Source organism: Phalacrocorax carbo, chromosome 26, assembly GCF_963921805.1.
Source record: "Phalacrocorax carbo chromosome 26, bPhaCar2.1, whole genome shotgun sequence".
In the NCBI taxonomy this organism is placed as follows: domain Eukaryota; kingdom Metazoa; phylum Chordata; class Aves; order Suliformes; family Phalacrocoracidae; genus Phalacrocorax; species Phalacrocorax carbo.
Window position 1 is genome coordinate 2009796 of NC_087538.1, and position 140853 is coordinate 2150648.

Genomic DNA, 140853 nt, shown 5'->3' on the forward strand with positions numbered 1-140853 from the left:
CTTTTATCGCACAAAGCCACATTCTTGGGGTCCAAACCCTCACTTTTAGGGTCCAAACGCCTCTTCTAAGACTCAGAGTCTCAGTTTTAAATCCCAAAGCTCCACTTTTAAGATACAAATCCCTCTTTTAATGTTCAAAGCCTCATTTTGAACGACCCAAATCCTCACTTTTATAGTCCAGGCCCCTCCTTTTGGGGGGCAAACCCTCATTTTCACGTCCCAAAGACTCACATAAAAGCACCCAAGGCCCTCTTTTATCATCAAAGCCTTATAGTTAGGACCGCAAACCTCACTGTTAGGGTCCAAACCCCTCTTTCAAGGCTCAAAGCCTCATTTTTATCATCCAAACCATCACTTTCAGGGTCCAAACCACTGTTTCACAGCTCAAAGCCTCACTTTCAGGGACAAACCCCTCTTTTAACGCTCAGTGCCTAATTTTTAGGTCCCAAAGCCTCACTTTCAGGGTCCAAACCCCTCATAATGCTCAAAGCCTCACTTTTAGGGTCCAAACCTTTCCTTTAGCCTCATAGCCTCATTTTTAGGTCCCAAACCTTCGCTTGTAGGGTCTAAACCCCTCTTTTAACGCTCAGTGCCTCATTTTTAGTGCCAAGCCCTCACTTTCAGGGTCCAAACCCTTCTCTTAATGTTCAAAGCCGCCTTTTTAACACACAAATCCTCACTGTTAGAGTCCAAACCCCTCTTTTATCACTCAACATCTCATTTTTGCATTCCAAACCTTCACTTTCAGGAGCCACAGCCCACTTTGACGGCTAAAAGATTCATTTTAAGGACCCAAATCCCCACTTTTAGGGCCCAAACACCTCTTTTAACAATTAAAGCCCCATATCTAGGTGCGATTCCCTCACTTGTATGGATCCAAACCCGCCTATTACAAACTCAAAGCCTCATTTTGACCTACCAGACCCTCAGTTTTAGGGCCCAACCCTGACTTTTAGGCTCAGAGACTCACCTTTAGGTCCCAAACCCTCACTTATACAGTCCAGGCCCCTCCTTTTTGGGGGCAAACCCTCATTTTCCGGTCCCAAAGACTCACTTTAAAGCACCCAAGCCCCTTTTTATCATCAAACCCTTAGAGTTAGGACCGCAAACCTCACTTTCAGGGTCCTAACCACTGTTTTACAGCTCAAACCCTCACTTTCAGGGTCCAAACCCCTCTTTTAATGCTCAAAGCCTCAATTCTAGGTCCCAAACCCATCCTAATTAGGGTCAAAGGTTCATTTGCAGGTCGCAAAGCCTCATTTTTCTGGTCCAAACCCCTCTCTTAACGTCAAAGCCTCAGTTTTAGATCCCAATGCCTTGTTTTATTGTCCAAAGCCCTCCTTTAAATCTTGAAGTCTCAGTTTTTGTTCTCAAAGCATCATTTTTTCTGATCCTAACCCCTCTTTTAATGCTCAAACCCTCATTTTGAGGTCACAAACCCTCAGTTTTAGCATCCAAATGCCTATTTTTTTAAACCCAAGCCTCAGTTTTGGCTCCCAAACTCTCACTACTATGGTTCAAACCCATCCTTTGTAGCATCAAACCCTCATTTTTAGGTCCCAAAGCGTCACTTTTACCATCTACTCCCCTCTTTTAAGGCTCAAAGCCTCATTTCTAGGTTCCAGAGTTTCACTTTTAGCATCCCAACCCTCACTCTTAGATACCAAATCCTCATTTTTAATGTCCAAAGCCGTCTTTTCACTTGCAAAGCCTCATATTTAGGTCCCAAACCCTCACTTTCAGGGTCCAAACCCCTCTTTTAATGCTCAAAGCCTCAGTTTTGGCTCCCAAACCCTCACTTGTAGGGTCCAAGCCCCTCTTTTATCGCACAAAGCCACATTCTTGGGGTCCAAACCCTCACTTTTAGGGTCCAAACGCCTCTTCTAAGACTCAGAGTCTCAGTTTTAAATCCCAAAGCTCCACTTTTAAGATACAAATCCCTCTTTTAATGTTCAAAGCCTCATTTTGAACGACCCAAATCCTCACTTTTATAGTCCAGGCCCCTCCTTTTGGGGGGCAAACCCTCATTTTCACGTCCCAAAGACTCACATAAAAGCGCCCAAGGCCCTCTTTTATCATCAAAGCCTTATAGTTAGGACCGCAAACCTCACTGTTAGGGTCCAAACCCCTCTTTCAAGGCTCAAAGCCTCATTTTTATCATCCAAACCATCACTTTCAGGGTCCAAACCACTGTTTCACAGCTCAAAGCCTCACTTTCAGGGACAAACCCCTCTTTTAACGCTCAGTGCCTAATTTTTAGGTCCCAAAGCCTCACTTTCAGGGTCCAAACCCCTCATAATGCTCAAAGCCTCACTTTTAGGGTCCAAACCTTTCCTTTAGCCTCATAGCCTCATTTTTAGGTCCCAAACCTTCGCTTGTAGGGTCTAAACCCCTCTTTTAACGCTCAGTGCCTCATTTTTAGTGCCAAGCCCTCACTTTCAGGGTCCAAACCCTTCTCTTAATGTTCAAAGCCGCCTTTTTAACACACAAATCCTCACTGTTAGAGTCCAAACCCCTCTTTTATCACTCAACATCTCATTTTTGCATTCCAAACCTTCACTTTCAGGAGCCACAGCCCACTTTGACGGCTAAAAGATTCATTTTAAGGACCCAAATCCCCACTTTTAGGGCCCAAACACCTCTTTTAACAATTAAAGCCCCATATCTAGGTGCGATTCCCTCACTTGTATGGATCCAAACCCGCCTATTACAAACTCAAAGCCTCATTTTGACCTACCAGACCCTCAGTTTTAGGGCCCAACCCTGACTTTTAGGCTCAGAGACTCACCTTTAGGTCCCAAACCCTCACTTATACAGTCCAGGCCCCTCCTTTTTGGGGGCAAACCCTCATTTTCCGGTCCCAAAGACTCACTTTAAAGCACCCAAGCCCCTTTTTATCATCAAACCCTTAGAGTTAGGACCGCAAACCTCACTTTCAGGGTCCTAACCACTGTTTTACAGCTCAAACCCTCACTTTCAGGGTCCAAACCCCTCTTTTAATGCTCAAAGCCTCAATTCTAGGTCCCAAACCCATCCTAATTAGGGTCAAAGGTTCACTTGCAGGTCGCAAAGCCTCATTTTTCTGGTCCAAACCCCTCTTTTAACGCTCAGTGCCTCATTTTAGGTCCCAAACCCTCACTTTCAAGGTCCAAACCCCTCTTTTAATGCTCAAAGCCTCAATTTGAGGTCCCAAACCCAACCTTTTTAGGGTCAAAGGTTCATTTGCAGGTCGCAAAGCCTCATTTTTCTGGTCCAAACCCCTCTCTTAACGTCAAAGCCTCAGTTTTAGATCCCAATGCCTTGTTTTATTGTCCAAAGCCCTCCTTTAAATCTTGAAGTCTCAGTTTTTGTTCTCAAAGCATCATTTTTTCTGATCCTAACCCCTCTTTTAATGCTCAAACCCTCATTTTGAGGTCACAAACCCTCAGTTTTAGCATCCAAATGCCTATTTTTTTAAACCCAAGCCTCAATTTTGGCTCCCAAACTCTCACTACTATGGTTCAAACCCATCCTTTGTAGCATCAAACCCTCATTTTTAGGTCCCAAAGCATCACTTTTACCATCTACTCCCCTCTTTTAAGGCTCAAAGCCTCATTTCTAGGTTCCAGAGTTTCACTTTTAGCATCCCAACCCTCACTCTTAGATACCAAATCCTCATTTTTAATGTCCAAAGCCGTCTTTTCACTTGCAAAGCCTCATATTTAGGTCCCAAACCCTCACTTTCAGGGTCCAAACCCCTCTTTTAATGCTCAAAGCCTCAGTTTTGGCTCACAAACCCTCACTTGTAGGGTCCAAGCCCCTCTTTTATCGCACAAAGCCACATTCTTGGGGTCCAAACCCTCACTTTTAGGGTCCAAACGCCTCTTCTAAGACTCAGAGTCTCAGTTTTAAATCCCAAAGCTCCACTTTTAAGATACAAATCCCTCTTTTAATGTTCAAAGCCTCATTTTGAACGACCCAAATCCTCACTTTTATAGTCCAGGCCCCTCCTTTTGGGGGGCAAACCCTCATTTTCACGTCCCAAAGACTCACATAAAAGCACCCAAGGCCCTCTTTTATCATCAAAGCCTTATAGTTAGGACCGCAAACCTCACTGTTAGGGTCCAAACCCCTCTTTCAAGGCTCAAAGCCTCATTTTTATCATCCAAACCATCACTTTCAGGGTCCAAACCACTGTTTCACAGCTCAAAGCCTCACTTTCAGGGACAAACCCCTCTTTTAACGCTCAGTGCCTAATTTTTAGGTCCCAAAGCCTCACTTTCAGGGTCCAAACCCCTCATAATGCTCAAAGCCTCACTTTTAGGGTCCAAACCTTTCCTTTAGCCTCATAGCCTCATTTTTAGGTCCCAAACCTTCGCTTGTAGGGTCTAAACCCCTCTTTTAACGCTCAGTGCCTCATTTTTAGTGCCAAGCCCTCACTTTCAGGGTCCAAACCCTTCTCTTAATGTTCAAAGCCGCCTTTTTAACACACAAATCCTCACTGTTAGAGTCCAAACCCCTCTTTTATCACTCAACATCTCATTTTTGCAATCCAAACCTTCACTTTCAGGAGCCACAGCCCACTTTGACGGCTAAAAGATTCATTTTAAGGACCCAAATCCCCACTTTTAGGGCCCAAACACCTCTTTTAACAATTAAAGCCCCATATCTAGGTGCGATTCCCTCACTTGTATGGATCCAAACCCGCCTATTACAAACTCAAAGCCTCATTTTGACCTACCAGACCCTCAGTTTTAGGGCCCAACCCTGACTTTTAGGCTCAGAGACTCACCTTTAGGTCCCAAACCCTCACTTATACAGTCCAGGCCCCTCCTTTTTGGGGGCAAACCCTCATTTTCCGGTCCCAAAGACTCACTTTAAAGCACCCAAGCCCCTTTTTATCATCAAACCCTTAGAGTTAGGACCGCAAACCTCACTTTCAGGGTCCTAACCACTGTTTTACAGCTCAAACCCTCACTTTCAGGGTCCAAACCCCTCTTTTAATGCTCAAAGCCTCAATTCTAGGTCCCAAACCCATCCTAATTAGGGTCAAAGGTTCACTTGCAGGTCGCAAAGCCTCATTTTTCTGGTCCAAACCCCTCTTTTAACGCTCAGTGCCTCATTTTAGGTCCCAAACCCTCACTTTCAAGGTCCAAACCCCTCTTTTAATGCTCAAAGCCTCAATTTGAGGTCAAAGGTTCATTTGCAGGTCGCAAAGCCTCATTTTTCTGGTCCAAACCCCTCTCTTAACGTCAAAGCCTCAGTTTTAGATCCCAATGCCTTGTTTTATTGTCCAAAGCCCTCCTTTAAATCTTGAAGTCTCAGTGTTTGTTCTCAAAGCATCATTTTTTTTGATCCTAACCCCTCTTTTAATGCTCAAACCCTCATTTTGAGGTCACAAACCCTCAGTTTTAGCATCCAAATGCCTATTTTTTTAAACCCAAGCCTCAATTTTGGCTCCCAAACTCTCACTACTATGGTTCAAACCCATCCTTTGTAGCATCAAACCCTCATTTTTAGGTCCCAAAGCGTCACTTCTACCATCTACTCCCCTCTTTTAAGGCTCAAAGCCTCATTTCTAGGTTCCAGAGTTTCACTTTTAGCATCCCAACCCTCACTCTTAGATACCAAATCCTCATTTTTAATGTCCAAAGCCGTCTTTTCACTTGCAAAGCCTCATATTTAGGTCCCAAACCCTCACTTTCAGGGTCCAAACCCCTCTTTTAATGCTCAAAGCCTCAGTTTTGGCTCACAAACCCTCACTTTTAGGGTCCAAGCCCCTCTTTTATCGCACAAAGCCACATTCTTGGGGTCCAAACCCTCACTTTTAGGGTCCAAACGCCTCTTCTAAGACTCAGAGTCTCAGTTTTAAATCCCAAAGCTCCACTTTTAAGACACAAATCCCTCTTTTAATGTTCAAAGCCTCATTTTGAACGACCCAAATCCTCACTTTTATAGTCCAGGCCCCTCCTTTTGGGGGGCAAACCCTCATTTTCACGTCCCAAAGACTCACATAAAAGCGCCCAAGGCCCTCTTTTATCATCAAAGCCTTATAGTTAGGACCGCAAACCTCACTGTTAGGGTCCAAACCCCTCTTTCAAGGCTCAAAGCCTCATTTTTATCATCCAAACCATCACTTTCAGGGTCCAAACCACTGTTTCACAGCTCAAAGCCTCACTTTCAGGGACAAACCCCTCTTTTAACGCTCAGTGCCTAATTTTTAGGTCCCAAAGCCTCACTTTCAGGGTCCAAACCCCTCATAATGCTCAAAGCCTCACTTTTAGGGTCCAAACCTTTCCTTTAGCCTCATTTTTAGGTCCCAAACCTTCGCTTGTAGGGTCTAAACCCCTCTTTTAACGCTCAGTGCCTCATTTTTAGTGCCAAGCCCTCACTTTCAGGGTCCAAACCCTTCTCTTAATGTTCAAAGCCGCCTTTTTAACACACAAATCCTCACTGTTAGAGTCCAAACCCCTCTTTTATCACTCAACATCTCATTTTTGCAATCCAAACCTTCACTTTCAGGAGCCACAGCCCACTTTGACGGCTAAAAGATTCATTTTAAGGACCCAAATCCCCACTTTTAGGGCCCAAACACCTCTTTTAACAATTAAAGCCCCATATCTAGGTGCGATTCCCTCACTTGTATGGATCCAAACCCGCCTATTACAAACTCAAAGCCTCATTTTGACCTACCAGACCCTCAGTTTTAGGGCCCAACCCTGACTTTTAGGCTCAGAGACTCACCTTTAGGTCCCAAACCCTCACTTATACAGTCCAGGCCCCTCCTTTTTGGGGGCAAACCCTCATTTTCCGGTCCCAAAGACTCACTTTAAAGCACCCAAGCCCCTTTTTATCATCAAACCCTTAGAGTTAGGACCGCAAACCTCACTTTCAGGGTCCTAACCACTGTTTTACAGCTCAAACCCTCACTTTCAGGGTCCAAACCCCTCTTTTAATGCTCAAAGCCTCAATTCTAGGTCCCACACCCATCCTAATTAGGGTCAAAGGTTCACTTGCAGGTCGCAAAGCCTCATTTTTCTGGTCCAAACCCCTCTTTTAACGCTCAGTGCCTCATTTTAGGTCCCAAACCCTCACTTTCAAGGTCCAAACCCCTCTTTTAATGCTCAAAGCCTCAATTTGAGGTCCCAAACCCAACCTTTTTAGGGTCAAAGGTTCATTTGCAGGTCGCAAAGCCTCATTTTTCTGGTCCAAACCCCTCTCTTAACGTCAAAGCCTCAGTTTTAGATCCCAATGCCTTGTTTTATTGTCCAAAGCCCTCCTTTAAATCTTGAAGTCTCAGTGTTTGTTCTCAAAGCATCATTTTTTTTGATCCTAACCCCTCTTTTAATGCTCAAACCCTCATTTTGAGGTCACAAACCCTCAGTTTTAGCATCCAAATGCCTATTTTTTTAAACCCAAGCCTCAGTTTTGGCTCCCAAACTCTCACTACTATGGTTCAAACCCATCCTTTGTAGCATCAAACCCTCATTTTTAGGTCCCAAAGCGTCACTTCTACCATCTACTCCCCTCTTTTAAGGCTCAAAGCCTCATTTCTAGGTTCCAGAGTTTCACTTTTAGCATCCCAACCCTCACTCTTAGATACCAAATCCTCATTTTTAATGTCCAAAGCCGTCTTTTCACTTGCAAAGCCTCATATTTAGGTCCCAAACCCTCACTTTCAGGGTCCAAACCCCTCTTTTAATGCTCAAAGCCTCAGTTTTGGCTCACAAACCCTCACTTTTAGGGTCCAAGCCCCTCTTTTATCGCACAAAGCCACATTCTTGGGGTCCAAACCCTCACTTTTAGGGTCCAAACGCCTCTTCTAAGACTCAGAGTCTCAGTTTTAAATCCCAAAGCTCCACTTTTAAGATACAAATCCCTCTTTTAATGTTCAAAGCCTCATTTTGAACGACCCAAATCCTCACTTTTATAGTCCAGGCCCCTCCTTTTGGGGGGCAAACCCTCATTTTCACGTCCCAAAGACTCACATAAAAGCGCCCAAGGCCCTCTTTTATCATCAAAGCCTTATAGTTAGGACCGCAAACCTCACTGTTAGGGTCCAAACCCCTCTTTCAAGGCTCAAAGCCTCATTTTTATCATCCAAACCATCACTTTCAGGGTCCAAACCACTGTTTCACAGCTCAAAGCCTCACTTTCAGGGACAAACCCCTCTTTTAACGCTCAGTGCCTAATTTTTAGGTCCCAAAGCCTCACTTTCAGGGTCCAAACCCCTCATAATGCTCAAAGCCTCACTTTTAGGGTCCAAACCTTTCCTTTAGCCTCATTTTTAGGTCCCAAACCTTCGCTTGTAGGGTCTAAACCCCTCTTTTAACGCTCAGTGCCTCATTTTTAGTGCCAAGCCCTCACTTTCAGGGTCCAAACCCTTCTCTTAATGTTCAAAGCCGCCTTTTTAACACACAAATCCTCACTGTTAGAGTCCAAACCCCTCTTTTATCACTCAACATCTCATTTTTGCAATCCAAACCTTCACTTTCAGGAGCCACAGCCCACTTTGACGGCTAAAAGATTCATTTTAAGGACCCAAATCCCCACTTTTAGGGCCCAAACACCTCTTCTAACAATTAAAGCCCCATATCTAGGTGCGATTCCCTCACTTGTATGGATCCAAACCCGCCTATTACAAACTCAAAGCCTCATTTTGACCTACCAGACCCTCAGTTTTAGGGCCCAACCCTGACTTTTAGGCTCAGAGACTCACCTTTAGGTCCCAAACCCTCACTTATACAGTCCAGGCCCCTCCTTTTTGGGGGCAAACCCTCATTTTCCGGTCCCAAAGACTCACTTTAAAGCACCCAAGCCCCTTTTTATCATCAAACCCTTAGAGTTAGGACCGCAAACCTCACTTTCAGGGTCCTAACCACTGTTTTACAGCTCAAACCCTCACTTTCAGGGTCCAAACCCCTCTTTTAATGCTCAAAGCCTCAATTCTAGGTCCCAAACCCATCCTAATTAGGGTCAAAGGTTCACTTGCAGGTCGCAAAGCCTCATTTTTCTGGTCCAAACCCCTCTTTTAACGCTCAGTGCCTCATTTTAGGTCCCAAACCCTCACTTTCAAGGTCCAAACCCCTCTTTTAATGCTCAAAGCCTCAATTTGAGGTCCCAAACCCAACCTTTTTAGGGTCAAAGGTTCATTTGCAGGTCGCAAAGCCTCATTTTTCTGGTCCAAACCCCTCTCTTAACGTCAAAGCCTCAGTTTTAGATCCCAATGCCTTGTTTTATTGTCCAAAGCCCTCCTTTAAATCTTGAAGTCTCAGTTTTTGTTCTCAAAGCATCATTTTTTCTGATCCTAACCCCTCTTTTAATGCTCAAACCCTCATTTTGAGGTCACAAACCCTCAGTTTTAGCATCCAAATGCCTATTTTTTTAAACCCAAGCCTCAATTTTGGCTCCCAAACTCTCACTACTATGGTTCAAACCCATCCTTTGTAGCATCAAACCCTCATTTTTAGGTCCCAAAGCGTCACTTCTACCATCTACTCCCCTCTTTTAAGGCTCAAAGCCTCATTTCTAGGTTCCAGAGTTTCACTTTTAGCATCCCAACCCTCACTCTTAGATACCAAATCCTCATTTTTAATGTCCAAAGCCGTCTTTTCACTTGCAAAGCCTCATATTTAGGTCCCAAACCCTCACTTTCAGGGTCCAAACCCCTCTTTTAATGCTCAAAGCCTCAGTTTTGGCTCACAAACCCTCACTTTTAGGGTCCAAGCCCCTCTTTTATCGCACAAAGCCACATTCTTGGGGTCCAAACCCTCACTTTTAGGGTCCAAACGCCTCTTCTAAGACTCAGAGTCTCAGTTTTAAATCCCAAAGCTCCACTTTTAAGATACAAATCCCTCTTTTAATGTTCAAAGCCTCATTTTGAACGACCCAAATCCTCACTTTTATAGTCCAGGCCCCTCCTTTTGGGGGGCAAACCCTCATTTTCACGTCCCAAAGACTCACATAAAAGCGCTCAAGGCCCTCTTTTATCATCAAAGCCTTATAGTTAGGACCGCAAACCTCACTGTTAGGGTCCAAACCCCTCTTTCAAGGCTCAAAGCCTCATTTTTATCATCCAAACCATCACTTTCAGGGTCCAAACCACTGTTTCACAGCTCAAAGCCTCACTTTCAGGGACAAACCCCTCTTTTAACGCTCAGTGCCTAATTTTTAGGTCCCAAAGCCTCACTTTCAGGGTCCAAACCCCTCATAATGCTCAAAGCCTCACTTTTAGGGTCCAAACCTTTCCTTTAGCCTCATAGCCTCATTTTTAGGTCCCAAACCTTCGCTTGTAGGGTCTAAACCCCTCTTTTAACGCTCAGTGCCTCATTTTTAGTGCCAAGCCCTCACTTTCAGGGTCCAAACCCTTCTCTTAATGTTCAAAGCCGCCTTTTTAACACACAAATCCTCACTGTTAGAGTCCAAACCCCTCTTTTATCACTCAACATCTCATTTTTGCAATCCAAACCTTCACTTTCAGGAGCCACAGCCCACTTTGACGGCTAAAAGATTCATTTTAAGGACCCAAATCCCCACTTTTAGGGCCCAAACACCTCTTTTAACAATTAAAGCCCCATATCTAGGTGCGATTCCCTCACTTGTATGGATCCAAACCCGCCTATTACAAACTCAAAGCCTCATTTTGACCTACCAGACCCTCAGTTTTAGGGCCCAACCCTGACTTTTAGGCTCAGAGACTCACCTTTAGGTCCCAAACCCTCACTTATACAGTCCAGGCCCCTCCTTTTTGGGGGCAAACCCTCATTTTCCGGTCCCAAAGACTCACTTTAAAGCACCCAAGCCCCTTTTTATCATCAAACCCTTAGAGTTAGGACCGCAAACCTCACTTTCAGGGTCCTAACCACTGTTTTACAGCTCAAACCCTCACTTTCAGGGTCCAAACCCCTCTTTTAATGCTCAAAGCCTCAATTCTAGGTCCCAAACCCATCCTAATTAGGGTCAAAGGTTCACTTGCAGGTCGCAAAGCCTCATTTTTCTGGTCCAAACCCCTCTTTTAACGCTCAGTGCCTCATTTTAGGTCCCAAACCCTCACTTTCAAGGTCCAAACCCCTCTTTTAATGCTCAAAGCCTCAATTTGAGGTCAAAGGTTCATTTGCAGGTCGCAAAGCCTCATTTTTCTGGTCCAAACCCCTCTCTTAACGTCAAAGCCTCAGTTTTAGATCCCAATGCCTTGTTTTATTGTCCAAAGCCCTCCTTTAAATCTTGAAGTCTCAGTGTTTGTTCTCAAAGCATCATTTTTTTTGATCCTAACCCCTCTTTTAATGCTCAAACCCTCATTTTGAGGTCACAAACCCTCAGTTTTAGCATCCAAATGCCTATTTTTTTAAACCCAAGCCTCAATTTTGGCTCCCAAACTCTCACTACTATGGTTCAAACCCATCCTTTGTAGCATCAAACCCTCATTTTTAGGTCCCAAAGCGTCACTTCTACCATCTACTCCCCTCTTTTAAGGCTCAAAGCCTCATTTCTAGGTTCCAGAGTTTCACTTTTAGCATCCCAACCCTCACTCTTAGATACCAAATCCTCATTTTTAATGTCCAAAGCCGTCTTTTCACTTGCAAAGCCTCATATTTAGGTCCCAAACCCTCACTTTCAGGGTCCAAACCCCTCTTTTAATGCTCAAAGCCTCAGTTTTGGCTCACAAACCCTCACTTTTAGGGTCCAAGCCCCTCTTTTATCGCACAAAGCCACATTCTTGGGGTCCAAACCCTCACTTTTAGGGTCCAAACGCCTCTTCTAAGACTCAGAGTCTCAGTTTTAAATCCCAAAGCTCCACTTTTAAGACACAAATCCCTCTTTTAATGTTCAAAGCCTCATTTTGAACGACCCAAATCCTCACTTTTATAGTCCAGGCCCCTCCTTTTGGGGGGCAAACCCTCATTTTCACGTCCCAAAGACTCACATAAAAGCGCTCAAGGCCCTCTTTTATCATCAAAGCCTTATAGTTAGGACCGCAAACCTCACTGTTAGGGTCCAAACCCCTCTTTCAAGGCTCAAAGCCTCATTTTTATCATCCAAACCATCACTTTCAGGGTCCAAACCACTGTTTCACAGCTCAAAGCCTCACTTTCAGGGACAAACCCCTCTTTTAACGCTCAGTGCCTAATTTTTAGGTCCCAAAGCCTCACTTTCAGGGTCCAAACCCCTCATAATGCTCAAAGCCTCACTTTTAGGGTCCAAACCTTTCCTTTAGCCTCATTTTTAGGTCCCAAACCTTCGCTTGTAGGGTCTAAACCCCTCTTTTAACGCTCAGTGCCTCATTTTTAGTGCCAAGCCCTCACTTTCAGGGTCCAAACCCTTCTCTTAATGTTCAAAGCCGCCTTTTTAACACACAAATCCTCACTGTTAGAGTCCAAACCCCTCTTTTATCACTCAACATCTCATTTTTGCAATCCAAACCTTCACTTTCAGGAGCCACAGCCCACTTTGACGGCTAAAAGATTCATTTTAAGGACCCAAATCCCCACTTTTAGGGCCCAAACACCTCTTTTAACAATTAAAGCCCCATATCTAGGTGCGATTCCCTCACTTGTATGGATCCAAACCCGCCTATTACAAACTCAAAGCCTCATTTTGACCTACCAGACCCTCAGTTTTAGGGCCCAACCCTGACTTTTAGGCTCAGAGACTCACCTTTAGGTCCCAAACCCTCACTTATACAGTCCAGGCCCCTCCTTTTTGGGGGCAAACCCTCATTTTCCGGTCCCAAAGACTCACTTTAAAGCACCCAAGCCCCTTTTTATCATCAAACCCTTAGAGTTAGGACCGCAAACCTCACTTTCAGGGTCCTAACCACTGTTTTACAGCTCAAACCCTCACTTTCAGGGTCCAAACCCCTCTTTTAATGCTCAAAGCCTCAATTTGAGGTCCCAAACCCAACCTTTTTAGGGTCAAAGGTTCATTTGCAGGTCGCAAAGCCTCATTTTTCTGGTCCAAACCCCTCTCTTAACGTCAAAGCCTCAGTTTTAGATCCCAATGCCTTGTTTTATTGTCCAAAGCCCTCCTTTAAATCTTGAAGTCTCAGTGTTTGTTCTCAAAGCATCATTTTTTTTGATCCTAACCCCTCTTTTAATGCTCAAACCCTCATTTTGAGGTCACAAACCCTCAGTTTTAGCATCCAAATGCCTATTTTTTTAAACCCAAGCCTCAGTTTTGGCTCCCAAACTCTCACTACTATGGTTCAAACCCATCCTTTGTAGCATCAAACCCTCATTTTTAGGTCCCAAAGCGTCACTTCTACCATCTACTCCCCTCTTTTAAGGCTCAAAGCCTCATTTCTAGGTTCCAGAGTTTCACTTTTAGCATCCCAACCCTCACTCTTAGATACCAAATCCTCATTTTTAATGTCCAAAGCCGTCTTTTCACTTGCAAAGCCTCATATTTAGGTCCCAAACCCTCACTTTCAGGGTCCAAACCCCTCTTTTAATGCTCAAAGCCTCAGTTTTGGCTCACAAACCCTCACTTTTAGGGTCCAAGCCCCTCTTTTATCGCACAAAGCCACATTCTTGGGGTCCAAACCCTCACTTTTAGGGTCCAAACGCCTCTTCTAAGACTCAGAGTCTCAGTTTTAAATCCCAAAGCTCCACTTTTAAGATACAATTCCCTCTTTTAGTGTTCAAAGCCTCATTTTGAACGACCCAAATCCTCACTTTTATAGTCCAGGCCCTTCCTTTTGGGGGGCAAACCCTCATTTTCACGTCCCAAAGACTTACTTTAAAGCACCCAAGGCCCTCTTTTAATGCCCAAAGCCTTATAGTTAGGACTGCAAACCTCACTGCTAGGGTCCAAACCTCTCTCTTAAAGCTCAAAGCCTCATTTTTAACAGCCAAACCCTCACTTTTAGGACCTAAAGCCCTCTTTTAACACTCAAAGCCTCGGTTTTAACACCCAAAGCCGCACTTTCAGGGTCCAAACCCCTCTTTTAACGCTCAGTGCCTCATTTTTAGGTCAGAAACCCCTGATTTTAGCATCCAGGCCTTCACTTTCAGGTACCAAACCATTATTATTAATGTCAAAGCCCTCTTTCAAGGCTCAAAGCCTCATTTTTACTTCCCAAACCCTCACTTTTATGTACCAAACCCCAATTTTAATATCCAAATCCCTGTTTTCATATGCAAAGCCTCACTTTTAGATCCCAAACCCTCACTTTTAGGCTCCAAACCCCTCCTTTTCCGGGACATACCCTCATTTTCAGGTTCCCAAAACTCACTTTAAAGCACTCCAACCACTCTTTTAACATCAATGCCTTATAGTTAGGACTGCAAACCTCAACTTTCATTTTCCCAACCCTGGTTTAAAGCTCAACCCTCTATTTTAACAGCCAAACCCTCACTTTAAGGATCCAAACCCCTCTTTTAATGCTCAAAGCCTCAATTTTAACACCCAAACACGCACTTACACGGTCCAAACCCCTCCTTTAAATGCACAGTGCCTCATTTTTAAGTCCCAAACCCTCATTTTCAGGGTCCAAACCCCTCTTTTAATGCTCAATGCCTTATAATTAGGACTGCAAACCTCACTTTTAGTGTCTCAACCCCCGTTTTAAAGCTCAAAGCCTCATTTTTAACAGCCAAACCCTCACTTTTAGGACCTAAAGCCCTCTTTTAACACTCAAAGCCTCAGTTTTAACACTCAAAGCCGCACTTTCAGGGTCCAAACCCCTCTTTTAACGCTCAGTGCCTCATTTTCAGGTCCCCAAAACTCACTTTAAAACACCCAAACACCTCTTTTAACATCAAGGACTTATAGTTAGGACTGCAAACCTCACTGCTAGGGTCCAAACCCCTCCTTTTTAGGGACAAACCCTCTTTTTTAAATTCCAAACCCTTACTTCTATTTCCCAAACCCCTCTTTTAACGCTCAGTGCCTCATTTTTAGGTCACAAACCCTCATTTTTAGCATCGAACTTGGACTTTTTATGGTCAAACCATCATTGTTTTGTTCCAAATAGTAATTTTTAGAGTCCAAACCCCTCTTTCAAGGCTCAAAGCCTCATTTTTTAAGTTCCAAACCTTCACTTTCAGCGTCCAAACCCTTTTTTTACTGCTCAGTGCCTCATTTTTAGGTCAGAAATCCCTGATTTTAGCATCCAGGCCTTCACTTTCAGGTAGCAAACCATTTTTATTAATTTCAAAGCCCTCCTTCAAGGCTCAAGGCCTCATTTTTGGTCCCAGACCCTCACTTTTAGTGTCCAAAACCCTCTAATAAGGATTAAAGTGTCATTTTTAGTTCCCAAACCCTCACTTTTAGCATCCAAACCCCTTCTTTTTAGGGACATACCCTCATTTTCATGTCCTAAAGACTCACTTTAAAGCACCCAATCTCTCACTTTTAACCTCAAACCCTTATAGATAGGAATGCAAACCTCACTTTTAGGGTCCAAAACCCTATTTTAAGCTTCAAAGTCTCATTTTTAAGTTCCAAACCTTCACTTTCAGCATCCAAAGCCTTCTTTTAATGCTCAGTGCCTCATTTTTAGGTACCAAACCCCTGCTTTTAGCATCCAGGCCTTCACTTTCAGGTACCAAAACATCATTATTAATGGCCAAAGCCCTCTTTTAAGGCTCAAAGCCTCTATTTTAGATCCCAAACCCTCACTTTTAGGCTCCAAACACCCCCTTTTTAGGGACATACCCTCATTTTCACGTCCCAAAGACTTACTTTAAAGCACCCAAACCCCTCTTTTAATGCTCAAAGCCTTATAGTTAGGACCACAAACCTCACTGCTAGGGTCCAAACCTCTCTCTTAAAGCTCAAAGCCTCATTTTTAACAGCCAAACCCTCACTTTTAGGACCTAAAGCCCTCTTTTAACACTCAAAGCCTCGGTGTTAAGACCCAAAGCCACACTTTCAGGGTCCAAACCCCTTTTTTAATGCTCAGTGCCTCATTTTTAGGTCAGGGTTGTTATATTATGGGGACATGGAGTGTACGAATCAGCGTATATGTCGATCTGTGTTTTAGTCCCTCGGCAATCATTAATGTGACCGAAACAACAGACAACGTGCTGCTGTCAGAAAAGGATGACAACATGTGGTTTCGTGTAGCGGGCTGAGAAAACCAGCCAGGACCGCCAAGGTTAAGGGCCAAGTAGGTAAGAGGTAATTCCGGCAGGGGGAGATCTGGCCCCGGGGAGTTTTAAGGTTGCTGGGAGGTGTGAAGGTCTGCATCTGGGATCAAGTCAGCTCAGCCCTTTACGGTTTTGAACTGCTTTTCATGTGGAGGAAAACTAAAAGCTTCTAACACTGGGAAGCCCTTTACAGCAGGACATCAAAGGGCTATTGAGACGCTCCTGCCTGAAGGACTTCAAGGTTTGCAGCTTTCCCTTGGGCGGGAGGTTTTGAGGTTTCCCCATTATTAACCTCTGGTGCGGCACACTGCCGTGGGGCTGGGGAGCACAGAGCCGATTAAGCGCAGACTTGCTGATGCCACGTTGTCACCGCGGTGGCCACCGTAAGAGAGCCCCGGCTGTAGTGCTGTGCAGCAGAAGCGACATCCCTGGGCTGTGTCTCAGCCGCTTTCTTACTATACAAATATCTGTGTACGTAGAGTAGTCAAGCCTGCGCAACACAGCTGCATTTCTTTGAGGACTGCTGTGCCACAAGCCACATCTTAGCCCCAAAGTTTTCCTTCCCCCTCAAGCGCGGAGCGTGCGCTGCCCTTCATGCAGGGATGCTCTCACTGCCAATGTGTTTGTTCTCCTTTTCCCCTTCATAACCGTTCCCTTCCCGGAGCTTTCTATTTGCTGACGCCCTTAATATCCAGAGCTGTCAGGGATGAGAACCAAAGCCCTGCCGGCAGCTCAGGGAGGGTGAGCGGCTGCCCTTTTCCAAGCAAGCGGCTGAAATACAGCACGGTCAGCGGCGCTCTCAGTGTCCAGGCCTGTCACTGTCACGCTCCCACAGCACCTCCGTCTGCCCAGACCCCGCCGGGGGCTCAGCCACCGAGAGCAGCTGTCCTGGGAAGAGACTGGGGGGGCCTCGCAGGCCCTGGGGGCGTTGGCATGGCCCAGGCCCCTCTCTCCCTTCGTCCCCTCTCCAAAGCCCTGCCTGGGAGGGAGGCTGCTCATCTCTCTCGGGAAGTGCAACCTGTTGATAGTCTTAAAAGAGGTTAAATGCAGCCTCTGTGGGGTCTGGTACCCCCATGCAGCCCCCTCAGGGCAGCCTCACAGAACTTGCTTCCTCAGCAGGCACAAAGCGATACCTGAATCAATACTGAGCTGCAGCAAAGTGATGAAGCAGGAAAAAATTCCATGCAAGTTTTCATACTCCGGGCAAGTTTGATGCGAGACGTGGTCACGCGAGGCTCTCAATAGGATCGGGTTAGGAGCGCACAATAAATACCGCCAGCTGTCCCCTGCAGCACTGGGGCTTGTTAGCTGACTTGTGAGCCAGGCTGAGCGTTGCAGTAAGGAGCCGTTCCTCCGGCCCCAGGGACCGTTACGCGCTCACCTGGGGCTGCAGTGAAGCATGGGTTCAGAGCTCAGTGTCAGCGTGCCTGGGCAGAAGCCCAAGCTGCCACCCCTTTGCACCCAAGGGGTAAGTGCTGTCAGTGGGTGCAGGCGCTGGGGTGCATTTCCCACAGCTCATGGCACTCGCTGTTGATACCGACATGGGGCATTAGAATGGCTAAGCCGCGCTTTATTAGCTCGCCAGCCCAAAGGGCTGTGATTCAGGCCGATCGATAGTGGTGTTGCTCAGCGGGGTGCGAGCTGGTTACAGCACAGCCTCATCCTGTGGGGTTTGTTTCCCACCAAACAGCGGGAACAGATGAGGAACAGAGGGCTCTGCAAGGGGCGAGTTGTTCGATCTGAAGTGAAACACGAAGGCACGAGCGAGCTGGAGCGACGCACTGAGTCCCTCCCGCCAGAGCTGAGTACGGGGAGGTGCTGGCGGAGGGGAGATAATTTGGCAGCCTGGAGAGCAAAGCGGGCACTTGGAGGAAGCGGAGAGAGAAAGAAACAAGAACGACTGGCAAGAGCCTGTGGAGGGTGTGAGAAGCCAAGATTTAAAATCAGACCTTGAAATAATGCTGACTCAGCACAGCTGCTGCACGCTATTGCCAATGGTGAAAAGCCTCAGGGGTTTTTAGAAGCAAAACCAACAAGCAAACCAACAAAAAACCAGCTGGGTGATTTTTTTCCCCCTCAGCTCGGTTACTTTTCCCCAGCCCTGGCCACTCTGCAAGGCGATGCTCGTCACCCATATCAGGGTGCCGGATTGGGCCCAGGGCAGGGCTTTTGCAGGCAGCACATTTCTTGTTCCCAGTAACGCAGTCGCTGGGCATTGATCAACAACTGGGGCAGTTGCCCAGAATTACCATTCTTGCTCTCTCCCCAGTTCCCTTCACTTTTGCTCTTCCTTTTTCTTTCTTTCTTTCTCTGTCTGACTCCCTGCCTGTATTTTCTAACTCCTCCCTGTCTGTCCTACTGCCTGTTGCTATGTTTTCCTTTCCCTACACCTCTCTCCCGCTCCCTGGCCTTCTCCTTTCTCTGTCGCCGTGTCCTGGCCGCCTGGTTCCCCTCTGTGCTGCCGCCTGTCCCCTCTCTCCCGCCTGTATCCCCCGCTCAGCCGGCCCTGCTGCTCTCGGGGCCTCCGTCCTGCTCCCCGGCCCCTTCTGCTCCTCCTGCGTGAACCCTGAAACTCACGGTTTGGGACCTAAAAAGGAGGCAATGAGTGTTAAAACCGGGGTTTGGACGCTGAAAGTGAGTCGTTGGGTGTTACAAATGAGGCTTTGGCTGTTAAACGAGGGCTTTGGTTCCTAGAAGTGAGGGTTTGGCTGTTAAAAATGAGGCTTTGAGCCGTAATAAAGGGGTTTGGACCCTGAAAGGGAGGGTTTGGGGCATAAAAATGATGCTTTGAGCCTTAAACGATGGATTTACACCCTAAACATGAGGCTTTGCGACATACAAATGAGGCTTTGACAGTAAAAAAGACAGGTTTGGACCCTAACAGTGAGGGTTTGGGAGCTCTAAATGCGGCCTTGAGCCTTAAAAGTGGGCTTTGGACCTTGAGAGTGAAGGTTTGGAACTGAAAACTGAGGCTTTGAGAGTTAGAAGAGGGATTTGAACCCTGAAAGTGAGGATTTGAGTGTTAAGAAGGAGGCTTTGAGCCTTAAAACAGGGGTTTGGACTCTGAAACTCACGGTTTGGAAGGAAAAAGTGACAGTTTGAGCACTAGAAGACCAGATTCGATGCTAGAAGTGAGGGTTTGGGCCCTAAAAATGAGGGTTTGTCCCTTAAAAGTAGTTGTTTGGACCCTAAAACTGAAGATTTGGAATTAAAAACGGAGGCTTTTAGCCTTAAAAGACAGGTTTGGACCCTGAAAGTGAGGGTCTGGGACCAAAAGATGAGACTTTTAGCCTTAAACGAGGGGTTTGGACTCTAAAACGTGTGGCTTTGGAAGGAAAAACTGATGGTTTGAGCATAAAAGGACTGGGGCTTCTGCTAAAAGTGAGGGTTTGGGACCGAAAGAGGAGGCACTGAGCGTTAAAAGAGAGGTTTGGACGTTGGAAGTGTGGCTTTGGGTGTTAAAAATGAGGCTTTGAGTGTTAAAAGGGGGCTTTGGACCCTAAAAGTGAGGTTTGCGGTCCTAACTATAGGGCTTGAGGTTAAAATAGGGGTCTGGACAATAAAAGGGAGGCTTTGGAACTTAAAAATGAGGGTTTGTCCCTAAAAAGGAAGGGTTTGGATCCTAAAAGTGAGGGATTGGGATCCAAATTAATGCTTTGAGCCCTAAAGGATGGTTTTAGACCCTAAACGTGAGGCTTTTCAAAATATAAATTAGTCTTTGACATTAAAAAAGACAGGTCTGGACCCTAATAGTGAGGGTTTGGGACATCTAAATGAGGCTTTGAGAGTTAAAAGAGGGGTTTGGACCCTGAAAGTGAAGCTTTTGGACATAAAAGAAGGCTTTGAGTGTTAAAAGTCAGATTTAGACCCTAAACATGAGGTTTTGCGACATACAAATGCGGTTTGATGGTAAAAAAGACAGGTTTGGACCCTACCAGTGAGGGTTTGGGACCTCTAAATGAGGCTTTGCATGAGAAAACAGGGCTCTGGAAATGAAAAAATGAGGTTTTGGTACCTAACAGTGAGGGTCTGGTACTTTCAAAATAGGCATTGAGCATTAAAAGAGGGGTTTGGACCCTGCAAGTGAGGGTTTGGGACCTGAAAGTGAGGCTTTGAGCTTTAAAACAGGGGTTTGGACCCTAAAAGTGAGGGCTTGGGACCTAAGAATGAGGGTTTGGACCCTAAAAAAGACAGGTTTGGACCTGAAAAGTGAGGGTTTGGCACCTAAAAATGAGGCTTTATTCCTTATTAGAGGGGTTTGGACCCTGAAAGTGAGGGTTTGGGATATAAAAAGGAGGCTTTTGCCCTTAAAAGAGGGATTAGGAAAACAGAAAAATGAGGGTTTTGGACTTAAAAGAGGGGTTTGGACCCTGAAAGTGAGGGTTTGGGACCTAAAACTGAGGCTTTGAACCTAAAAAAAAGGAATGAAAAAAATGACGGTTTGAGCATTAATAGGCTGGATTCAATGCTAAAAGGGAGGGTTTTATGTCCCAAGCCTGTCTTTCAACACTCAAAGCCTCATTTTTTAGTCCCAAACCCTCACTTTCATGGTCCAAAACCCTCCTTTTTAGGGACAAACCCTCATTTCTAACAGCCAAAGCCTGACTTTTATTGTCCAAACCCATCTTTTAACGCTCAAACCCTTATAGTTAGAACCGCAAACCTCACTTTTAGGGTCCAAACCCCTCCTTTTTTAGGGACAAACCCTCATTTTTAGGTCCCAAAGAATCACTTTAAAGCACCCAAAACCTCACTTTTAACATCACAGCCTTAATAGGTAGGACAGTAAACCTCACTTTTAGGGTCCAAATCCCTGTTTTAAAGATCAAAGCCTCATTTTTAACAGCCAAAACCTCACTTTCAGGGTCCTAACCCCTCTTTCAACGCTCGGTGCCTCATTTAGAGGTCCCAAACCCTCACTGTTAGGGTCCAGACCTTTCTGTTTTACTGTCAAAGACTCGTATATTTGTTGCAAAGCCTCACATTGAGGATCTAAATCCATCCTTTAGGGCTCAAAGCATTATTTTTAGGTCCCCAACCCTCCCTTTTGGTCTCCAAACTTGCCTTTTTTAGCATCAAAGCCTCATTTTTATATCCCAAACCCTCACTTTTAGGATCCAAACCCCTCCTTTTTAGCATCCAAACCCTCATTTTTAAGTTCCAAAGCCTCCCTTTTATTGTCCAAACCCATCTTTTAACGCTCAAAGCCTTATAGTCAGGACCACAAACCTCACTTTCATGGTTGAAACCCCTGTTTTAAAGCTCAAAGCCTAATTTCTAACAGCCAAACCCTCACTCTCAGGGCTCAAATCACTCTCTTGACTCTCAAAGCCTCAGTTTTCAGTTCCAAACCTTCACTTTCAGGGTCCAAACCCCACTTTTAAAACACAAGGCTCATTCAGGGGTCCCAAACCCTCACTGTTAGGGTCCAATCCTGTCTCTTAGGCTCAAAGCCTCAGTTTTAGATCCTAAACCCTCACTTTGGGGTTCCAAACCCCTCCGTTTCATGGAGTAACCCTCATTTTTAAATACCAAACTCTCCCTTTCATTGTTCAAACCCTTCTTTTAATGCTCAAAGCCTCATTTTCAGGTCCCAAACACTCACTTTATAGCACCCAAACCCCTCTTTTAACCTCAAAGCCTTATAGTTAGGACTGCAAACCTCACTTTTAGGGTCCAAACCCCTGTTTTAAAGCTCAAAGCCTCATTTGTAAGAGCCAAACCCTCACTTTCAGGGTCCAAAGCCCCATTTTTACACCCAAAGCCACACTTCCCTCATCGAAATTCCTCTTTTAATGCTCAGTGCCTCCTCTTTCGGTCCCAAACCCTCACTTTTAGCATCAACTCTGGTCCTTTAAGGCACAAACCATCAGTTTTTCTTTCCAAAGCCTCACGTTTTAGAGTCCAAATCCCTCGTTTAAGGCTAAAAGCCTCATCTTTAGGTACGAAACCCTCACTTTCAGGGTCCAAACCCCTCTGTTAAGGAACAAAGCCTCAGTTTTTAATTCCACATCTTCAGTTTTAGGGTCCAAACACCTACTTTTAAGTAGGTGTTCAAAAGCTTTTCAAACTTTTGAAAAGCAGGAATGGGTTCGGTTCTATACAGGACAGCGCTGCTCAGAAATGGACCCCAGTCCCTGCTGGCCTCAGCGACCCAGTGGCACACACTCCTGTTACCGGCTCATCTGGTGGCTGGCTGTACAGAAATGTGACCTTTTTTGCCGTGGCTGGGGGTGGTGATGGTGGTGTTGCTGGTGTTCTGTCTCAGCTCTATAATCCATAAAGGAACAGAGACTTTAAGGTGTATCATGTTACTGGTTTGACAGGACTTGCATGCTAGAGAAGAGTTGCTCAAGTGACTTGCTACTGTTACAGCCTCTTGCTAGAAGGAGCAAGAGGGAACAGGGAAGGGTGTAGAGGAGGACCGGAGCAGCCCCGTAGCTGGTGTGTGCCGCCAGCATCGCCCTCGTACAGCCGTCTCGCCAGCAAAACGCAGGAGGAGCAGAGCAGCTTATGGCCACTGCACGAAGCAGCTGCAGCGCAGGAAGGGGAATTTAACTGCGAGGCTGTGAGGCACAGCACGCGTGGTAGCCGAAGCCCCGCGGGAATCACGCGGAGATGTCAAGCTCTCTAAAGGACCCTGAGATATGAACAGCAAGAACTTAGCAATTGTTGACCTGGTATTTCTTGCAGACGGAAGCAGCTGACGGCTTCCTCTTTATTTGCTCCTAGTCCAGTCCTTGGGCAGATAGGCCAGACCTTGCAGCAGGGCATGCCTGCTGGAGAAAAACTGCTAAAGCCGCCTCTTTGTTGCTGCTCCTGTAACCAGAGCGATAGAATTAACCAGCCATAGATGTTGCTATACTCCTTGTACAGCCTTATCCAACTGGACGTTAAGTCTGGGGACATGGAGTATACCAATCAGTGTATTCTCTGATCTGCATTTTAGTCCCTCCGTAATCATTAATGTGAACGAAACAATAGACAATGTGCTTCTGTCAGAAAAGGATGACAAAATGTGGTTTCGTGTAGCGGACTGAGAAAACTGGCCAGGACTGCCAAGATTAAGAGCCGAGTAGGTAAAAGGTAATTCCGACAGGGGCAGATCGCGACCACCGACTCACGGACCACCACCGACCCAAGTAACACCACCTACTCAAAAGAGAACAACAGAAGAGGATAACTGAGTCTGCGCAGTAATTTACATCCTGAACGAGCAAGTTTGTACCAATCGGTAGAAAGGACAATAATGAATATCTATGAATATTTAACTTTTTGATCTATAAATTGTATGGGAAAGGTGCGTAAGGTAGGCACGTTAGGAGGAGCGATCCCGCGTGCATCCGGCGCTGTGAATAAAGAATGCCTGCTCTTTAATACTAAATTGGTGTTAGAGAGCTGTTTCTGATTTTACCGCGTTTTTCGGTAACACTCCTACCAGTCTGTCACGATCCACTGTCGGGCTGAACAATTTGGCAGAGGTTAAACCCCCTTGCTTTCCAACCGACCTCAGGTAATTCTGGGAGGTTGGGGGCGGCTGGGCTTAACTTCTGACTGACTCCAACGTGTTGCCGTGGCCAGGTTCCTTCTACATTCTCGGGCACAGAACTAAGACTCAAAACGGCATCAAAGTGCCAAGTCCCTTCATTTGGCCAGCGACGGAGACGCGAGAGAAAAGCAGAGAAAGAGAGAAAAAAGGGAGAAAGGGGGGAGAGAGAAAACGAGAGCGACACGAGAGTGTTGCAATAGCTACCGCCGCGGGTCTGGGGCGGTCCGTCCTTCCGTGCGGTCTGTCCCTCCGCGCGGTCCGTCCCTCCGCGCGGTCCGTCCTTCCCCGCGGTCCGTCCTTCCGTGTGGTCCGTCCCTCCGTGCGGTCCCTCCCTCCGTGCGGTCCGTCCTTCCCCGCGGTCCGTCCCTCCGTGCGGTCCATCCCTCCGTGCGGTCCGTCCCTCCGTGCGGTCCGTCCCTCCGCGCGGTCCCTCCCTCCGTGCGGTCCGTCCCTCCGTGCCGACTGTGAGATTTGATTCTGCGCTTTTGAACAACTGAGGAGACGATAAGCAGTGAGTCACGTGTCTCTCTGATAATGTTTTCCTAGCGTAAGCTTACCTGGGGCTTGGGGCATGATATAATTCAATAGGCTGGAAAAGGAGAAAGAGGACAGTTACCCTTTTTCCTTGTGGTAAAGCTGCGCTTGAGCCTGAGCTCTCAAGAAACACTGCTGAGTTTATTTCAGTAAAACTGAAATCGAGGGGTTCTAAGGCAGTGTTGCAAAGCCCTTCAGAATTCAAGGGACACCTGGAATTATAAACGTGAAACGTTCTTTTCTCCAGGTCATAGACGTTAAATAAGTCCATCAATCGCTCTCTGACAGCTTGCTTGCATCTTTTTCTATATTTCAATATTGCTGGAAATTTTTTCAGTTTTTAAGTCCTTTAATGACGGTTCACGGTTTTTAGTATTTCGTATAAAACCAAGATGTTGCTGCTGACCCCACCTATTGAATAGCTGCGTGTTTTAATTGCCCAAGCCTCTGGCTGAGTATTCCTGCCATTGAACGTTACTCACTGAAGGTGTGTGCGTGAGGCGTGAATCCAGCCTTCGTACCCAGGTGGCAAATAGGAGTTTCCCCAGGGACGGATCCAGAGCAGGGAATTAAGCTCTCACTCTGCACTGCGCTTTGGAGGAGGAGCGGGTTTGTGCCCCTTCTCCGAGTGGATGGTGAGCTGAGGGGTATTTCGCCCTTAGGGAACCTGAAGTTAAGCCAAAGAATGTCGAGTGAGTTCAAAACCCTGCCCAAGCCTTTGGAACATCCCGGCTCTATTCACTGAGGCAAAGGAGTATTTTAGTTGAGCAACACTTATGCTGGGTAAAATGAGAGGATGAGAGGCTTTTGCTGCTTCAAATACTCATGGAAATGTCATTTTAAACGTGGTTCTTCAGACGAGATAAGTCTGCACCTCTTTTCTTAGCAGGACAAAACTTCTGAGCCTGTTCCCAGAGATAGAAAGAGCAGAGGAATTCCGTGGAGTTCCATGGTGGAGGGGAAAGATCCCAACCCAAAGGGTGCCGTGCTGACAAGCAGTGGGAAATACGCCATGCCAGCTCTTCCTGCGTAAGTATGGAATGAATTGGACTGACTGAGCAGTGAACAAGAGAAACCACGCGCAGAAGTGTGAGTGGCAATGCAACCCAACTGGCCAGCGCCTGTAGTGACGGGGGAGGAAGCACTGTCATTGCGTCTTAATCTTAAAATCTGTGATACTGTCTCATGTTGCAGTAGGGTGGTCCCCGTGTTCATGCCCCTGGAAGCTGGTTAAACCTGTGCTGTGCTAAGAACGTGTATTTCTGCAGAGCATTTTGGTGGTGTTTGTAGCGGAGTCGTTCTCTTGGAGAGGTCGTTTTGGTTCTGTTTGATGTGGCAAAGGCTCCTTGCAAAACGTAAGAAATTGCCGCTGGACTGAGATGTCCCCCCCCTCTGACTTCTATGAACTCCCGTGTGTGGAAGAGACGGAACTTTTCCTGTTGCTGTAAATTAAGAAAACACTCCTGTGTGCTGAGAGGAGCGGCTGTTTTAAACTGCGCTTGGTAGCACTTCTGTTTTGCTGCCATGGATCTCCTTCTGGAGAAGCTGTAACACAGGCTCCTTCCCTTTCTAAAATGTAATCACTCAGAGACGAACTTGATCGGAGACTAACTTGGTGCTGTGCCTGCAATGTACATTTGCCGCCTGGCAAAGGAGAGGTGGGATTCATTTCACCTGATTTCTAGCTGTCCAAAAGTTATTTTTCTGGTCTGAGCTAATTTCTTGCTTGGTCAAAGGAAAGGGAGAGTTCTGCAGCAGGAAAATTGTTCCCCCCTCCCTCTTCTGGTCTTGTGGCTCTAGAAGAGTAGTTTAATCTGAAGGCCTATGTTTTAGAAGGCGAATGTGGAGTGAGAAGAATTCCACCTGTTCTCTTCCTTTGATAAAATCCAAAGCTTGGAAGAGTTTTCTTTGAGCCATCTTTAAACTTTTCTCTCCCACCAGGCCCTCTCCCCCTCCAGGGAAGCTTCTGTGTGAGGAAAGAAGGAAAAGCCTCCCTTTTTGCCAGAGGAGCCATCGCCCTCTTCTTCCTCCTCATCCTGCTCTGGTGATCCTAGTCCAGATGAGTTGTTGTGTCTCATTTGTGAAGATACAATGTCCGATGCCGCTGTTAGTGCCTGCTGTGGAAACAGCTCCTGTGACGGATGTAAGTGCAGCTCCCACGGTTGTTACTTCAAAACATCACACCTGATCTTCTGAAAGCAGAAAGAGGAGATCAGGGAATTACTTTGTCACCAGCTCTATTTAAGGCTTAAGCAGAGCCTGAACAGGAAAGGACTTTTCTCACTTAAAGGGAAAAAAGGCAGGAAGCTTTTTTCCCTTTTTACGTATGTAGTTAAATCCTCTTGACAGGCGGAAGGAGGAGTTTGAGAAGAGAGCCTAACTGCGCAGGTGATCACAGTATTAGATATCGAACGCGTTTGGTTTGTCCGCAGCCCTTTCCCTCACACAAAATTATAGAGCCATCTCTGGTGCCTTCCTGTGGTCTGCAGCCAACGGGGAGCTGGGCATTTAATCCACACTCCTCTCCACGGGAGAGGTGGTTAAAAACTTCAGAGCTGTGCCGGTTGTAGCTGGGATAGAGTTAATGTCCTTCAGCGTCGCTGGCAGAGTGCTGAGGGCACACTGATGTTTCAGCTGCTGTTAAGTAGCGGCTCCGTGTCGCTAAGTAGCGCCTCTGCTAGTCAGGGGCCTCTCCAGCTTCCCGAGCTCTGCCCGACAGGTATGAGTGGCCGCGCCAGGGACCCCTCTGCCCGCCCAGCTCCATCAGGGGTGATGCCCAGGTGCAAGGGCAGAAGGAGGCCCCGAGCCGTGCGTCAGTCGGCCAGAGTGAGTCGGCCAGCGTCAGTCGGCCAGCATCGCCTGCCCGCACTCAGCTGGCTGGCGTCAGTCAGCGTCAGCGTCTGTTGTCGGGAGTCAGTCAGGACTTAATCCTGTCGGCACCGCTGACCCCCCGCCTGGGGTGTGGGGCTGAGCGCGGTGGTTCAAGTGCCGCCTTAGGCCCGTCAGTCAGGGTGGCTGTGTCAGCCTTGGCTGGCAGCTGTCACCTGCCTTTGGGCACACGGTGCCGTGTCCTGCTCTGCTGAGGGCGGCTCCTCATTCCCTGCCTGCTTCAGCTCGTTTTCCTGCTTCCACGTGCCTGGGCTTTGCTGGTTTAAGGCAGTGAAACGAACTTAATCAGGCTTCCCTTAACTTTGTGTCTTCTGCCTAGTGAGCCGTCGGACAGAGCTTTGGAGGAAGAATGGTGACAAGCCCCTGCTGGTGGGGTGGTGTTTTACTGGTGTGGGGGAGAGGATACTTCAGTTGGTGGGAGCGAGTCCCCAAACCCCGGGGCCTGTCGCGTGGGCTGCCAACGTTTCCGCAGCTCCCCTCGTCGGGCGGCTGTTTGCAAGGGGTGTGTTTGAGCAGTGGGGGTTCAGCAGCCGCCGGGCCCTGGCCCTGGGCAGCCTGCTCTGGGGGACCCTGCCTGCGCAGGGGCTGGACCAGCTGCCCCCAGGGATTCCGGAAGGCCTTTCTCTCCCTTGTGACTCCGTGACTCTGGAACTGGTGCTGCGAGGGGCCAGCGCTGTGGGAGCGCTGGGAACGTTGTCTTCCCTGGGCTCTGCCTCTGTCGGGACGGCTGCGTGTGCGCTCTGCCCTGAGACACTCGGCGCCTGCGCCCGCCTGTCCAGGTACGCCAAGCAGTGTGCAACAGAGCACACTTTCAGGAGTGACCTGAGGAGCTTTTGCTAGCTTGGCCGCGTTGGAGAGGGACTGCAGCTCCTGCATGCAGGAATAGTCGTGTTGGAGAATAACCCTAGGAGGCAGCTGGGTAAAGGGGCTCTAGTGTCAAACGCTGATGTGTCTCGGGTTTGGGTTTGTTCATGTAAAGGGAAATGAAATCTGTGGTCTGCATCAGATACGGGATCGGGGCTGTTGGGGGCTGTATTTCTGGGGAAAATGTCACTGAGCCAGTCATGAATAGTAATTCAAAAAGCTCTATAATTGTGATCTTTCCCTGCTGTTCAACAAAGCGGATGCTGTTTTTCTCAACAGAGCATAGTTTTTCTTCCATTTCTTCTTCTTTGGCTTCTTCCCACTCTTTGTCCTCTTTCCTTAGACAATGTGACCCGAGCAGTGTCAGGCAATGGTGTCCCTTCTCTGACCACCAAGTAACGCTTCCCTGAGATCACTTGAGCTTCCACATCTGGCTGAGTGAAAGAATGACGCCCGTCAGCCTCAGCCTCCCTCCGTGCGAGAGTGAGCCTCTACGTGCACGAGGGAGTCCAGAGCTGGCTGAGAGTGCCTTGGGTGCTGCCCTTTCTAAAAGCGAAGGGGTTTCTTGCAGCTCTCCTTGCAAAGTGAGTGTGTGGTTTGACACGTGCATGAGCTAGCAGGACGGCTTACGGCCACAGAATGGAGATGGGCAAATCCCCTCTCCTTCTCCCCGGTGCAGTGTCCTGCCTCCTTCCTTGTGCCGGCTTTTATGCTTGCTGGCTCTCTCTGCAACCCCGTTTCACTCTCTAAGCTGGTGGGAAACTCTCTGCTCTTGTGGGTGCGTTCCCTGTCTGCTTGGGGAGTTAATGTGGCTCCTAAGGAGCTCTAAACCGTGTGCAGGTCAGGGCAAGGGAAGGCACAGGGATACAGGAGCAGAAGGAAGGAGCAGATGGAGAGATGGGGGCAGCAGCAAGGCCTCTCTTTTGGTGGCACTGAAGTGAACCTGGTTTGTGACATCACGTCTGCAGCTGCGACTGACCGTATCTTTAGCTTTTCCTTCAGTAAGCCCGTAACATTGTTGGCCTTTGAATCTGACTTTCATGTACCACATGTCAGTCAATGGTGACATCCCAGAACACTGACTTGGCTGGATGTGATTCTGCTCAAACATGTAATTTCTCAACTTTTTCTTTTTTATTTATTTTCTGGAGCTTTTTAATGCAAAACTCACTCTCTGACTCGTGCCGCGTTGCTTGACTTGACTCCAGTGTCTTGGGCTTTTTCCCGTGTTGTTTATCCTGTCAGTACCCCTGCGTCCCTTTTTGTTGGTGATCTCGTAGGCATCAGAAAAGCAAAGGATTCTGCTTTTGCTCTGCTGTGAGATCCAAACCTGTCCTGAGTGCCCTTTTGTTAAGGAAAAGAGCCGCAGGAGGTGGACGGGAGATTATTCACGGCAAAGGGATGAAAGTTCTGTCAATCTCAGAAATGTCTCTGGCTGTCAGGAGCCTCTTTTTGCATTTTCTTCTCTATTCACAGTGAAGAATGCGAGACCTCGCGGCTCAGGTAACGAGCAGCCTGCTGCAGTTTCCCGAGGTGACCATTCAGGCTCTTGGGGAAGATGAGCTCACCCGAGGGTCTGTGCTGCGTGGGCGGTTTTCCAGAGGTGAGCCTTTTCCTTGAAATTGGGTCTTGCTGTGAAGTTGTTACTGCCTGGAGGTGACCTGAGGCACGGGGTCACAGCATCAGCTGTGTCAGGTTGGTGCTGCTCAGGTGCGTCAGGTTTTGAGAGAACAGAAAGGATGAGCTATGACAAAATGATGAAAAATGTTAACATTAAAACATTAGTAGAGTTAAACTTTGAAAGGACAACAGCCTGCGCCAGCCTTGAGCTATTAAAATAACACGGGCAAGTCAGTGAGCCCTCCTCAACTTCTAATGGAATGAAAGGCAGTTTTCAAAAAAGTCCTGGTGTGGTTTTGGGCTGTATTTATTGGTACCATCATAACATCCCGTGCAGAACTAGTTCTCCCACAGTGTTAGAGAGGCAACCCCCCCTGCTTTTTCTTTCCTAGCCTGACTAAAAACAGAAGGAAGAGGAAAGCCCTGTTAGGCGCTGCAGCCAGGTTTGCAGAGCATTTAATGGGACGCAGAGGAGTGTCCCGGGAGAGCTGCTGAGAGCGGCTGAGCAGATGAGGTAGCTGACTTTGTCGGTGATGTGAAGGTAGAGCCGGGGGCCTGCCTGGGTGTCCGGGCTTCTGCTGAGACCATGTAGAATCTCTCTGTGTGACTGTAAGTGCAGTAGTTGAGTTAATACTCCCTCTGTGTTGGAAGTAGTTCAGTGAAACTAAATGTGCTAACTTCTCTCTGTGATCAGCGCGTGTAAAAGTTGAAATTGGCTCCCGCAGTGCCCATTTTAAGGTAATTCCTTGTTGAAGTCCAAACCCCTGCCCAAAGTAGGCGTGTGTCGAGCAAAGTTAGTCAACTAGAAAAGAATTGGCTGAGATTTTGCCATATTTGAAGTATGCTTTAGGAGTTGTATTCTCATATGTATTTAGATGATTTCTAGCAAAACCAAGCTGAATATGGTATAAAGACTAGAGACCAATCTATTGTAATCTTTATCCCAAACAAGCAGAATTCTTCAGTGCAGGAATGACAAGTCCAAATGCAAAATCATAAGGTGGTTCATTTTACGATGCATTGGTTGAGGATTCAGTGGGTGATTTTCAATAATCGACCCGAATTCGGTCAGTCTGTCTTGCTCTGTGAGCTACTTCTGTTGAAGCAAAGGGGCAGTGATTGTGATTTTCCCGTTGTTTTCAACCCTCTCTTGGGAGTTTGCTTTAGCCAGCCTTTTCTCTTCTTCCAGGGAGAGATGGGCTGGCCTGGCTGGCGTGTGGCCCTCAGCTGGAGGTCGTGAGCGCTGTGACGGGAGAGCGGCTCTCTGCACACCGTTTCAGTGGAGCCCGTGAGCAGCCTCCCACCATCCGCGTGGTGAAGGAGGTTTCCTGGCAGACGGGAACGGGGCTGCTGGTTGGCTTGAGAGAAGCAGAGGGAAGTGTTCTCTGCCTGTACGACCTTGGAACATCGAGCGTGGTTACAGCAGTAGTTCTGCCAGGAAGGGTAGGTGCTTTTTAATGGGGGAAACGTTGTCAGGTGCTGCATAACGCTGTTTCAGGAGCAGCTTTGGAGCGTCTCTTTGCTAGGACGTCCATTTTCTCTATTGTGTCATCATACTGTCACTGCAGAGTGTCCAGTCGAGAGCACCTTGATGTGAAATCGTGGGGTTAACGGTACCGTTATCCTTTAAGTTTGCTGAGAGTCAAACACGTTTTCTGGTTTTGCAGTAGAGCACGTAGTTACCTCATTCTCCATTTGCACAAAAAGGCCTTGAAAACTACCTTTTTTTTTAGCCAGAGTGACAAAGAACTCGTCCGCACCCTGCCTTTCAAGTGTTGGTAACATACATGTCCTGAATGGTTCATTATGTCAGAAATACTGTCTTTAAAACATCTCAGACTTCCATGGCTGTGCTGTAGCTGACTTCGGCACATTCCCAGGAGTCTCGGACTAGCAAGCAGGTGACTTTAGAGCAAAGCACATTTTTCTGTTGACTTAGGATGGGAAAAAACAGGCTTCACTGCGTTACCTGGCAGGTGGTTACAGACTGACTTTCAGCCTGAAGCCCTTGAACCTCTGCTTATTGCATATGGTGCTTGTGCGGGTGGGATACTCTGGTGTAACGTTGCTAATTTTCCCTGCCTTCTCTAACCCATAAACTCAGATGACGTCCTTTCCCCTCGGCTCCTTGTCTGAGTGTAGACAAGAGTCACCTTAAGGTAATGGAACATCAAGGTTCCCTCTGTCTTTACCACCTTAGAATCTGCGACAGATAAATACTTCCGTATTACTCAGCTTTCCAGAGCGTGGTTTGGTTTGACTTGCTAGAATCCAGGCGGGGTTTGTTTGTCTGTAGCGCTACAGTGTGATTGCGGGCAGTGAGCGTTTGTGTGGTGGTGATTTCTAACGAGCTGAGCTGGGTTGGTGCTCCGCTGTGTGGGTTTGCCGATCGTCCTGATAAATCTCAGCGTTTGAGATGGAAAGGCAAGCTGTGTGCTGGCATAGACGTGCAGTCATTCAGACTTGTAAAAGCAAATCTGAATTGAAAACATTAACGGTATTAAATTGGTTTATAACGGTTGCATGTTTCAGAGCTCTGGAATGGTATTTTCCCCACTCTTGCTGGTTTGTGTGAGGCAGAAGGGCAGCATGCAGAGTCAGGGAGCTGAGACAGGATTTCTGCGTTCGTTCCCAGAAGGAGCTGGCAGCAGTGTAGGAGAGCGTGCAAAGCCAGTGGCTGGTGCCGTGGGAAAACAGGCAGTTCCAGGAGCTTCTACAGGGAAAACTGAAGCGTTAAAACTGGGAAGCTGTATGCAAAAGTGGAAAAGGTGGATTTGGGGCCAGTTGTACAACAACAAAACGAGACCTTAAAAGAAAAAGAAGTTAACAGCAACACGGGAACTTTGGCTGATTCCGCAGCACGATATGTGCAGTGTTTCTGCTTTCCTCCTGAGAGTCATCAAGGCTTGGAGCAGCAAGAATTCGAATAACCAACGCACTTTTGGTGGTGCTTTGAGTAGCTGAGAAGATTGGAGATTTCATCTGATTTCCAGGAAGTGTGAAACAATATAAAGTTGTCTCAAATACTGCGGGCACTTCTAGGAGTAGAATTCTTGTGGCCCAGGGGAAAGGTAAATTCTGTAGCAGATTGCCAGGCAGCGCAGTCACAGCAAGTGCTTGATACGGGAGGGGAGAGAACTTTGGGGCTTCGAGGTTTGGTCAATTTTTCCCCACCTCTGGGGAGAAAACCCAATCTATATAAAAAAAGGACTCCTTGTGGTGCTCACTGCTCTGTTCCGTTGTCGTGTAACAGGTTGCTGTTGATGTAAAGCTCCCTGGTGTCACTGTGTGACATTATGCAAGGAGGCTGAAGGGCAGCCCGTGTTCTTTTGTTGTGGAGCCTTAGTGCAGGAGCCCTCACGTGCTGGTGTCTCTGCTGGAGCCGTCAGGGCTGTCCCGGGAGGGGCTGCAGGTGCGGAAAGGTCTGTCTCCATCAGGGCCTTGTACTAAAGCTGCTGGCAGGCGGCTCCGCGTGTTACAGAGCAGCGTGCGCGTCTCCTCAGCCGGAGCTGGCTTTTGGCGAACCAGCTGCTGGGCTTTTTGCCGCTGTTTCGGCACTGAAAACTTTTCTGCTTTCCCTGGTTGCTCTGTTGATTCTAAATGAGGACTGGTGTAGCTTTCCCTAAGCTGGTATCTCCCTTCCGCTCTCTGTAACAATACTCCCTTGCCGTGGCAGCGGTGTGTCTCCCCTGCAACTTGGCCGCTGCCGCGTCTGACTGAGAGCCGAGATTTGCCCTAGTACCTGTTTGGCAAAGAAGGCGTGGGCTGTATCCCAGTGCTGACGGGCTGGGGGCCGTGGGAGAGCGAGAGTGAGTTTGGCCTTTCTTACTCCAGTCCCTTAAATACGGTCAAGTTTCTTGCATTTAACGGATTTTCTGTGTTGTCTTTGAGTTAATGGTTTCTAAGTAGAAAATGGAACTTGGTAAGCTGTGATAATAGACTGCACCATTGCAGTTGGAGTGAGCTCAGCGAAATCCCTGCAGGAAACCCCGTAAACGGAAGGCAGTAACGGATGTTTGTACAGGACATTTTTGGGGGTTGGTTGGTTTGTTTGTTTTGTCTGGATATAATTGGGATCAATGCTGTGTTTTTAAGTCTGAGAAACCTGTATTTACTTTCTTGCTTCTGATGGGCTGATTCTGGCTTCACTTTTGAGTGATTTCTATCAAAGCTTGTCAAAGAGCTGAAATACTAACTTGTAGTTTTCCTGTAGGTAACTGCTGTAGAGCCCATAACTAACCCCGGAGGAGCCAGCGTGAGGCCTTGGCACCTGCACCGGGCTCTGCAAGGGTTTTGTGGCGTGGCAGCGGTGGCGACAGATGTTGGTCATCTGCTTGTGGTGGACCTTGGTTTGGATGATCTCTCTTGCAGTCAGAGGGAGAATGAACCATCGGGTGAGCTTGCGGTTTCTAAACTTGAACGGAAAAGTAAGAAAACTTGTGTCTTTTAAATCAACAACACGCATCCCACTTTGAAGCTACTGCTGTGCAGACGTTTATGGCTGCTGATGACAGGTGGCGGTTTGACATCGTCTGGCCCTGAAAGGATTAAAAATGGGAGTGGCTTCATACTCCTCCTAAGGTTACAAATACCCCCTCCCACCAGGGTCCCTCTGTCACGGTGATTCTCACCAGTGAGGGGTAGGAATCTGACCATCTGAGTCGGTGCAGCTGCCTGACAGGAAGGTGTGTCGGACGTGCCCTATTTCCTGGGAATGTTCTTCTGCTTCTGTTCATTGACTCGGGGCAAAGTTGAGGCTTGTTTTTTAAAGTAAATATGCCTTACCAAAATCCCTGCATTTCACCAAACGGAACCTGTACTTGGTGTACTCGGATTGCATACGCTGTTTTTGCTCTTACAAGAGTGGCCTCGGGAGCTGGTCTCACTTCAAGTAGCTTCACCATGAGGCCCAAACTGCTGATGTGCAGAGCCCAGGAAGAATTTGTCTATGGAGGTTTCGCTTTCACCTGGTTTTGAAATAGGAGCGAGGATACCTGTCCAGTCAGAGAGTTCCTATGTGCTCTGAATGCGTACAAAATGGGAAGAGCAGACAAAGTATTGCATCAATGGGTATTTTGCCGGGGACGGTAGAATTAGATCATCCATGTTGTCACGTCAGTGTTTCAAATGCAACCTGAATGGCCTAACGCATTCCTTTATTGTGTGGTTTTGTGCGTGCAGGTCTAACAGTTGTCACTAGAGCTGCTGCTGGCGTTTCACAAGGAAGAGCAACCGTGAGCAGAGCAGGGAGACATCTCTACCTTCAGTTACAGTGTCCTTCAGGAACAGCGCTCTCGACCCTGTGCTACATCAGCAGAAGCAACCAGCTCGCCGTGGGTTTTTCCGGCGGCTCCCTGTCACTGTGGAATATGAAAACTCTGCAGCGGGAGTAAGTCGGCCTTTGCACTTGGTCACGCCTGGAGGTGCAGGGCTCTCAAGGCTCTGCTTGAGGAGGAAGTCTGTTAATTTAAAGAGCCCTTTTTCAGGGAGGGAAATGTGGAGTGTAATCTTGGCCTGTTTAGGAATCCCCTTCTGAAGTAACCATTGAGCCATACCTGGATTCAGTGGGCCGCCTTCTGCCCAGCGGGCTGGGATTGTTCTCCTTATTGTGCCCGTGGGCTGAGGAACTGCGGAAAGCTCCCTTCTCTGGGTTCTGTCAAGCAGTCAGGGTGTGAGAGAGCTGCTTTCCATAAGGCAGTTTGTTCCACCAGCAGTATTCAGTGACAGCAGGAGTTGTGTGTGTTTCAATGAAAGAGACTGTAGACATTATTTCTCAGAACCAGCTCCTGCAATGAGGGCACCCATTGAAAGGCTGAAGTATGTTAATGATGGGATTGTGGTGATCATATTCTTTAAAGCGTCCCGGTTGAAAGGAGTGAGACGTGAAGGATCAAGAGCTGATCTGTGGCTGAAAAGACATTCTCTCCCACATTTCAGCCTCGACCAAAAGAGGGGACTGACCCATGCCAAGGCAGCGATGCATGGGAATGAAAGTCTGCTTGGAACACTTGGAGGGGGAATAAGGGTCATGTCAAGGGATAAGCAACAGAGAAATGAGGGAGATGATTTCAGCTCTGCCAAAGAGCAATCCCCCCTGGAATATCTGACCCAATTCAGATCGGGATTCACTTAAGCAAATCTGCAGTGACTCACCGGGAACTATTGGCGGCATGAATAGAGAGTGGAGGGATAGTGAGGCGGCAGGAATAGATTGTGAAGGTGCAAGGAAGGTTGAGAAGTCTGGAGGAGAAAGGCTTTAGATAGTCCAAGTAAAGAAACAAGACACTACTTTTGTTTGGCGCTGTTTTCAGCGTGTGCAGAAGAGAGGCTGCATTTTCAGTTCAATATTGAAGCAGGCGACAAGAGTAGGAAGAATCTTTTGCCTGGCAGCTGAAGGAATCTTTCATGTTCCTGCTCCGCAGGCAGAGGAGGAGATAAAGCCAGGTTATTGCCCGTGCTGGACAGTAATTTCCTCACCTCGTGGCTGTTGCATCAAAAGCAGTCGCTCCCGTGACTCCCTTGTTTGAGACGGGAGTGGGACCTTCTGTGCCTTGAGGAGAAGCACGTCAGGGGCTCTTTGCTCAGAAGATGCTTCTCCCCTTCTACAAACAGGCAGGGCCACCAGGCTCACCTGCTTTCTGTTTTTGTTAACCCTGCAGGCACCACTGTCAGCTTGAAGGAGGAAGGATTCCTGTCTGCGCCGTTACTTTTCAAGAGCCTGAGCACGATCCTCGCAACTGTTGTTACTTGTGGGCTGTTCAGTCGACGCAAGAAAGGTGAATAAAAGCTTACTATCGGCCACTGGTTTGTTTTTTTTTTTTTTGAGCATTTGTTCACCTAGAGTTGACCCACGTGTATTTGTTTTGTTGAATTAGCCGTGCAGGAGATTCTCTCCGGTATGGAAGGGGCTGACGGTGCGATTTGTACAGGATGTAACAGGGATGGAGAGGGACCTACTAGTTCCTCCCTGCTGAAAGGCAGCAAAGCGACAGTGGCTCTATTTCTGTGCTGGCATTCTTCAATGGCTTCCTTTGTTTCCTGATGACTGCTTCATGATTTGCCTGATATTCACACCGTGGTATGAAAATACCATGGAGCGCAGTGGAGGCTGCAGCTCCAGAGCACTGACGGTGCGGATCCACCAGCCTGCTGCCCCTAAAGGAGGAGGTGACAGCATGGCCGGTTCCCTGGTGCCAGCCTGAGCCTTGGTGAGCCAGCTCAGCTCGGCTGGCAGGGAAGGTGCTCAGCAGCCAAGTCGGTGGTTTCCTGCTGGGCTAATGACTGAAAGGAGGGTGTGGAAGGTGCCGTGTGTGCAGGGGAGGGACTGGAGCTTTGGTGGGAAGGGAAGGGGAGAAAGATCTGCCCCTCTCGGCATCAGCAAGCTATTTACTCAGCTCGGCTGCTCGTGGAGTGGCAATCTTTTTCAGTTTGACTGTAAAGCAGTTTTGATTGCGAGCTCTTCAATGCCAAGAACTGTTCCCAACCATTTTTACTCCATAGAACATCTTGAAGCTTCCAGATTGTATGGGTAGCCTTTGCCCCAGAAGCTGTTAGTGTCCAAATTTCCTCCTTTGTGGTTTAGCGGCTAAATGTGACCAATTCTCAGGTTTTGGGAAGGGCTGTTTTTCTTTTCAGCAAGACAGTGCTATTCAGGAAACCTCAGCCTAGACCTAAGGAAAGGGTAACGAGGACTATAAAGCAGCTTTGTAACCAAATGTCATCATTTGTACCTTTTCCAGTGAAGGCGATGCCGTGAGTTTACATCTGTTGCAGTTAGCGTTCGCAGACAGGAGGCGCTTGGCTTCAGGACAAGTCATGTACGAGGTAAGACGTGCACGTGCGTGAAAGGATGGAAAGAGTCCTTTTCCCTAAGGGAGTATCAGTGAAGTTGGCAGGGGGAATATTGACCATGACAATTCAGAGATGACTTAAAAAGAAAGAATCTTTGGCTGAGTCTTCCCGGGCACGGCCTTTGTCCATACTTTTTGAAAAGAAGTCGTACAATTTCATACCACCGTGTCTTGTGTTCCAGCCAGGGCCGTCTGCAAAGAGCCCGTATAAATTCAGTTCCTGAAGAGGCAGCAGCTTTTACAAATAAAATGATTCTTCATTTAAACACCAAGTGAATGGCCTGTAGGAAGAGAAGACAGGGCTTTGAGTAGCTCTGTTTAACCAAACTGCAGAGTTGAATAAGGTTCTGTCTGTCTCCCTTCCTTAAAACACGGGCGTACAGCTTTATTCTGTTCCGGTCTTCAGGTTTAAATTCTTGTTTTCCCTTTGAGCTCTGTCAGCAGGACTTCACATGACGCTCACCTGCAGGGTCTCTTCAGTGCTGGTCCTGAAACTTAGTAGCTCTAAAGAGAACTCTTTCTACTTTTTGGCTGCGTTACCTACGAACTCTGCTCTTGAAGCCAGCAAAATAGGCAAATACAGTAAAGAGTGGTCTGATTTGGTCAAAAAAGTATATGTAAATTTTTAGAAGTGGCTCCAAAGAGGTTGTGTTTAAAATAGAGATGAACTAGCCTTACCTCTCTGTTATCTAACAGATAGAAGACGCGTTTTTAGCACGTATAATTTTATTCAGTGTTACGCCTGAAACCCTTGCAAAATCTTTTGGATGGGAAAGTAATCCTAATTCAGAGCATGTCTTTCCTGTTGAGGTGCGGTAGGAGAGGATCTGTGCTCTACAGCCTTGATATTTATTAGTAGGATTTCCTAGAATGGTTAAGAGAAAGCTTGCCTGTTCTCAGAGTAGGTGAGTTACATGTAACATATCAGGTCATACGAGAATGGATTGTCTCACGCCAGTTCCTTCTAGAGCTCTGAAACTTTAGGAAACTTGGGTAGAATGAGGTACAAGCAATTTTTTTATTTTCTGGTAGGTTTTTGGAGATTTTTAGCTGCTTAGCTTTTGGTTTTGGTTGGTTGGTTTTTAACTGTAGAGCTGCTCTTTGTCCACAATCCACACACCCATGTGTTGTAGGGTAGAGCATTTGACCAAGTGCTGTATTTGGAAAGACAGTATTTCAGTCAATGCTTGCTTAGCAAATGGTGGTCTCAGAGGTTCCACACAATCCTGCTGGAGTTTCTGTAGGTCTCAAAGTAGTTGGCTGACTCTGTAGGAATTCGTGCCCCGAAACGCCTTGCCCACGTGCATGCCATGTCCGCCGGGTTGTTTTGCTGTTGGCTGCACTTGGTGAAGGCAGGGAGGCATATTTCACCCTTTAGTCCCTGAGGAGGTGAGAGGAGGAGCTGGCAGGAGCTGACGTGGTTTGAGAGAAGAGTGTGACTCAGTAAGACGTTCTCATGGCTACTCCCGAGGGATGGGCTTTCACTCTAGCGGTGTGTGCCTATAGATAATGCCTCGCAAGAGAGCTTTGGCTGCTGGAAGGCCGTGACTCCTCTAACTTCATCAGTTCTGTGATCAAGTCATGGAGCAAAGCGCTTTGCATGCCTATGTATGGCATTATTTCAGATCTCTCTTTCTAGATAAATACGTAGGTTTGTGAAGAAACCGGGATGGTGCAAGGAATTCTGCAAAACACATTTAGAACCAGTAATGCGAGGGAAATGCTCAGTTCTGAAAATGTGCAAAGCTTTTACGGCCAAACTTACCCGTTACGGTTTGACACTCAGTTCTCTTGCTTGTCAGCTGTAGTTTCTCTTTGCCATCAGATTAAGCGCCTGGGAGAGATACAGTACAATATGCAGGTTCTATTAGACACGGACATTCTTTCCTACTGAGGTGTAATGTCTGCTTTTCTCTCAGAATGACCTTTCTCTCGCCTGTGATTTTTTCCGCAGGGTTTGGCATCCTGTGTTGAAAAGTACAGTTTGGATCTGACGGGTGGAGCCTTTCCCTTGAGAGGGCAGGGCAGCAAGGCCAAACTACTCAGCTGTCAGGCTGTAGAAATCTTTCCCAACTGCATTGACAGAGAAGGCAGCGTTGATGAAGGTTTGTTCCTGATGCCCGTGTTTGGTTGTTCTAAACTAGATGGTTTTGGCATCCAAGCAGTGAATGCTGTTCCATACCCACAGCCTGAAAGTCTTCAATATCTGTATAGACTAACTTCTTGGGCTTATTTCAAAGGAAAAACTGGGTGCTTAGGTTCTGTGGGACTTGTTAAAATAAACCCTATTTTTCCCTTCAATGCTTGCTGACATGCTGTAGCGATGTCTGGTGGGGTCACCTCTATAACACCTGTCAGTCATTTTATTCCTCCAGCTCTCGTCTTTGAACAGTCAGATCATCCCCTCCATTGCTTAGGAATGTTCCCTCAACTTTCTTTTTTCCCCTCTTCCAACTTATGCCTGCACCTGCATCCAGCTGGCGGCCGGTCACGAGTGCTGTTCCCCAGGGCTCGGTCCTGGGGCCAGATCTGTTTGATACCTTCCCCAAGCACCTGGATGAGCCGGCAGTGTGCCCGCGTGGCCAGGAAGGCCCCCAGCATCCTGGCTTGTATGAGAGAGAGTGTGGCCAGCAGGAGTAGGGCAGTGATCGTCCCCCCCTACTGGGCGGTGGTGAGGCTGCACCTCGAATCCTGTGTTCAGTTTTGGGCCCCTCACTACGAGAAAGATACTGAGGTGCTGAGTGTGTCCAAAGCAGGGCAGCGAAGCTGGTGAAGGGTCTAGAGCACAAGGTTTAGTTGGGATCTTAGGAAAAATTTCTTCACAGAAAGGGTTGCGAAGCAGTGGAACAGGCTGCCCAGGGAAGTGGTGGCGTCACCATCCCTGGAGGGAGTTAAAAGACGTGCAGACGTGGCGCTGTGGGACAGGGTTTAGTGGTGGGCTTGGCAGTATGAGGTTTACAGTTGGGCTCGATGATCTTAAGGGCCTTTTCCAACCTAAATGATTCTACGAGTCTATGATCTGCCCGTGCACTTTGCCCTCTCTGTGTCTAATAGGTTCCTACACCTACAAGCTCTTAAAGCAAGAGCTTCTGGCTTCCCTTGTCCGGATCGACAGTTAAAACTCCTCTGGTGTCTTTCATTACCTTGCAATAATGAGATGTGCATCTCTGGGTTTGCACATCCAGTGATGCTCTGAGCACATCTCTGAGCCGGCTGCAGTGATAACTTTCACAGCCTTTTGTTTGGGTGTGTGAATGCCCTTCCCTCTCTTCTTACTGGCCTTAACTTATGTCTGCTGTTACAAAGACGACACTGGCATGACTTTCTAGGCTATTTGTGTTTATTAGCTTTGTCTTAGTCCTGAAGAGGCAGCTTCCACCTCTTTTGGGGTGCCATCCTCTAACAACAGCGTGTCAAAATCTAATGAAAACCCCTTTGGATTTTCTCCACCTGTGTCATGATTCTGAGGAGAGGGCCTTCTAAAACCTTGTCAAAAACAACCAACAGGCGCACCCACCAAAAAACCCAAACCAAAACCAACAAAAAAGGCCCTTTCGGTCCCCTTTTCATGAAGCCTGAGGCATGGAAAAATGCTTGTCATTTCTCTGATGGCTCCTCATTAGCTTTTATCCAGAAACTATTCAAGTTGTAGGCCCACATGAGCTTCTGTTGGATGTGGGTTGAGGTTAGAAATGAAGCTGGCTTCTGATTTATGAAACTAATTGACATCTTCAAAGGCAGTTTCAGCGGCTCACACAAGTGAAAGGGCACAGAAGCTCACGATGACACACAGTAAAGCGTGGGAGGCTCCCTGAGCAGCCCTGATGAACTCAGCAGAGAACAGAGACCCATTTTGCCAAACGACCTGTCTCCTGGTTCCCTGCTCTGCCAGGGTAAAGGATGCACCCCCCACTTTGCTCACATCTGGAGAATGCCTTCTCCCCAGAGACGACAGACCATGCCACTTCTTGAGAGAACCCGAGTGTAACATGGTCAATGTTTGATGTTAAACTCTTTGTTCCAACCTCCTGTTTGTTGGGGTTGGGTTTTGGTGTTTGTTTTGTGTGATAATTGTGTTCTTTCATTCTGACCGTGCTGGAAAGGAGCTATTCGTAACACCCATAATCGAGTCGAATCTGGAAATTAAGAATGCCAGCTGAGTGATCAAGTGTATACGACAAGAATTTGTATGCTTTCTAAAAGCAGCAATGTATGTTTTCCTAGGGTGGTGGGTTGTTTTTTGGTTTTTGTTTTTTTCTAACCATCTTGATGCACTCTTACTGTATGGGAGACTTGATTACCTGACAATTGTGTATTGGGTTTGTCTTAGGACGGATACAGGTTGAACTCGCAAAGGGGGGCAGCATGACTGAAACCTATCACAGAGGTGATGCTGTGGTGTACATTTTTAAAATTCTTCTTAGTCAAGTGTTGCGTTTCATGAGTGACGTAACAGAATGAAGCCAAACTAGAAAGTGATGTTTTGAAAATGTCAGATAGATTGTATTTTCTCCCAATAAGAAACAATGTCTTGTCTTTTCCAGTCATATCTCCTGACATCAGTGTCTCCGTCTTCAGCTGGCAAGTGAACACACGCGGCCAGGGAAAACCATCTACTTATTTGGGTGTATTTGACTTGGACTGCTGGTATGAGGCTCAAATGCCAGGCTCACTAAGGTAGGTTTTTATGAAGCTGGTTTCAGTATCCCTCCCCATAATTCATTGGAAAGTCGGCGTTTAGCTTCTGCGCTTGTTTTCTTTCAGGCCAGAAGAATCCCTTCAGGACTGCCCCTATTTTGCACTGTGGTCACTGGACGCTGTGACAAGCACGACTGCTCCAAACCTCCTTCTGGATGTTGTGATGCAGGAGCGCACCCTAAGCTGGAGAGTTCCTCCTTCTTATCCACAACCTGAGCTGTGTTTTCATCCAAGCACCTATAATTTTGGTAGGTATTACACGGCTTTGAGTAGTGATAAGCTTAAACCGAGCTCAAATGCCATTTATTGCTTCTCCTGTTCACTGTTTGTCGCGCAAAAACCCAACCAAACCGAAACACCCCAACCCCCACCCACCCAACTGTGATGACGTTGTACTGACCAAGTGTGTGCTGTTGTGACACCTGCCTGACAGGCGGCTGGGTCTGGGGGTTGGGTGCTTCTGCAACGCAGCCCGTGAGGTGGTGCTGGTGATCAGATGAAATGACTCTGGGCTGAAGCTCAAAGCGCAGCACCTCGATAGCCCCGGAGGTAAAATTTCTACACTCAGCCATTATTTTTCTAAAAAAGGCTGTAAGTGATGTCATGAGGAAAACGGGTACTCAGTTGTACCTTTCCAGAGGTTGCTGTGACAAAAATGTAAACTGGTGCTACCATCACGGTGAGAGTATGGAATGTTGTCCAACGTTCGTTGTCTCTGCAGATGGCACGTGCCTGCTGAGCTCTGGAGTTGTTCATGTGACGTGCAGCGGCTTCCAGAAGGAGGTGAGCTTTTACTGTGTCTTTATGGAGAATGTCAAGAGATGGAGCTTTCCTAAGCTTTCCATGGCGCTGCTTTCGGTGTCAGGGACCATTTAATGCTCCTCCTGCCCATCCACACGCGTAACTGCAATTGTACCCTACCAGTTTTATCAAATGTAATGTTTGAGGTCCCCTCTTGGGAGTGTAAACCCACCGTTGCCTCCCGTTGAAGCATGATCAGGGACTGAATGTCTAGAAAGGAAGAGAGCGCTGCTGTAGGAGCAGGAAGAGAAAGTCGGGGAAAGCTGTTCCTTCTCTCTCATCAATGAGTGCAACTGCCTGCGTGGTCCTGAGTTCGGGTTTTGATCCCTGATGAGCTGGGAAAAGAGGACAGAATGGAGAAAAGGAAGCATCGTTCCCTCAGAACAACCTTCAGGCAGAGGAGCACTTGGTAGGAAGGGGAGAGCAGTCTTTCCCTGCCCTCATCTTCCTCTCTACTGGATTCCTCACCAGATCTGTGGGGGTGCGTTAGGGCAAAGCGCACTTGTGCACAGTGTGGTAGCTAACATGACCGTCTTGGCAGGTTGGCCTGGCCCATAGGCTGTTTCTTTTGCAAGCCTGATGTAGGCTCTTCCATTCAGATTGGGTGATCTGATGTCAGCTCCACGTTGGGAATAATTGGGAAATGCAGAAATTTGTCATACCCTTTGCTGAATTGAGACTAGATCATTCAGAGGCTTGTTAGGCATTTGAGCAGGAATTGCTTGTGAATGTGAGTAAGACAAATCTCAGAATTAGGGGCAAGAAGCTTGGTTTGGGGTTTTGTTTGCCACCGTAAGTCGTACTCGGTGTGTTTCCTTGTCTGAGACTGGTTTTCAGAAAAAGATGGAAATCTGATGTGTGTATTTGAACATGTAGAAATGGCTTTGAATGTGATGATTTTATTTAGAAGGGAAAGATACTTGTGAATGTGCTTAAAAAGCCAAAGAAAGAAGCAAACAAAAAGCAAAAGCCCTAAAAAGGAAAATTTGATGAGGGCTCAGTCTTGGGCCCCTCGGGACAAGAAGGACATAGAGTTGCCGGTGCGTGTCCAAAGAAGGGCAACAAAGCTGGGGAAGGGTCTGGAGAACAGGTCTCATGAGGAGAGGTTGAGGGACCTGGGGTTGTTTGGCCTGGAGGAGAGGAGGCTGAGGGGAGACCTTATCGCTCCCTGCAGCTGCCTGACAGGAGGCTGTTGTGAGGTGGGGGTTGGTCTCTTCTCCCAGGTCACTAGCGATAGAACGAGAGGAAACGGCTTCAAGCTGCACCGGGGAGGTTTAGGTTGGATATTAGGGAAAATGCCTTCACTGCAAGAGTGGTCAGGCCTTGGAAGAGGCTGCCCAGAGAGGTGGGGGACTCACCATCCCTGGAGGTATTGAAAAGACATGTAGACGTGGCACTTGAGGGCCTGATTTAGGAGACATGGTAGTGTTGGGTTGACAGTTGCGCTCATTGATCCTAGAGGGCTTTTCCAACCTTAAGGATTCTATGTTTCTATGTTCATTTCACCTGGAAGAAGTACCAGAACACCAGCTGCACTAAGCTACAACTTAACAGTGCACGTCTGTGCCTGCCTGTGCTTTGCCCTTCTGAAGGATCGCCACGGCATTAGAACACAGTGTTTGAAGCGCCTAAAACTGAAACCTATTAGAACATCAATGTTTCACTTCTTTTCTGTCATCTTGGGAAATGACAACTTAATGTTTGGGGTGTCGTAACTGCTTCATGTCTTCATAGCCTGGAAAGCTGCTTGATCTTGGCTTCGCTGCTTCCATGCAAACGTTGCAGAGTTCTGTTTGTTCTGTCCCCTTCACGCATTCCTGATGGCAAACTTCTCTGCACCCCATGTGCCATGGGTATAAGCAGGGCACGTTGCTGGGAACAGTTAATTGGAACGCAGTAAATTGAGAGGATGATGCAGAGGCATGCAAATAAAGATTAGAATTAGCCTTTGGGAAGTTGACGTGTCAGGGGAAAAATTCCATGTGCTCCTCACAGCAACAAGCAGCCCAGCCTGTGATGCCTGAGTGAGTGTAGGGTTAGAAACAAGCACTTACTGTTGGTGGTTGGGATGTTGAAAGCAGGTGGGATTCTCCTTTGATTTCGCCTGTTACTTTTAGGAGGAGCAGTTAGACGCGGTCTTGTCAGCTGCTGCCCAGACAGGTTCGGTAGGGCTTCTGACTGGCTGCATTAAGATTTGGACATCTAAAGGTAAGACTTGTTCTGTTTTTTTTATGTTGCATGGTTTCTTCGTTTGGAATTCTTGATTCATTTCTTTTTTGTTCTCTCTTTTTAAAGAGCAGCCAAGTTCTGCTGCTAATTTACAGTTTGCCCTTGACTGGACGTGGAGCAGAGTGATCTATACAAAAGACGAATTTGAGCAAATCTGTGAGTACTAGTGCAGCCATGCTGCAAACCTAGAGTCAGTCTTTCCAGTTGAGCTCATTCAGTGATCTGCTGGTAGATGGTCTTGCCCGCAGATCTGGAAGTGCACTTTGAAACGCTGCAATGGCTCTGTAGGCTAACGATTTCATACCTGTTCTTGAAAAGGTGTTGCGCTGTTTGACGGCTCCTGCAGCTCCACTGACCCGCGGAGGTTACAGGCTCTGCAGCACCGCCAGTTGCTTTTGAGCAACCTTAGCACAGTCTTGAACTGTTTTCTAACAGAGGCACAAGAGCTCGCCGGAGAAGGTTTGTCACAGTATTTCTAACTCTCTGGTATGTCTTATGAAGATTTGGAACGATGCTGGGGCTGTAATTGTGGAAAGAGGAGCTTCTGTTGGTTTTGCTGATTGGCAGAAAGTCAGATGTAGCGGGGAGAAGGGGCTTAACTGGGAGGGGTTGGGGCTGCCACTTACCGCGCGTTGAGCTCAGGGCAAGAGTTTGTTGGGGAGCTGGTGCGAGTGGGTGGGGAGGCTGCGGTCAGCAAGGAGCTGTGCAAGCACCCGGCTTGAAATTACAGCAACGGGATGTGGCACTGTGACAAATACTCCCTTTGATTGTCAGCTAGCAGTGCGTGATTGCATGCAAATATTGGATTGGAAATGACTAAAATCAGAGAGGAAGCCTAAATGAGTAACATGTAAAGTGAGTTGCATGAGTTTCTGTAGCTGTTTCTATTAGAACTTGTTCCTGGCATATTGAGGAGAAAAGAGAAAATCCCTTTGCTAGAGTAAACGTCTCTGCTACGTGAAGAACAGGTGCCTTATCCATGAGTGGATTTAGTAGTTCCGACTTCACTTTTTTTTATTAAACCTTTAGTGAATCTTCTTCTTTGTAGGGGTTGCTTGTGATTGTGGGCTTTTACTTCAGAGAAGGACGTGATACGGAGTGAAAAATGCACAGGCAAAGATTTCTACCATGTTATTTTTCTACTTTCTCTTTAGTGCAATGAGGGGAGCTTTATAAAAAAAACAAAAGAAATTGCACACCAACAGTCCTCTTAAGCTTCTTTTCATGTTTTGCAGACTTGACAAATAAGCTGGCGGTGACCAGCCTTGCAGCTTTGTATGCACGAGTGGTCCTCTGGTTCTGTGGGTCCCGCCTCCTGCCCGAGGGCTCAGGTAAGCCTAAACTGTCACGCGTCTGTAGCAGTCAGTGCTTCCTATGAACACCTGCTTCCCCATGGTTTTGTCAAGGCTTCATCGATACCAAGTCGTGCCCGTTCAGTGACAGCAGATGCTGAAGTTCTGCTGCTGAAATTGAGATTTCACTGTTTTTTCAACTGCGTCGTGTAGAATGATGGAAGCAGTTTCTTTCCGGGGTGTTTCTCAGAAACAGCACTAAGCCTCTGAGGGAGGGAGTTGCTCGTGCCCACAGCTTGAAATCCTTGGGATTGTAAACAAGTAACTCCTAAAGCACCAACACGGGAATGCTTGATTTTACAGTAAAAGCCTGACGTGCGTGTTTTGAACTTTTTACGGATTGTTTGAGGAAAAAATACACCTTGGAAATAGTTCATCATTTGGATGGGTTATAAATCCTATTGTCAGCCTTAACTGCCTTACGCATGTTCACGTGACATGTTTAAAAACCCATTCCCTTTGAGAACTGGGGGTTTTTTTAGAGTGAACTTCAGCTGACACTACATGTTCTGGATGCTACATCACCTGTAAGCTTGAAATGGCACTTAGGACAAGGAGGAATTGACTCCTGTGTCGTAGGTCTCTTTTAGCAAAGGCAGAAGGAGGCTGGGCTTCTTTCAAAGTCGGAGGCTTGCCTGTGCTTTTGATGCTTAGCTTGTGTGTTCTTCTGTCTTTTTAGTCAAAAACTGTAGGTTGAAAATGTGATATGACTTCTTTAACTTACTTCTTATTTATTGCCTGTAGGTGACGAGATGCGTTTCTCTAGACCTTTCTACAATTATCCTCTGATTCGGAGCTACTACGCTGGTCATCGACAGCAACTGGAGCGTTTATCAAGGTAGGACGTGCAGGAAAGCTCTAGAGCAGTTCCACTGCAAATTCAGAAGCGGCAGCGAGTGGCTTTTCCATCAGCAGCTGTATTTGCTACGCTTCATGCATTTGCTGGCAACACTCTTGACTGGAGTGATGCGTGTGTCCTGCTGAACAGAGAGGTTCCTTTCCCGTGTTGAAATGTTGATATATACCTCTGCTTAGTGCCCTTTGTTGGTATCATCATTGTTTTGACGTGCACGTAATTCATTGGCAATTCTGTGTCATTTGTTACCACTGGAAAAGGTCGTGTGGTGAGGACAGGATCAGTCACGGCCAGGTCAGCAAGGCACGGCCTTTGCAGAGCAATTGTTCTGGGCACAGAAGAAAGCGTGTTTTAGAAACAAACAAAAAACAAAGCAAAAATAATCTCTCTCAATGACCAGTGATAGATGGCGATAAGGGGATTGGCCCAAATCTCCCACTCCCAAGCACCGCGGTGTCGTTGAAGGAGATGGGCAGAGTCACATGCAGCTGGCACGGCCAGCGCTCTCCTGGCGACTGGATAAAAGCCCCTTCCTCACGGGAGCTCCCTTTCCTGGGCTGGCTCACGAGCATAATGGTGATGTGCCTTGGGTTAGGTGAGAACAGATTTTTCTTTGGCAACTGTTCTGTAACCTAAAGAAAGTCCTCAAGTAGCCGTGGCTGTGGCACCGTGAACAAGGTGCAGCAGGAGGAGTCCAGGTGGAAGCTGCTCTATGTCAGGCGCTGGCTTTCAAGCTCCTCTTCCTGCGCGTCCTTCTCAGGTAACTCTCGTACAGGCTCACGGGCTCCTTAGAAGCACCACCTCCAGCGTGCTGCTTCTGCTCGTCCTCCTCGGGAAATGAAAGGCTGGCGTCGCAGCCCGCAGGAGCCTGCGATGGGCTTCTGAGGAATGCAGTGTTTCACAGGCCAGCCCTCCGTCACTGTGATGGCACGTGCAGAGGCGCAAACGTGCTGCTTCAGGGGATACCAGAATTCAGCTGCGGGCTCAGCTTTCTGACCGTGACTGTTTTTCAGTAACAGAAGCGAGGTGCTGAGACCAAAGCCTGACATTGCCGTGCTGGGGTCTCACCGCTGTGCGTGGGAACACTCCCGCTGGGGGCGTGAGGTTTGGGGTAGCTTTGCTCACACTGCCCTTGTATTACAAGTAATGCGGCACAAAAGAAAAACTGAAAACTAAAAGGTCGCTGCAACTTTCCCCTTAATAAGGGAGCTTTTGGGATTCCTATTTGGAGCTCCTTTAATAATTCACTAGGATCTAATGAGCACCTTTCACCTGACTCCGAAATTTCTTTCCAGTCTATTTCAAGTCACGATCGTGCCTTTGTCTGTTTGTTCCTTTCTTGGAGTCGTGGGAGCTTTTGCTGGTTTTGTTTTGGCTGGAGGAAATCTGTGACACCGAGAGGCTGGAATTAGTGTTTTCCTCTGTCAAATCCTCGCTACGTTTTGTTCCAGAGGCAAACGGGACTCTGACTGCCTGATGGTCGATGGGATGGTTTCCCAGTTAGGAGACCAAGTTGAGAAGTTGTGGCAGAGAGATGAAGGAGGAACGGGGAAATACCCACCTCCTAGTTTACGGGTGAGTGTTGTGTTCCCTGAAAACAACCACCACCACCACAAACCCCAGCCCCAGCCCAGCCCTCCCCCAAAGCCAATGATTTCTCAAAGAGAGGACCTTTAAAAAGCTTCTACCTTTTCATTCCAGGCACTGCTGGAGCTCTATTTGCTAGAAGGCGTTGAAGAAAGCCACAAACATGCAGTCGTATCCCTTGGAGTTATTTCTGTCACACCTCCAGTATACGCGCATCAGGGGTCTGAAATGTCTGTCACCTACGCGTTCGATGCATTTTCTAATTTGTGCTTCAAACACACTGCGGATGAACACGTGTAGTTAAGAATTAAGTCGCAGGCAGAAGCATTGTTGGATTTCTTTGTACTGTGGATTGTTTAGGAATTTTTAAAATGTTTTGTTGCAAAGTCTTTTCTGATGTGAGAAAACAGCTTTACTAAGCAATGTTAAAGGTAGAAAGCTCCCCTAGATTGTCTCAAAATGTAAACTGTTTTTCATTTTTGAAGCACCCACAGCTGTAGCAAACAGCTGCTTCCTCGAGCGATGCACTAGAATGTGCTGCTTCAGAGCAAAAGGATTTCTGACAGTGGTGTACCAGGACCTGATGTTGCTGAAATCATCCATTTTCCAGCACAGCTAAGAGGGCTTGCTTTTGTGCTGTTACAAGTGCAGGCACACAGAATAATAGAGAGAGAGAAGGGAAAAGTCATTGGGCAGAAACTGAACTTTTAAGCTGCCGAAATACACTGTGTTGCTTTGGTTGTGTGTTGCCTGACCCGAGAGGGGAGCCTAGAGAGCAGGGGCTTTAAAGCTGTTGCACCCCGGAGCTCTCTGATGAGAACAGACCCCCCAAAACAGCTGTCAGAAAGAGAGAGTGACACTGCCGATGAGTGATCCACATACTGGTTTAAATCCAGTTTTAATCATGCAGAGCTAAGCTGTGCTGTAAGGACACCCTCATTTCACTTGTTTTATATACGCTGGAAAGGAGGGAAGAAACCAGCTGTAGAATTTGTTTGCTTTAATAATCAAGCATTGGCCGTTCTCGTGTTTTGAATGTCCAGCTGGTGGCTCCAGTGGCTAAAGAGGGAGCCTGTGTTTCCAACGGAACTGTTTAAATATCGAAAGGCAACCTTTCTGAATGCCTTAGAGAAATCAGAGAGTCTGTCTTTCTGGTTATTTACTCAGAATGCAATTTTGTTGTTAGGGCCTGACTATCTTCAGGTTGCAACAGCATGAAATGGCAAGACTAATACATGAGTATTTTCTGCGTCCTACCACTATGATATTCTTATTTCATTTTATTATTTATTCCTATTATATTAATCATAGGTATAATATTATTTCATGTGATAAATTGTTGGTCTTGCAAATCTATTAGCCTTAATTAGATACTTGATATCAGACAATTTACTTGCTGCTAGACATCACGCATCCCTTTCCGAACAAAACAGAACCTTCCGTCGACTCCTTCGCAGCTGCCTTTGCCATCCCTTCGGGCCTTGTTAAGCGTATCCAAGGTTTTTGGCTTCTAGACCACAAGGACTATGATGTAAGCATGTGACAGTTTAGTTGGGCACACATTGCAATACAATGCTATGATCTATCAAATGATGTAAAAACCCTGGTGCTTAGCTGATACCAGGTGATAAAACATGGGAAGCTTCTTTTGTAATGCTGCTTCAGCGGCACCTTCAGCAATACGTGATGATCTGCAGTTTGGTTTTAATTACGTTGAGAGGAAATGGATTAAGACAATGAAGAAGTCAGCGTTAATGCTTGACGTGTGACTTGCCAAAGCCGTCTGTTCAGGTTGTTCTCAGCAGAGCAGTCGAGCGCTTTCTCAAAAGCAGTGGTTTGGGGACTTTAACTATTCAAACTGCCATCCTGGCAGCAAGATTTGAGACAGAAGACCGCAAAAGTGACTCTTCAATCTAATTCATGTTCCCTCTGATGCTGAAGGTTGTTCTTTGCCCGTCACAATGTTAATATAACCTGTTTGCCTGGGAGAATGACTTGTCTTTATGAGAGGTGATGTTTGCCTACGGAGATTTGGTTATCCTGGCCAGGTGTGAATCACTCCTGTCAAAGGACTCCCTTTGTTCTGTACGGCTCACGGAATATTTTTTTCTGCAGACACTTCAGCATTTATATTTACCTGTCCGGTACCAAGCCCTTCATTAGTCACCATCTAAGTTTATTCAACAGAGATTCACCCTTACTGAAGACACTTTTGAATCGTTTTGTTGTGCGCGTGTGTGTCTCTATATCTTAAGAAACCTGATCTCTACCTTCTGCAGAACTCCCTGGCCCTGCTGGTTGAACCAACTGCAAGCAAACCTGTGTCGTGGCAAGACGTGCGAATTCTTCAGTCCCTCATGTGCCAAGGAGAGCATAGGCGAGCCCTCAGATACACGCAGGTGATGAAGCTCTCGGCCTCCAGCTGTAGCGAAGTGCGGCTTTTCCTCACTGTGCTGTTGTCCAATAGGTAAAGAAATATCTGCCACCATTTTGGCACTCAAATACTGTGCGAGGTGGAGAACAAACACTAGAAATCACAATCCCCTACACTTCCTTTGAACTTTGAGCACAATATCTGGGGGGCATCTTTTTGGTGATACCATTAAGATGCCTTTACGTCTCACAAAATTAACTACAGGTGCATGGCGGAGGCTTGGGCTCTGCTGCAGGAACACACCACTCAGTTAAAGGAGGAAGAGCTATTAAAAGACATGTATGACATCTGTCGGGAGATGGGACTAGTGGGAGACTTCCTGAGGCTGCCTTTCACAGACTCTGAACAAGTAAGTGTGGGCAAGAGGAAAATCTGAACCCCTCTTTGCCAAGAGAAGAGGCAGGGTCATCATATATGTTTTCAAATGTGTTATTTCTCATAGAAGTGTTTGGAGAAATTTTTACGGATTCATGAGATTCTTTTAGTCCAGCATCTGCAGCGTGCCAACTGTACGGCAGCCCCACAGCTGAACCAGGCGATGAACGTTCATCTCATGGTAAGCGTAAAAGTCCTGCCAAGTGTGCAAGGTTCTCTCAGGGGTTACTAACTAGATTTAACAGCGCTCAGTAAGAATCCTGCTTTCTTTATCACACCCTTCTTTGAAATACTTGCAATAAGCCTCTGCACCTTACGTTACAGCTGAACCTAAAAGTTGAACAGAATGTGTCACTGCTCCAAAGCTACCCCGTGCAGTTGGAAATCCTGTGTTCCAGGCTGTTGTTGACTCCACTTTGAACAGTTTGTTTGTGTCTGAGGATTAAATAAGTATCTCCTGTCAGCCACTCTTACCATTCAGATATTCAGGGACGTATGTTATGTAGGGTTCGGATGATTGGAAGTTGTTTGGGTCACTGTGGAATGAAGAGTGTGTTGTGTGTCATCTCTGGTATCTCACACGCAGCTCTGGGTGCCAACCCACAGGCAACATTTGCATCATGGGTTGTTCTTTTTATTATTTCCTCAAGTTATAGCATGAGGTCTGCAATTCCACAGCTTTCGTTTTACCACTTTTAGGACAGAAATTCTTACTTAACTTCTGAGTCTCAACATAGGCAGGTCAAATTCTGTGTTATGGGAACTTCTGTTGTGGTTCTGTGATCCATTTGCTGCTTTCCAGAACCATAGTTTCCCAGGGAAGCAAACTTGTGGGGTGGTTCTGGAAGGTTGAGGTCCTGCGTTTGAAAGCTTCCATCCCGGGGGAAGGGGTGTGTAGGCAGCTTTCTCTTCCTCATTTTAATCCTCACTTCCTCTTGTCCAACGTAACCCGCCGCTGCCCTGGAGATTCAGTCACCTGGGGCAGTGGCGTTTCAGGAAAAACAAGGGAAAGGCTGCTGTTTTGTCAGCCACGTGAAACTTGTGGGTGCTGACAAGCGTGTCAGAATGAGGTTCTGCAGGGTGCCGGCATGGTTTTAGCTTAAAGTTGTAGGTTCTGCTATTATTCTAGTCTTCCTTCCGCTTGGCTAAATATACAGGGTGAAACTTCTTGCTTTACGCTTTTTGTTCACCAGAACGATCGTGCTCCTCGCTGGAGACAGAGAGCAGTTGCCAGAAATTCTCTCTCAGCCCAGCACGGCAAGACCCTTCCTAGAGGTCAGAGGCAGCTGGCTGTAGAGAGAGCCAAGCCTTACCACCTGCCTTCGTCCGGACCAAGAGAAGGTAATTTTTAGGGGGGGAATATAACGCACAACTAACCATCGCTTTGATTGCACAAGGCTGATTGTTCTTCCCTCGTGCTTTACAGCTGCAAGACCAAAGCCAATCTCGACAGTAACAAAACCAGCTAATGCAGGAAATGTGGATCCAAGAGCACCTTTCAGCAGTCGTGTGTTGGCCAAAGTTAGAGAGTTATGGGTAGGAAATGAGCAGAAACCCAGTTGAGAGAGAGTTTTTCTGTTATGATAATGTTTGCTATGCAAAATACATGTGTTTATATTATGGTAAATGTGTTTAGAGAATTTAAGATGGCTAAAACTAAAACCCTGATTACCATCAAGCTATTGGTGTATGGATCTTGCTAGACTTGATTGTGTGATCAAATAGTAACCTTTTCCCACTTGCTAACATTTTTCTGCCTTATTTACTTAAAAATAGGCAGAATGATAAAGAGCAGGAAAGAGGCCAGTAGCTGTCAGATGATTTTCCTACAGGTGGTGTGGCCAAATCAACCTTAGTTCTGGTATATTTGGACCTCTTAGTCTAGGCCAATTGGAAAATGCAATGAAAGAATAGAATTTCACGTGGTAAGATTGCATTTGTTTCTTATGTTGTTGGTACTTTTGTCTTCTGTGCAAAACTTGCAGGTTTCCATCGCAGGAATGCTGTTCTCACCAAAGCAGTCACGATAATGAGTGCCTTTGAGATGCTCGGAGAGAAATGTTCTGCGGTTCCTTCTGAATTACAGCTGTTCCTCAAATAAAAAGCGTTTCCCAATGCACTGAGCTGTGTGGGTGACCCATACGTGAGGCAGAGGGAAAAATGCAGGTGACGGTGCCTGATGTGCCTGTTGGTTCAGGTCACTCACTCCTGGGCTGTGCATCACCCGGCATGGCTCAAGAGCAGGCTCATCCCACAGCAGCCAACGGTGTGGTGTGCCTTGCTCTTGAACTTGGTTTAAACCCAGACTAGACCGTGAGTTATTAGTGAAAGCCTGATTGCTGGTAGTTTGACGTTGCAATTGTAATGTTAATGGGCAGGGAGAGAAGGATGCAGGAGGGAGGTGTGTGACAGGCTCAGGGAAGAGCCCATGAGCGACGATCGGGTATGGTGCGAACAGAGGCTGGGTGCCCGTTGTGCGCCAAGAGCTCTTCAAAGCCCCCCGCACTCGGGAGAACCACAAGCAGTACCAGGTGGGATTAGCACAGAGTGGTGCTACATGGAGTAAATGGGTGGCACTGATCACCCAGCGGGCTTGAATAGGAAACCCCCGTGGCCCAGGAATCCTGGAAGTGACCATGGGCTGGGCAAAGGGCAAAGACCTTGGAATATCCCCAGAGGAGGGGGTGCCACGTGCTGAAGAGGCCCCACTGTGGAACAAACTGCCAGAAAATGAGCAGCAGTGTGCCCTGCTCACTGATGGGTCCTGTCGCCTTGCGGGGAAGCATCAGACGTGGACCATGGCTGAAATACAGATATGGGCAGGCCCGGCAATGGACTATATCACACTCCCACAGAGCCGCCAAGGCAAGCGCCATGTGCTTACAGTGGTGGAAGCAACGCCCGGCTGGCGGGAAACATACCCCGTGCCCCACGCCACCGCCCAGATCACTCTCCTGGGGCTCGAAAAACAAGTGCTGTGGCGACATGGCACCCCAGAGAGAACTGAGTCAGACAATGGGACTCATTTCTGAAACACCCTCACAGACACCTGGGCCAAAGGGCACGGCACGGAGCGGGTGTATCACACCCCCTGTCACGCACCAGCCTCTGGGAAAACAGTCTGGGTTCTTCCTGCCTCAGGCAAAGGCAAACCCATTCGTGGCACTGCTTTTGCTCGAGGACCCGGGGGCACTTGGGGGTGATGCGGGAGGATGGACGAGTCCCGATACCGTCTTTAAACCAGAAAAGAGACACAGGAGAGCCTTGGCTGTCACAGGAAAGTTCAGCGGTATCTCCACCCCCAAACAACAGCTCTCCCAGAAAGGCGCTCTCGTTCCTCAAGTCTTCTGCAACGGGAGAAAGAAATGGAAATGAGCAAATAAGAGCAGGCATCAGAGAATGAAAGAGCATTTCAAGAAGAAACAGATCTTATGTTTGCCCTGCTGATGCTTCCACGTGCCCAGAGCTCCTCCTTGCCCGAGGGAAGCCTTGCCTGCAACCTGAGGAGTGCCCAGGTGGCCAAGGAGGCCAACAGCACCCGGGCTGGTATCAGGAATAATGTGGCCAGCAGGATCGGGGCAGGGATGGTGCCCCTGTGCTCGGCACTGGTGAGGTCACACCTTGCATATTGTGTTCAGTTTTGGGCCCCTCAGTGCAAGAAGGACACTGAGGTGCTAAAGCGTGTCCAGAGAAGGGCAGCGCATCTGGGGAAGGGTCTGGAGAGCAAGCAGGTCATATGAGGAGAGGTTGAGGGACCTGGGGTTGTTTGGTCTGGAGGAGAGGAGGCAGAGGGGAGACCTTATCGCTCTCTACAAGTACCTGACAGGAGGTTGTAGTGAGGTGGGGGTTGGTCATTCAAGTTACCAGTGTAGAATGAGAGGAAACGGCTTCAAGATGCATCAGGGCAGATTTAAATTGGGTATTAGGAAAGCTTTCTTTGCTGAAAGAGTGGTCAGATATTGGAAGAGGCTGCCCAGAGAGGTGGTGGAGTCGCCATCCCTGAAGGTGTTCAAACAATGTGTAGATGTGGCAGTTCAGGGCATGGTTTAGCAGACATGGTAGTGTTGGGCTGATGGTTCAACCTGATGATCCTAGAGGTCTTTTCCAATCTTATTGATTCTATGGTTCTATGATCCTATGGAAGGATTTGCTAAAATTGATTTCTCCTGGCATGCACCCTGGCTGAAATACAAATATGGGCAGGCCTGGCTTCTCCTTTAAGTGTTCCTGAAGTAGGAAACACTCCTTACGGTGCCCTTGAGTTGCCTTTCGAGTTCAGACTGAGTTTGGAACTGGACCCTTGCTGAGTTTGGAAGGTGCTGCCCTTGAAGACGAGCTGTGCTGAGCTCTGCAACCATGTCACAGCTCTGGCTCTTCAATGGAACACCACATGCCCGTTTGGAGAAAGGAGATCCTTCCCTGTCACCTTCCTGCTGTCCTGTTTAACGATGGGGCAATATAAGTGATTGTCGTGCCCAAATCGTTCCCTCACAGGAGAAATAACAGTGCTGGAAAGCCGTGTCTCCCCCCAGCTGAGGGGGGGAGCATCAGGGATTCCTGCAGGCTGTTTCACAGCAGGTTCCCCCGGAGCCCCAGGGACACCTGGAGGGAGCCCCGAGGGGCAGAGAAAGGGCTGCCTTGGGCTGTGCCTCTGCTGCCGAGCTGGGCTGGGCTCCTGGCGTGGAGGGAGCTGCTGGCAATGAGGCAGCGCTGCCGAGAGACAGCTCTGCCCAGGAGCAGCTCCTCTGCCAAGCGCAGCAGGGCTGAGTGCAGACATGATAAATGAGAGAGGCTGAAGTCAGTCTGGGGAGGAAGAATGGCTGAGATCTCACTGGGGGAGAAATCTTCACAGAATTTGAAACATTAAGTCTCTGGTTGTTGGCCAGTGAAGATTCAGTTGCTGGAGGGATCTCCTGAGGTTGGCACCTCCCACAGCTTTTAGGGTCTTTCAGGAGGACTCTCACAGTTTGTCTAGTGCAGAGGAGGTGTCATACTGCGGAGCTGGGTATCCCTGCTGCACCATCCGAGGGACGGGGCAAGCCAGCCCCCTCCTCCCTTCTGCCAGGGATGGCTGCAGTGGGATGAAGGTGGGTGCGCACCCAGGGCTGCCCAGGGCTGTCCTTCAGAGCAGGGTCCCTGCACCCCAGGGGACTCTGTGCTGGGGCAGGGACTCTGCTCCATCCCCGGGTCAGTGCCCAGCCTGCCCGGGGAGCTCCCCATGGGGCCGTGGGGACAGGCTGTGGGTGGAAGGAGCGGTGCTCAGCGGGGCAGGGCAGGGTTCTGCTGCTGAGAGGGTGCTGTGTGTGTCAGGACAAGGTGGGGATTGATGTAAAGAGAAGGAGCTTTCCAGGGTCTGTTTTCAATTTCCTACTTGGGGAAGGGTGAGATGATGGGGGATGGGAGAAATAGAATAGGAGCTGTAATGTTTGAACAACTACTGAGTCTCCTGAGCTGTAACTCTGAGTGACCAGCATGTCTACTGGGAGCCTCCTGAAGTGCCTTCAGCCACTCCTCTGCCTTTGGACTGCACCAGCATCACCTCTGCTGGCCCCACCAGGGCTGTGCTGACCTGCCCTTTCCCACCTGCAAAGAGGAAGATGTGCCCAGGCAGTGCCCTGCAAACAGGCAGGTTTCTGTAGGGCCAAGGTGAGCGCACAGAGGTTGGGATGGGGCTGTGAGCGCTGACAGGGAGAAGACATGGCACAGACAAACACCTCTGAGGAGGAAAATGTCCAGACAGCAGGGGTATGATCAGGGAATGAGAGGAAATTAAAATGAGAAATGCTGTGGGAAGGAGGGCAATGTTGATGTCTGGGAGCTGGCGTGCACAGCTGGGTGAGGGTAACGCTTCCCTGAGTGCTCGGCTGTCTCTCCACTGCCTCTCTGAGCCAGACCATCACTGCATTCATCCTTGTTTCTGCACTAGCCTGTGATATTGTTCCTCTTATCTAGTTCTTGCTGTCAGGCCCTTCAGGGCATGGGAGTTGCAGCAGCCAAGTCAGGCCCTGATCTTGAGATTCCTCCCAGGCAAGTGTCTCCATGGGAATGAAGTGCCCAAGCTCTTCTCTAACTGTGGGGCTGTGGGCAAAGCAGTCTGTGTGGCTGGGGAACGAGCTGTGTGCCTGTGACTGAGCTCTCTTCATCAGGACAGTTGGGCATCTCCTTGGGGTGTCCTTCCAAGCTCTGAGCTGCCCTCCAGGATGCAAATCTTTCCTATAGCATCTTGGTGTTACCTGTATGTCCCATGGAGAAGTGCAGAGATGCTACAGCTGAGGAAATGCTGTTGGGTTTGTGAAATGAACCATGTGTGTCTTTGTATAGAAGCAGGTGCTGAGACCTTGCTGAGATACATTAAGAAAAGGTGAGACATTTAGTGATCCCTCTGCTCTCAGCAGTGTCTGGTTTCTTTTCAAAGTACCACAGGAGTGAGACTGTCCTCCAAAACCAAAAGATGTAAGAGCAGGGCACTTGGGAACAAGCCCCATCACTTTGCCCAGAGCCACACTGAATCCCTTTGCCCCTTAGGCAGGTCTCACAGTCGGTGACTCCAAGCGTGGCAGAAATGCAGGAACTTCTGACTTCAGAGAACCAGTCATGGTGTGCAGGTAGGAAAAAAATGCTCTAAAACTCCTTTCTGCTGCCCACATTCTTTATCTCTGGGAGTGCAGATGAGAACAAGCCCTTCTGCGATTGGCGTGGTTTTGTCTGACAAATGCTGAATATCCAGCCTGTTCCCCCGCCACATTCCCACGTACCCTGTGCAGCAGGGCAGGGATGACTCCTCGAGAGGCCACACACAGAGTCCTGGCTGCTCAGCCAGCACACAGTGAGGCTCAAGTCAGGGACCTGAATGAAACTTTCCCCAGAGGTATAAAAAGTTTTGCGAGACACAGTGGGAGGATCTAAAAGAAATGGCATAGTTTTTGCTCAGAGAAACCTGTCTTAACTTGTCTTTGTCTTTTCCTATAGGACCCACACCCAGAGGCAGCAGATGTCCAACAGCAGCTCCATCACCCACTTCCTCCTCCTGGCGTTCACAGACACGCGGGAGCTGCAGCTCCTGCACTTCTGGCTCTCCCTGGCCATCTACCTGGCTGCCCTCCTGGGCAACGGGCTCATCGTCACCGCCATCGCCTGCGACCACCGCCTCCACACCCCCATGTACTTCTTCCTCCTCAACCTCTCCCTCCTCGACCTGGGATGCATCTCCACCACTCTCCCCAAATCCATGGCCAATTCCCTCGGGGACACCAGGGGCATCTCCTACACGGGATGTGCTGCACAAGCCTTTCTATTTGTCTTTTTAATGTCAGCAGAGTTTTTTCTCCTCACGGTCATGGCCTACGACCGCTACGTGGCCATCTGCACACCCCTGCACTACGGGACCCTGCTGGGCAGCAGAGCTTGTGCCCACATGGCAGCAGCTGCCTGGGCCGGTGGGTTTCTCAGTGCTCTGCTGCACACAGCTAATACATTTTCACTCCCCTTCTGCCATGGCAATGCCCTGGGGCAGTTCTTCTGTGAAATCCCCCAGATCCTCAAGCTCTCCTGCTCAGACACCTACCTCAGGGAAGTCGGGATTCTTGTCGTTAGTGCCTGTTTAGTGTTTGGCTGTTTTGTTTTCATCCTTTTCTCCTATGTGCAGATCTTCAGGGCTGTGCTGAGGCTCCCCTCTGAGCAGGGACGGCACAAAGCCTTTTCCACGTGCCTCCCTCACCTGGCCGTGGTCTCCCTGTTTCTCAGCACTGGCACATTTGCCTACCTGAAGCCCCCCTCCATCTCCTCCCCATCCCTGGACCTGGTGGTGGCAGTGCTGTACTCGGTGGTGTCTCCAGCAGTGAACCCCCTCATCTACAGCATGAGGAACCAGGAGCTCAAGGATGCCATGGGGAAACTGATCAATGGATGTTTTTCAGGTGCAAGAAACTGCTTGTTGCCTTCTCCACAGCACTCAGAATGGAACTCATGACAAGCCTATTTTACCTTGAAATATTTTCGGGGTGTGTGCAAGTGCACAATGAAGTTTTATTATCTATCCCACTTCTAATTCACTGTCTACTGTTGAATTTGACCCAGAGATTGTGTAAATGAGGAACTGTGCTCTCTGTGTATTTAAAGAGAAAAAAAAGGACCCTGCATCAACTTTTTTGTGCAAGACCCTTCCTCTGAGACCTCTATGAAGCTGCAGGGGCCGTGCCTGTGGACGTAGGTGGGGGGAAAAAGTGTCCCGGCACAGCAGCACTGCCAGGGAGCAGCAGCTCTTGGTCTTTTCAGAGCTGCTCTCTTCCCACGTCCACACTCTCCTCCTGAGCTGCTGAGCGGGTGTAAGGCCTGAGTGCTCTTGGAGATTGGTCACGGTCCTGCTGTGTTCTAGTGCTGTGCGTTCAGGAAGGCACATAACACCACAACACCGTTTCCATCAGGAAAGGGCATCTCCTGAGTGCAGTACCTAAAGGCTTATGTCTTCTTCCAGAGTTGCTCTCAAGAGCAGGCCCAAGAATGCTCTCAAGAGCATGCCCAAGGAATCGGTTCATTGTTTTGCTTGCTCTCCATGGGCTCAGTGTGATGAGGTCATGGTCCCAGTAGGGCCTTCAAGGGACTGAGGGCTGGTTCAGGTGGTGCTTGTTGGTGGCCAGCACCCATGCAGGTGGTGAATGGTCTCTGACTGACCCTCCTGGGGCTCTGGAGCATGTGACAGGGCTGATGGCAGGTGAATGCTTTTCTGGAGGGACTTGGGAGCTGCCAGGAGAGCAGAGGGGATGTGCAGGGAGGGACAGCGTGTGCCAGGGACTTGGCAGTGAATGGACCCCACCGAGCACCAGCCTGTCCAGCACGGTGTCGCCCAGAAACAACACTCTAGATCTGGGTGTGAAGTGGCAAACAGGAGCTCAGCAAGCCCAGGGGACACAGCAGGGGCAGGGAAAGGAGCCTGGTGGGTGATTTGTCTTACCCTCAGTGAACCACAGCCCACTTTCTCTGCAGAGCAGCACCGCCAGCTCGGGGCTGTGGGGAGTATGGGGGCAGGGTGCAGGAATGGGCGGCCAGGCCAGCACAGGTGTGCTTAGCTGGGAAAAGGCATCTTGTGGGGAGATGGGATGTGCTGGGAGAGGAGCAGGGCACTGTGTGTGTGCCCATAAGGCATGGAGAGAGACATCCTTTGGTGCAGGTGCCCGGTTGGGGCAGGCTGCCCTGTCCCTGGGGCAGCAGGAGCTGCCTGAGGAGCCCCTGGGCCAATTCCCTCCTGTGGTGCTGGGGAGCAAGTTTGGCACGAGGGGCTGCAGAGTGCCTGGGCTGGATGAAGGTTTGTTGCCCTGATGTACTGGACCATTTTTTCTGTGGTTTTTGCCCCAGTGCTGGAACTCTCCTGCAGTGAAACCATGACACTCCTGCTCTCTGCTTTCAGAACCTGGTGCTTAGGCCCAGTCTCCCAGTTTCTGTTCACGCCGGCATCCCTTGTGTGCACCAGCGCTGCCACCCTGGGGCAGCCCTCCTGCCCAGCTGGGCACACAGGCGGCCTTCTCCGCCTGCTCCTCTCACCTCGCTAGTGCCACTCTTTTCTACAGCCTCTCTCATCGTTGTCTAAGTGATGCCCAGAACAGCCCCCCGAGACAGTCTGACGATGCCCTTTTCCAACACCATCCCCGCCCCTGCTCAATCCTCTCACCTACAGCCTGTGGGGCAGAAAGGATGGGGGCAGGGACACACTTGACAGCTTGTTGACAGCTGGACTGAAGAAGTGGAGTATGTGGTGGGTGGGAAGTTGGCTGAATGATGAGGGTCAAATATCATCCATGGTACAAAGTCCTCCTGGCAGACACTTACTGGTTGCTTCCCTCAGTGACCAGCCCTTGACCCCCATGTGGAACCTTTTTAGTATCCCTCTGTATGATGGGACAAAACACATTTTCAACTCCTTGTGGATGATGCCAAGTTACAGGAAGACCTTGATCCATCTCACATAGTCAACTCTAGTGTGATCAACACTGTTCTAGCCAGGAGTATGTAGCACAGCAGTATATGGGCTGTTATTGGAGAAGCTGACTCCATCTGAGCAACACCCAGCACAATGGCATTCAGGTATCTTTCCAACCCCAGTAATACTCACATTCAATGACTGTCTTGTCTTGGGAGAGCTGTTTGAAGACAGAAGAAACAGAGGAAGAAGAAAGATTAGAGAGCCAGAACTAGTGATATAAATCGCACCAGTATAAATACAGCAGTTCCTCTGAGGAACCTTTTTCCACTCAAAGTATTGGTAGGAAATCCCTCTGATAAATTTGATGAACCAAGCTTACTTTTATCTGCTCAGGTCCTGGGCTACAGGGCCACAAGGAGGGTGACGGTTGGGTACATCTTGTGTGGTCATTTGTGTCTCGGGAACTCCCAATCCAGGAGGAAGCCAAAGGCTGTGAAGGGGGCTGGGAGGTCACTTGTGCCTCTGGAGGTGACAGGCCAAGAGCAGGACCGTGGCTGGGAAAGGGACTGTGAGGTCACTTCTTTCTGAAAGAGCCGGTGGGTCAGCCCTTGACCCATGGCTGGGGTATGGGCTTGTAAGCTGACACCTGCCAGCGTCTCCGAGAGGCCGGCAGGAGGCACCTGGCTGGCACAGCGACCGTGAGATCCCCTCTGCCGAAGGAGCCGGGCTCACTGCACGAAGGGGGCTTCTGTTCTGGGTGTCGTGTCTCTGCTGCCCGGGGGCCTGATGGGGCAGCAGCAGGCACGCAGCTTGGCCGTGTCTATGGAGAAGCTGAAGGGCGGCAGCCTGCGGGGATGACGGTGAGGTTACTTCTGGTGCTCAGGGGAAAGGCCACGGGAAGGCTGCCGCGCTGGGACGCCTGCTTCCCAGGTGGTGGAGCTTTCCTTGGAGGGAGGGAAGAGCAGGCGAGAGCAGCACTGCCACGCAGGGCAGCCTGGGAGGTGGGAAGTGGCCATGAGGGGGAAGAGATGTCCCTCAAAGGGTCGTGCTGTGGTACATGAAGTCCTCCCGAAGGAGGATGGGATCAGTCCCTCTCTGTGTCTCACAGAACAGAGCGTGAGGACAGACAGACGTCAGTGACTGTATGGCAATGGCAGGTGAGAGCAAGGTGGGAAGCGAGGGGGGTGTCTCCAGTGTGCAGGGAAGAAGCATCGGCTGTGGGACAGCACAGGGCAAGCTCTGGTAGAGAAGGCAAAGAGCACTGGCAAGGCTGGAAGCTGCCAGGAGAACCCAAGGCTTTGTCCCGGTGGCTCTGGCAAGTGTCTCTGCCAGCAAGGCCTATGAGGAGACACGTTGTCCTCAGGCACGGGGGCCTCCTCGCCTCCTCGCACACCCCAGTGAGGCTGGGCACTGCCATACCCTTGTCCTTCACTCACCATCACACACCCCACAGCCCCCTGCCCCAGGAAGGGCCCTGAGCGCTGTGTGAGGGACAGGATCTGCCTTCCCCGGGGCTGGGGCTCAGAGCTTGGCCCTTCTGCTTCATGAGGCAAAGCAGGGTTTCCCCAGCATCCGAGCTGCCGGCACATTACCTTGGCCTCCCTGGAGTCACGGCTTCCAGTTATCTGCCCTAACGAGTCCCTGGGGAGCCTTTCTCAGCAATGGCCCTCCTCAGAGGGACTCAGTCCTGCTTCAAGACACTTCAGGGTTTTTTTCTGACTTTAACTTAAGGAAAGGTTTGCGCAATCTCCTCTCAGTCCCAAGGTTGAAGGACTCGGCACCAAAGACGCGATGGGGCTCATTAAAAGAAAGAAAGCCCAAACGAGCTCTATTTCTTCCTCTAATTTTCTTCAAGTCTTGTACAGTTAATTAGAGAAGTTTCCTGGTGACTTATGGAGAAAGGTTTCAAGGAGCTTCTAATAAAAAGGACTTTTTATTTTAAAGGTTGTAGATTAATATTTTTCAGTTTAGAGAAGAGGCAATGGCAGCACTCTCCAATAGATACTGACCCAGGGTCTCTCCTAGGGAGACCTGGACTGGTCAGGGAAGCTGTCCCTTCAGGTCTGACACAGTAAGGACAACCTCCCACCGCACCTCCCCAGCCCCAGCATGTCTCTCGTCAGGCACCTGGCTCTTGTGCTGCTTTTCCTTACATCAGACTGCTCCACTGGTCTCTGCAGCTGGGTGTTGCAGCTCCTTCATACCAGCTCCCACCTGCTTTCCTTTGAGACCTGGCTGCACACAGGCAAAGGGGGATGGTTCTTATTTTTTGAACAAACAAAGTAAAACCGATAAGGTTCACCATTGAAGTAAAACCCACCCCTCAATTGTATGCCAAGTACAAGCTGCCACAAATGAGGTTCACCTTCCACAAGGCAAAATCATGCAGGAAATGTTTTTGACAGAAAAGATATGATAAAAAAACACAATTAAAGAGTTGGGTAAAGACACATTTAGAAAGACTATGGAACAACAGGCAGCCTTTAACTCCCTTCTGCTCAAAGCAGCAACTGTGTATTTGAGAGGTGCCGAATGAGCAAAGAGTGAGGGGAAGGGAAATCTGGAGAGCAATTGCAAGCGTTTCTGTGCAGATGGGCTGCTGGAAAGGTGATGTCAGACGTGGTCAGTTTAGGTAGGACAGGTGGGAATGCGTGAAAGATGAGGGAGATGAAATGCACAGCCTAATAGACAGAGCACTGACAATGCAAGTCTAGTGGAAGGTCAATAGCTCTGCTCTTGCTATTAATGCACATCCTGAAAACTCCTCATTTCGAGAAACCATGGGGAAACACTGACATTTCATTGCAAGTATTCAGCTGTTTCAGCTGAGGCGGTCGTGCTCATCCTTTGAAACACGTGTCAGAAATTCTTTGGTTTCCAGGCAGCGCTCCGCTGTCTGACTGTGAGTGTCCAGCGCTGCCTCTGGAGGAGCCAGTGTCTCTGCAGCCCATGCCTGGCACTGGCAGCTGTCACAGGGGACCTGCTGGAGACAAGAGGCCCTCGGAAGTGGCAGCTGGAGCCTGGGCAGAGGGTCCCAGGGCACCTACACTGGCACCACGTGCCCGTGTCCCTGTAACTGCATCCCAGCCCAATCCTGGGATCACTTGCCTTTGCAAACAAAGGCAGTACACGAAATCCCCCCACAGATCAGGATATTAAAACAAGACAGAACAAAGCAAGGAGGATAGCAACATCAACAGTGTCTGAAGCTTCAAGTTGCAAGAGGACACTTCCTCCTCTCTACATCTTTCATTCTATTTCCTTGTTGCTTCGGTTTTTTTTAATCTTCTCAACATTTCCATCATACCTACTGCATTAAGAAAGATAATTTTGTGTCTTGCACGTTGATTTAGTGCTTTCCCTATGGTTGACTGCCCCTTGGGCGATCTCTCACTTTGTGGGGCTCCAGGCAGTGACACGGTCCATGCACGTGTTGCGGGCGCTGCAGGCAGCTCCACATTCCTCTCCTGGAGGATGCCTGTGCCCTGCCGCGCGCTGGGACGGCGCAGTATGGCAGTGTCTCAGTGAGCATGCACTGCCTCCTCTGTCAATTGACATCAAGGGATGTGTCCTAAACCCAACCCTTGATCTCTAACAGCCACCAAGGTGACGATGAGCTTTCTGCTCAGGCCCTTTGGGGGGAAATTCCTGGGCCTGTTGTTGACATCAGCTTTGGAAGAACAGCCAAATCTTGAGGTCCTGCCTGATGGAGGCATCATTTTCTTACAGAGATGCTGTGAGAGTGTCAGCTCTGAAAAGGCGTTACAAAAAACATCAATACAGATTTGAGGTAATAGACAGGGGTAGGTTCATTTATAAGGAGGGTAAGATGAATACAATCGATTATGTAGGAACGTAACAACAATAAATAATAGAACAGGTAGAGCTAAAAAAAAAATAAATCAATAAACAAAGTAAAGGTCTTCATTGGGATACACTAAATGTCATTTTTGGAGAGTGATGGAAAGTTTATTGATATTGACAGATATCCATGAAATCACTTCCTTAATGGGCTGCTTGAGCTCCTGGTTCCTCATGCTGTAGATGAGGGGGTTCACTGCTGGAGGCACCACCGAGTACAGCACTGCCACCACCAGGTCCAGGGGTGGGGAGGAGATGGAGGGGGGCTTCAGGTAGGCAAATGTGCCAGTGCTGATAAACAGGGAGACCACAGCCAGGTGAGGGAGGCACGTGGAAAAGGCTTTGTGCCGTCCCTGCTCAGAGGGGAGCCTCAGCACGGCCCTGAAGATCTGCACATAGGAGAAAAGGATGAAAACAAAACAGCCAAACCCTAAACAGGCACTAACGACAAGAAGCCCGACTTCCCTGAGGTAGGTGCCTGAGCAGGAGAGCTTGAGGATCTGGGGGATTTCACAGAAGAACTGCCCCAGGGCATTGCCTTGGCAGAGGGGGAGTGAAAATGTACTGGCCGTGTGCAGCAGAGCATTGAGAAACCCACCGGCCCAGGCAGCTGCTGCCATGTGGGCACAAGCTCTGCTGCCCAGCAGGGTCCCGTAGTGCAGGGGTGTGCAGATGGCCACGTAGCGGTCGTAGGCCATCACCGTGAGGAGAAAAAATTCTGCTGACACTAAAAAGACAAATAGAAAGGCTTGTGTAGCACATCCCGTGTAGGAGATGCCCCTGGTGTCCCCGAGGGAATTGGCCATGGATTTGGGGAGAGTGGTGGAGATGGAGCCCAGGTCGAGGAGGGAGAGGTTGAGGAGGAAGAAGTACATGGGGGTGTGGAGGCGGTGGTCGCAGGCGATGGCGGTGACGATGAGCCCGTTGCCCAGGAGGGCAGCCAGGTAGATGGCCAGGGAGAGCCAGAAGTGCAGGAGCTGCAGCTCCCGCGTCTCTGTGAACGCCAGGAGGAGGAAGTGGGTGATGGAGCTGCTGTTGGACATCTGCTGCCTCTGGGTGTGGAGCACTGAACAGGGAGGTAAAGGAAGTGAGAAGTTAGGACAGATTTCTTTGAGAAAAAACCTGTTGCGTTTCTTACAGAAACGCCCCCAACTGCCTTTCACTTTTCAGGGAGACCTTTAGCGAGCTCAGGTTGGTGCTGGCGGAGGGAGAGTGCCCCAGGGAGCAGGAGGCTCTGCTGTGGGCTCTGCAGGAGTCATCCCAGCCCTACAGCAACAGGTAAATAGGAACAGGGGGTGATCTCAGTATAAATTGACTCCTGATATCAAATAGCTTTTCAGCATTGTCGCTCCCAACTCACCTGAGTGCAGAGCAGAGCTGAGAGGATTGTGTTTTGTGTCTTCTGTTCCAGTTGCCCCACCACAGCTGAGGGGTGCTTTAGGTGCAGAAACCCCTGGCATTTCTGCTGCACTGCAGGTGAAATCTCGTGGGTCCCAAGAGGCAAAGGGACTGTCCCTTAGTGCAGATCTCCAAACCCCTCCAAACCCCATTGTACCTGAGGAGATCTAGGCTCTGCCCTCCCAGCCAGGGACACAGAGGGCTCATTACAGCTGCCCACTCACAGCCACCCAGCAGCATTTCCATGGCTGTAGCCGCGAGGCACCTTCCCCATGGGGCTCTCGCATGACACAGAGATGCCCTGGGAGAGCTTTGCCCTGCTGGAGGGCATCCTGCAGCCCAGCAGCACCTCCCAAGGAAACACTCCCATTGCCTACATTTGTTACACCCTGAGAGAGGGTGAGATTATTGCCAGCCTCACACACTGCAGTACCCAGAGCCCCAAAGTTTAACAAGCTGGGAGTTGGATGCTTTTCCTCCATGGACATACGTGCATGACAGTACTTGCAGCCTTGGTGTCTGTGCTGCACTCGAATCCCCACCCCCGCCACCACTGACTGTAACAGTAAGAACAAGGACGACAGAGAGAAGAGGAGAACATGCCAAAGTACCGTGCCAAGGGAGGCAGGAGAGGGACACCCAGTCAGACACACTCGTTGGTGGTGAGGCTGCTGGAAGGGCAACTCCTGGCCATGTCCCCAGTGAGTGAAAAGAGCAGGGGGTTGCTCCAGGGAAAGCATCTGCACTGCAGGGGATGGCAGGGAGACGCCTGAGTCCCTCCTCCCACAGCATTGCTGGGAGCATCTTTCTTCCTCCCTGCCCATGCCTCTGCTGCATGGAGCTCTTGGCCAGGACCTCTTTCTCTGTCCCCACGTCTCCTCCCTCTCCCTGCTCACAGAGCCCATCCCACACATGCTGTGTGCTCAGCTCTGCCCTGCACACACCTCCTGGCAGCAGGGCCCTGCCCAGGGACAGCTCTGTGCGCGCAGGGGCTAAGGAGCAGCTCAGACAAGTCCTGACAAGAGCTGGGGTCTCCGTGCCTACCCCAGAGCACAGAAATACATTCCCATCTCCCACAGCCCACCCAGACAACCAAGAAGAGAAAACGAAAAGCACAGACTTCTTTCACACCCTTTCAGGTAATGCACTACCTTGACATCCATCTTTAAAATAACCCTCTGCAAACGTGCACAGAGTCTGAGCAGCCTGACCCACGCTGCACCCTCTGGACAGCAGAAGGACCCTGCCCTGCCAGGGTCACTCCTTTCTCCCATAGCTTGTCCCCACAGCGCTGTGGGGAGCTGCCTGAGCAGGCAGAGTCCCTGCCCCAGCACACAGACCCCTGGGGCGCAGGGACCCTGCTCGCAAGGACAGCCTTATGCACCCCATGATGCACACACAGCTGCAAAACCCTGCAGCCATCCCTGGGCGAAGGCAGCCGCCGTGCCCTGTCCTTCTGATGGTGCAGCAGGGAAGTGCTGCTCCTCATCACATCCTCCTCCTCCTCTGTGCAAGGGCAACTGTGAGAGTCCTTCTCAAGGATCACCTCTGCTGTGGGATGGAGCAGCTGTTGGATATCCCTCCAGGAACACCAGCTGCGTTCTCCTGAAGCCAGAGACTTACCATGTAGAGGGCTGTGAAGGTTTCTCCCCCAGTCAGCGCTCAGCATCCCCCCAGCCCAGGCTGCCTTTCCCCTCTCCCTGCCCGGCTCCTCTGCCCTCGGTGCCTGCAGGCAGTGCACTCAGCCCTGCTGCGCTTGGCAGAGGAGCTGCTCCTGGGCAGAGCTGTCTCTCGGCAGCGCTGCCTCATTGCCAGCAGCTCCCTCCACGCCAGGAGCCCAGCCCAGCTCGGCAGCAGAGGAACAGCCCAAGGCAGCCCTTTCTCTGCCCCTCGGGGCTCCCTCCAGGTGTCCCTGGGGCTCCGGGGGAACCTGCTGTGAAACAGCCTGCAGGAATCCCTGATGCTCCCCCCCTCAGCTGGGGGGAGACACGGCTTTCCAGCACTGTTATTTCTCCTGTGAGGAAACGATTTGGGCAGGACAATCACTTATATTGCCCCATCGTTAAACAGGACAGCAGGAAGGTGACAGGGAAGGATCTCCTTTCTCCAAACGGGCATGTGGTGTTCCATTGAAGAGCCAGAGCTGTGACATGGTTGCAGAGCTCAGCACAGCTCGTCTTCAAGGGCAGCACCTTCCAAACTCAGCAAGGGTCCAGTTCCAAACTCAGTCTGAACTCGAAAGGCAACTCAAGGGCACCGTAAGGAGTGTTTCCTACTTCAGGAACAGTTAAAGGAGAAGCAAAGACACTGTGTGGGCACTGCTGGATTTAGTAAGGGCAGGGGTAGAGAGATGTGAGATTCTCTGTGCCCTCTTTGCCTCAGCCTTCCCCAGCAAGGTCTCCCGGCCTCTGGGACTCAGGGCAGGACTCTGGAGGAGATCAGGCAGCGGGGGATGGGATCAAGCCAGGGCTCACTTGAGCAAACGCAATCCCTCCCAGCCCATGGGACAGGAGGGGCAGCATCGCGGGGAGCTGAGTGAGCAGGCCAGTGTCCCAGGGAAGCCACTCCCCATTGTCTTCCAGTGGCTGTGGAGCCTGTGGGAGCTCCCTGAGCCTATGGAAAATGACAGCATCGCGTGCACCTTTCCCCAGTGCCCAAAGGATGTGCAGAGGAGCGAAAGGCCGTGCCCCAGACCGTGTTCACTCAGATCCCATTTCTGGGTGTCTGAAGGAGAAGGTGACTGGATTTACTCAGGTTGGCTTGTCTGTCGCCATCCTCTTTGTCACCAAAATCATGATATCCAGGAAAGATTCAACCAAAGTCCTGCTCCTAAAGAGGATGTAGACTCGACAGTGTCACAGGCCAGGGACTGCCTCGGCGGGCAGTAGCTCTGCAGGGAAGGGTCTGCAGGGCTTTGGGTTCCATTAGGCAAGAGATGAGCCATCAGCAAAGGTGGCCAACAGCACCCTGGGCTGTAGGAGCGCTAGCACGGCCAGGGGAAGTGATTATCTCCCTCTGCTCAGCGCTTGTTACACCACACCCAGAGGACTTGCCCAGGTTTTGGTTCTACACAGTGTCAGAGAGACATGGGCGAGCTGGAGGGACACAGAAGTTCATTGGAGGGCCACAGAGGTGGCCACGGCTGGAGCACTTGTCCTCTTAGGAGAGGCCAAAGGAGCAGCGCTTGTACACCCTGGAGCATGGAGGCTTTGCGGGGAGGATGTACTAGGCTTGCATCGCCTGTGGTGAGGCTTCCAAGAAGACACTGTGGTGCAAGGCAGGAGCACAGGAGGCAACGAGCTGAAACACGAGTGGCTCAGGCTCAATATAGGGAGAAACTTCTGCAATGTGAGGGCAGTCAGACACGGGAAGCCGTTTCCCGGAGAGTGTGCGCTGCCTCCATCCCTGGAAGTTTCAAAGACCCATCTGGATGAAACCATGAGAAAGCTGGTGTGATCCTGCTTCAAGTAGGATGTTTCCTACAGATATCTAGGAAGGTGCCTTCCAGCCTGAATGAGGCTCTCATTCCTCCCCGTGGCGAGTAATTGTGTTGCCATTAAATGGTAACAGCTAGAAAGGAGAGGGAAAGTGCTGTTCTAAAAACTTCATGCCAGAACATAATACGGAGAAACAACTGTCTTGTCAAGGAAGAATGTATGGGAGGCATAACGTTAAAGAAATAAAGTTTACTGTCATCAAGAAGAAGAAGAAATTATTTGAGAGCATAGTACTGCTGCTGGATTTACTAAACGTAGAAACAAGGCAAATTAAATGGCATGTTGACCCCAGCTGGCAGCTAAGCCCCTCCCCAGCTGCTCGCTCACTCCCCCTGAGCGGGATGAGGGAGAGCATTGGAAAGTCATAAAAAATCAAGGGTCAGAACAAGGAATTTGCCTCAGGTTGCTTTCCTTCCTCGGCCTTTGCTGAGGGGACTGAATAACCTCCTCTTTTGACAGAGCCAGAGAATGGTTTGGGTTGGAAGGGACCTTAAAGATCATCTAGTTCCAAACCCCTGCCATGGGCAGGGAAGGATGAATCTGTCCCTGGGTGGGATCAAGCCACCAGCCTTTCAGTTAACAGCCAAATACGCTGGCCAATGGCACCACAGAGACTCCCAAAGTGAGCTGTGTAGTGCTTCCCATCGGCAGGCAGATGTTCAGCCATTTCCAGGGAAGCAGGGCTTTGTCACGTGTAATGGTGACTTGGGAAGGGAAACACCATCACCCTGAATGTCCACCCTGCTTTCCCTGACCCCCGGACCTCCCCTCCCACGCCATTTCTGGGAGCAGCCCTGTCTCGTTCCCCGCCCACTGCAGACCAACCACCTGCAGTACAGTGCTGGGCACCAAACGCACTCCTCCTGCAGCCTTGCACAAGCGCTCCGACCTCAAAGAGCACGGAGGTGCCTCGGGGAGGTCCTCCCCTCACCAAGGTGAGCTGCCTCAGCTGGTGAGTTTAGGATGCATGAATGGTAACTGGAGAAACAGGGACATCCCTCGAGGAGGAGATGGAAAGCCTTGAGAGCTTCTTAGCTCCTCAGTTAGTCATGAGGTAGTGATTGGCAGTGCCTACGGATGCAAGAGGCGGGTGGAGGGAACTCTAGCAAGATCAAGGTGTTGGTTGAAGGTTTTAGCAAATAGGATCATAGAACCATAGAACCAATAAGATTGGAAAAGACCTCTAGGATCATCAGGTTGAACCATCAGCCCAACACTACCATGTCTGCTAAACCATGCCCTGAACTGCCACATCTACACATTGTTTGAACACCTTCAGGGATGGCGACTCCACCACCTCTCTGGGCAGCCTCTTCCAATATCTGACCACTCTTTCAGCAAAGAAATTTTTCCTAATACCCAATTTAAATCTGCCCTGATGCATCTTGAAGCCGTTTCCTCTCGTTCTACACTGGTAACTTGAACGACCAACAACCATTTCACTACAACCTCCTGTCAGGTACTTGTAGAGAGCGATAAGGTCTCCCCTCTGCCTCCTCTCCTCCAGGCCAAACAACCCCAGGTCCCTCAACCTCTCCTCATGTGACCTGCTCTCCAGACCCTTCCCCAGATCCGCTGCCCTTCTCTGGACACGCTTCAGCACCTCAGTGTCCTTCTTGCACTGAGGGGCCCAAAACTGAACACAATATGCAAGGTGTGACCTCACCAGTGCCGAGCACAGGGGCACCATCCCTGCCCCGATCCTGCTGGCCACATTATTCCTGATACCAGCCCGGGTGCTGTTGGCCTCCTTGGCCACCTGGGCACTCCTCAGGTTGCAGGCAAGGCTTCCCTCAGGCAAGGAGGAGCTCTGGGCACGTGGAAGCATCAGCAGGGCAAACATAAGATCTGTTTCTTCTTGAAATGCTCTTTCATTCTCTGATGCCTGCTCTTATTTGCTCATTTCCATTTCTTTCTCCCGTTGCAGAAGACTTGAGGAACGAGAGCGCCTTTCTGGGAGAGCTGTTGTTTGGGGATGGAGATACCGCTGAACTTTCCTGTGACAGCCAAGGCTCTCCTGTGTCTCTTTTCTGGTTTAAAGACGGTATCGGGACTCGTCCATCCTCCCGCATCACCCCCAAGTGCCCCCGGGTCCTCGAGCAAAAGCAGTGCCACGAATGGGTTTGCCTTTGCCTGAGGCAGGAAGAACCCAGACTGTTTTCCCAGAGGCTGGTGCGTGACAGGGGGTGTGATACACCCGCTCCGTGCCGTGCCCTTTGGCCCAGGTGTCTGTGAGGGTGTTTCAGAAATGAGTCCCGTTGTCTGACTCAGTTCTCTCTGGGGTGCCATGTCGCCACAGCACTTGTTTTTTGAGCCCCAGGAGAGTGATCCGGGCGGTGGCGTGGGGCACGGGGTATGTTTCCCGCCAGCCGGGCGTTGCTTCCACCACTGTAAGCACAAGGCGCTTGCCTTGGCGGCTCTGTGGGAGTGTGATATAGTCCATTGCCGGGCCTGCCCATATCTGTATTTCAGCCATGGTCCACGTCCGATGCTTCCCCACAAGGCGACAGGACCCATCAGTGAGCAGGGCACACTGCTGCTCATTTTCTGGCGGTTTGTTCCACAGTGGGGCCTCTTCAGCACGTGGCACCCCCTCCTCTGGGGATATTCCAAAGTCTTTGCCCTCTGGCCAGCCCATGGTCACTTCCAGGATTCCTGGGCCACGGGGGTTTCCTATTCAAGCCCGCTGGGTGATCAGTGCCACCCATTTACTCCATGTAGCACCACTCTGTGCTAATCCCACCTGGCACAGCTTGTGGTTCTCCCGAGTGCGGGGGCTTTGAAGAGCTCTTGGCGCACAACGGGCACCCAGCCTCTGTTCGCACCATACCCGATCGTCGCTCATGGGCTCTTCCCTGAGCCTGTCACACACCTCCCTCCTGCATCCTTCTCTCTCTGTCCATTAACGTTACAATTGTAGTATCAAACTACCAGCAATCAGGCTTTCACTAATAACTCATGGTCTAGTCTGGGTTTAAACCAAGTTCGAGAGCAAGGCACACCACACCGTTGGCTGCTGTGGGGTGAGCCTGCTCTTGAACCACGCTGGGTGATGCACGGCCCAGGAGTGAGTGACCTGAACCAACAGGCACATCAGGCACCGTCACCTGCATTTTTCCCTCTGCCTCACGTATGGGTCACCCACACAGCTCAGTGCATTGGAAACGCTTTTTATTTGAGGAACAGCTGTAATTCAGAAGGAACCGCAGAACATTTCTCTCCGAGCATCTCAGAGGCACTCATTATCGCGACTGCTTTGGTGAGAACAGCATTCCTGCGATGGAAACCTGCAAGTTTTGCACAGAAGACAAAAGTACCAACAACATAAGAAACAAATGCAATCTTACCACGAGAAATTCTATTATTTCATAGCATTTTCCGACTGGCCTAGGCTAAGAGGTTACAAGCATTGCCTAACAACTCACAAGAGGCTATGGGCTGGCTTCTGCCTGGAGCTTGCGTCTTCCCCACCAGAAGCTAGTTATGGTTGGTTACATGGGAAGGGATGAAATTGCAGCAAATAAATGGAGTGCGCTGACAACCCTGAGAGTCATCTTCCATGAGAAGAGGTTCTGATGGGGGATTAAACTACTCAGTTATCTGCGGCCTTATTTGCACGCCGGGCATGCCCTTATAGTACGATCTGCCCAAGGTCTTGGTCTTTTCTCATGGCAAAAGGACAGCAGAGAAGGGCAGTAACTGACCTTCATTGCCCTCAAGGCCAAATATACCAGAACTGAGGTTGATTTGGCCACACCACCTGTAGGAAACTCATCTGACAGCTACTGGCCTCTTTCCTGCTCTTTATCATTCTGCCTATTTTTAAGTAAATAAGGCAGAAACAAAGCAGAAACATGGCAGCAAGTGGGAAAAGGTTACTATTTGATCACACAATCAAGTCTAGCAAGATCCATACGCCAATAGCTTGATGGTAATCAGGGTTTTAGTTTTAGCCATCTTAAATTCTCTAAACATATTTACCATAATATAAATATATGTATTTTGCATAGCAAACATTATCATAACAGAAAAACTCTCTCTCAACTGGGTTTCTGCTCATTTCCTACCCATAACTCTCTAACTTTGGCCAACACACGACTGCTGAAAGGTGCCCTTGGATCCACATTTCCTGCATTAGCTGGTTTTGTTACTGTCGAGATTGGCTTTGGTCTTGCAGCTGTAAAGCACGAGGGAAAAACGATCAGCCTTGTGCAATCAAAGCGATGGTTAGTTGTGCGTTATATTCCCCCCCTAAAAACTACCTTCTCTTGGTCCGGACGAAGGCAGATGGTAAGGCTTGGCTCTCTCTACAGCCAGCTGCCTCTGACCTCTAGGAAGGGTCTTGCCGTGCTGGGCTGAGAGAGAATTTCTGGCAACTGCTCTCTGTCTCCAGCGAGGAGCACGATCGTTCTGATGAACGAGAAGCGTAAAGCAAGAAGTTAAATAGTTACAAGAAGTTCATAGCACGGAGCTGTCGGTGCTATTTCGAATTAGGGAATACGTTTCCTCTACAGGTGCAGTAAAATACACCCCCTGCACAGAGCGGCAGCCAGTTCTGCCCATCAGCGCACACCAGCTTCACCCGGAATTTTAGCCAAGCGGAAGGAAGACTAGAATAATAGCAGAACCTACAACTTTAAGCTAAAACCATGCCGGCACCCTGCAGAACCTCATTCTGACACGCTTGTCAGCACCCACAAGTTTCACGTGGCTGACAAAACAGCAGCCTTTCCCTTGTTTTTCCTGAAACGCCGCTGCCCCAGGTGACTGAATCTCCAGGGCAGCGGCGGGTTACGTTGGACAAGAGGAAGTGAGGATTAAAATGAGGAAGAGAAAGCTGCCTACACACCCCTTCCCCCGGGATGGAAGCTTTCAAACGCAGGACCTCAACCTTCCAGAACCACCCCACAAGTTTGCTTCCCTGGGAAACTATGGTTCTGGAAAGCAGCAGATGGATCACAGAACCACAACAGAAGTTCCCATAACACAGAATTTGACCTGCCTATGTTGAGACTCAGAAGTTAGGTAAGAATTTCTGTCCTAAAAGTGGTAAAACGAAAGCTGTGGAATTGCAGACCTCACGCTATAACTTGAGGAAATAATAAAAAGAACAACCCATGATGCAAATGTTGCCTGTGGGTTGGCACCCAGAGCTGCGTGTGAGATACCAGAGATGACATACAACACACTCTTCATTCCACAGTGACCCAAACAACCTCCAATCATCCGAACCCTACATAACGTGCGTCGCTGAATATCTGAATGGTAAGAGTGGCTGACAGGAAAGATACTTATTGTGCTGGTTTTGGATGAGAAGGGGTTAATTCTCCTCACCGTGGGGGGCGGCTGCCTTTCCGGCTTCCCGCGCTCTGCCGCGTGGCGGGGGGGCGGGGCTGGGAGGGGCGGGGCCATGGTGGGGCGGCTGACCCCGACTGGCCAATGGCAGGTTCATTCCATACCATGTGACACCATGACCAGTATATTGAGGGCGGGCAGTGGCAGCGCAGAGGCGGCGCGGCGTTGGGTCGGTGGGCGGCTGCGGCGCGTGTGGTTTGTTTCGGCGGTTCCTTCCCCCTCTCCCCTCCCTTCCCCCCTCCCCCGGGGCTTTGCGCCTCTCGTTGTTCTCCTTTACATTGCATTTCTACTGTTGTTTCTTTTAATTTTAATTATTAAACTGTTCTTACCCCAACCCACGAGCGTTACCCTTCTGATTCTCTCCCCCATCTAACAGTGGGGCAGTGAGCGAGCGACTGTGTGGGGCTGAGCTGCCGACTAAACCACGACACTTATTTAATCCTCAGACACAAACAAACTATTTGACGTGGAGTCAACAACAGCCCTGAACACAGAATTTCCAACTTCACAGGGTCGCTTTGGAGAAGTGAAATTTTTTGTTCAACTTTTAGGTTCAGCTGTAACGAAAGGTGCAGATGCTTATTGCAAGTATTTCAAAGAAGGGTGTGATAAAGAAAGCAGGATTCTTATTGAGCACTGTTAAATCTAGTTAGTAACCCCTAAGAGAACCTTGCACACTTGGCCAGGACTTTTACGCTTACCATGAGATGAACGTTCATCGCCTGGTTCAGCTGTGGGGCTGCCGTACAGTTGGCACGCTGCAGGTGCCGGGCTAAAAGAATCTCATGAGTCCGTAAAAATGTCTCCAAACACTTCTATGAGAAATAACACATTTGAAAACTTATATGATGACCCTGCCTCTTCTCTTGGCAAAGACGGGGTTCAGATTTTCCTCTTGCCCACACTTACTTGTTCAGAGTCTGTGAAAGGCAGCCTCAGAAAGTCTTCCACTAGTCCCATCTCCCGACAGATGTCATACATGTCTTTTAATAGCTCTTCCTCCTTTAACTGAGTGGTGTGCTCCTGCAGCAGAGCCCAAGCCTCCGCCATGCACCTGTAGTTAATTTTGTGAGACGTAAAGGCGTATTAATGGTATCACCAAAAAGATGCCCCCCAGATATTGTGCTCAAAGTTCAAAGGAAGTGTAGGGGATTGTGATTTCTAGTGTTTGTTCTCCACCTCTCACAGTATTTGAGTGCCAAAATGGTGGCAGGTATTTCTTTACCTATTGGACAACAGCACAGTGAGGAAAAGCCGCACTTCGCTACAGCTGGAGGCCGAGAGCTTCATCACCTGCGTGTATCTGAGGGCTCGCCCATGCTCTCCTTGGCACATGAGGGACTGAAGAATTCGCACGTCTTGCCACGACACAGGTTTGTTTGCAGTTGGTTCAACCAGCAGGGCCAGGGAGCTCTGCAGAAGGTAGAGATCAGGTTTCTTAAGATATAGAGACACACACGCGCACAACAAAACGATTCAAAAGTGTCTTCAGTAAGGGTGAATCTCTGTTGAATAAACTTAGATGGTGACTAATGAAGGGCTTGGTACCGGACAGGTAAATATAAATGCTGAAGTGTCTGCAGAAAAAAATATTCCGTGAGCCGTACAGAACAAAGGGAGTCCTTTGACAGGAGTGATTCACACCTGGCCAGGATAACCAAATCTCCGTAGGCAAACATCACCTCTCATAAAGACAAGTCATTCTCCCAGGCAAACAGGTTATATTAACATTGTGACGGGCAAAGAACAACCTTCAGCATCAGAGGGAACATGAATTAGATTGAAGAGTCACTTTTGCGGTCTTCTGTCTCAAGTCTTGCTGCCAGCATGGCAGTTTGAATAGTTAAAGTCCCCAAACCACTGCTTTTGAGAAAGCGCTCGACTGCTCTGCTGAGAACAACCTGAACAGACGGCTTTGGCAAGTCACACGTCAAGCATTAACGCTGACTTCTTCATTGTCTTAATCCATTTCCTCTCAACGTAATTAAAACCAAACTGCAGATCATCACGTATTGCTGAAGGTGCTGCTGAAGCAGCATTACAAAAGAAGCTTCCCATGTTTTATCACCTGGTATCAGCTAAGCACCAGGGTTTTTACATCATTTGATAGATCATAGCATTGTATTGCAATGTGTGCCCAACTAAACTGTCACATGCTTACATCATAGTCCTTGTGGTCTAGAAGCCAAAAACCTCGAATAAGCTTAACAAGGCCCGAAGGGATGGCAAAGGCAGCTGCGAAGGAGTCGACGGAAGGTTCTGTTTTGTTCGGAAAGGGATGCGTGATGTCTAGCAGCAAGTAAATTGTCTGATATCAAGTATCGAATTAAGGCTAATAGATTTGCAAGACCAACAATTTATCACATGAAATAACATTATTACTATTGTTAATAGAATATTAATAGATAATAAAAGGAAATAAGAATATCATAGTGGTAGGACGCAGAAAATACTCATGTATTAGTCTTGCCATTTCATGCTGTTGCAACCTGAAGATAGTCAGGCCCTAACAACAAAATTGCATTCTGAATAAATAACCAGAAAGACAGACTCTCTGATTTCTCTAAGGCATTCAGAAAGGTTGCCTTTCGATATTTAAACAGTCCCGTTGGAAACTCAGGCTCCCTCTTTAGTCACTGGAGCCACCAGCTGGACATTCAAAACACGAGAACGGCCAATGCTTGATTATTAAAGCAAACAAATTCTACAGCTGGTTTCTTCCCTCCTTTCCAGCGTATATAAAACAAGTGAAATTAGGGTGTCCTTACAGCACAGCTTAGCTCTGCATGATTAAAACTGGATTTAAACCAGTATGTGGATCACTCATCGGCAGTGTCGTTTTCTCTTTCTGACAGCTGTTTTGGGGGGTCTATTCTCATCAGAGAGCTCCGGGGTGCAACAGCTTTAAAGCCCCTGCTCTCTAGGCTCCCCTCTCGGGTCAGGCAACACACAACCAAAGCAACACAGTGTATTTCGGCAGCTTAAAAGTTCAGTTTCTGCCCAATGACTTCTCCCTTCTCTCTCTCTATTATTCTGTGTGCCCGCACTTGTAACAGCACAAAAGCAAGCCCTCTTAGCTGTGCTGGAAAATGGATGATTTCAGCAACATCAGGTCCTGGTACACCACTGTCAGAAATCCTTTTGCTCTGAAGCAGCACATTCTAGTGCATCGCTCGAGGAAGCAGCTGTTTGCTACAGCTGTGGGTGCTTCAAAAATGAAAAACAGTTTACATTTTGAGACAATCTAGGGGAGCTTTCTACCTTTAACATTGCTTAGTAAACCTGTTTTCTCACATCAGAAAAGACTTTGCAACAAAACATTTTAAACATTCCTAAACAATCCACAGTACAAAGAAATCCAACAATGCTTCTGCCTGCGACTTAATTCTTAACTACACGTGTTCATCCGCAGTGTGTTTGAAGCACAAATTAGAAAATGCATCGAACGCGTAGGTGACAGACATTTCAGACCCCTGATGCGCGTATACTGGAGGTGTGACAGAAATAACTCCAAGGGATACGATTGCATGTTTGTGGCTTTCTTCAACGCCTTCTAGCAAATAGAGCTCCAGCAGTGCCTGGAATGAAAAGGTAGAAGCTTTTTAAAAGTCCTCTCTTTGAGAAATCATTGGCTTTGGGGGAGGGCTGGGCTGGGGCTGGGGTTTGTGGTGGTGGTGGTTGTTTTCAGGGAACACAACACTCACCTGTAAACTAGGAGGTGGGTATTTCCCCGTTCCTCCTTCCTCTCTCTGCCACATCTCCTCAACTCGGTCTCCCAACTGGGAAACCATCCCATCGACCATCAGGCAGTCAGAGTCCCGTTTGCCTCTGGAACAAAACGTAGCGAGGATTTGACAGAGGAAAACACTAATTGCGGCCTCTCGGTGTCACAGATTTCCTCCAGCCAAAACAAACCCAGCTAAAGCTCCCACGACTCCAAGAAAGGAACAAACAGACAAAGGCACGATCGTGACTTGAAATAGACTGGAAAGAAATTTCGGAGTCAGGTGAAAGGTGCTCATTAGATCCTAGTGAATTATTAAAGGAGCTCCAAATAGGAATCCAAAAAGCTCCCTTATTAAGGGGAAAGTTGCAGCGACCTTTTAGTTTTCAGTTTTTCTTTTGTGCCGCATTACTTGTAATACAAGGGCAGTGTGAGCAAAGCTACCCCAAACCTCACGCCCCCAGCGGGAGCGTTCCCACACACAGCGGTGAGACCACAGCACGGCAATGTCAGGCTTTGGTCTCAGCACCTCGCTTCTGTTACTGAAAAACAGTCACGGTCAGAAAGCTGAGCCCGCAGCTGAATTCTGGTATCCCCTGAAGCAGCACGTTTGCGCCTCTGCACGTGCCATCACAGTGACGGAGGGCTGGCCTGTGAAACACTGCATTCCTCAGAAGCCCATCGCAGGCTCCTGCGGGCTGCGACGCCAGCCTTTCATTTCCCGAGGAGGACGAGCAGAAGCAGCACGCTGGAGGTGGTGCTTCTAAGGAGCCCGTGAGCCTGTACGAGAGTTACCTGAGAAGGACGCGCAGGAAGAGGAGCTTGAAAGCCAGCGCCTGACATAGAGCAGCTTCCACCTGGACTCCTCCTGCTGCACCTTGCTCACGGTGCCACAGCCACGGCTACTTGAGGACTTTCTTTAGGTTACAGAACAGTTGCCAAAGAAAAATCTGTTCTCACCTAACCCAAGGCACATCACCATTATGCTCGTGAGCCAGCCCAGGAAAGGGAGCTCCCGTGAGGAAGGGGCTTTTATCCAGTCGCCAGGAGAGCACTGGCCGTGCCAGCTGCATGTGACTCTGCCCATCTCCTTCAACGACACCGCGGTGCTTGGGAGTGGGAGATTTGGGCCAATCCCCTTATCGCCATCTATCACTGGTCATTGAGAGAGATTATTTTTGCTTTGGTTTTTGTTTTGTTTTTTTTTTTTTTTTTCTAAAACACGCTTTCTTCTGTGCCCAGAACAATTGCTCTGCAAAGGCCGTGCCTTGCTGACCTGGCCGTGACTGATCCTGTCCTCACCACACGACCTTTTCCAGTGGTAACAAATGACACAGAATTGCCAATGAATTACGTGCACGTCAAAACAATGATGGTACCAACAAAGGGCACTAAGCAGAGGTATATATCAACATTTCAACACGGGAAAGGAACCTCTCTGTTCAGCAGGACACACGCATCACTCCAGTCAAGAGTGTTGCCAGCAAATGCATGAAGCGTAGCAAATACAGCTGCTGATGGAAAAGCCACTCGCTGCCGCTTCTGAATTTGCAGTGGAACTGCTCTAGAGCTTTCCTGCACGTCCTACCTTGATAAACGCTCCAGTTGCTGTCGATGACCAGCGTAGTAGCTCCGAATCAGAGGATAATTGTAGAAAGGTCTAGAGAAACACACATCATCACCTACAGGCAATAAATAAGAAGTAAGTTAAAGAAGTCATATCACATTTTCAACCTACAGTTTTTGACTAAAAAGACAGAAGAACACACAAGCTAAGCATCAAAAGCACAGGCCAGCCTCCGACTTTGAAAGAAGGCCATCCTCCTTCTGCCTTTGCTAAAAGAGACCTACGACACAGGAGTCAATTCCTCCTTGTCCTAAGTGCCATTTCAAGCTTACAGGTGATGTAGCATCCAGAACATGTAGTGTCAGCTGAAGTTCACTCTAAAAAAATACCCCCAGTTCTCAAAGGGAATGGGTTTTTAAACGTGTCACGTGAACATGCGTAAGACAGTTAAGGCTGACAATAGGGTTTATAACCCATCCAAATGATGAACTATTTCCAAGGTGTATTTTTTCCTCAAACAATCCGTAAAAAGTTCAAAACACGCACGTCAGGCTTTTACTGTAAAATCAAGCATTCCCGTGTTGGTGCTTTAGGAGTTACTTGTTTACAATCCCAAGGATTTCAAGCTGTGGGCACGAGCAACTCCCTCCCTCAGAGGCTTAGTGCTGTTTCTGAGAAACACCCCGGAAAGAAACTGCTTCCATCATTCTACACGACGCAGTTGAAAAAACAGTGAAATCTCAATTTCAGCAGCAGAACTTCAGCATCTGCTGTCACTGAACGGGCACGACTTGGTATCGATGAAGCCTTGACAAAACCATGGGGAAGCAGGTGTTCATAGGAAGCACTGACTGCTACAGACGCGTGACAGTTTAGGCTTACCTGAGCCCTCGGGCAGGAGGCGGGACCCACAGAACCAGAGGACCACTCGTGCATACAAAGCTGCGAGGCTGGTCACCGCCAGCTTATTTGTCAAGTCTGCAAAACATGAAAAGAAGCTTAAGAGGACTGTTGGTGCGCAATTTCTTTTGTTTTTTATAAAGCTCCCCTCATTGCACTAAAGAGAAAGTAGAAAAATAACACGGTAGAAATCTTTGCCTGTGCATTTTTCACTCCGTATCACGTCCTTCTCTGAAGTAAAAGCCCACAATCACAAGCAACCCTTACAAAGAAGAAGATTCACTGAAGGTTTAATAAAAAAAAGTGAAGTTGGAACTACTAAATCCACTCATGGATAAGGCACCTGTTCTTCACGTAGCAGAGACGTTTACTCTAGCAAAGGGATTTTCTCTTTTCTCCTCAATATGCCAGGAACAAGTTCTAATAGAAACAGCTACAGAAACTCATGCAACTCACTTCACATGTTACTCATTTAGGCTTCCTCTCTGATTTTAGTCATTTCCAATCCAATATTTGCATGCAATCACGCACTGCTAGCTGACAATCAAAGGGAGTATTTGTCACAGTGCCACATCCCGTTGCTGTAATTTCAAGCCGGGTGCTTGCACAGCTCCTTGCTGACCGCAGCCTCCCCACCCACTCGCACCAGCTCCCCAACAAACTCTTGCCCTGAGCTCAACGCGCGGTAAGTGGCAGCCCCAACCCCTCCCAGTTAAGCCCCTTCTCCCCGCTACATCTGACTTTCTGCCAATCAGCAAAACCAACAGAAGCTCCTCTTTCCACAATTACAGCCCCAGCATCGTTCCAAATCTTCATAAGACATACCAGAGAGTTAGAAATACTGTGACAAACCTTCTCCGGCGAGCTCTTGTGCCTCTGTTAGAAAACAGTTCAAGACTGTGCTAAGGTTGCTCAAAAGCAACTGGCGGTGCTGCAGAGCCTGTAACCTCTGCGGGTCAGTGGAGCTGCAGGAGCCGCCAAACAGCGCAACACCTTTTCAAGAACAGGTATGAAATCGTTAGCCTACAGAGCCATTGCAGAGTTTCAAAGTGCACTTCCAGATCTGCGGGCAAGACCATCTACCAGCAGATCACTGAATGAGCTCAGCTGGAAAGACTGACTCTAGGTTTGCAGCATGGCTGCACTAGTACTCACATATGTCATCAAATTCGTCTTTTGTATAGATCACTCTGCTCCACGTCCAGTCAAGGGCAAACTGTAAATTAGCAGCAGAACTTGGCTGCTCTTTAAAAAGAGAGAACAAAAAAGAAATGAATCAAGAATTCCAAACGAAGAAACCATGCAACATAAAAACCACATAACAAGTCTTACCTTTAGATGTCCAAAGCTCAATGCAGCCAGTCAGAAGCCCTACAGAACCTGTCTGGGCAGCAGCTGACAAGACCGCCTCTAACTGCTCCTCCTAAAAGTAACAGGCGAAATCAAAGGAGAATCCCACCTGCTTTCAACATCCCAACCACCAACAGTAAGTGCTTGTTTCTAACCCTACACTCACTCAGGCATCACAGGCTGGGCTGCTTGTTGCTGTGAGGAGCACATGGAATTTTTCCCCTGACACGTCAACTTCCCAAAGGCTAATTCTAATCTTTATTTGCATGCCTCTGCATCATCCTCTCAATTTACTGCGTTCCAATTAACTATTCCCAGCAACGTGCCCTGCTTATACCCATGGCACATGGGGTGCAGAGAAGTTTGCCATCAGGAATGCGCGGAGGGGACAGAACAAACAGAACTCTGCAACGTTTGCATGGAAGCAGCGAAGCCAAGATCAAGCAGCTTTCCAGGCTATGAAGACATGAAGCAGTTACGACACCCCAAACATTAAGTTGTCATTTCCCAAAATGACAGAAAAGAAGTGAAACATTGATGTTCTAATAGGTTTCAGTTTTAGGCGCTTCAAACACTGTGTTCTAATGCCGTGGCGATCCTTCAGAAGGGCAAAGCACAGGCAGGCACAGACGTGCACTGTTAAGGAGTAGCTTAGTGCAGCTGGTGTTCTGGTACTTCTTCCAGGTGAAATGAACATAGAAACATAGAATCATAGAATCCTTAAGGCTGGAAAAGCCCTCTAGGATCAATGAGCGCAACTGTCAACCCAACACTACCATGTCTCCTAAATCAGGCCTCAAGTGCCACATCTACGTGTCTTTTCAATACCTCCAGGGATGGTGAGTCCCCCACCTCTCTGGGCAGCCTCTTCCAAGGCCTGACCACTCTTGCAGTGAAGGCATTTTCCCTAATATCCAACCTAAACCTCCCCTGATGCAGCTTGAAGCCGTTTCCTCTCGTTCTATCGCTAGTGACCTGGGAGAAGAGACCAACCCCCACCTCACAACAGCCTCCTGTCAGGCAGCTGCAGGGAGCGATAAGGTCTCCCCTCAGCCTCCTCTCCTCCAGGCCAAACAACCCCAGGTCCCTCAACCTCTCCTCATGAGACCTGTTCTCCAGACCCTTCCCCAGCTTTGTTGCCCTTCTTTGGACACGCACCGGCAACTCTATGTCCTTCTTGTCCCGAGGGGCCCAAGACTGAGCCCTCATCAAATTGTCCTTTTTAGGGCTTTTGCTTTTTGTTTGCTTCTTTCTTTGGCTTTTTAAGCACATTCACAAGTATCTTTCCCTTCTAAATAAAATCATCACATTCAAAGCCATTTCTACACGTTCGAATACACACATCAGATTTCCATCTTTTTCTGAAAACCAGTCTCAGACAAGGAAACACACCGAGTACGACTTACGGTGGCAAACAAAACCCCAAACCAAGCTTCTTGTCCCTAATTCTGAGACTTGTCTTACTCACATTCACAAGCAATTCCTGCTCAAATCCCTAACAAGCCTCTGAATGATCTAGTCTCAATTCAGCAAAGGGTATGACAAATTTCTGCATTTCCCAATTATTCCCAACGTGGAGCTGACATCAGATCACCCAATCTGAATGGAAGAGCCTACATCAGGCTTGCAAAAGAAACAGCCTATGGGCCAGGCCAACCTGCCAAGACGGTCATGTTAGCTACCACACTGTGCACAAGGGCTCTTTGCCCCAACGCACCCCCACAGATCTGGAGAGGAATCCAGTAGAGAGGAAGATGAGGGCAGGGAAAGACTGCTCTCCCCTTCCTACCAAGTGCTCCTCTGCCTGAAGGTTGTTCTGAGGGAACGATGCTTCCTTTTCTCCGTTCTGTCCTCTTTTCCCAGCTCATCAGGGATCAAAACCCGAACTCAGGACCACGCAGGCAGTTGCACTCATTGATGAGAGAGAAGGAACAGCTTTCCCCGACTTTCTCTTCCTGCTCCTACAGCAGCGCTCTCTTCCTTTCTAGACATTCAGTCCCTGATCGTGCTTCAACGGGAGGCAACGGTGGGTTTACACTCCCAAGAGGGGACCTCAAACATTACATTTGATAAAACTGGCAGGGTACAATTGCAGTTACGCGTGTGGATGGGCAGGAGGAGCATTAAATAGTCCCTGACACCGAAAGCAGCGCCATGGAAAGCTTAGGAAAGCTCCATCTCTTGACATTCTCCATAAAGACACAGTAAAAGCTCACCTCCTTCTGGAAGCCGCTGCACGTCACATGAACAACTCCAGAGCTCAGCAGGCACGTGCCATCTGCAGAGACAACGAACGTTGGACAACATTCCATACTCTCACCGTGATGGTAGCACCAGTTTACATTTTTGTCACAGCAACCTCTGGAAAGGTACAACTGAGTACCCGTTTTCCTCATGACATCACTTACAGCCTTTTTTAGAAAAATAATGGCTGAGTGTAGAAATTTTACCTCCGGGGCTATCGAGGTGCTGCGCTTTGAGCTTCAGCCCAGAGTCATTTCATCTGATCACCAGCACCACCTCACGGGCTGCGTTACAGAAGCACCCAACCCCCAGACCCAGCCGCCTGTCAGGCAGGTGTCACAACAGCACACACTTGGTCAGTACAACGTCATCACAGTTGGGTGGGTGGGGGTTGGGGTGTTTCGGTTTGGTTGGGTTTTTGCGTGACAAACAGTGAACAGGAGAACCAATAAATGGCATTTGAGCTCGGTTTAAGCTTATCACTACTCAAAGCCGTGTAATACCTACCAAAATTATAGGTGCTTGGATGAAAACACAGCTCAGGTTGTGGGTAAGAAGGAGGAACTCTCCAGCTTAGGCTGCGCTCCTGCACCACAACATCCAGAAGGGGGTTTGGAGCAGTCGTGCTTGTCACAGCGTCCAGTGACCACAGTGCAAAATAGGGGCAGTCCTGAAGGGATTCTTCTGGCCTGAAAGAAAACAAGCGCAGAAGCTAAACGCCGACTTTCCAATGAATTATGGGGAGGGATACTGAAACCAGCTTCATAAAAACCTACCTTAGTGAGCCTGGCTTTTGAGCCTGATACCAGCAGTCAAAGTCAAATACACCCAAATAAGTAGATGGTTTTCCCTGGCTGCGTGTGTTCACTTGCCAGCTGAAGACGGAGACACTGATGTCAGGAGATATGACTGGAAAAGACAAGACATTGTTTCTTATTGGGAGAAAATACAATCTATCTGACATTTTCAAAACATCCCTTTCTATTTTGGCTTCATTCTGTTACGTCACTCATGAAACGCAACACTTGACTAAGAAGAATTTTAAAAATGTACACCACAGCATCACCTCTGTGATAGGTTTCAGTCATGCTGCCCCCCCTTTGCGAGTTCAACCTGTATCCGTCCTAAGACAAACCCAATACACAATTGTCAGGTAATCAAGTTTCCCATACAGTAAGAGTGCATCAAGATGGTTAGAAAAAAACAAAAACCAAAAAACAACCCACCACCCTAGGAAAACATACATTGCTGCTTTTAGAAGGCATACAAATTCTTGTCGTATACACTTGATCACTCAGCTGGCATTCTTAATTTCCAGATTCGACTCGATTACGGGTGTTATGAATAGCTCCTTTCCAGCACAGTCAGAATGAAAGAACACAATTATCACACAAAACAAACACCAAAACCCAACCCCAACAAACAGGAGGCTGGAACAAAGAGTTTAACATCAAACATTGACCATGTTACACTCGGGTTCTCTCAAGAAGTGGCATGGTCTGTCGTCTCTGGGGAGAAGGCATTCTCCAGATGTGAGCAAAGTGGGGGGTGCATCCTTTACCCTGACAGAGCAGGGAACCAGGAGACAGGTCGTTTGGCAAAATGGGTCTCTGTTCTCTGCTGAGTTCATCAGGGCTGCTCAGGGAGCCTCCCACGCTTTACTGTGTGTCATCGTGAGCTTCTGTGCCCTTTCACTTGTGTGAGCCACTGAAACTGCCTTTGAAGATGTCAATTAGTTTCATAAATCAGAAGCCAGCTGCATTTCTAACCTCAACCCACATCCAACAGAAGCTCATGTGGGCCTACAACTTGAATAGTTTCTGGATAAAAGCTAATGAGGAGCCATCAGAAAAATTACAAGCATTTTTCCATGCCTCAGGCTTCATGAAAAGGGGACCGAAAGGGCCTTTTTTGTTGGTTTTGGTTTGGGTTTTTTGGTGGGTGCGCCTGTTGGTTGTTTTTGAGAAGGTTTTAGAAGGCCCTCTCCTCAGAATCATGACACAGGTGGAGAAAATCCAAAGGGGTTTTCATTAGATTTTGACACGCTGTTGTTAGAGGATGGCACCCCAAAAGAGGTGGAAGCTGCCTCTTCAGGACTAAGACAAAGCTAATAAACACAAATAGCCTAGAAAGTCACGCCAGTGTGGTCTTTGTAACAGCAGACATAAGTTAAGGCCAGTAAGAAGAGAGGGAAGGGCATTCACACACCCAAACAAAAGGCTGTGAAAGTTATCACTGCAGCCGGCTCAGAGATGTGCTCAGAGCATCACTGGATGTGCAAACCCAGAGATGCACATCTCATTATTGCAAGGGAATGAAAGACACCAGAGGAGTTTTAACTGTCGATCCGGACAAGGGAAGCCAGAAGCTCTTGCTTTAAGAGCTTGTAGGTGTAGGAACCTATTAGACACAGAGAGGGCAAAGTGCACAGGCAGATCATAGACTCGTAGAATCATTTAGGTTGGAAAAGGCCCTTAAGATCATCGAGCCCAACTGTAAACCTCATACTGCCAAGCCCACCACTAAACCCTGTCCCACAGCGCCACGTCTGCACGTCTTTTAACTCCCTCCAGGGATGGTGACGCCACCACTTCCCTGGGCAGCCTGTTCCACTGCTTCGCAACCCTTTCTGTGAAGAAATTTTCCCTAAGATCCCAACTAAACCTTGTGCTCTAGACCCTTCACCAGCTTCGCTGCCCTGCTTTGGACACACTCAGCGCCTCAGTATCTTTCTCGTAGTGAGGGGCCCAAAACTGAACACAGGATTCGAGGTGCAGCCTCCCCACCGCCGAGTAGGGGGGGACGATCACTGCCCTACTCCTGCTGGCCACACTATCTCTCATACAAGCCAGGATGCTGGTGGCCTTCCTGGCCACGCGGGCACACTGCCGGCTCATCCAGGTGCTTGGGGAAGGTATCAAACAGATCTGGCCCCAGGACCGAGCCCTGGGGAACAGCACTCGTGACCGGCCGCCAGCTGGATGCAGGTGCAGGCATAGGTTGGAAGAGGGGAAAAAAGAAAGTTGAGGGAACATTCCTAAGCAATGGAGGGGATGATCTGACTGTTCAAAGACGAGAGCTGGAGGAATAAAATGACTGACTGGTGTTATAGAGGTGACCCCACCAGACATCGCTACAGCATGTCAGCAAGCATTGAAGGGAAAAATAGGGTTTATTTTAACAAGTCCCACAGAACCTAAGCACCCAGTTTTTCCTTTGAAATAAGCCCAAGAAGTTAGTCTATACAGATATTGAAGACTTTCAGGCTGTGGGTATGGAACAGCATTCACTGCTTGGATGCCAAAACCATTTAGTTTAGAACAACCAAACACGGGCATCAGGAACAAACCTTCATCAACGCTGCCTTCTCTGTCAATGCAGTTGGGAAAGATTTCTACAGCCTGACAGCTGAGTAGTTTGGCCTTGCTGCCCTGCCCTCTCAAGGGAAAGGCTCCACCCGTCAGATCCAAACTGTACTTTTCAACACAGGATGCCAAACCCTGCGGAAAAAATCACAGGCGAGAGAAAGGTCATTCTGAGAGAAAAGCAGACATTATACCTCAGTAGGAAAGAATGTCTATGTCTAATAGAACCTGCATATTGTACTGTATCTCTCCCAGGCGCTTAATCTGATGGCAAAGAGAAACTACAGCTGACAAGCAAGAGAACTGAGTGTCAAACCGTAACGGGTAAGTTTGGCCGTAAAAGCTTTGCACTTTTTCAGAACTGAGCATTTCCCTCGCATTACTGGTTCTAAATGTGTTTTGCAGAATTCCTTGCACCATCCCGGTTTCTTCACAAACCTACGTATTTATCTAGAAAGAGAGATCTGAAATAATGCCATACATAGGCATGCAAAGCGCTTTGCTCCATGACTTGATCACAGAACTGATGAAGTTAGAGGAGTCGTGGCCTTCCAGCAGCCAAAGCTCTCTTGCGAGGCGTTATCTATAGGCACACACCGCTAGAGTGAAAGCCCATCCCTCGGGAGTAGCCATGAGAACGTCTTACTGAGTCACCCTCTTCTCTCAAACCACGTCAGCTCCTGCCAGCTCCTCCTCTCACCTCCTCAGGGACTGATGGGTGAAATATGCCTCCCTGCCTTCACCAAGTGCAGCCAACAGCAAAACAACCCGGCGGACATGGCATGCACGTGGGCAAGGCGTTTAGGGGCACGAATTCCTACAGAGTCAGCCAACTACTTTGAGACCTACAGAAACTCCAGCAGGATTGTGTGGAACCTCTGAGACCACCAATTGCTAAGCAAGCATTGACTGAAATACTGTCTTTCCAAATACAGCACTTGGTCAAATGCTCTACCCTACAACACATGGGTGTGTGGATTGTGGACAAAGAGCAGCTCTACAGTTAAAAACCAACCAAACAAAACCAAAAGCTAAGCAGCTAAAAATCTCCAAAAACCTACCAGAAAATAAAAAATTGCTTGTACCTCATTCTACCCAAGTTTCCTAAAGTTTCAGAGCTCTAGAAGGAACTGGCGTGAGACAATCCATTCTCGTATGACCTGATATGTTACATGTAACTCACCTACTCTGAGAACAGGCAAGCTTTCTCTTAACCATTCTAGGAAATCCTACTAATAAATATCAAGGCTGTAGAGCACAGATCCTCTCCTACCGCACCTCAACAGGAAAGACATGCTCTGAATTAAGATTACTTTCCCATCCAAAAGATTTTGCAAGGGTTTCAGGCGTAACACTGAATAAAATGACACGTTCTAAAAACGCGTCTTCTATCTGTTAGATAACAGAGAGGTAAGGCTAGTTCATCTCTATTTTAAACACAACCTCTTTGGAGCCACTTCTCAAAATTTACATATACTTTTTTGACCAAATCAGACCACTCTTTACTGTATTTGCCTATTTTGCTGGCTTCAAGAGCAGAGTTCGTAGGTAACGCAGCCAAAAAGTAGAAAGAGTTCTCTTTAGAGCTACTAAGTTTCAGGACCAGCACCGAAGAGACCCTGCAGGTGAGCGTCATGTGAAGTCCTGCTGACAGAGCTCAAAGGGAAAACAAGGATTTAAACCTGAAGACCGGAACAGAATAAAGCTGTACGCCCGTGTTTTAAGGAAGGGAGACAGACAGAACCTTATTCAACTCTGCAGTTTGGTTAAACAGAGCTACTCAAAGCCCTGTCTTCTCTTCCTACATGCCATTCACTTGGTGTTTAAATGAAGAATCATTTGATTTGTAAAAGCTGCTGCCTCTTCAGGAACTGAATTTATATGGGCTCTTTGCAGACGGCCCTGGCTGGAACACACGACACGGCGGTATGAAATTGTACGACTTCTTTTCAAAAAGTATGGACAAAGGCCATGCCCGGGAAGACTCAGCAAAAGATTCTTTCTTTTTAAGTCATCTCTGAATTGTCATGGTCAATATTCCCCCTGCCAACTTCACTGAGACTCCCTTAGGGAAAAGGACTCTTTCCATCCTTTCACGGACGTGCACGTCTTACCTCGTACATGACTTGTCCTGAAGCCAAGGGCCTCCTGTCTGCGAACGCTAACTGCAACAGATGTAAACTCACGGCATCGCCTTCACTGGAAAAGGTACAAATGATGACATTTGGTTACAAAGCTGCTTTATAGTCCTCGTTACCCTTTCCTTAGGTCTAGGCTGAGGTTTCCTGAATAGCACTGTCTTGCTGAAAAGAAAAACAGCCCTTCCCAAAACCTAAGAATTGGTCACATTTAGCCGCTAAACCACAAAGGAGGAAATTTGGACACTAACAGCTTCTGGGGCAAAGGCTACCCATACAATCTGGAAGCTTCAAGATGTTCTGTGGAGTAAAAATGGTTGGGAACAGTTCTTGGCATTGAAGAGCTCGCAATCAAAACTGCTTTACAGTCAAACTGAAAAAGATTGCCACTCCATGAGCAGCCGAGCTGAGTAAATAGCTTGCTGATGCCGAGAGGGGCAGATCTTTCTCCCCTTCCCTTCCCACCAAAGCTCCAGTCCCTCCCCTGCACACACGGCACCTTCCACACCCTCCTTTCAGTCATTAGCCCAGCAGGAAACCACCGACTTGGCTGCTGAGCACCTTCCCTGCCAGCCGAGCTGAGCTGGCTCACCAAGGCTCAGGCTGGCACCAGGGAACCGGCCATGCTGTCACCTCCTCCTTTAGGGGCAGCAGGCTGGTGGATCCGCACCGTTAGTGCTCTGGAGCTGCAGCCTCCACTGCGCTCCATGGTATTTTAATACCACGGTGTGAATATCAGGCAAATCATGAAGCAGTCATCAGGAAACAAAGGAAGCCATTGAAGAATGCCAGCACAGAAATAGAGCCACTGTCGCTTTGCTGCCTTTCAGCAGGGAGGAACTAGTAGGTCCCTCTCCATCCCTGTTACATCCTGTACAAATCGCACCGTCAGCCCCTTCCATACCGGAGAGAATCTCCTGCACGGCTAATTCAACAAAACAAATACACGTGGGTCAACTCTAGGTGAACAAATACTCAAAAAAAAAAAAAATCAGTGGCCGATAGTAAGCTTTTATTCACCTTTCGTGCGTCGACTGAACAGCCCACAAGTAGCACCAGTTGTGAGGATCGTGCTCAGGCTCTTGAAAAGTAACGGCGCAGACAGGAATCCTTCCTCCTTCAAGCTGACAGTGGTGCCTGCAGGGTTAACAAAAACAGAAAGCAGGTGAGCCTGGAGGCCCTGCCTGTTTGTAGAAGGGGAGAAGCATCTTCTGAGCAAAGAGCCCCTGACGTGCTTCTCCTCAAGGCACAGAAGGTCACACTCCCGTCTCAAACAAGGGAGTCACGGGAGCGACTGCTTTTGATGCAACAGCCACGAGGTGAGGAAATTACTGTCCATCACGGGCAATAACCTGGCTTTATCTCCTCCTCTGCCTGCGGAGCAGGAACATGAAAGATTCCTTCAGCTGCCAGGCAAAAGATTCTTCCTACTCTTGTCGCCTGCTTCAATATTGAACTGAAAATGCAGCCTCTCTTCTGCACACGCTGAAAACAGCGCCAAACACCAGTAGTGTCTTGTTTCTTTACTTGGACTATCTAAAGCCTTTCTCCTCCAGACTTCTGAACCTTCCTTGCACCTTCACAATCTATTCTTGCCACCTCACTATCCCTCCACTCTCTATTCATGCCGCCAATAGTTCCCGGTGAGTCACTGCAGATTTGCTTAAGTGAATCCCGATCTGAATTGGGTCAGATATTCCAGGGGGGATTGCTCTTTGGCAGAGCTGAAATCATCTCCCTCATTTCTCTGTTGCTTATCCCTTGACATGACCCTTATTCCCCCTCCAAGTGTTCCAAGCAGACTTTCATTCCCATGCATCGCTGCCTTGGCATGGGTCAGTCCCCTCTTTTGGTCGAGGCTGAAATGTGGGAGAGAATGTCTTTTCAGCCACAGATCAGCTCTTGATCCTTCATGTCTCACTCCTTTCAACCGGGACGCTTTAAAGAATATGATCACCACAATCCCGTCATTAACATACTTCAGCCTTTCAATGGGTGCCCTCATTGCAGGAGCTGGTTCTGAGAAATAATGTCTACAATCTCTTTCATTGAAACACAACCAACTCCTACTGTCACTGAATACTGCTGGTGGAACAAACTGCCTTATGGAAAGCAGCTCTCTCACACCCTAACTGCTTGACAGAACCCAGAGAAGGGAGCTTTCCGCAGTTCCTCAGCCCACGGGCACAATAAGGAGAACAATCCCAGCCCGCTGGGCAGAAGGCGGCCCACTGAATCCAGGTATGGCTCAATGGTTACTTCAGAAGGGGATTCCTAAACAGGCCAAGATTACACTCCACATTTCCCTCCCTGAAAAAGGGCTCTTTAAATTAACAGACTTCCTCCTCAAGCAGAGCCTTGAGAGCCCTGCACCTCCAGGCGTGACCAAGTGCAAAGGCCGACTTACTCCCGCTGCAGAGTTTTCATATTCCACAGTGACAGGGAGCCGTCGGAAAAACCCACGGCGAGCTGGTTGCTTCTGCTGATGTAGCACAGGGTCGAGAGCGCTGTTCCTGAAGGACACTGTAACTGAAGGCAGAGATGTCTCCCTGCTCTGCTCACGGTTGCTCTTCCTTGTGAAACGCCAGCAGCAGCTCTAGTGACAACTGTTAGACCTGCACGCACAAAACCACACAATAAAGGAATGCGTTAGGCCATTCAGGTTGCATTTGAAACACTGACGTGACAACATGGATGATCTAATTCTACCGTCCCCGGCAAAATACCCATTGATGCAATACTTTGTCTGCTCTTCCCATTTTGTACGCATTCAGAGCACATAGGAACTCTCTGACTGGACAGGTATCCTCGCTCCTATTTCAAAACCAGGTGAAAGCGTAACCTCCATAGACAAATTCTTCCTGGGCTCTGCACATCAGCAGTTTGGGCCTCATGGTGAAGCTACTTGAAGTGACACCAGCTCCCGAGGCCACTCTTGTAAGAGCAAAAACAGTGTATGCAGTCCGAGTACACCAAGTACAGGTTCCGTTTGGTGAAATGCAGGGATTTTGGTAAGGCATATTTACTTTAAAAAACAAGCCTCAACTTTGCCCCGAGTCAATGAACAGAAGCAGAAGAACATTCCCAGGAAATAGGGCACGTCCGACACACCTTCCTGTCAGGCAGCTGCACCGACTCAGATGGTCAGATTCCTACCCCTCACTGGTGAGAATCACCGTGACAGAGGGACCCTGGTGGGAGGGGGTATTTGTAACCTTAGGAGGAGTATGAAGCCACTCCCATTTTTAATCCTTTCAGGGCCAGACCATGTCAAATCGCCACCTGTAATCAGCAGCCATAAACGTCTGCACAGCAGTAGCTTCAAAGTGGGATGCGTGTTGTTGATTTAAAAGACACAAGTTTTCTTAATTTTCCGTTCAAGTTCAGAAACCGCAAGCTCACCCGATGGTTCATTCTCCCTCTGACTGCAAGAGAGATCATCCAAACCAAGGTCCACCACAAGCAGATGACCAACATCTGTCGCCACCGCTGCCACGCCACAAAACCCTTGCAGAGCCCGGTGCAGGTGCCAAGGCCTCACGCTGGCTCCTCCGGGGTTAGTTATGGGCTCTACAGCAGTTACCTACAGGAAAACTACAAGTTAGTATTTCAGCTCTTTGACGAGCTTTGATAGAAATCACTCAAAAGTGAAGCCAGAATCAGCCCATCAGAAGCAAGAAAGTAAATACAGGTTTCTCAGACTTAAAAACACAGCATTGATCCCAATTATATCCAGACAAAACAAACAAACCAACCAACCCCCAAAAATGTCCTGTACAAAAATCCGTTACTGCCTTCCGTTTACGGGGTTTCCTGCAGGGATTTCGCTGAGCTCACTCCAACTGCAATGGTGCAGTCTATTATCACAGCTTACCAAGTTCCATTTTCCACTTAGAAACCATTAACTCAAAGACAACACAGAAAATCCGTTAAATGCAAGAAACTTGACCGTATTTAAGGGACTGGAGTAAGAAAGACCAAACTCACTCTCGCTCTCCCACGGCCCCCAGCCCGTCAGCACTGGGATACAGCCCACGCCTTCTTTGCCAAACAGGTACTAGGGCAAATCTCGGCTCTCAGTCAGAGGCGGCAGCGGCCAAGTTGCAGGGGAGACACACCGCTGCCACGGCAAGGGAGTATTGTTACAGAGAGCGGAAGGGAGATACCAGCTTAGGGAAAGCTACACCAGTCCTCATTTAGAATCAACAGAGCAACCAGGGAAAGCAGAAAAGTTTTCAGTGCCGAAACAGCGGCAAAAAGCCCAGCAGCTGGTTCGCCAAAAGCCAGCTCCGGCTGAGGAGACGCGCACGCTGCTCTGTAACACGCGGAGCCGCCTGCCAGCAGCTTTAGTACAAGGCCCTGATGGAGACAGACCTTTCCGCACCTGCAGCCCCTCCCGGGACAGCCCTGACGGCTCCAGCAGAGACACCAGCACGTGAGGGCTCCTGCACTAAGGCTCCACAACAAAAGAACACGGGCTGCCCTTCAGCCTCCTTGCATAATGTCACACAGTGACACCAGGGAGCTTTACATCAACAGCAACCTGTTACACGACAACGGAACAGAGCAGTGAGCACCACAAGGAGTCCTTTTTTTATATAGATTGGGTTTTCTCCCCAGAGGTGGGGAAAAATTGACCAAACCTCGAAGCCCCAAAGTTCTCTCCCCTCCCGTATCAAGCACTTGCTGTGACTGCGCTGCCTGGCAATCTGCTACAGAATTTACCTTTCCCCTGGGCCACAAGAATTCTACTCCTAGAAGTGCCCGCAGTATTTGAGACAACTTTATATTGTTTCACACTTCCTGGAAATCAGATGAAATCTCCAATCTTCTCAGCTACTCAAAGCACCACCAAAAGTGCGTTGATTATTCGAATTCTTGCTGCTCCAAGCCTTGATGACTCTCAGGAGGAAAGCAGAAACACTGCACATATCGTGCTGCGGAATCAGCCAAAGTTCCCCTGTTGCTGTTAACTTCTTTTTCTTTTAAGGTCTCGTTTTGTTGTTGTACAACTGGCCCCAAATCCACCTTTTCCACTTTTGCATACAGGTTCCCAGTTTTAACGCTTCAGTTTTCCCTGTAGAAGCTCCTGGAACTGCCTGTTTTCCCACGGCACCAGCCACTGGCTTTGCACGCTCTCCTACACTGCTGCCAGCTCCTTCTGGGAACGAACGCAGAAATCCTGTCTCAGCTCCCTGACTCTGCATGCTGCCCTTCTGCCTCACACAAACCAGCAAGAGTGGGGAAAATACCATTCCAGTGCTCTGAAACATGCAACCCTTATAAACCAATTTAATACCGTTAATGTTTTCAATTCAGATTTGCTTTTACAAGTCTGAATGACTGCACGTCTATGTCAGCACACACCTTGCCTTTCCATCTCAAACGCTGAGATTTATCAGGACGATCGGCAAACCCACACAGCGGAGCACCAACCCAGCTCAGCTCGTTAGAAATCACCACCCCACAAACGCTCACTGCCCGCAATCACACTGTAGCGCTACAGACAAACAAACCCCGCCTGGATTCTAGCAAGTCAAACCAAATCACGCTCTGGAAAGCTGAGTAATACGGAAGTATTTATCTGTCGCAGATTCTAAGGTGGTAAAGACAGAGGGAACCTTGATGTTCCATTACCTTAAGGTGACTCTTGTCTACACTCAGATAAGGAGCCGAGGGGAAAGGACGTCATTTGAGTTTATGGGTTAGAGAAGGCAGGGAAAATTAGCAACGTTACACCAGAGTATCCCACCGGCACAAGCACCATATGCAATAAGCAGAGGTTCAAGGGCTTCAGGCTGAAAGTCAGTCTGTAACCACCTGCCAGGTAACACAGTGAAGCCTGTTTTTTCCCATCCTAAGTCAACAGAAAAATGTGCTTTGCTCTAAAGTCACCTGCTTGCTAGTCCGAGACTCCTGGGAATGTGCCGAAGTCAGCTACAGCACAGCCATGGAAGTCTGAGATGTTTTAAAGACAGTATTTCTGACATAATGAACCATTCAGGACATGTATGTTACCAACACTTGAAAGGCAGGGTGAGGACGAGTTCTTTGTCACTCTGGCTAAAAAAAAAGGTAGTTTTCAAGGCCTTTTTGTGCAAGTGGAGAATGAGGTAACTACGTGCTCTACTGTAAAACCAGAAAACTTGTTTGACTCTCTCAGCAAACTCAAAGGATAACGGTACCGTTAACCCCACGATTTCACATCAAGGTGCTCTCGACTGGACACTCTGCAGTGACAGTATGATGACACAATAGAGAAAATGGACGTCCTAGCAAAGAGACGCTCCAAAGCTGCTCCTGAAACAGCGTTATGCAGCACCTGACAACGTTTCCCCCATTAAAAAGCACCTACCCTTCCTGGCAGAACTACTGCTGTAACCACGCTCGATGTTCCAAGGTCGTACAGGCAGAGAACACTTCCCTCTGCTTCTCTCAAGCCAACCAGCAGCCCCGTTCCCGTCTGCCAGGAAACCTCCTTCACCACGCGGATGGTGGGAGGCTGCTCACGGGCTCCACTGAAACGGTGTGCAGAGAGCCGCTCTCCCGTCACAGCGCTCACGACCTCCAGCTGAGGGCCACACGCCAGCCAGGCCAGCCCATCTCTCCCTGGAAGAAGAGAAAAGGCTGGCTAAAGCAAACTCCCAGGAGAGGGTTGAAAACAACGGGAAAATCACAATCACTGCCCCTTTGCTTCAACAGAAGTACCTCACAGAGCAAGAGAGGCTTACCGAATTCGGGTCGATTATTGAAAATCACCCACTGAATCCTCAACCAATGCATCGTAAAATGAACCACCTTATTATTTTGCATTTGGACTTGTCATTCCTGCACTGAAGAATTCTGCTTGTTTGGGATAAAGATTACAATAGATTGGTCTCTAGTCTTTATACCATATTCAGCTTGGTTTTGCTAGAAATCATCTTAATACATATGAGAATACAACTCCTAAAGCATACTTCAAATATGGCAAAATCTCAGCCAATTCTTTTCTAGTTGACTAACTTTGCTCGACACACGCCTACTTTGGGCAGGGATTTGGACTTCAACAAGGAATTACCTTAAAATGGGCACTGCGGGAGCCAATTTCAACTTTTACACGCGCTGATCACAGAGAGAAGTTAGCACATTTAGTTTCACTGAACTACTTCCAACACAGAGGGAGTATTAACTCAACTCCTGCACTTACAGTCACACAGAGAGATTCTACATGGTCTCAGCAGAAGCCCGGACACCCAGGCAGGCCCCCGGCTCTACCTTCAGATCACCGACAAAGTCAGCTACCTCATCTGCTCAGCCGCTCTCAGCAGCTCTCCCGGGACACTCCTCTGCGTCCCATTAAATGCTCTGCAAACCTGGCTGCAGCGCCTAACAGGGCTTTCCTCTTCCTTCTGTTTTTAGTCAGGCTAGGAAAGAAAAACCAGGGGGGGTTGCCTCTCTAACACTGTGGGAGAACTAGTTCTGCACGGGATGTTATGATGGTACCAATAAATACAGCCCAAAACCACACCAGGACTCTTTTGTAAACTGCCTTTCATTCCATTAGAAGTTGAGGAGGGCTCACTGACTTGCCCGTGTTATTTTAATAGCTCAAGACTGGCGCAGGCTGTTGTCCTTTCAAAGTTTAACTCTACTAATGTTTTAATGTTAACATTTTTCATCATTTTGTCATAGTTCATCCTTTCTGTTCTCTCAAAACCTGACGCACCTGAGCAGCACCAACCTGACACAGCTGATACTGTGACCCCGTGCCTCAGGTCACCTCCAGGCAGTAACAACTTCACAGCAAGACCCAATGTCAAGGAAAAGGCTCACCTCTGGAAAACCGCCCACGCAGCACAGACCCTCGGGTGAGCTCATCTTCCCCAAGAGCCTGAATGGTCACCTCGGGAAACGGCAGCAGGCTGCTCGTTACCTGAGCCGCGAGGTCTCGCATTCTTCACTGTGAATAGAGAAGAAAATGCCAAAAGAGGCTCCTGACAGCCAGAGACATTTTTGAGATTGACAGAACTTTCATCCCTTTGCCGTGAATAATCTCCCATCCACCTCCTGCGGCTCTTTTCCTTAACAAAAGGGCACTCAGGACAGGTTTGGATCTCACAGCAGAGCAAAAGCAGAATCCTTTGCTTTTCTGATGCCTACGAGATCACCAACAAAAAGGGACGCAGGGGTACTGACAGGATAAACAACACGGGAAAAAAGCCCAAGACACTGGAGTCAAGTCAAGCAAGGCGGCACGAGTCAGAGAGTGAGTTTTGCATTAAAAAGCTCCAGAAAATAAATAAGAAAGAACAAGTTGAGAAATTACATGTTTGAGCAGAATCACATCCAGCCAAGTCAGTGTTCTGGGATGTCACCGTTGACTGACATGTAGTACATGAAAGTCAGATTCAAAGGCCAACAATGTCACGGGCTTACTGAAGGAAAAGCTACAGATACGGTCAGTCGCAGCTGCAGATGTGATGTCACAAACCAGGTTCACTTCAGTGCCACCAAAAGAGAGGCCTTGCTGCTGCCCCCATCTCTCCATCTGCTCCTTCCTTCTGCTCCTGTATCCCTGTGCCTTCCCTTGCCCTGACCTGCACACGTTTTAGAGCTCCTTAGGAGCCACATTAACTGCCCAGGCAGACAGGGAACGCACCCACAAGAGCAGGGAGTTTCCCACCAGCTTAGAGAGTGAAACGGGGTTGCAGAGAGAGCCAGCAAGCATAAAAGCCGGCACAAGGAAGGAGGCAGGACACTGCACCGGGGAGAAGGAGAGGGGATTTGCCCATCTCCATTCTGTGGCCGTAAGCCGTCCTGCTAGCTCATGCACGTGTCAAACCACACACTCACTTTGCAAGGAGAGCTGCAAGAAACCCCTTCGCTTTTAGAAAGGGCAGCACCCAAGGCACTCTCAGTCAGCTCTGGACTCCCTCGTGCACGTAGAGGCTCACTCTCGCACGGAGGGAGGCTGAGGCTGACGGGCGTCATTCTTTCACTCAGCCAGATGTGGAAGCTCAAGTGATCTCAGGGAAGCGTTACTTGGTGGTCAGAGAAGGGACACCATTGCCTGACACTGCTCGGGTCACATTGTCTAAGGAAAGAGGACAAAGAGTGGGAAGAAGCCAAAGAAGAAGAAATGGAAGAAAAACTATGCTCTGTTGAGAAAAACAGCATCCGCTTTGTTGAACAGCAGGGAAAGATCACAATTATGGAGCTTTTTGAATTACTATTCATGACTGGCTCAGTGACATTTTCCCCAGAAATACAGCCCCCAACAGCCCCGATCCCGTATCTGATGCAGACCACAGATTTCATTTCCCTTTACATGAACAAACCCAAACCCGAGACACATCAGCGTTTGACACTAGAGCCCCTTTACCCAGCTGCCTCCTAGGGTTATTCTCCAACACGACTATTCCTGCAGGCAGGAGCTGCAGTCCCTCTCCAACGCGGCCAAGCTAGCAAAAGCTCCTCAGGTCACTCCTGAAAGTGTGCTCTGTTGCACACTGCTTGGCGTACCTGGACAGGCGGGCGCAGGCGCCGAGTGTCTCAGGGCAGAGCGCACACGCAGCCGTCCCGACAGAGGCAGAGCCCAGGGAAGACAACGTTCCCAGCGCTCCCACAGCGCCGGCCCCTCGCAGCACCAGTTCCAGAGTCACGGAGTCACAAGGGAGAGAAAGGCCTTCCGGAATCCCTGGGGGCAGCTGGTCCAGCCCCTGCGCAGGCAGGGTCCCCCAGAGCAGGCTGCCCAGGGCCAGGGCCCGGCGGCTGCTGAACCCCCAGTGCTCAAACACACCCCTTGCAAACAGCCGCCCGACGAGGGGAGCTGCGGAAACGTTGGCAGCCCACGCGACAGGCCCCGGGGTTTGGGCACTCGCTCCCACCAACTGAAGTATCCTCTCCTCCACACCAGTAAAACACCACCCCACCAGCAGGGGCTTGTCACCATTCTTCCTCCAAAGCTCTGTCCGACGGCTCACTAGGCAGAAGACACAAAGTTAAGGGAAGCCTGATTAAGTTCGTTTCACTGCCTTAAACCAGCAAAGCCCAGGCACGTGGAAGCAGGAAAACGAGCTGAAGCAGGCAGGGAATGAGGAGCCGCCCTCAGCAGAGCAGGACACGGCACCGTGTGCCCAAAGGCAGGTGACAGCTGCCAGCCAAGGCTGACACAGCCACCCTGACTGACGGGCCTAAGGCGGCACTTGAACCACCGCGCTCAGCCCCACACCCCAGGCGGGGGGTCAGCGGTGCCGACAGGATTAAGTCCTGACTGACTCCCGACAACAGACGCTGACGCTGACTGACGCCAGCCGGCTGAGTGCGGGCAGGCGATGCTGGCCGACTGACGCTGGCCGACTCACTCTGGCCGACTGACGCACGGCTCGGGGCCTCCTTCTGCCCTCGCACCTGGGCATCACCCCTGATGGAGCTGGGCGGGCAGAGGGGTCCCTGGCGCGGCCACTCATACCTGTCGGGCAGAGCTCGGGAAGCTGGAGAGGCCCCTGACTAGCAGAGGCGCTACTTAGCGACACGGAGCCGCTACTTAACAGCAGCTGAAACATCAGTGTGCCCTCAGCACTCTGCCAGCGACGCTGAAGGACATTAACTCTATCCCAGCTACAACCGGCACAGCTCTGAAGTTTTTAACCACCTCTCCCGTGGAGAGGAGTGTGGATTAAATGCCCAGCTCCCCGTTGGCTGCAGACCACAGGAAGGCACCAGAGATGGCTCTATAATTCTGTGTGAGGGAAAGGGCTGGGGACAAACCAAACGCGTTCGATATCTAATACTGTAATCACCTGCGCAGTTAGGCTCTCTTCTCAAACTCCTCCTTCCACCCCTCAAGAGGATTTAACTACATAAGTAAAAAGGGAAAAAAGCTTCCTGCCTTTTTTCTTTAAGTGAGAAAAGTCCTTTCCTGTTCAGGCTCTGCTTAAGTCTTAAATAGAGCTGGTGACAAAGTAATTCCCTGATCTCCTCTTTCTGCTTTCAGAAGATCAGATGTGATGTTTTGAAGTAACAACCGTGGGAGCTGCACTTACATCCGTCACAGGAACTGTTTCCACAGCAGGCACTAACAGTGGCATCGGACATTGTATCTTCACAAATGAGACACAACAACTCATCTGGACTAGGATCACTAGAGCAGGATGAGGAGGAAGAAGAGGGCGATGGCTCCTCTGGCAAAAAGGGAGGCTTTTCCTTCTTTCCTCGCACAGGAGCTTCCCTGGAGGGGGAGAGGGCCTGGTGGGAGAGAAAAGTTTAAAGATGGCTCAAAGAAAACTTTTCCAAGCTTTGGATTTTATCAAAGGAAGAGAACAGGTGGAATTCTTCTCACTCCACATTCGCCTTCTAAAACATAGGCCTTCAGATTAAACTACTCTTCTAGAGCCACAAGACCAGAAGAGGGAGGGGGGAACAATTTTCCTGCTGCAGAACTCTCCCTTTCCTTTGACCAAGCAAGAAATTAGCTCAGACCAGAAAAATAACTTTCGGACAGCTAGAAATCAGGTGAAAGGAATCCCACCTCTCCTTTGCCAGGCGGCAAATGTACATTGCAGGCGCAGCACCAAGTTAGTCTCCGATCAAGTTCGTCTCTGAGTGATTACATTTTAGAAAGGGAAGGAGCCTGTGTTACAGCTTCTCCAGAAGGAGATCCATGGCAGCAAAACAGAAGTGCTACCAAGCGCAGTTTAAAACAGCCGCTCCTCTCAGCACACAGGAGTGTTTTCTTAATTTACAGCAACAGGAAAAGTTCCGTCTCTTCCACACACGGGAGTTCATAGAAGTCAGAGGGGGGGGACATCTCAGTCCAGCGGCAATTTCTTACGTTTTGCAAGGAGCCTTTGCCACATCAAACAGAACCAAAACGACCTCTCCAAGAGAACGACTCCGCTACAAACACCACCAAAATGCTCTGCAGAAATACACGTTCTTAGCACAGCACAGGTTTAACCAGCTTCCAGGGGCATGAACACGGGGACCACCCTACTGCAACATGAGACAGTATCACAGATTTTAAGATTAAGACGCAATGACAGTGCTTCCTCCCCCGTCACTACAGGCGCTGGCCAGTTCGGTTGCATTGCCACTCACACTTCTGCGCGTGGTTTCTCTTGTTCACTGCTCGGTCAGTCCAATTCATTCCATACCTACGCAGGAAGAGCTGGCATCGCGTATTTCCCACTGCTTGTCAGCACGGCACCCTTTGGGTTGGGATCTTTCCCCTCCACCATGGAACTCCACGGAATTCCTCTGCTCTTTCTATCTCTGGGAACAGGCTCAGAAGTTTTGTCCTGCTAAGAAAAGAGGTGCAGACTTATCTCGTCTGAAGAACCACATTTAAAATGACATTTCCATGAGTATTTGAAGCAGCAAAAGCCTCTCATCCTCTCATTTTACCCAGCATAAGTGTTGCTCAACTAAAATACTCCTTTGCCTCAGTGAACAGAGCCGGGATGTTCCAAAGGCTTGGGCAGGGTTTTGAACTCACTCGACATTCTTTGGCTTAACTTCAGGTTCCCTAAGGGCGAAATACCCCTCAGCTCACCATCCACTCAGAGAAGGGGCACAAACCCGCTCCTCCTCCAAAGCGCAGTGCAGAGTGAGAGCTTAATTCCCTGCTCTGAATCCGTCCCTGGGGAAACTCCTATTCGCCACCTGGGTACGAAGGTTGGATTCACGCCTCATGCACACACCTTCAGTGAGTAACGTTCAATGGCATGAATACTCAGCCAGAGGCTTGGGCAATTAAAACACGCAGCTATTCAATAGGTGGGGTCAGCAGCAACATCTTGGTTTTATACGAAATACTAAAAACCGGGAACCGTCATTAAAGGACTTGAAAACTGAAAAAATTTCCAGCAATATTGAAATATATGAAAATATGCAAGCAAGCTGTCAGAGAGCGATTGATGGACTTATTTAACGTCTATGACCTGGAGAAAAGAACGTTTCACGTTTATAATTCCAGGTGTCCCTTGAATTCTGAAGGGCTTTGCAACACTGCCTTAGAACCCCTCGATTTCAGTTTTACTGAAATAAACTCAGCAGTGTTTCTTGAGAGCTCAGGCTCAAGTGCAGCTTTACCACAAGGAAAAAGGGTAACTGTCCTCTTTCTCCTTTTCCAGCCTATTGAATTATATCATGCCCCAAGCCCCAGGTAAGCTTACGCTAGGAAAACATTATCAGAGAGACACGTGACTCACTGCTTATCGTCTCCTCAGTTGTTCAAAAGCGCAGAATCAAATCTCACAGTCGGCGCGGAGGGAGGGACCGCACGGAGGGACGGACCGCACGGAGGGACGGACCGCACGGAGGGACGGACCGTGTGGAAGGACGGACCGCACGGAGGGAGGGACTGCACAGAAGGACGGACCGCACGGAGGGACGGACCGCACGGAGGGACGGACCGTGTGGAAGGACGGACCGTGGGGAAGGACGGACCGCACGGAAGGACGGACCGCACGGAGGGACGGACCGCACAGAAGGACGGACCGCACGGAGGGACGGACCGCACGGAGGGACGGACCGCCCCAGTCCCGCGGCGGTAGCTATTGCCACACTCTCGTGTCGCTCTCGTTTTCTCTCTCCCCCCTTTCTCCCTTTTTTCTCTCTTTCTCTGCTTTTCTCTCGCGTCTCCGTCGCTGCCCAAATGAAGGGACTTGGCACTTTGATGCCGTTTTGAGTCTTAGTCCTGTGCCCGAGAATGTAGAAGGAACCTGGCCACGGCAACACGTTGGAGTCAGTCAGAAGTTAAGCCCAGCCGCCCCCAACCTCCCAGAATTACCTGAGGTCGGTTGGAAAGCAAGGGGCTTTAACCTCTGCCAAATTGTTCAGCCCGACAGTGGATCGTGACAGACTGGTAGGAGTGTTACCGAAAAACGCGGTAAAATCAGAAACAGCTCTCTAACACCAATTTAGTATTAAAGAGCAGGCATTCTTTATTCACAGCGCCGGATGCACGCGGGATCGCTCCTCCTAACGTGCCTACCTTACGCACCTTTCCCGTACAATTTATAGATCAAAAAGTTACATATTCATAGATATTCATTATTGTCCTTTCTACCGATCGGTACAAACTTGCTCGTTCCGTATGTAAATTACTGCGCAGGCTCAGTTATCCTCTTCTGTTGTTCTCTTTTGAGTAGGTGGTGTTACTTGGGTCGGTGGTGGTCCGTGAGTCGGTGGTCGCGATCTGCCCCTGTCGGAATTACCTTTTACCTACTCGGCTCTTAATCTTGGCAGTCCTGGCCAGTTTTCTCAGCCCACTACACGAAACCACATTTTGTCATCCTTTTCTGACAGAAGCACATTGTCTATTGTTTCGTTCACATTAATGATTACCGAGGGACTAAAATGCAGATCAGAGAATACACTGATTGGTATACTCCATGTCCCCAGACTTAACGTCCAGTTGGATAAGGCTGTACGAGGAGTATAGCAACATCTATGGTTGGTTAATTCTATCGCTCTGGTTACAGGAGCAGCAACAAAGAGGCGGCTTTAGCAGTTTTTCTCCTGCAGGCATGCCCTGCTGCAAGGTCTGGCCTATCTGCCCAAGGACTGGACTAGGAGCAAATAAAGAGGAAGCCGTCAGCTGCTTCCGTCTGCAAGAAATACCAGGTCAACAATTGCTAAGTTCTTGCTGTTCGTATCTCAGGGTCCTTTAGAGAGCTTGACATCTCCGCGTGATTCCCGCGGGGCTTCGGCTACCACGCGTGCTGTGCCTCACAGCCTCGCAGTTAAATTCCCCTTCCTGCGCTGCAGCTGCTTCGTGCAGTGGCCATAAGCTGCTCTGTTCCTCCTGCGTTTTGCTGGCGAGACGGCTGTACGAGGGCGATGCTGGCGGCACACACCAGCTACGGGGCTGCTCCGGTCCTCCTCTACACCCTTCCCTGTTCCCTCTTGCTCCTTCTAGCAAGAGGCTGTAACAGTAGCAAGTCACTTGAGCAACTCTTCTCTAGCATGCAAGTCCTGTCAAACCAGTAACATGATACACCTTAAAGTCTCTGTTCCTTTATGGATTATAGAGCTGAGACAGAACACCAGCAACACCACCATCACCACCCCCAGCCACGGCAAAAAAGGTCACATTTCTGTACAGCCAGCCACCAGATGAGCCGGTAACAGGAGTGTGTGCCACTGGGTCGCTGAGGCCAGCAGGGACTGGGGTCCATTTCTGAGCAGCGCTGGCCTGTATAGAACCGAACCCGTTCCTGCTTTTCAAAAGCTTTGAAAAGCTTTTGAACACCTACTTAAAAGTAGGTGTTTGGACCCTAAAACTGAATATTTGGAATTTAAAACTGAGGCTTTGCTCCTTAACAGAGGGGTTTGGACACTGAAAGTGAGGGTTTCGTACCTAAAGATGAGGCTTTTAGCCTTAAACAAGGGATTCGGACTCTAAAACGTGAGGTTTTGGAAAGAAAAACTGATGGTTTGTGCCTTAAAGGACCAGAGTTGATGCTAAAAGTGAGGGTTTGGGACTGAAAGAGGAGGCAGTGAGCATTAAAAGAGGGGTTTCGATGATGGAAGTGTGGCTTTGGGTGTAAAAATGGGGCTTTGGACCCTGAAAGTGAGGGTTTGGCTCTTACAAATGAGGCTTTGAGCTTTAAAAGAGGGATTTGGACCCTAAAAGTGAGGTTTGCAGTCCTAACTATAAGGCTTTGAGGTTAAAATAGGGGTCTGGACAATAAAAGGGAGGCTTTGGAACTTAAAAATGAGGGTTTGGATGCTAAAAAGGAGGGGTTTGGGTCCTAAAAGTGAGGGTTTGGGATATAAAAATGAGGCTTTGATGCTAAAAAAGGCAAGTTTGGAGACCAAAAGGGAGGGTTGGAGACCTAAAAATAATGCTTTGAGCCCTAAAGGATGGATTTAGATCCTCAGTGTGAGGCTTTGCAACAAATATACGAGTCTTTGACAGTAAAACAGAAAGGTCTGGACCCTAACAGTGAGGGTTTAGGACCTCTAAATGAGGCACCGAGCGTTGAAAGAGGGGTTAGGACCCTGAAAGTGAGGTTTTGGCTGTTAAAAATGAGGCTTTGATCTTTAAAACAGGGATTTGGACCCTAAAAGTGAGGTTTACTGTCCTACCTATTAAGGCTGTGATGTTAAAAGTGAAGGTTTTGGGTGCTTTAAAGTGATTCTTTGGGACCTAAAAATGAGGGTTTGTCCCTAAAAAAGGAGGGGTTTGGACCCTAAAAGTGAGGTTTGCGGTCCTAACTATAAGGGTTTGAGCGTTAAAAGATGGGTTTGGACAATAAAAGTCAGGCTTTGGCTGTTAAAAATGAGGATTTGTCCCTAAAAAGGAGGGTTTTGGACCGTGAAAGTGAGGGTTTGGGACTAAAAAATGAGGCTTTGAGTGTTGAAAGACGGGCTTGGGACATAAAACCCTCCCTTTTAGCATTGAATCCAGCCTATTAATGCTCAAACCGTCATTTTTTTCATTCCGTTTTTTTAGGTTCAAAGCCTCAGTTTTAGGTCCCAAACCCTCACTTTCAGGGTCCAAACCCCTCTAACAAGGAATAAAGCCTCATTTTTAGGTGCCAAACCCTCACTTTTCAGGTCCAAACGTGTCTTTTTTAGGGTCCAAACCCTCATTCTTAGGTCCCAAGCCCTCACTTTTAGGGTCCAAACCCCTGTTTTAAAGCTCAAAGCCTCACTTTCAGGTCCCAAACCCTCACTTGCAGGGTCCAAAGCCCTCTTTTAATGCTCAATGCCTATTTTGAAAGTACCAGACCCTCACTTTTAGGTACCAAAACCTCATTTTTTCATTTCCAGAGCCCTGTTTTCTCGTGCAAAGCCTCATTTAGAGGTCCCAAACCCTCACTGTTAGGGTCCAAACCTGTCTTTTTCACTATCCAACCTCATTTGTATGTCACAAAACCTCATGTTTAGGGTCTAAATCTGACTTTTAACACTCAAAGCCTTCTTTTATCTCCAAAAGCTTCACTTTCAGGGTCAAAAACCCTCTTTTAACTCTCAAAGCCTCAGTTTTAAGTTCCAAACCGTCCCTTTCATTGTCCAAACCCTTCTTTTACCACTCAAACCCTTATTCTTAGAACCGTAAACCTTCACTTTTAGGGTTGAAACCCCTGTTTTAAAGCTTAAAAATGAGGCTTTAACAGCCAAACCCTCACTTTCAGGGTCCAAACCCCTCTTTTAACTCTCAAAGCCTCATTTAGATGTCCCAAACCCTCACTGTTAGGGTCCAGACCTGTCTTTTTTAATGTCAAAGCCTCTTTTATATTTTGAAAAGCCTCACGTTTAGGGTCTAAAACCATCTTTTAGGGCTCAAAGCATTAATTTGGATCCCAAACCCTCACTTTTAGGATCCAAACCCCTCCTTTTTAGGGACAAACCCTCATTTTTAAGTTCCAAAGCCTCCCTTTTATTGTCCAGACCCCTATTTTAACCTCAAGCCCTATAGTTAGGACCACAAACCTCACTTTTAGGGTCCAAAGCCCCCTTTTAATACTCAAAGCCTCATTTTTAACACCCAAAGCCACACTTCCAAAGTCCAAACCCCTCTTTTAACGCTCAGTGCCTCCTCTTTCGGTCCCAAACCCTCACTTTTAGCAGCGGCCCCAGTCCTTTTATGCTCAAACCATCAGTTTTTCTTTCCAAAGCCTCACGTTTTAGAGTCCAAACCCCTCGTTTAAGGCTAAAAGTCTCATCTTTTGGTCCCAGACCCTCACTTTCAGGGTCCAAACCTGTCTTTTAAGGCTAAAAGCCTCAGTTTTTAATTCCAAATCTTCAGTTTTAGGGTCCAAACCCCTACTTTTAAGGGACAAACCCTCATTTTTAGGGCCCAAACCCTCACTTCTGGCATCAAATCTGGTCTTCTAATGCTCAAACAGTCATTTTTTCGTTCCAAACCGTGAGTTTCAGAGTCCAAACCCCTGTTTTAAGGCTCAAAGCCTCCTTCTTAACACTCAAATCCTCACTTTCAGGGTTCAAATCCCCCTTTTAACTCTCAAAGCCTCAGTTTTCAGTTCCAAACCTTCACTCTCAAGGTCCAAAGCCCACTTTGAAGGCTCAAGGCCGCATTTAGAGCTCCCAAACCCTCACTGTTAGGGTCCAAACCTGTCTTTTTTACTGTCAAAGCCTCATTTGTATGTCACAAAGCCTCCCGTTTAGGGTCTAAATCCATGGTTTAAGGCTCAAAGCATCATTTTTATGCCCCAAACCCTCCCTTTCAGGGTCCAAACCCCTTTATTAAGGCTCAAAGCCTCATTGCTAACAGCCAAACCCTCACTTCTAGGAACCAAAGCCCTCGTTTAACAGCCAAAGCCTCATTTGTAACACCCAACGACTCACTTTCAGCGTCCAAACCCCTATTTTAACACTCATTGCCTCCTTTTTAGGTCCCAAACCGTGAGTTTCAGGGTTCACGCAGGAGGAGCAGAAGGGGCCGGGGAGCAGGACGGAGGCCCCGAGAGCAGCAGGGCCGGCCGAGCGGGGGATACAGGCGGGAGAGAGGGGACAGGCTGCAGCACAGAGGGGAACCAGGCGGCCAGGACGCGGTGACAGAGGAAGGAGAAGGCCAGGGAGCGGGAGAGAGGTGTAGGGAAAGGAAAACATAGCAACAGGCAGTAGGACAGACAGGGAGGAGTTAGAAAATACAGGCAGGGAGTCAGACAGAGAAAGAAAGAAAGAAAGAAAGAGAAAGGAAGAGCAAAAGTGAAGGGAACTGGGGAGAGAGCAAGAATGGTAATTCTGGGCAACTGCCCCAGTTGTTGATCAATGCCCAGCGACTGCGTTACTGGGAACAAGAAATGTGCTGCCTGCAAAAGCCCTGCCCTGGGCCCAATCCGGCACCCTGATATGGGTGACAAGCATCGCCTTGCAGAGTGGCCAGGGCTGGGGAAAAGTAACCGAGCTGAGGGGGAAAAAAATCACCCAGCTGGTTTTTTGTTGGTTTGCTTGTTGGTTTTGCTTCTAAAAATCCCTGAGGCTTTTCACCATTGGCAATAGCGTGCAGCAGCTGTGCTGAGTCAGCATTATTTCAAGGTCTGATTTTAAATCTTGGCTTCTCACACCCTCCACAGGCTCTTGCCAGTCGTTCTTGTTTCTTTCTCTCTCCGCTTCCTCCAAGTGCCCGCTTTGCTCTCCAGGCTGCCAAATTATCTCCCCTCCGCCAGCACCTCCCCGTACTCAGCTCCGGTGGGAGGGACTCAGTGCGTCGCTCCAGCTCGCTCGTGCCTTCGTGTTTCACTTCAGATCGAACAACTCGCCCCTTGCAGAGCCCTCTGTTCCTCATCTGTTCCCGCTGTTTGGTGGGAAACAAACCCCACAGGGTGAGGCTGTGCTGTAACCAGCTCGCACCCCGCTGAGCAACACCACTATCGATCGGCCTGAATCCCAGCCCTTTGGGCTGGCGAGCTAATAAAGCGCGGCTTAGCCATTCTAATGCCTCATGTCAGTATCAACAGAGAGTGCCATGAGCTGTGGGAAATGCACCCCAGCGCCTGCACCCACTGACGGCACTTACCCCTTGGGTGCAAAGGGGTGGCAGCTTGGGCTTCTGCCCAGGCACGCTGACACTGAGCTCTGAACCCATGCTTCACTGCAGCCCCAGGTGAGCGCGTAACGGTCCCTGGGGCCGGAGGAACGGCTCCTTACTGCAACGCTCAGCCTGGCTCACAAGTCAGCTAACAAGCCCCAGTGCTGCAGGGGACAGCTGGCGGTATTTATTGTGCGCTCCTAACCCGATCCTATTGAGAGCCTCGCGTGACCACATCTCGCATCAAACTTGCCCAGAGTATGAAAACTTGCATGGAATTTTTTCCTGCTTCATCACTTTGCTGCAGCTCAGTATTGATTCAGGTATCGCTTTGTGCCTGCTGAGGAAGCAAGTTCTGGGAGGCTGCCCTGAGGGGGCTGAATGGGGGTACCAGACCCCACAGAGGCTGCATTTAACCTCTTTTAAGACTATCAACAGGTTGCACTTCCCGAGAGAGATGAGCAGCATCCCTCCCAGGCAGGGCTTTGGAGAGGGGACGAAGGGAGAGAGGGGCCTGGGCCATGCCAACACCCCCAGGGCCTGCGAGGCCCCCCCAGTCTCTTCCCAGGACAGCTGCTCTCGGTGGCTGAGCCCCCGGCGGGGTCTGGGCAGACGGAGGTGCTGTGGGAGCGTGACAGTGACAGGCCTGGACACTGAGAGCGCCGCTCACCGTGCTGTATTTCAGCCGCTTGCTTGGAAAAGGGCAGCCGCTCACCCTCCCTGAGCTGCCGGCAGGGCTTTGGTTCTCATCCCTGACAGCTCTGGATATTAAGGGCGTCAGCAAATAGAAAGCTCCGGGAAGGGAACGGTTATGAAGGGGAAAAGGAGAACAAACACATTGGCAGTGAGAGCATCCCTGCATGAAGGGCAGTGCACGCTCCGCGCTTGAGGGGGAAGGAAAACTTTGGGGCTAAGATGTGGCTTGTGGCACAGCAGTCCTCAAAGAAATGCAGCTGTGTTGCGCAGGCTTGACTACTCTATGTACACAGATATTTGTATAGTAAGAAAGCGGCTGAGACACAGCCCAGGGATGTCGCTTCTGCTGCACAGCACTACAGCCGGGGCTCTCTTACGGTGGCCACCGCGGTGACAACGTGGCATCAGCAAGTCTGCGCTTAATCGGCTCTGTGCTCCCCAGCCCCACGGCAGTGTGCCGCACCAGAGGTTAATAATGGGGAAACCTCAAAACCTCCCGCCCAAGGGAAAGCTGCAAACCTTGAAGTCCTTCAGGCAGGAGCGTCTCAATAGCCCTTTGATGTCCTGCTGTAAAGGGCTTCCCAGTGTTAGAAGCTTTTAGTTTTCCTCCACATGAAAAGCAGTTCAAAACCGTAAAGGGCTGAGCTGACTTGATCCCAGATGCAGACCTTCACACCTCCCAGCAACCTGAAAACTCCCCGGGGCCAGATCTCCCCCTGCCGGAATTACCTCTTACCTACTTGGCCCTTAACCTTGGCGGTCCTGGCCGGTTTTCTCAGCCCGCTACACGAAACCACATGTTGTCATCCTTTTCTGACAGCAGCACGTTGTCTGTTGTTTCGGTCACAGTAATGATTGCCGAGGGACTAAAACACAGATCGACAGATACGCTGATTCGTACACTCCATGTCCCCAGAATATAACAACATCCCTGGTTGATTAAGTTCATCACTTTGGTTACAGCATGACTATTAGCGGTACTTGATGGCGTGACTTGGTTTCCTATCCCTTTGCTCCTTAAGCTCAGGGGTTAAGCTAGCCTGAGAGTGCTGTAGGAAAGCATCAGCCTTTAGGCAACGTTGAGAGTAGCTTTTCAGAATGAAGCTACAGTATTTAGCGGCAAAGAACAAGTCAATAAAATTATTGAAAGATTTCTGAGCCGTTAGGTGACTGCCAGCCTTCTTTCTAAGCTAGCTCCAAATGTCACGCTCATTGAGCTGATCTTACACTTTGTGAGTTAACTGATGGATGTATCAGGTCAGCTGTTCGTTATCGCTAACGAAAACACATTTTGTCAAATACTTGATCAGCAGGGGGTGAATTTGATCTGGTGCGTGTATAAAAGACTCACCCCACGTGCATGGCATAACCTGAAGACAGCATGTTGATCCAAGTCTTGTGGCACATACCAAAGTATTTAGGTTTTTAAATAATCAGGAAATCCGGAAATACAAGTGCAAATTATGAGAAGCAGATGGGTTTGTTTCCTTTTGAGGAATAATGGCACGGGCGTTGTCCTCTGGAATAAAGAGAACTACTTCACGGGATAAGAAATGTGTTTGTGCAGATGTGAACAAAAATCAATCAACAACCCACTGCTGGGGGTGTGTGTGTGTATTTCCCCCCAACGGAGACATGGAAGGCTAGCAATTTAGTAAAGTGTGACAATGAAGTATTTTGAGCTGTAATAAAGAAAACCCATTAACCTCAAAAATTTAATTTTTTTTTAGAGCCAGTAGCCAAGGAGCAGCCGAATGTAATTACTTGGTGAAATACTTTGTGCAAAATGGGTGTTTGGAATATTGACACGGCAAGAAAATGTGAAAATATGCTTTAGTAAAAAGTAGGGTATTAAAGCACAGGGGAAAGTGTGTTGAGTGAACAAAGCACATTTCTGTCACAGTCAGTAAACACCATTAAAATTAAACGGCAGGGGAAAGCAAATGGACTATTTTTATCAAATAGGAAATTAACCAATATACCCAATATATGGTATATACACACAAATACAATAATGTTAAAAATCGGGAATGCGGCAGAGTTAAAGGACGGTGAACGTTTCTGTGCACTCACCTACGTTTGTTCATGCCCTTCACGTAGATGCTACTTAGTGAACCAGACAAAGGAGGAGGAGTTGTGATTTCCAGATACGTAAAGCTAAAATACAACTCCCAGCCCCGGTTCCAGAGGACTTGCCGCTGACGTCCTTACACCTAAACCAAGTAAACTTACGTCCTTGCATGAGCTAAGCAGTGCCAGACTAAGAGAAATGATTTGGTTTCTAAGCATTTGTGCTTGCAAGCATCTCAAGCAGATTTATTCCACCTGAGTGTGATCCATTCGTGGAACCACAGCCAGAGGAAATGCAATAGCTGACTGACTGTGGCTTTTGACTGACCTGAAGGTCAGAAATATTTCCCTTCAAAAGTTCTCTCACCAACAGGGCCGAAGCAGGAGTTTTACAATACTCAGCTTTTTACTGTCTCTCTGGTATGACTGACGCTTGCTGGACAGGCCCAGTGTTGCCTGACATTGGGAGAGACCCTGTTCTTACTTGGCTTGAATAGAAATGATCAGATATTGAAAGAAACAAGTGGATGATGAATGTACTTGGAACAAACCTAGTATAGTGTTTCTTATTCAAAGCTGTGATTTGAAATAGCTTTTGCAGCAAGAGCGAAGAGCCTCACATGCAAGCCTGGCATTGGTATGGCTTGAAATAGCTGCTCTATAAGGGAATTTCGTTTGTAACCCGAGTCACTCTCTGATAGACTAGCATGAGTCCACATACCTCCATGTGCATACTGCAGTCAGAATCTCTTTCTTTGTGCCTCCCATTTCTTCTGAGTTAATTACCATTTTTCCTAACAGTTCTGTTAGGAAAATGGCTTGTCCTCCATTGGTTCGGGTGGTTCCTGCTGTGGTAATTCCTATAACATGCAACTCAAATCCCGGGTTACAACAATTTGAAGGTATTTCCATTGCAGTCTCCACCCCTGGTCCATTTGGATCAGACCATCAGGTTTGACGTTGTAATGAACTCCTCCCCTTGCCCCTGCTCTGGTTCAGACTTACCCACAGACTGTAGTCCTTTAGGGTTGTCCCTGCTCCAAGGGGAGCCTTACCCGGGAGCCACAGTCTCTCCAGGGGCACACCTGCTGCAGCATGGACTTATCCAGAGCCACAGTCGCTTTGACTCGAGTTCGCACTGGAGTTCCAGCCTGTCCAGTGCAGCAGCACAGAAACAGCAGCGGGGCCCTGGCCATCTGCCAGCCCAGGCGCATCGCCATGGCTGTTATCAGAGTGTTCCCAGGCCCGGCAGGGGAAGGGGATAAGCAGCACAGCGAGCAGTGAAAGCAAAAAGCGCCACTAATGAGCACTAGATTTTAAGGCATGCAGTAAGTCAGGCGAGCCCCCAGCAAGCACAGAAGCCTGCCATACAATAGCTGAACAGCAATAACCGCTATAAAGTCCATCTAGCACATTCAAATAAAATCTGTCGTTATCTCAAACCTTTTGGGCCCCACGTTGGGCGCCAAAATGGACTGTCGTGGTTTAGCCCCAGCCAGCAACCAAGCCCCACGCAGCCGCTCGCTCGCTCCCCCCTGGTGGGACGGGGGAGAGGATTGGAAGAGTAAAAGTGAGGCAACTCGTGGGTTGAGATAAAGACAGTTTAATAGTAAAAGCAAAAGCTGCGCGCGGAAGCAAAGCAAAACAAGGAATTCATTCCCTCCTTCCCACGGGCAGGCAGGCGCTCAGCCATCTCCAGGACAGCAGGGCTCCATCATGCGTAACGGTTACTTGGGAAGACAAACGCCGTCACTCCAAACGTCCCCCCTTCCTCCTTCTTCCCCAGCTTTATATCCTGAGCATGGCGTCGTATGGTACGGGATACCCCGTGGGTCACTTTGGGTCAGCTGTCCCGGCTGTGTCCCCTCCCGGCTCCTTGTGCACCCGGCAGAGCACGGGGAGCTGAAAAAGGCCTTGACCAGTGTAAGCGCTACTCAGCAACAACTGAAACATCTCCACATTATCACCGCTGTTTCCAGCAAAAATCCCAAACACAGCCCCATACCAGCTACTACGAAGAAATTTAACTCTACCCCAGCTGAAACCAGGACACTCGGTCTTGAACAGCCTTTGTGAGAGCGACTGTTCTTATGACCCCACTGAGAGAGCTTTGGGTTTTTTTCTTTTTCTGCTTCTGCTCATACGTGAATGTACCGTAGTAATGTTACCTCAAACGGGTATCTTCTTCTTGGATGAAATGGAATAGGGCAGCAGTTAGTAGTGTTACCCTGAAAAGCGGGTTGGTTTGTTTGCTTCACCCACCTTTGTGCAAAAATGAATTAAATAAAATACCTCCGGGCTGTGTGTAGGTTGGCGTTTTGCACCCTGGGCGAAGGAACCTGCCTTTTTGGGATAACAGTAGCGGTTAAGAAAGGATCACAGTTAGAAGTGGCAACTAACACCTGAGAATTTTAACAAGGTAGTACATAATGCTTAGGCCAGAGAAGAGGCTATTGTTACCTCACACGTGTATATTTCTGTTTATTATCCTTGGATGATACAGAACAGCGCAGGAGATATTTGCAGTTAAGAAAGACTCATAGTTGGGAGCAGAAAGCAACACCTGAGAACTCGAACACCTCACTCAGTGAGGGGTCCCAGCCGGCTCCTGCTGCCTTCCAGCAGCACCTCAGGCCTGTGGGGCTCGCCTGCCTGGAACGTGGGTGCCACCGTCTCGTCGAGGGCACCCAGGCACAGTGCGAGGAGGGGGCTGGAGCCCAGGGCTCATGGCGGGAGGTGCAGGGCGGTCCCTGCGGCCCAGGGGCAGCCTTTCTCCTGGGCCAGCAACGCGGCAGGTGGGAGCGAGCCCCAGGAAAGGGGCCCTCAGCCCCCACCGCCCTCCTCCCCCTCCCACATCTGGCCATCTCTGAGGCCACAGCCCCCCCGCCCCGCCCCCAAACCCCCCATATTTGGCCACACGCGTCGCCCACAGGCACAATCGACATCACAATGGGCTCCTGCTGCCAAGAGCCACCTCGCTGTCGCTCGGGCCCTATAAAAGCAGGGCCCTGCAGCTGGCCCACACCGCGCCGGGCTCTCAGGCCCTCGCGTGCCCGGCGTGCGGGAGGGGAGAGGAGCCGGAGCAGCGAGGCCGAGGGCTGCCCGCCTCTGCGCGCACGCCACGGAGCCCCTCCCCGCACCCGCGCAGGAGGAAGGCCTGTCCCGGGAGGAGGAAGCGGAGGCAGCGGAGGGGGAGGAACAACACCAGCGCCCGCGGCGTGAGCGCCATCGACCCCGCACCTCCGATGGACGCCGTGCAGCGCGTGTCTCCGGAGCCCCCAGGGAACGCCGTGGGGCCTGCGCATGCCTGCCTGCCTGCCAGGGAGCGGCCGCAGCGACGAGGCGGTAACTGCCCCGAAAGTGATGCTTTGGGACTTAAACCTGATCCTTTGAATATCAGAAGATGGCTGTAGGCCATAAACGTGGGGGTTTGGGACCCTAAAAACGACACATTAATCCTTAATAGAGGGATTTGCACCCTATAAGTGAGGGTTTGGGACCTAAAAATGAGGCACTGAACATTAAAAGAGAGGTTTCGACCATCAAAGTGCAGCTTTGGGTGTTTGAAAATGAGGCTTTGAGAGTTAAAAGAGGGCTTTAGGTCCTAAAAGTGAGGGTTTGGCTGTTAAAAATGAGGCTTTGAGCTTTAAAACCGGGGTTGAGACACTAAAAGTGATGTTTGCGGTCCTAACTATAAGGCTTTGAGCATTAAAAGAGGGGTTTGGGTGCTTTAAAGTAAGTCTTTGGGACGTGAAAATGAGGGTATGTCCCTAAAAAGGAGGGGTTTGGACCCTAGCAGTGAGGTTTGCAGTCCTAACTATAAGTCCTTGATGTTAAAAGAGGTGTTTGGGTGTTTTAAAGTGAGTTTTGGGGACCTGAAAATGTGGCACTGAGCGTTAAAAGAGGGGTTTGGACCCTGAAGGTTCGGCTTTGGGTGTTAAAACTGTGGCTTTGAGTGTTAAAAGAGGGCTTTAGGTCCTAAAAGTGAGGGTTTGGCTGTTAAAAATGAGGCTTTGAGCTTTAAGAGAGAGGTTTGGACCCTAGCAGTGAGGTTTGCGGTCCTAACTATAAGGCTTTGAGCATTAAAAGAGGGGTTTGGGTGCTTTAAAGTAAGTCTTTGGGACGTGAAAATGAGGGTATGTCCCTAAAAAGGAGGGGTTTGGACCCTAGCAGTGAGGTTTGCAGTCCTAACTATAAGTCCTTGATGTTAAAAGAGGTGTTTGGGTGTTTTAAAGTGAGTTTTGGGGACCTGAAAATGAGGCACTGAGCGTTAAAAGAGGGGTTTGGACCCTTTGAGTGTTAAAACTGAGGCTTTGAGTGTTAAAAGAGGGCTTTAGGTCCTAAAAGTGAGGGTTTGGCTGTTAAAAATGAGGCTTTGAGCTTTAAAACCGGGGTTGAGACACTAAAAGTGAGGTTTGCAGTCCTAATTATAAGGCATTGAGCATTAAAAGAGGGGTTTGGACCCTGAAAATGAGGGTTTGGGACTTAAAAATGAGGCACTGTGCATTTAAAAGAGGGGTTTGGACCCTGAAAGTGCATGTTTGGGTGTTAAAATTGAGGCTTTGAGCATTAAAAGAGGGCTTTGGCCATTAATAATGATGGTTTGGTACCTGAAAGTGAAGGCCTGGATGCTAAAAGCAGGGGGTTTGGACCTAAAAATGAGGCACTGAGCAGTAAAAGAAGGGTTTGGACGCTGAAAGTGAAGGTTTGGAACTTAAAAAATGAGGCTTTGAGCCTTGAAAGAGGGGTTTGGACTCTAAAAATTACTATTTGGAACAAAACAATGATGGTTTGACCATAAAAAGTTCAAGTTCGATGCTAAAAAGGAGGGTTTGTGACCTAAAAATGAGGCACTGAGCGTTAAAAGAGGGGTTTGGGTAATAGAAGTAAGGGTTTGGAATTTAAGAAAGAGGGTTTGTCCCTGAAAAGGTGGGGTTTGGACCCTAGCAGTGAGGTTTGCAGTCCTAACTATAAGTCCTTGATGTTAAAAGAGGTGTTTGGGTGTTTTAAAGTGAGTTTTGGGGACCTGAAAATGAGGCACTGAGCGTTAAAAGAGGGGTTTGGACCCTGAAAGTTCGGCTTTGAGTGTTAAAACTGAGGCTTTGACTGTTAAAAGAGGGCTTTAGGTCCTAAAAGTGAGGGTTTGGCTGTTAAAAATGAGGCTTTGAGCTTTAAGAGAGAGGTTTGGACCCTAGCAGTGAGGTTTGCGGTCCTAACTATAAGGCTTTGAGCATTAAAAGAGGGGTTTGGGTGCTTTAAAGTAAGTCTTTGGGACGTGAAAATGAGGGTATGTCCCTAAAAAGGAGGGGTTTGGACCCTAGCAGTGAGGTTTGCAGTCCTAACTATAAGTCCTTGATGTTAAAAGAGGTGTTTGGGTGTTTTAAAGTGAGTTTTGGGGACCTGAAAATGAGGCACTGAGCGTTAAAAGAGGGGTTTGGACCCTGAAGGTTCGGCTTTGAGTGTTAAAACTGAGGCTTTGACTGTTAAAAGAGGGCTTTAGGTCCTAAAAGTGAGGGTTTGGCTGTTAAAAATGAGGCTTTGAGCTTTAAAACCGGGGTTGAGACACTGAAAGTGAGGTTTGCAGTCCTAATTATAAGGCATTGAGCATTAAAAGAGGGGTTTGGACCCTGAAAGTGCATGTTTGGGTGTTAAAATTGAGGCTTTGAGCATTAAAAGAGGGGTTTGGATCCTTAAAGTGAGGGTTTGGCTGTTAAAATAGAGGGTTGAGCTTTAAACCAGGGTTGGGAAAATGAAAGTTGAGCTTTGCGGTCCTAACTATAAGGCATTGACGTTAAAAGAGTGGTTGGAGTGCTTTTAAGTGAGTTTTGGGGACCTGAAAATGAGGGTATGTCCCTGAAAAGGAGGGGTTTGGAGCCTAAAAGTGAGGGTTTGGGATCTAAAAGTGAGGCTTTGCATGTGAAAACAGGGATTTGGACATTAAAATTGAGGTTTTGGTACATAAAAGTGAGGGTTTGGATGCTGAAAGTGAGGGTTTGGGACCTAAAAATGAGGCTTTGAGCCTTGAAAGGGGGCTTTGACATTAATAATAATGGTTTGGTACCTGAAAGTGAAGGCCTGGATGCTAAAATCAGGGGTTTGTGACCTAAAAATGAGGCACTGAGCATTAAAAAAGGGGTTTGGATGCTGAAAGTGCGGCTTTGGGTGTTAAAACTGAGGCTTTGAGTGTTAAAAGAGGGCTTTAGGTCCTAAAAGGGAGGGTTTGGCTGTTAAAAATGAGGCTTTGAGCTTTAAGAGAGAGGTTTGGACCCTAGCAGTGAGGTTTGCGGTCCTAACTATAAGGCTTTGAGCATTAAAAGAGGGGTTTGGACCCTGAAAATGAGGGTTTGGGACTTAAAAATGAGGCACTGTGCATTTAAAAGAGGGGTTTGGACCCTGAAAGTGCATGTTTGGGTGTTAAAATTGAGGCTTTGAGCATTAAAAGAGGGGTTTGGATCCTTAAAGTGAGGGTTTGGCTGTTAAAATAGAGGGTTGAGCTTTAAACCAGGGTTGGGAAAATGAAAGTTGAGCTTTGCGGTCCTAACTATAAGGCATTGACGTTAAAAGAGTGGTTGGAGTGCTTTTAAGTGAGTTTTGGGAACCTGAAAATGAGGGTATGTCCCTGAAAAGGAGGGGTTTGGAGCCTAAAAGTGAGGGTTTGGCTGTTAAAAATGAGGCTTTGAGCTTTAAGAGAGAGGTTTGGACCCTAGGAGTGAGGTTTGCGGTCCTAACTATAAGGCTTTGAGCATTAAAAGAGGGGTTTGGGTGCTTTAAAGTAAGTCTTTGGGACGTGAAAATGAGGGTATGTCCCTGAAAAGGAGGGGTTTGGACCCTAGCAGTGAGGTTTGCAGTCCTAACTATAAGTCCTTGATGTTAAAAGAGGTGTTTGGGTGTTTTAAAGTGAGTTTTGGGGACCTGAAAATGAGGCACTGAGCGTTAAAAGAGGGGTTTGGACCCTGAAAGTGCGGCTTTGAGTGTTAAAACTGAGGCTTTGAGTGTTAAAAGAGGGCTTTAGGTCCTAAAAGTGAGGGTTTGGCTGTTAAAAATGAGGCTTTGAGCTTTAAAACCGGGGTTGAGACACTAAAAGTGAGGTTTGCAGTCCTAATTATAAGGCATTGAGCATTAAAAGAGGGGTTTGGACCCTGAAAGTGCATGTTTGGGTGTTAAAATTGAGGCTTTGAGCATTAAAAGAGGGGTTTGGATCCTTAAAGTGAGGGTTTGGCTGTTAAAATAGAGGGTTGAGCTTTAATCCAGGGTTGGGAAAATGAAAGTTGAGCTTTGCGGTCCTAACTATAAGGCATTGACGTTAAAAGAGTGGTTGGAGTGTTTTTAAGTGAGTTTTGGGAACCTGAAAATGAGGGTATGTCCCTGAAAAGGAGGGGTTTGGAGCCTAAAAGTGAGGGTTTGGGATCTAAAAGTGAGGCTTTGCATGTGAAAACAGGGATTTGGACATTAAAATTGAGGTTTTGGTACATAAAAGTGAGGGTTTTGGATGCTGAAAGTGAGGGTTTGGGACCTAAAAATGAGGCTTTGAGCCTTGAAAGGGGGCTTTGACATTAATAATAATGGTTTGGTACCTGAAAGTGAAGGCCTGGATGCTAAAATAAGGGGTTTGTGACCTAAAAATGAGGCACTGAGCATTAAAAAAGAGGGGTTTGGACCCTGGAAGTTCGGCTTTGAGTGTTAAAACTGTGGCTTTGAGTGTTAAAAGAGGGCTTTAGGTCCTAAAAGTGAGGGTTTGGCTGTTAAAAATGAGGCTTTGAGCTTTAAGAGAGAGGTTTGGACCCTAGCAGTGAGGTTTGCGGTCCTAACTATAAGGCTTTGAGCATTAAAAGAGGGGTTTGGACCCTGAAAGTGCATGTTTGGGTGTTAAAATTGAGGCTTTGAGCATTAAAAGAGGGGTTTGGATCCTTAAAGTGAGGGTTTGGCTGTTAAAATAGAGGGTTGAGCTTTAAACCAGGGTTGGGAAAATGAAAGTTGAGCTTTGCGGTCCTAACTATAAGGCATTGACGTTAAAAGAGTGGTTGGAGTGCTTTTAAGTGAGTTTTGGGGACCTGAAAATGAGGGTATGTCCCTGAAAAGGAGGGGTTTGGAGCCTAAAAGTGAGGGTTTGGGATCTAAAAGTGAGGCTTTGCATGTGAAAACAGGGATTTGGACATTAAAATTGAGGTTTTGGTACATAAAAGTGAGGGTTTGGATGCTGAAAGTGAGGGTTTGGGACCTAAAAATGAGGCTTTGAGCCTTGAAAGGGGGCTTTGACATTAATAATAATGGTTTGGTACCTGAAAGTGAAGGCCTGGATGCTAAAATCAGGGGTTTGTGACCTAAAAATGAGGCACTGAGCATTAAAAAAGGGGTTTGGATGCTGAAAGTGCGGCTTTGGGTGTTAAAACTGAGGCTTTGAGTGTTAAAAGAGGGCTTTAGGTCCTAAAAGGGAGGGTTTGGCTGTTAAAAATGAGGCTTTGAGCTTTAAGAGAGAGGTTTGGACCCTAGCAGTGAGGTTTGCGGTCCTAACTATAAGGCTTTGAGCATTAAAAGAGGGGTTTGGGTGCTTTAAAGTAAGTCTTTGGGACGTGAAAATGAGGGTATGTCCCTGAAAAGGAGGGGTTTGGACCCTAGCAGTGAGGTTTGCAGTCCTAACTATAAGTCCTTGATGTTAAAAGAGGTGTTTGGGTGTTTTAAAGTGAGTTTTGGGGACCTGAAAATGAGGCACTGAGCGTTAAAAGAGGGGTTTGGACCCTGAAAGTGCGGCTTTGAGTGTTAAAACTGAGGCTTTGAGTGTTAAAAGAGGGCTTTAGGTCCTAAAAGTGAGGGTTTGGCTGTTAAAAATGAGGCTTTGAGCTTTAAGAGAGAGGTTTGGACCCTAGCAGTGAGGTTTGCGGTCCTAACTATAAGGCTTTGAGCATTAAAAGAGGGGTTTGGGTGCTTTAAAGTAAGTCTTTGGGACGTGAAAATGAGGGTATGTCCCTAAAAAGGAGGGGTTTGGACCCTAGCAGTGAGGTTTGCAGTCCTAACTATAAGTCCTTGATGTTAAAAGAGGTGTTTGGGTGTTTTAAAGTGAGTTTTGGGGACCTGAAAATGTGGCACTGAGCGTTAAAAGAGGGGTTTGGACCCTGAAGGTTCGGCGTTGAGTGTTAAAACTGAGGCTTTGAGTGTTAAAAGAGGGCTTTAGGTCCTAAAAGTGAGGGTTTGGCTGTTAAAAATGAGGCTTTGAGCTTTAAAACCGGGGTTGAGACACTAAAAGTGAGGTTTGCAGTCCTAATTATAAGGCATTGAGCATTAAAAGAGGGGTTTGGACCCTGAAAGTGCATGTTTGGGTGTTAAAATTGAGGCTTTGAGCATTAAAAGAGGGGTTTGGATCCTTAAAGTGAGGGTTTGGCTGTTAAAATAGAGGGTTGAGCTTTAATCCAGGGTTGGGAAAATGAAAGTTGAGCTTTGCGGTCCTAACTATAAGGCATTGACGTTAAAAGAGTGGTTGGAGTGTTTTTAAGTGAGTTTTGGGAACCTGAAAATGAGGGTATGTCCCTGAAAAGGAGGGGTTTGGAGCCTAAAAGTGAGGGTTTGGGATCTAAAAGTGAGGCTTTGCATGTGAAAACAGGGATTTGGACATTAAAATTGAGGTTTTGGTACATAAAAGTGAGGGTTTTGGATGCTGAAAGTGAGGGTTTGGGACCTAAAAATGAGGCTTTGAGCCTTGAAAGGGGGCTTTGACATTAATAATAATGGTTTGGTACCTGAAAGTGAAGGCCTGGATGCTAAAATAAGGGGTTTGTGACCTAAAAATGAGGCACTGAGCATTAAAAAAGAGGGGTTTGGACCCTGGAAGTTCGGCTTTGAGTGTTAAAACTGTGGCTTTGAGTGTTAAAAGAGGGCTTTAGGTCCTAAAAGTGAGGGTTTGGCTGTTAAAAATGAGGCTTTGAGCTTTAAGAGAGAGGTTTGGACCCTAGCAGTGAGGTTTGCGGTCCTAACTATAAGGCTTTGAGCATTAAAAGAGGGGTTTGGACCCTGAAAGTGCATGTTTGGGTGTTAAAATTGAGGCTTTGAGCATTAAAAGAGGGGTTTGGATCCTTAAAGTGAGGGTTTGGCTGTTAAAATAGAGGGTTGAGCTTTAAACCAGGGTTGGGAAAATGAAAGTTGAGCTTTGCGGTCCTAACTATAAGGCATTGACGTTAAAAGAGTGGTTGGAGTGCTTTTAAGTGAGTTTTGGGGACCTGAAAATGAGGGTATGTCCCTGAAAAGGAGGGGTTTGGAGCCTAAAAGTGAGGGTTTGGGATCTAAAAGTGAGGCTTTGCATGTGAAAACAGGGATTTGGACATTAAAATTGAGGTTTTGGTACATAAAAGTGAGGGTTTGGATGCTGAAAGTGAGGGTTTGGGACCTAAAAATGAGGCTTTGAGCCTTGAAAGGGGGCTTTGACATTAATAATAATGGTTTGGTACCTGAAAGTGAAGGCCTGGATGCTAAAATCAGGGGTTTGTGACCTAAAAATGAGGCACTGAGCATTAAAAAAGGGGTTTGGATGCTGAAAGTGCGGCTTTGGGTGTTAAAACTGAGGCTTTGAGTGTTAAAAGAGGGCTTTAGGTCCTAAAAGGGAGGGTTTGGCTGTTAAAAATGAGGCTTTGAGCTTTAAGAGAGAGGTTTGGACCCTAGCAGTGAGGTTTGCGGTCCTAACTATAAGGCTTTGAGCATTAAAAGAGGGGTTTGGGTGCTTTAAAGTAAGTCTTTGGGACGTGAAAATGAGGGTATGTCCCTGAAAAGGAGGGGTTTGGACCCTAGCAGTGAGGTTTGCAGTCCTAACTATAAGTCCTTGATGTTAAAAGAGGTGTTTGGGTGTTTTAAAGTGAGTTTTGGGGACCTGAAAATGAGGCACTGAGCGTTAAAAGAGGGGTTTGGACCCTGAAAGTGCGGCTTTGAGTGTTAAAACTGAGGCTTTGAGTGTTAAAAGAGGGCTTTAGGTCCTAAAAGTGAGGGTTTGGCTGTTAAAAATGAGGCTTTGAGCTTTAAAACCGGGGTTGAGACACTAAAAGTGAGGTTTGCAGTCCTAATTGTAAGGCATTGAGCATTAAAAGAGGGGTTTGGACCCTGAAAATGAGGGTTTGGGACTTAAAAATGAGGCACTGTGCATTTAAAAGAGGGGTTTGGACCCTGAAAGTGCGTGTTTGGGTGTTAAAACTGAGTGGTTGGAGTGTTAAAAGAGAGCTTTAGGTCCTAAAAGTGAGGGTTTGGCTGTTAAAAATGAGGCTTTGAGCTTTAAGAGAGAGGTTTGGACCCTAGCAGTGAGGTTTGCGGTCCTAACTATAAGGCTTTGAGCATCAAAAGAGGGGTTTGGGTGCTTTAAAGTAAGTCTTTGGGACGTGAAAATGAGGGTATGTCCCTAAAAAGGAGGGGTTTGGACCCTAGCAGTGAGGTTTGCAGTCCTAACTATAAGTCCTTGATGTTAAAAGAGGTGTTTGGGTGTTTTAAAGTGAGTTTTGGGGACCTGAAAATGAGGCACTGAGCATTAAAAAGAGGGGTTTGGACCCTGAAAGTTCGGCTTTGAGTGTTAAGACTGAGGCTTTGAGTGTTAAAAGAGGGCTTTAGGTCCTAAAAGTGAGGGTTTGGCTGTTAAAAATGAGGCTTTGAGCTTTAAGAGTGAGGTTTGGACCCTAGCAGTGAGGTTTGCGGTCCTAACTATAAGGCTTTGAGCATTAAAAGAGGGGTTTGGGTGCTTTAAAGTAAGTCTTTGGGACGTGAAAATGTGGGTATGTCCCTAAAAAGGAGGGGTTTGGACCCTAGCAGTGAGGTTTGCAGTCCTAACTATAAGTCCTTGATGTTAAAAGAGGTGTTTGGGTGTTTTAAAGTGAGTTTTGGGGACCTGAAAATGAGGCACTGAGCGTTAAAAGAGGGGTTTGGACCCTGAAAGTTCGGCTTTGAGTGCTAAAACTGAGGCTTTGAGTGTTAAAAGAGGGCTTTAGGTCCTAAAAGTGAGGGTTTGGCTGTTAAAAATGAGGCTTTGAGCTTTAAAACCGGGGTTGAGACACTAAAAGTGAGGTTTGCAGTCCTAATTGTAAGGCATTGAGTATTAAAAGAGGGGTTTGGACCCTGAAAGTGCGGCTTTGGGTGTTAAAACTGAGTGGTTGGAGTGTTAAAAGAGAGCTTTAGGTCCTAAAAGTGAGGGTTTGGCTGTTAAAAATGAGGCTTTGAGCTTTAAGAGAGAGGTTTGGACCCTAGCAGTGAGGTTTGCGGTCCTAACTATAAGGCTTTGAGCATTAAAAGAGGGGTTTGGGTGCTTTAAAGTAAGTCTTTGGGACGTGAAAATGAGGGTATGTCCCTAAAAAGGAGGGGTTTGGACCCTAGCAGTGAGGTTTGCAGTCCTAACTATAAGTCCTTGATGTTAAAAGAGGTGTTTGGGTGTTTTAAAGTGAGTTTTGGGGACCTGAAAATGAGGCACTGAGCGTTAAAAGAGGGGTTTGGACCCTGAAGGTTCGGCGTTGAGTGTTAAGACTGAGGCTTTGAGTGTTAAAAGAGGGCTTTAGGTCCTAAAAGTGAGGGTTTGGCTGTTAGAAATGAGGCTTTGAGCTTTAAAACCGGGTTGAGACACTAAAAGTGAGGTTTGCAGTCCTAATTGTAAGGCATTGAGCATTAAAAGAAGGGTTTGGACCCTGAAAATGAGGGTTTGGGACTTAAAAATGAGGCACTGTGCATTTAAAAGAGGGGTTTGGACCCTGAAAATGCATGTTTGGGTGTTAAAACTGAGTGGTTGGAGTGTTAAAAGAGAGCTTTAGGTCCTAAAAGTGAGGGTTTGGCTGTTAAAAATGAGGCTTTGAGCTTTAAGAGAGAGGTTTGGACCCTAGCAGTGAGGTTTGCGGTCCTAACTATAAGGCTTTGAGCATTAAAAGAGGGGTTTGGGTGCTTTAAAGTAAGTCTTTGGGACGTGAAAATGAGGGTATGTCCCTAAAAAGGAGGGGTTTGGACCCTAGCAGTGAGGTTTGCAGTCCTAACTATAAGTCCTTGATGTTAAAAGAGGTGTTTGGGTGTTTTAAAGTGAGTTTTGGGGACCTGAAAATGAGGCACTGAGCATTAAAAGAGGGGTTTGGACCCTGAAAGTTCGGCTTTGAGTGTTAAAACTGAGGCTTTGAGTGTTAAAAGAGGGCTTTAGGTCCTAAAAGTGAGGGTTTGGCTGTTAAAAATGAGGCTTTGAGCTTTAAAACCGGGGTTGAGACACTAAAAGTGAGGTTTGCAGTCCTAATTATAAGGCATTGAGCATTAAAAGAGGGGTTTGGACCCTGAAAATGAGGGTTTGGGACTTAAAAATGAGGCACTGTGCATTTAAAAGAGGGGTTTGGACCCTGAAAGTGCATGTTTGGGTGTTAAAATTGAGGCTTTGAGCATTAAAAGAGGGGTTTGGATCCTTAAAGTGAGGGTTTGGCTGTTAAAATAGAGGGTTGAGCTTTAAACCAGGGTTGGGAAAATGAAAGTTGAGGTTTGCGGTCCTAACTATAAGGCATTGATGTTAAAAGAGTGGTTGGAGTGCTTTTAAGTGAGTTTTGGGAACCTGAAAATGAGGGTATGTCCCTGAAAAGGAGGGGTTTGGAGCCTAAAAGTGAGGGTTTGGCTGTTAAAAATGAGGCTTTGAGCTTTAAGAGAGAGGTTTGGACCCTAGGAGTGAGGTTTGCGGTCCTAACTATAAGGCTTTGAGCATTAAAAGAGGGGTTTGGGTGCTTTAAAGTAAGTCTTTGGGACGTGAAAATGAGGGTATGTCCCTAAAAAGGAGGGGTTTGGACCCTAGCAGTGAGGTTTGCAGTCCTAACTATAAGTCCTTGATGTTAAAAGAGGTGTTTGGGTGTTTTAAAGTGAGTTTTGGGGACCTGAAAATGAGGCACTGAGCGTTAAAAGAGGGGTTTGGACCCTGAAAGTGCGGCTTTGAGTGTTAAAACTGAGGCTTTGAGTGTTAAAAGAGGGCTTTAGGTCCTAAAAGTGAGGGTTTGGCTGTTAAAAATGAGGCTTTGAGCTTTAAAACCGGGGTTGAGACACTAAAAGTGAGGTTTGCGGTCCTAATTATAAGGCATTGAGCATTAAAAGAGTGGTTTGGACCCTGAAAATGAGGGTTTGGGACTTAAAAATGAGGCACTGTGCATTTAAAAGAGGGGTTTGGACCCTGAAAGTGCATGTTTGGGTGTTAAAATTGAGGCTTTGAGCATTAAAAGAGGGGTTTGGATCCTTAAAGTGAAGGTTTGGCTGTATAAATAGAGGGTTGAGCTTTAAACCAGGATTGGGATAATGAAAGTTGAGGTTTGCGGTCCTAACTATAAGGCATTGATGTTAAAAGAGTGGTTGGAGTGCTTTTAAGTGAGTTTTGGGAACCTGAAAATGAGGGTATGTCCCTGAAAAGGAGGGGTTTGGAGCCTAAAAGTGAGGGTTTGGCTGTTAAAAATGAGGCTTTGAGCTTTAAGAGAGAGGTTTGGACCCTAGCAGTGAGGTTTGCGGTCCTAACTATAAGGCTTTGAGCATTAAAAGAGGGGTTTGGGTGCTTTAAAGTAAGTCTTTGGGACGTGAAAATGAGGGTATGTCCCTAAAAAGGAGGGGTTTGGACCCTAGCAGTGAGGTTTGCAGTCCTAACTATAAGTCTTTGATATTAAAAGAGGTGTTTGGGTGTTTTAAAGTGAGTTTTGGGGACCTGAAAATGAGGCACTGAGCGTTAAAAGAGGGGTTTGGAACCTGAAAGTTCGGCTTTGAGTGTTAAAATTGAGGCTTTGAGTGTTAAAAGAGGGCTTTAGGTCCTAAAAGTGAGGGTTTGGCTGTTAAAAATGAGGCTTTGAGCTTTAAAACCGGGGTTGAGACACTAAAAGTGATGTTTGCGGTCCTAACTATAAGGCATTGACGTTAAAAGAGTCGTTGGAGTGCTTTTAAGTGAGTTTTGGGAACCTGAAAATGAGGGTATGTCCCTGAAAAGGAGGGGTTTGGAGCCTAAAAGTGAGGGTTTGGGATCTAAAAGTGAGGCTTTGCATGTGAAAACAGGGATTTGGACATTAAAATTGAGATTTTGGTACATAAAAGTGAGGGTTTGGATGCTGAAAGTGAGGGTTTGGGACCTAAAAATGAGGCTTTGAACCTTGAAAGGGGGCTTTGACATTAATAATAATGGTTTGGTACCTGAAAGTGAAGGCCTGGATGCTAAAATCAGGGGTTTGTGACATAAAAATGAGGCACTGAGCATTAAAAAAGGGGTTTGGACGCTGAAAGTGCGGCTTTGGGTGTTAAAACCGAGGCTTTGAGTGTTAAAAGAGGGCTTTAGGTCCTAAAAGTGAGGGTTTGGCCGTTAAAAATGAGGCTTTGAGCTTTAAGAGAGAGGTTTGGACCCTAGCAGTGAGGTTTGCGGTCCTAACTATAAGGCTTTGAGCATTAAAAGAGGGGTTTGGGTGCTTTAAAGTAAGTCTTTGGGACGTGAGGCTCAAAGCCTCAATTCTAGGTCCCAAACCCATCCTAATTAGGGTCAAAGGTTCATTTGCAGGTCGCAAAGCCTCATTTTCTGGTCCAAACCCCTCTTTTAACACTCAGTGCCTCATTTTAGGTCCCAAACCCTCACTTTCAAGGTCCAAACCCCTCTTTTAATGCTCAAAGCCTCAATTTTAGGTCCCAAACCCAACCGTTTTAGGGTCAAAGGTTCATTTGCAGGTTGCAAAGCCTCATTTTTCTGGTCCAAACCCCTCTCTTAACGCTCAGTGCCTCATTTTAGGTCCCAAACCCTCACTTTCAAGGTCCAAACCCCTCTTTTAATGCTCAAAGCCTCAATTTGAGGTCCCAAACCCAACCTTTTTAGGGTCAAAGGTTCATTTGCAGGTCACAAAGCCTCATTTTTCTGGTCCAAACCCCTCTCTTAACGTCAAAGCCTCAGTTTTAGATCCCAATGCCTTGTTTTATTGTCCAAAGCCCTCCTTTAAATCTTGAAGTCTCAGTTTTTGTTCTCAAAGCATCATTTTTTCTGATCCTAACCCCTCTTTTAATGCTCAAACCCTCATTTTGAGGTCACAAACCCTCAGTTTTAGCATCCAAATGCCTATTTTTTTAAACCCAAGCCTCAATTTTGGCTCCCAAACTCTCACTACTATGGTTCAAACCCATCCTTTGTAGCATCAAACCCTCATTTTTAGGTCCCAAAGCGTCACTTTTACCATCCACTCCCCTCTTTTAAGGCTCAAAGCCTCATTTCTAGGTTCCAGAGTTTCACTTTTAGCATCCCAACCCTCACCCTTAGATACCAAATCCTCATTTTTAATGTCCAAAGCCCTCTTTTCACTTGCAAAGCCTCATATTTAGGTCCCAAACCCTCACTTTCAGGGTCCAAACCCCTCTTTTATCGCAGAAAGCCTCAATTTTGGCTCCCAAACCCTCACTTTTAGGGTCCAAACCCCTCTTTTATCGCACAAAGCCACATTCTTGGGGTCCAAACCCTCACTTTTAGGGTCCAAACGCCTCTTCTAAGACTCAGAGTCTCAGTTTTAAATCCCAAAGCTCCACTTTTAAGATACAAATCCCTCTTTTAATGTTCAAAGCCTCATTTTGAACGACCCAAATCCTCACTTTTATAGTCCAGGCCCCTCCTTTTGGGGGGCAAACCCTCATTTTCACGTCCCAAAGACTCACATAAAAGCACCCAAGGCCCTCTTTTATCATCAAAGCCTTATAGTTAGGACCGCAAACCTCACTGTTAGGGTCCAAACCCATTTCATAGCTCAAAGCCTCATTTTTATCATCCAAACCATCACTTTCAGGGTCCAAACCACTGTTTCACAGCTCAAAGCCTCACTTTCAGGGACAAACCCCTCTTTTAACGCTCAGTGCCTAATTTTTAGGTCCCAAAGCCTCACTTTCAGGGTCCAAACCCCTCATAATGCTCAAAGCCTCACTTTTAGGGTCCAAACCTTTCCTTTAGCCTCATAGCCTCATTTTTAGGTCCCAAACCTTCGCTTGTAGGGTCTAAACCCCTCTTTTAACGCTCAGTGCCTCATTTTTAGTGCCAAGCCCTCGCTTTCAGGGTCCAAACCCTTCTCTTAATGTTCAAAGCCGCCTTTTTAACACACAAATCCTCACTGTTAGAGTCCAAACCCCTCTTTTATCACTCAACATCTCATTTTGGCATTCCAAACCTTCACTTTCAGGAGCCACAGCCCACTTTGACGGCTAAAAGATTCATTTTAAGGACCCAAATCCCCACTTTTAGGGCCCAAACACCTCTTTTAACAACTAAAGCCCCATATCTAGGTGCGATTCCCTCACTTGTATGGATCCAAACCCGCCTATTACAAACTCAAAGCCTCGTTTTGACCTACCAGACCCTCAGTTTTAGGGCCCAAACCTGACTTTTAGGCTCAGAGACTCACCTTTAGGTCCCAAACCCTCACTTATACAGTCCAGGCCCCTCCTTTTTGGGGGCAAACCCTCATTTTCCGGTCCCAAAGACTCACTTTAAAGCACCCAAGCCCCTTTTTATCATCAAACCCTTAGAGTTAGGACCGCAAACCTCACTTTCAGGGTCCTAACCACTGTTCTACAGCTCAAACCCTCACTTTCAGGGTCCAAACCCCTCTTTTAATGCTCAAAGCCTCAATTCTAGGTCCCAAACCCATCCTAATTAGGGTCAAAGGTTCATTTGCAGGTCGCAAAGCCTCATTTTTCTGGTCCAAACCCCTCTTTTAACGCTCAGTGCCTCATTTTAGGTCCCAAACCCTCACTTTCAAGGTCCAAACCCCTCTTTTAATGCTCAAAGCCTCAATTTGAGGTCCCAAACCCAACCTTTTTAGGGTCAAAGGTTCATTTGCAGGTCGCAAAGCCTCATTTTTCTGGTCCAAACCCCTCTCTTAACGTCAAAGCCTCAGTTTTAGATCCCAATGCCTTGTTTTATTGTCCAAAGCCCTCCTTTAAATCTTGAAGTCTCAGGTTTTGTTCTCAAAGCATCATTTTTTCTGATCCTAACCCCTCTTTTAATGCTCAAACCCTCATTTTGAGGTCACAAACCCTCAGTTTTAGCATCCAAATGCCTATTTTTTTAAACCCAAGCCTCAATTTTGGCTCCCAAACTCTCACTACTATGGTTCAAACCCATCCTTTGTAGCATCAAACCCTCATTTTTAGGTCCCAAAGCGTCACTTTTACCATCCACTCCCCTCTTTTAAGGCTCAAAGCCTCATTTCTAGGTTCCAGAGTTTCACTTTTAGCATCCCAACCCTCACCCTTAGATACCAAATCCTCATTTTTAATGTCCAAAGCCCTCTTTTCACTTGCAAAGCCTCATATTTAGGTCCCAAACCCTCACTTTCAGGGTCCAAACCCCTCTTTTATCGCAGAAAGCCTCAATTTTGGCTCCCAAACCCTCACTTTTAGGGTCCAAACCCCTCTTTTATCGCACAAAGCCACATTCTTGGGGTCCAAACCCTCACTTTTAGGGTCCAAACGCCTCTTCTAAGACTCAGAGTCTCAGTTTTAAATCCCAAAGCTCCACTTTTAAGATACAAATCCCTCTTTTAATGTTCAAAGCCTCATTTTGAACGACCCAAATCCTCACTTTTATAGTCCAGGCCCCTCCTTTTGGGGGGCAAACCCTCATTTTCACGTCCCAAAGACTCACATAAAAGCACCCAAGGCCCTCTTTTATCATCAAAGCCTTATAGTTAGGACCGCAAACCTCACTGTTAGGGTCCAAACCCATTTCATAGCTCAAAGCCTCATTTTTATCATCCAAACCATCACTTTCAGGGTCCAAACCACTGTTTCACAGCTCAAAGCCTCACTTTCAGGGACAAACCCCTCTTTTAACGCTCAGTGCCTAATTTTTAGGTCCCAAAGCCTCACTTTCAGGGTCCAAACCCCTCATAATGCTCAAAGCCTCACTTTTAGGGTCCAAACCTTTCCTTTAGCCTCATAGCCTCATTTTTAGGTCCCAAACCTTCGCTTGTAGGGTCTAAACCCCTCTTTTAACGCTCAGTGCCTCATTTTTAGTGCCAAGCCCTCGCTTTCAGGGTCCAAACCCTTCTCTTAATGTTCAAAGCCGCCTTTTTAACACACAAATCCTCACTGTTAGAGTCCAAACCCCTCTTTTATCACTCAACATCTCATTTTGGCATTCCAAACCTTCACTTTCAGGAGCCACAGCCCACTTTGACGGCTAAAAGATTCATTTTAAGGACCCAAATCCCCACTTTTAGGGCCCAAACACCTCTTTTAACAACTAAAGCCCCATATCTAGGTGCGATTCCCTCACTTGTATGGATCCAAACCCGCCTATTACAAACTCAAAGCCTCGTTTTGACCTACCAGACCCTCAGTTTTAGGGCCCAAACCTGACTTTTAGGCTCAGAGACTCACCTTTAGGTCCCAAACCCTCACTTATACAGTCCAGGCCCCTCCTTTTTGGGGGCAAACCCTCATTTTCCGGTCCCAAAGACTCACTTTAAAGCACCCAAGCCCCTTTTTATCATCAAACCCTTAGAGTTAGGACCGCAAACCTCACTTTCAGGGTCCTAACCACTGTTCTACAGCTCAAACCCTCACTTTCAGGGTCCAAACCCCTCTTTTAATGCTCAAAGCCTCAATTCTAGGTCCCAAACCCATCCTAATTAGGGTCAAAGGTTCATTTGCAGGTCGCAAAGCCTCATTTTTCTGGTCCAAACCCCTCTCTTAACGCTCAGTGCCTCATTTTAGGTCCCAAACCCTCACTTTCAAGGTCCAAACCCCTCTTTTAATGCTCAAAGCCTCAATTTGAGGTCCCAAACCCAACCTTTTTAGGGTCAAAGGTTCATTTGCAGGTCGCAAAGCCTCATTTTTCTGGTCCAAACCCCTCTCTTAACGTCAAAGCCTCAGTTTTAGATCCCAATGCCTTGTTTTATTGTCCAAAGCCCTCCTTTAAATCTTGAAGTCTCAGGTTTTGTTCTCAAAGCATCATTTTTTCTGATCCTAACCCCTCTTTTAATGCTCAAACCCTCATTTTGAGGTCACAAACCCTCAGTTTTAGCATCCAAATGCCTATTTTTTTAAACCCAAGCCTCAATTTTGGCTCCCAAACTCTCACTACTATGGTTCAAACCCATCCTTTGTAGCATCAAACCCTCATTTTTAGGTCCCAAAGCGTCACTTTTACCATCCACTCCCCTCTTTTAAGGCTCAAAGCCTCATTTCTAGGTTCCAGAGTTTCACTTTTAGCATCCCAACCCTCACCCTTAGATACCAAATCCTCATTTTTAATGTCCAAAGCCCTCTTTTCACTTGCAAAGCCTCATATTTAGGTCCCAAAGCCTCACTTTCAGGGTCCAAACCCCTCTTTTATCGCAGAAAGCCTCAATTTTGGCTCCCAAACCCTCACTTTTAGGGTCCAAACCCCTCTTTTATCGCACAAAGCCACATTCTTGGGGTCCAAACCCTCACTTTTAGGGTCCAAACGCCTCTTCTAAGACTCAGAGTCTCAGTTTTAAATCCCAAAGCTCCACTTTTAAGATACAAATCCCTCTTTTAATGTTCAAAGCCTCATTTTGAACGACCCAAATCCTCACTTTTATAGTCCAGGCCCCTCCTTTTGGGGGGCAAACCCTCATTTTCACGTCCCAAAGACTCACATAAAAGCACCCAAGGCCCTCTTTTATCATCAAAGCCTTATAGTTAGGACCGCAAACCTCACTGTTAGGGTCCAAACCCATTTCATAGCTCAAAGCCTCATTTTTATCATCCAAACCATCACTTTCAGGGTCCAAACCACTGTTTCACAGCTCAAAGCCTCACTTTCAGGGACAAACCCCTCTTTTAACGCTCAGTGCCTAATTTTTAGGTCCCAAAGCCTCACTTTCAGGGTCCAAACCCCTCATAATGCTCAAAGCCTCACTTTTAGGGTCCAAACCTTTCCTTTAGCCTCATAGCCTCATTTTTAGGTCCCAAACCTTCGCTTGTAGGGTCTAAACCCCTCTTTTAACGCTCAGTGCCTCATTTTTAGTGCCAAGCCCTCGCTTTCAGGGTCCAAACCCTTCTCTTAATGTTCAAAGCCGCCTTTTTAACACACAAATCCTCACTGTTAGAGTCCAAACCCCTCTTTTATCACTCAACATCTCATTTTGGCATTCCAAACCTTCACTTTCAGGAGCCACAGCCCACTTTGACGGCTAAAAGATTCATTTTAAGGACCCAAATCCCCACTTTTAGGGCCCAAACACCTCTTTTAACAACTAAAGCCCCATATCTAGGTGCGATTCCCTCACTTGTATGGATCCAAACCCGCCTATTACAAACTCAAAGCCTCGTTTTGACCTACCAGACCCTCAGTTTTAGGGCCCAAACCTGACTTTTAGGCTCAGAGACTCACCTTTAGGTCCCAAACCCTCACTTATACAGTCCAGGCCCCTCCTTTTTGGGGGCAAACCCTCATTTTCCGGTCCCAAAGACTCACTTTAAAGCACCCAAGCCCCTTTTTATCATCAAACCCTTAGAGTTAGGACCGCAAACCTCACTTTCAGGGTCCTAACCACTGTTCTACAGCTCAAACCCTCACTTTCAGGGTCCAAACCCCTCTTTTAATGCTCAAAGCCTCAATTCTAGGTCCCAAACCCATCCTAATTAGGGTCAAAGGTTCATTTGCAGGTCGCAAAGCCTCATTTTTCTGGTCCAAACCCCTCTTTTAACGCTCAGTGCCTCATTTTAGGTCCCAAACCCTCACTTTCAAGGTCCAAACCCCTCTTTTAATGCTCAAAGCCTCAATTTGAGGTCCCAAACCCAACCTTTTTAGGGTCAAAGGTTCATTTGCAGGTCGCAAAGCCTCATTTTTCTGGTCCAAACCCCTCTCTTAACGTCAAAGCCTCAGTTTTAGATCCCAATGCCTTGTTTTATTGTCCAAAGCCCTCCTTTAAATCTTGAAGTCTCAGTTTTTGTTCTCAAAGCATCATTTTTTCTGATCCTAACCCCTCTTTTAATGCTCAAACCCTCATTTTGAGGTCACAAACCCTCAGTTTTAGCATCCAAATGCCTATTTTTTTAAACCCAAGCCTCAATTTTGGCTCCCAAACTCTCACTACTATGGTTCAAACCCATCCTTTGTAGCATCAAACCCTCATTTTTAGGTCCCAAAGCGTCACTTTTACCATCCACTCCCCTCTTTTAAGGCTCAAAGCCTCATTTCTAGGTTCCAGAGTTTCACTTTTAGCATCCCAACCCTCACCCTTAGATACCAAATCCTCATTTTTAATGTCCAAAGCCCTCTTTTCACTTGCAAAGCCTCATATTTAGGTCCCAAAGCCTCACTTTCAGGGTCCAAACCCCTCTTTTATCGCAGAAAGCCTCAATTTTGGCTCCCAAACCCTCACTTTTAGGGTCCAAACCCCTCTTTTATCGCACAAAGCCACATTCTTGGGGTCCAAACCCTCACTTTTAGGGTCCAAACGCCTCTTCTAAGACTCAGAGTCTCAGTTTTAAATCCCAAAGCTCCACTTTTAAGATACAAATTCCTCTTTTAATGTTCAAAGCCTCATTTTGAACGACCCAAATCCTCACTTTTATAGTCCAGGCCCCTCCTTTTGGGGGGCAAACCCTCATTTTCACGTCCCAAAGACTCACATAAAAGCACCCAAGGCCCTCTTTTATCATCAAAGCCTTATAGTTAGGACCGCAAACCTCACTGTTAGGGTCCAAACCCATTTCATAGCTCAAAGCCTCATTTTTATCATCCAAACCATCACTTTCAGGGTCCAAACCACTGTTTCACAGCTCAAAGCCTCACTTTCAGGGACAAACCCCTCTTTTAACACTCAGTGCCTAATTTTTAGGTCCCAAAGCCTCACTTTCAGGGTCCAAACCCCTCATAATGCTCAAAGCCTCACTTTTAGGGTCCAAACCTTTCCTTTAGCCTCATAGCCTCATTTTTAGGTCCCAAACCTTCGCTTGTAGGGTCTAAACCCCTCTTTTAACGCTCAGTGCCTCATTTTTAGTGCCAAGCCCTCGCTTTCAGGGTCCAAACCCTTCTCTTAATGTTCAAAGCCGCCTTTTTAACACACAAATCCTCACTGTTAGAGTCCAAACCCCTCTTTTATCACTCAACATCTCATTTTGGCATTCCAAACCTTCACTTTCAGGAGCCACAGCCCACTTTGACGGCTAAAAGATTCATTTTAAGGACCCAAATCCCCACTTTTAGGGCCCAAACACCTCTTTTAACAACTAAAGCCCCATATCTAGGTGCGATTCCCTCACTTGTATGGATCCAAACCCGCCTATTACAAACTCAAAGCCTCGTTTTGACCTACCAGACCCTCAGTTTTAGGGCCCAAACCTGACTTTTAGGCTCAGAGACTCACCTTTAGGTCCCAAACCCTCACTTATACAGTCCAGGCCCCTCCTTTTTGGGGGCAAACCCTCATTTTCCGGTCCCAAAGACTCACTTTAAAGCACCCAAGCCCCTTTTTATCATCAAACCCTTAGAGTTAGGACCGCAAACCTCACTGTTAGGGTCCTAACCACTGTTCTACAGCTCAAACCCTCACTTTCAGGGTCCAAACCCCTCTTTTAATGCTCAAAGCCTCAATTCTAGGTCCCAAACCCATCCTAATTAGGGTCAAAGGTTCATTTGCAGGTCGCAAAGCCTCATTTTTCTGGTCCAAACCCCTCTTTTAACACTCAGTGCCTCATTTTAGGTCCCAAACCCTCACTTTCAAGGTCCAAACCCCTCTTTTAATGCTCAAAGCCTCAATTTGAGGTCCCAAACCCAACCGTTTTAGGGTCAAAGGTTCATTTGCAGGTTGCAAAGCCTCATTTTTCTGGTCCAAACCCCTCTCTTAACGCTCAGTGCCTCATTTTAGGTCCCAAACCCTCACTTTCAAGGTCCAAACCCCTCTTTTAATGCTCAAAGCCTCAATTTGAGGTCCCAAACCCAACCTTTTTAGGGTCAAAGGTTCATTTGCAGGTCACAAAGCCTCATTTTTCTGGTCCAAACCCCTCTCTTAACGTCAAAGCCTCAGTTTTAGATCCCAATGCCTTGTTTTATTGTCCAAAGCCCTCCTTTAAATCTTGAAGTCTCAGTTTTTGTTCTCAAAGCATCATTTTTTCTGATCCTAACCCCTCTTTTAATGCTCAAACCCTCATTTTGAGGTCACAAACCCTCAGTTTTAGCATCCAAATGCCTATTTTTTTAAACCCAAGCCTCAATTTTGGCTCCCAAACTCTCACTACTATGGTTCAAACCCATCCTTTGTAGCATCAAACCCTCATTTTTAGGTCCCAAAGCGTCACTTTTACCATCCACTCCCCTCTTTTAAGGCTCAAAGCCTCATTTCTAGGTTCCAGAGTTTCACTTTTAGCATCCCAACCCTCACCCTTAGATACCAAATCCTCATTTTTAATGTCCAAAGCCCTCTTTTCACTTGCAAAGCCTCATATTTAGGTCCCAAACCCTCACTTTCAGGGTCCAAACCCCTCTTTTATCGCAGAAAGCCTCAATTTTGGCTCCCAAACCCTCACTTTTAGGGTCCAAACCCCTCTTTTATCGCACAAAGCCACATTCTTGGGGTCCAAACCCTCACTTTTAGGGTCCAAACGCCTCTTCTAAGACTCAGAGTCTCAGTTTTAAATCCCAAAGCTCCACTTTTAAGATACAAATCCCTCTTTTAATGTTCAAAGCCTCATTTTGAACGACCCAAATCCTCACTTTTATAGTCCAGGCCCCTCCTTTTGGGGGGCAAACCCTCATTTTCACGTCCCAAAGACTCACATAAAAGCACCCAAGGCCCTCTTTTATCATCAAAGCCTTATAGTTAGGACCGCAAACCTCACTGTTAGGGTCCAAACCCATTTCATAGCTCAAAGCCTCATTTTTATCATCCAAACCATCACTTTCAGGGTCCAAACCACTGTTTCACAGCTCAAAGCCTCACTTTCAGGGACAAACCCCTCTTTTAACGCTCAGTGCCTAATTTTTAGGTCCCAAAGCCTCACTTTCAGGGTCCAAACCCCTCATAATGCTCAAAGCCTCACTTTTAGGGTCCAAACCTTTCCTTTAGCCTCATAGCCTCATTTTTAGGTCCCAAACCTTCGCTTGTAGGGTCTAAACCCCTCTTTTAACGCTCAGTGCCTCATTTTTAGTGCCAAGCCCTCGCTTTCAGGGTCCAAACCCTTCTCTTAATGTTCAAAGCCGCCTTTTTAACACACAAATCCTCACTGTTAGAGTCCAAACCCCTCTTTTATCACTCAACATCTCATTTTGGCATTCCAAACCTTCACTTTCAGGAGCCACAGCCCACTTTGACGGCTAAAAGATTCATTTTAAGGACCCAAATCCCCACTTTTAGGGCCCAAACACCTCTTTTAACAACTAAAGCCCCATATCTAGGTGCGATTCCCTCACTTGTATGGATCCAAACCCGCCTATTACAAACTCAAAGCCTCGTTTTGACCTACCAGACCCTCAGTTTTAGGGCCCAAACCTGACTTTTAGGCTCAGAGACTCACCTTTAGGTCCCAAACCCTCACTTATACAGTCCAGGCCCCTCCTTTTTGGGGGCAAACCCTCATTTTCCGGTCCCAAAGACTCACTTTAAAGCACCCAAGCCCCTTTTTATCATCAAACCCTTAGAGTTAGGACCGCAAACCTCACTTTCAGGGTCCTAACCACTGTTCTACAGCTCAAACCCTCACTTTCAGGGTCCAAACCCCTCTTTTAATGCTCAAAGCCTCAATTCTAGGTCCCAAACCCATCCTAATTAGGGTCAAAGGTTCATTTGCAGGTCGCAAAGCCTCATTTTTCTGGTCCAAACCCCTCTTTTAACACTCAGTGCCTCATTTTAGGTCCCAAACCCTCACTTTCAAGGTCCAAACCCCTCTTTTAATGCTCAAAGCCTCAATTTTAGGTCCCAAACCCAACCGTTTTAGGGTCAAAGGTTCATTTGCAGGTTGCAAAGCCTCATTTTTCTGGTCCAAACCCCTCTCTTAACGCTCAGTGCCTCATTTTAGGTCCCAAACCCTCACTTTCAAGGTCCAAACCCCTCTTTTAATGCTCAAAGCCTCAATTTGAGGTCCCAAACCCAACCTTTTTAGGGTCAAAGGTTCATTTGCAGGTCGCAAAGCCTCATTTTTCTGGTCCAAACCCCTCTCTTAACGTCAAAGCCTCAGTTTTAGATCCCAATGCCTTGTTTTATTGTCCAAAGCCCTCCTTTAAATCTTGAAGTCTCAGGTTTTGTTCTCAAAGCATCATTTTTTCTGATCCTAACCCCTCTTTTAATGCTCAAACCCTCATTTTGAGGTCACAAACCCTCAGTTTTAGCATCCAAATGCCTATTTTTTTAAACCCAAGCCTCAATTTTGGCTCCCAAACTCTCACTACTATGGTTCAAACCCATCCTTTGTAGCATCAAACCCTCATTTTTAGGTCCCAAAGCGTCACTTTTACCATCCACTCCCCTCTTTTAAGGCTCAAAGCCTCATTTCTAGGTTCCAGAGTTTCACTTTTAGCATCCCAACCCTCACCCTTAGATACCAAATCCTCATTTTTAATGTCCAAAGCCCTCTTTTCACTTGCAAAGCCTCATATTTAGGTCCCAAAGCCTCACTTTCAGGGTCCAAACCCCTCTTTTATCGCAGAAAGCCTCAATTTTGGCTCCCAAACCCTCACTTTTAGGGTCCAAACCCCTCTTTTATCGCACAAAGCCACATTCTTGGGGTCCAAACCCTCACTTTTAGGGTCCAAACGCCTCTTCTAAGACTCAGAGTCTCAGTTTTAAATCCCAAAGCTCCACTTTTAAGATACAAATCCCTCTTTTAATGTTCAAAGCCTCATTTTGAACGACCCAAATCCTCACTTTTATAGTCCAGGCCCCTCCTTTTGGGGGGCAAACCCTCATTTTCACGTCCCAAAGACTCACATAAAAGCACCCAAGGCCCTCTTTTATCATCAAAGCCTTATAGTTAGGACCGCAAACCTCACTGTTAGGGTCCAAACCCATTTCATAGCTCAAAGCCTCATTTTTATCATCCAAACCATCACTTTCAGGGTCCAAACCACTGTTTCACAGCTCAAAGCCTCACTTTCAGGGACAAACCCCTCTTTTAACGCTCAGTGCCTAATTTTTAGGTCCCAAAGCCTCACTTTCAGGGTCCAAACCCCTCATAATGCTCAAAGCCTCACTTTTAGGGTCCAAACCTTTCCTTTAGCCTCATAGCCTCATTTTTAGGTCCCAAACCTTCGCTTGTAGGGTCTAAACCCCTCTTTTAACGCTCAGTGCCTCATTTTTAGTGCCAAGCCCTCGCTTTCAGGGTCCAAACCCTTCTCTTAATGTTCAAAGCCGCCTTTTTAACACACAAATCCTCACTGTTAGAGTCCAAACCCCTCTTTTATCACTCAACATCTCATTTTTGCAATCCAAACCTTCACTTTCAGGAGCCACAGCCCACTTTGACGGCTAAAAGATTCATTTTAAGGACCCAAATCCCCACTTTTAGGGCCCAAACACCTCTTTTAACAACTAAAGCCCCATATCTAGGTGCGATTCCCTCACTTGTATGGATCCAAACCCGCCTATTACAAACTCAAAGCCTCGTTTTGACCTACCAGACCCTCAGTTTTAGGGCCCAAACCTGACTTTTAG

The 140853-nt window shown here is 48.0% G+C and overlaps 4 protein-coding genes across 4 annotated transcripts; 2 read left to right on the plus strand and 2 right to left on the minus strand.

Moving 5' to 3' along the window:
• Positions 1-29385: 29385 nt before the first annotated feature.
• On the plus strand, positions 29386-54737 carry LOC135317474 (protein ELYS-like). The gene is made up of 20 exons (XM_064473768.1): positions 29386-29506; positions 30713-30966; positions 33737-33917; positions 34705-34912; positions 36183-36299; positions 37263-37347; positions 39328-39478; positions 41918-42050; positions 42138-42319; positions 42793-42848; positions 44990-45037; positions 46345-46432; positions 47198-47291; positions 48761-48884; positions 49011-49067; positions 50281-50427; positions 51176-51363; positions 51535-51679; positions 51773-51886; positions 54561-54737. Exons 1-20 carry the CDS (start codon positions 29386-29388, stop codon positions 54735-54737), a joined length of 2670 nt encoding a protein of 889 aa, XP_064329838.1.
• Positions 54738-58696: 3959 nt separating this feature from the next.
• LOC135317475 (olfactory receptor 14A16-like) lies at positions 58697-59674 on the plus strand. Its single transcript, XM_064473769.1, has one exon. The coding sequence runs from the start codon at positions 58697-58699 to the stop codon at positions 59672-59674; it is 978 nt and encodes a 325-aa protein (XP_064329839.1).
• Positions 59675-65565: 5891 nt separating this feature from the next.
• On the minus strand, positions 65566-66525 carry LOC135317536 (olfactory receptor 14A16-like). The gene has a single exon (XM_064473828.1). The coding sequence runs from the start codon at positions 66523-66525 to the stop codon at positions 65566-65568; it is 960 nt and encodes a 319-aa protein (XP_064329898.1).
• An 8133-nt stretch (positions 66526-74658) lies between these two features.
• LOC135317476 (protein ELYS-like) lies at positions 74659-98956 on the minus strand (the record flags this gene model as incomplete). Its single annotated transcript, XM_064473770.1, has 19 exons — positions 98836-98956; positions 97376-97629; positions 94423-94603; positions 93428-93635; positions 92041-92157; positions 90997-91081; positions 88867-89017; positions 86294-86426; positions 86025-86206; positions 85490-85551; positions 81906-81993; positions 81045-81138; positions 79437-79560; positions 79254-79310; positions 77894-78040; positions 76958-77145; positions 76642-76786; positions 76434-76547; positions 74659-74787 (listed from the first exon to the last, which is right to left on the minus strand). Coding segments are annotated over exons 1-19 (2580 nt in total), but the record flags the coding sequence as incomplete, so codon positions are not given.
• Positions 98957-140853: the final 41897 nt, after the last annotated feature.

What these genes read in the sequence shown, in the direction of transcription:
- LOC135317475 (XM_064473769.1), top strand. Translation starts at nt 58,697, where the DNA reads ATGTCCAACAGCAGCTCCATCACCCACTTCCTCCTCCTGGCGTTCACA.
- LOC135317536 (XM_064473828.1), bottom strand. Translation starts at nt 66,525, where the DNA reads ATGTCCAACAGCAGCTCCATCACCCACTTCCTCCTCCTGGCGTTCACA.
- LOC135317474 (XM_064473768.1), top strand. Translation starts at nt 29,386, where the DNA reads ATGCGAGACCTCGCGGCTCAGGTAACGAGCAGCCTGCTGCAGTTTCCC. An exon ending in GAGGGAGAATGAACCATCGG is followed by an intron (nt 33,918 to 34,704) that starts GTGAGCTTGCGG and finishes TTGTGCGTGCAG; the next exon opens with GTCTAACAGTTGTCACTAGA. An exon ending in ACTGTGCTGTTGTCCAATAG is followed by an intron (nt 51,364 to 51,534) that starts GTAAAGAAATAT and finishes AATTAACTACAG; the next exon opens with GTGCATGGCGGAGGCTTGGG.